This window comes from Asterias rubens, chromosome 2 (assembly GCF_902459465.1).
Source record: "Asterias rubens chromosome 2, eAstRub1.3, whole genome shotgun sequence".
Taxonomy (NCBI): Eukaryota; Metazoa; Echinodermata; class Asteroidea; order Forcipulatida; family Asteriidae; genus Asterias; species Asterias rubens.
The window spans coordinates 25,535,980-25,658,177 of record NC_047063.1 but is presented as its reverse complement, the minus strand read 5'-3'; the positions used below and the strand labels follow the sequence as shown (position 1 = coordinate 25,658,177).

Sequence of the window (122,198 nt, the reverse complement as noted above, 5' to 3'; positions counted from 1 at the left end):
GTAAGACTTGTTTAATGCAGGTGTTTAGGAAGACGCGTGTAACTTGGATTTTAATATCCACGTCTATATACTACACTAGCATAAAGATAACCGGCTTTCGTAGTTACATCCCCTAGAGTCACTGGAGTTACTCTACATCCTCTGACGGAACGCTGTTTTCTTCCCATTCAGTACTACTAGAAGTGTTCGACATCTTGATCAATCCGTCTATACATACATGTACCGCGTGTCTCAAAAAAGTCTATACACTTTTGAAATGGCTGCCGAATGAAAAGAAAGCTTACGGTCTCAACTTTCACATGACACCATAAAGTCTGAAAATAATTCATGATTGTGTGAGCAATGCTCACTTTTGTAACGGGTTGAAAATAAGGCTGTGCAGGAATTAGCCTTCCCTTTGTGAGAGGCAAGTCCTTTGTAGCTTACACAATTCAATCCAAGATTTCGGCTACTTCAGGTCAATGGGTAACCTGAAGAATAAGTAGCCAACATCTTTGACATTCATGTTTTCAAAAACCGTATTATTGAACAATCTTTGTACATAATCTGATTATTAAGAAAACAAATGAAATGTTTAACTCATCTTACAATAACTGAAATGCGGGATAAAGGTTTTTATTAAAAGTCACAGATGTTAAAAAACAAACACAGTTTGTAACATGGAAATTGCTACATGTACCATCACACCATCGCGACTCACATGAAGACACCACTGAGTCTACCAGGGAAAGTTACAATGCTACAAGAACAAAAATGCATATCCTGTTCACTTATGAATAATATAAAAAAATGGTTTAATAAACCATAAACTTCACTCAGCAAACCAAAACTGATTGTATTTGAGCATGAATTTATTACATCACCATCAATTTTGTAAGCTCTCAAATTGGAAGGCTAATTCCTGCGCAGCCTTGGTTTAAACACTTCACAAAAGTGAGCAGTGCTCACCCAGTCATGAATTATTTTCGGAATTTTTGATGTCATATGAAAGTTGAGACCATAAGCTATCCATTAACAAAAACCTTTTTCCCCAGAATCGTTTTTTTTTTTTTATTCGGTAGCCATTTCAAAAGTGTATAGGTTTTTTTGAGACACCCAATACATTGTATTCGCATTGCCTATTGTAAATTACTTTGTTTACACATTGTCGTGTACGTTTAGCTTCCTTGGGTCGACCCCGGTGTGTGGCGTGTTTTTTTTTACAGGACGAACGTGGGAAGTTATCTGCACACGTTTGTCCTGGGAAAAAACCCAGCCACACACCAGGGTCGACCCAGGAAAGCTAAACGAACGCACCCACTATTTAAGCCGCCGATGACGTCACGCGTCATGTATAAAGTGGTTCGTTTTACCCCGCCTTTTTCAGAAATTTGGCTTGGAGCGTTCTGGAGAAAAACATTTTACCATGTCTTAACGCGAGGTAAGAGACTGGTTATATTTTTGTATGTTTCCTATGGACCCCAGCTATTAGAAAACTGTAATATATATATATACTTGAGATCATCCTTTTTTGGCTGTTTAACTTCAAGATAGACACAGGGTCTCATTCAAAACAAAAAAGGTCTTAGTACACCTATCCTGTTTGGTAACAGCCATCTTCATGCAAGTTCTTAATAGTTTTGGTGTTACTCAGCTGTCACAATAGGTGCCGTAATTTAACAGTATTCTCCAAGAGTAGTTTTATTATAACAACTTGCCGAGAAGGCAATCAAAAGATCATTAAAAAATGCTCCGTTCATCAAGGATTAAGGATCACTGGAAGTTTAAGTTAATATTGGCAATCATTGCATGCTGGATGTGACAACAGCAACATTTCTAAACAACTTTGGTAAGCATAAGAGAGAGGCCTCTCAGTTTCATTCAATTAATACTCCTAATACTAACAATGATAACAATACAGAGCATTTGTTTGTTTGGTTCATGGTTTGTTTGGTATAAGTTTAATGGATACAAGTTGCTTCTTGTTATAAAAATCACAAACATGTCATTTGAAGCGTATACAATACAGTGTGGTTTGGTTGTATCAGCTCATGACCAAAACTGTAGATTGTCGATCAATAATTAAATTGACAATAAAACAAAGACAATTTGTGGTTTACTATTTTTTTATTTTGTTTTGGTGGTCAAGTTGGGTAAAAAAAACAAACAAGTTGTGTACCTCAGAAACTGTAAAATCAGTTGATATGATGTTTCACTTAAAAATGTTTACGTTGAGCATGCTTTTATCTCAGTTGATTTTTTTCTTCCATTTTCATCCACCAATTATAAAAAGCAAATAATATTAACATTAATTAGTCATGATTGAATAGTGGTTGTTTTCTACCAGTGAGTATGCCCATAATCAGTTGGCCGAATAACCAGACCTAACTAATATCTCTTATTGAGACTGACTATAAATGTTAGTAATTTTTGGTCTGAACTACTCACTGGCACGGGCCGAGTCCACATCAAATGTGGCAACTGGACTAGACTGATCTATATATAGGCAGTGAATGAGGTTTGGGTGCAGACAATCCAGCAAAAAAGATTAGCTTGACAGACCAACTTTTACAAAGATAAAAAAAGCATCAATCTACATGTTTTGCTACCCTCTCTACCTCCACCAGACTTTTCTAGACAGATTTTACGGTAGCTTTCTTCTTAAGTCCAATGATGACAATATTGTTCTTGGCTTGCTTGAGTTTCCACCATCTTCCCAAACGGTGCTCCTGTCCCACTCCTGCCACTAACAGGCTCCCGTCACTGGTAAACTGCATTGCATTCACAAATCCAGCCTTCAATAAACGCATAAAACAAAGCAATGTGTTTAATCCTTAAGGAACCACACAAAATATTCATATTTATTAATATGATCTCCCTGCTTTTAAGTTAACAATGGCACATTACAACAACTTTTGATCCTCTCTAGAATTGTCAAAATTTAAGATAGGTCTGATAGACCCTTGCTTTGAATTAGGCACCCACTCAACCATCATACCATTAAAATTAGCAATTACCCCTTTAATAACATATGAGTTGAGCCGAATGCTCTCATACTCCATCTTTTGTCGACCAAACTTACACCAAGCCTGTGAGTGGGTCATGAAAAAAAAAGCGGAAAACCAATGTCCAGATTTAGGCCCATCGGGAAGCTTGTCCGGATTTTGGGCCAGCACTACGAATGTAAGGCTTTACATTGTAACGATTGTGTTGTGCATCCTCATTTTCATATATTTTTGTAGCATTCCTTATACAGGTATTCCGCAAGCACGGTGCGTCCTGGTCAACTGCCATATTATTTACTTGTCGCAAAAATACACACACAACAAACGTACGACATGTGATGTGAGAACCATGTGTGCCTAGTCTTGTCTCAAGGTGTTGTCTTTTTAATACAGCTTAGTAAAGCATCCTCTCTTGGTGCAATGACATTGAAGAACATGTATAATGGACATCGCGCTAAAGGAAAAATTAACGACACAGCTTCCATGAAAGACCCACGCGGAGCATTTTACTGGGTCTAGCCCCCGATAAGCTTGGGCGATATTGCTTTTATTATCCCACGATATATCGCCAAAAAAGTATCACGATATTCGATTCAATCGCGAGTTATATTTGAAGTCTAAAATTCTGACATGTTTCTATGCCCAATTCTTAATTCTTAACAAATCGAGGTATGGATCTGTGAGGTGTCCTGTCTACCCATGGTGTTATAGCTCTATGAGTTACACCCACATAAAGTGTCTTTTAAAGTGTCTACTGCGCATGACTGTTCTTACATGTGTGAATATCCTGCCCATTTCATTCTAGCTAACCAATAAGCATCCATAATGCACATGGGGTGACTTCTCATTCACAAAATGGGTTGTGGATGGGTTGTGGTTTGTGTAATATGATCCCATTGTGGTCTCCAGTTCTGCAGTGTGGCGGCACACAAGGCTCCCACACAGGGGAGGTAATTGATACATTGTGTTACTTCTGAAGTGTGTGTGGGAGACCGCCTGGGCACTAAAATCTTTGATGTTATTTTTTTCAAATGGGGTTATCTTGCGGTTGGTTCTGGGACTTTGTGGTTGCAAGACGTCTCAATTAGGGAATACATTGTGATACTTCATCGAAACAAGGATTTGCAGATAATTCGATTAACAAAAAATCAAGAGATATGGTAATCTTTAAGAAATGGTATCGCGATTTTTGATTATATCGAGATATCGCCCAAGCTTAGCCCCCGACTCACATGTCAAAATCAAATCGCAATTCCAGCTCTGTGCTGCTTGATGATCTATGTCGGATGTAAAAAAAGAAGATAAAAACAAACAGGAAAAATGCGGAGCCCAGAAATCCGCTTTAAAGCGGAGATTTCACAGGCCTGTTACACACAAGTCTGGCACAAAGACCATAATGTAATTCAGCTGTAGTTTTGTCCTTGTTCACCCTCCTTACCAAAGCTAACCATCATTGGAAACACAAAAGCTGGGATCTGGAAATAAAAAGATGGGATCTTTCCAATGCTTGTAATGAAAAGCCTTCAAATTGGAATGAAAAGATCTCAAATGCCAACCACTCATGAAGAAGAGCAGAGTATACTGTTCGAAACGTTGAGACCTTACCGACTCTTTTCATAGCCAGCACCCCCACAAAAGAGATTTACACTTGGGTGTACCCCCAAGTTTACTATTTATAGATAGTTTCTTCCTTATATGGTTTAAATGAACTTACAACTTCAATGCCAGCAACGGGAATGAGAGATCGGAATCCTTCAGAACACTGCCACAAACGAATCTTGGAATCTTTAGAACCTGCTGGTCCAAAAACAAAAAATATTCTACAATTACAATTGGGGCCTTAATCTTAATTTTGGCTTCTGTTCCAGATAGAGCCATTTTTTTTTCTTTCTCTTTAAAGAACAGCTGGTTGTTGTTCTCAGCACTACTTTGTGCAAAAGAAATTATAACATGTTGTTTATTTAAGAATCTCATGAATGTTCTATAAATAAAACGTCTTATCAGCTTCCTTACTGCTTTCAAACACTTACCAGAAGCCACCAGATCGGAGCTTTGTAATGCCGCCACCGATGAGATCCAGTTCTCCTCATGAGAGATAACAGTTTCCATCTTTTGTGAGACATCGCTACTGATATGGTCATACTTTGGAGAGTGAGCACTTTTTACAACAGCCGCTGGTTTCTTCTTTAAGACACTCCATAAGGAAATTGAACTGTGATAAAACGACACAGAGACAATAAGCACAAACTAAAGTGGTTGTATGCAGAATATTCATTTTGAGCAATCAATCAAGGCAGCGAGGCAAAAAAGTATAATGTGATAAACTTTTATGTAGAAAAAAACAAAATACAAACTTACCCATCGTCACTTCCACTGATGAAATGCTCCTCATTTATTAACTTGACACAGTCCACAGAACCCCTGTACATAAATTATTTATAAAATGGAATGTATATTTAGCACTCATATAGCTCACTACAGTGGCAGCACCACTGATCGTTAAAAAAGTACGAATAAAACATTTGAAGATTCAATCAGATTTTATCAATTCATTTTCCCTTGCGGTTTATTAGGGTTAGGGTTTCAGGTTTATTTATTCCAAAGTAGAAAACCAAAGAATTTACACAAAGAAGGATCCAGTTAAAAGAAAAACTTGTACACAATGGTCCCGATAAAGGTGAAAATGTTTCATCTTATTACTCTTGTGACCCTACTTGTCAAGTTTGAGGTAACTTACGTAATTTGAGTTATATAAACTTAGACTGCAACCTGGCTTGTTGTCATTGATGAACCAACAGGGTTCAATTTTAAGCGTGCCAATGGTACAGCACAAAGAAGCTTTGTATCTCATACATTTTAGCACTTTAACAATTTTTGTAGCATGACCACTACTATTGTTTCCTACCCTTATTCATTTTAACAACTTGTCAGCCCTGTAAGTGTTAGTGTTTATGGTTACCCTTACTCACCCTTGAGTATTATACACCAGTTGTGACTCCTCAATAACTTTCCATACTCGTACTGAATTATCCCGCCCTCCTGACGTGATTGCTCTTTCTCGAGATAAACTATCGATGGCCGTGATGCTGTCCTGATGACCAAATCTATCTCAAGGAAATAACAACTTTTTATTTGTTTGCAAAACTAATAGATGAGTAATAACTTTTAATAAACTAATAAAGCCTAACTACTGAAGGCTGGAAGCCAAGGAAGCCTAAGGCTGACAGGTAACCAATGAAGGCTGGAAGCCAACGATGCCTGTGACTGACAGGTAACTACTGAAGCCTGGAAACCAAGGATGCCTGTAGCTGACAGGTAACCATTGAAGGCTGGAAGCCAAGGATGCCTAAGGCTGACAGGTAACCACTGAAGCCTGGAAGCCAAGGATGCCTGTAGCTGACAGGTAACCATTCAAGGCTGGAAGCCAACGTTGCTGTGGCTTACAGGTAACCGCTGAAGCCTGGAAGCCAAGGATGCCTGTGGCTGACAGGTAAACATTGAAGGCTGGAAGCCAAGGATGCCTGTGACTGACAGGTAACCATTGAAGGCTGGAAGCCAACGATGCCTGTGACTGACAGGTAACTACTGAAGCCTGGAAACCAAGGATGCCTGTAGCTGACAGGTAACCATTGAAGGCTGGAAGCCAAGGATGCCTAAGGCTGACAGGTAACCACTGAAGCCTGGAAGCCAACGATGCCTGTGGCTGACAGGTAACCATTGAATGCTGGAAGCCAAGGATGCCTGTGACTGACAGGTAACCATTGAATGCTGAAATCCTAGTATGCCTGTGACTGACAGGTAACCATTGAAGGCTGGAAGCCAAGGATGCATGTGACTGACAGGTAACCATTGAAGGCTGGAAGCCAACGATGCCTGTGACTGACAGGTAACTACTGAAGCCTGGAAACCAAGGATGCCTGTAGCTGACAGGTAACCATTGAAGGCTGGAAGCCAAGGATGCCTAAGGCTGACAGGTAACCACTGAAGCCTGGAAGCCAAGGATGCCTAAGGCTGACAGGTAACCACTGAAGGCTGGAAGCCAAGGATGCCTGTGGCTTACAGGTAACCGCTGAAGCCTGGAAGCCATGGATGCCTGTGGCTGACAGGTACCCATTGAAGGCTGGAAGCCAAGGATGCCTGTGGCTGACAGGTAACCATTGAAGGCTGGAAGCCAAGGATGCCTGTGACTGATAGGTACCCATTGAAGGCTGGAAGCCATGGATGCCTGTGGCTGACAGGTAATCACTGAAGGCAGGAATCCTAGTATGCCTGTGGCTGACAGGTAACCATTGAAGGCTGGAAGCCAAGGATGCCTGTGACTGATAGGTACCCATTGAAGGCTGGAAGCCATGGATGCCTGTGGCTGACAGGTAATCACTGAAGGCAGGAATCCTAGTATGCCTGTGGCTGACAGGTAACCATTGAAGGCTGAAAGCCAAGGATGACTGTGACTGACAGGTACCCATTGAAGGCTGGAAGCCATGGATGCCTGTGGCTGACAGGTAATCACTAAAGGTAGGAATCCTAGTATGCCTGTGGCTGACAGTTAACCATTGAAGGCTGGAAGCCAAGGATGCCTGTGACTGACAGGTAACCATTGAAGGCAGGAATCCAAGGATGCCTTTGACTGACAGGTAACCATTGAAGGCTAGAAACCATGGATTCCTGTGGCTGACAGGTAATCATTGGAGGCAGGAATCCTAGGATGCCCGTGGCTGACAGGTAACCATTGAAGGCTGGAAGCCAAGGGTGCCTGTGACTGACAGGTACCCATTGAAGGCTGGAAGCCAGGGATACCTGTGGCTGACAGGTAATCAATGGAGGCAGGAATCCTAGGATGCCTGTGGCTGATATGTCAAGATGTCCATTGTGTAACTTGCAAACAAAAGCACTCACCACGTAACACTTCATTTTCCACAATACATGATAAGACAATAGGTGCACAGTCTATCCGCAGCCCATGCGTTAATAAGCATAATTGCCAAGTTTTATCTGCAGCATTTTCTGTAGTTTTTCATGTGTGACCTCAGTTTGAAAATATAATTAGTCCAAAAGGCTTCTGAAGGTCAGTCTTTTTTGGCCTTATCTGAAAAGTATTGACAAAAATGATGTAGCAGTACATTGAAATGAGGAGCATATCTGTCGTTTTGTATGAAAAATTCGGTGCAACTCAAATTTTTTTTTTTTTTTTAAATGGCTATGAAAAGAAAGAAAACAGGTCACAAAAAACCAGCAAGTTTTTCCCATTATGAGTGTCGGCTACAGTCCCCAATCCGTATATAGTATACTGTATAGGTAGATTATTTCATATATTTTTTCAGGAAATGTTAAAAGCGAGACCGGATCGTAGCTAGTTCAGTCAGGATACAGTGATTTCCAATGGTAGTCCAAAACTCCCGTTAAACAAAAAATCAACCATTAAACAGCATGGTTTTCTTGCACGGCTGACGATGATATCATCCATTATAATAATAATAATAACCTTACTTATATAGCGCTTTTTACAAAAGCGATACACAGCGCTTACAAAAAACAATAGCAACCAAACAAAAAGATAAACTACATGTTTTACAGACAAAACAATGTAATTAACAATGATTCAATCTAGAGTAACTTAGGATAGAATTGGGTTTTAATTGGGATTTAAAGGAACTCAGGGAATTGGTTAATCGAACAGATTGAGGAAAACGATTCCAGCATTTTGGCCCAGTTTCAGCAAAAGCTTTAGGTCCTACATTGGTACGTGATTGTGGGGCATTCAATACAACAGCTGAAGTGGATCTTAAATTATACAAAGATTGGCGGGTGTGGAGAAGGTTGCAAAGATAAGTTGGAGCTTGGTTACAGAGTGATTTATAAGTGAGTACTGCGTTCTTATATTCAATCCGTTGCAAAACTGGTAGCCAATGTCTGGATGAGAGGTGATGTATGCGTGTACTTTGGTTTCTTGTAGATAAGATGGGCAGCTTGATTTCAAAGGAGCTGTAGCGAGTGCAAGTTCTTTGTTGATGTTCCATGAAGAAGGCTATTACAATAGTCAAACTCTGAAAGAACTAGTGCTCGAATTGCCGCATGTGTACAACTATCATCAAGGTACTTCCTGATCAAAGTCAGGTTACGGAGGTGAAATTTAACACTTCTTGAAATATTTGCCACCTGAGTATCATGAAGAAGACGATCATCAAAGATGACACCAAGGATCTGAAGGGATTGTGAGGGTTCAAGAACAACATCACCAAGTGTCAACTTGACATCAGTGAGCTTATGATGATGTGCTTGCGATGCAACTACCAGGAATTCCGTTTTTGTCTTGGTTGAGTTGCAGTTTATTGACAGTCATCCAGGTTTGAATGTCTTTGACCACATCAGCTTGGAGAGTGCACCTTGGATAGAGTCTTGAGAACCTGGATCACATGTAAAATATATTTGTATCTCGACAGCATACATAATAATAATAACAATAAAGAGCATTTATACCGCGCTATACAAAGAACAGAACGCCTTACAAGTGGGGAGGGAACAAAAAAGGGGGCATGGAAAATACACCTTAATATGTGATAGTTAATATTGTGTTCTTGGAAGATATTGGCAATCGGTTGCAGGTACAAAGTGAACAGCAGGGGCCCTAGGACTGACCCCTGTGGGACTCCATACTCAAGTTTAACCTGGGGAGAATTTGAATTATCAATGGCAACGGAGCATGTCCTGTTCTGAAGATAGGACACGACCCACTGAATCTGGAGAGTCCAAAATGAGTGTGAAGTCTTTCCGTTAGAATGGCATGGTCAAGTGTATCAAACGCTGCTGATAGGTCAAGGGGCAACAGAAATGTAGCCTTCTTGTCGTCCAAGGCGCGTGAAATGTCATTCTGTAAAGATTGTAGAGCTGTTTCAGTGCTGTAGTTCTTTTTATAGGCAGACTGTCTCGGGTTATCAAGATGATTCAGGTCGATATATTCATGCAGTTGATGAGCAACAACTTTCTCCAAGACCTTAGCGAGAAAGTGAATATTGGAGATTGGCCTGTAGATACAAAGACTGTCTTTGTTCAATGATTGTTTCTTGAGAACAGGTGTAACCGTTGCTTGAGTAAGACAGGAAGGGAAAGTACCACTTAACAGCAAGGAGTTGACGGTCTCTAGGATGGTGGGCATGAGTACAAGAATATGTTTCTTTAACAGCCATGTGGGTAGAGGATCAAGGGAGCAGGTTTTAACAGATAGTTTCCTGATGATATCTTCAACGTTGCTGAATGTTACCTGATTGAATGATGAAAGCTTGGTATTTGGTTTGGCGAAAACTAGACCAAGAACAGATGCGTTGACATTGAGATCATCGATGCACTTTCTTATATCCATTGATCTGACTAGCTTGCTGTTTTACGTGGGTATGATGCCCCGACCGCCAAGCCAGCGTTAGTCAAAAACAAAAGACCCTGTCTACATGTAGCATGAGCTAACCCCCCAGATTCAGCTCATTCAGCCAGTTATAAACAGCTCCACCATTAGGAGTAGCGAAACTGTCTGGGGTATTTATGAATGCTCATTCATGAACAAAATCCCTGTGAAAAACATGTTGTTGTTGTTTAGGTAAGAAAAAAACAACCAAAGGTTAACACAAAGTATTTACTTTATTGCAAATGAAAACACTCATGATAATTGACTAGTTATTCTAAATGGACTGCAGTTCAATGAATGTCAAAGGGCAATAGTGGACACCTATATTTCTAAATAAAGTAGTTAAGAACTAAAATACTTACAAGGTCTCCACATAGGCCATTTCATCGACATTCCATACTTTGGCAGTTCGATCATGTGAAGCACTGTATAACGTGTGTGTTCCTTTCCTAAATGTTAAACCCTGAAGACAAAACAACATGTTTAGTACTGAGACTCTTAAGAATAGTGAACAAGGCATTCTGCAAAGACATCCTAAATACAACTTCCTTCTCAGAACCGACCTCCCCATTGATTACAAATGGGCTAACTAGAGGAATGTGGTCAGATATTTTTTCATCTATTTGATGCACTTGCTCATTGAAAGGACCTGGGGTTAATTTAATAAAGAGTTAAGACTAGTCACACAAGCGTGAGTCGAATACGGAAAAATATAGTGTTTCTGCATCCAATATCCAACACGGCCGAAGGCCGATTTGGATATGTGACGCAGACGAGCTATGTTTTTTTGTATTCCGCGAGCGCGCATGTTGTAACAAATTTATTTTCCAGTTTCACGTAAAATGCGCAAAGTTTAAAATTTCAGAACGTTACTTCGCGACGAACAGTATGCACGCACACTAAGTTTAGAATGTAATTTTTGCACTGGCCGTATACGGAGCATGACGCATTGACATTCACAATAAGCGCTGTGTAATAAAAACAGAGGAAGTAGTAGTTTTTATTCCCTAGTAGTTCGAGCATCTGATTGGTGGATTAGCGCATACTGGAAGATAATAAATATAAAGGCTGGACAAGTAACTCTTCAAACTCGAGATAAGACTACTCTTAACTCTTTGTGAAATCCACCCTATGATCGATTCCTCTTTGAGTCATCGCACAAGCTAGCGCCAACCAGCATCGCATACAATCCACACGCTCGTTTATCTGATGTCCCGATTTCACAAGGAACCAGTCTAACACAATCCATTGATCAACAGAGGGTGCTGTTGTTAAAATGACCATATATGGTATCGTCCGTTTGTGAACGGACGAAAAATATTATTGGTGAATGAAATGACTCTTGGAAAATGTTTACGAAGGAATTTGCCAAAATAAAGACGCAAAAAGAGCGATTGGAGAAAGATGTAAAAGATGAATTTGAGAACTATGCAAGAAAGTTAACTTGGGATTAGTTTCTTTATGAATAAGATATGATTTATCAATATCTTGAATAAGATATGATTTATCAATATCTTTATTCATAAAAAAAACTGTTCCATTGGGTTAGCTAACCATAGGAAAACCTCTGGCCAATTTTTAAATTTACTTGTTTAAATAATAAGGCCAGTAAGTTACCCGCCCTTTGATAACTTACTGGCCTTCGCGCCTTTTTATTTTGAAACTTTTGGCCTAGGTGCCCTTTCTACTGGCATTGGTGCCCTTCAAAATTTTGCTTGATCCAAGGCCAAAGTGGCCTTGCCCTAAAAAAATTGTAATTCCAGGCCTGATGCACCATTGAAATATAAGGCTATTTCTCTCCGCCACCACACCCCTTGGTAATCTCCCCACATCAGAGCCTATAATAATGTTGTGAGGTGTGCCGAGAGGAATTATCACACACTGTACCACACACTAATGAAGATCATGTCATCTTTGTTGCAAAGTACAACTTTGAAAACAATGACCAGTGATGCCAAACCAAATACAGTACATAAATTCCGAAAGAATCCACCAACCCAATCCAATTGGTTCAATATTTCATTGACTGCTGCTTTGCCATCCACTGCTGGCAGGCAATTTAGATCTAGCACATTGCTGACAAGATCAAGAGACTTCTGGATTCATTTGTTCTTGATGTAATAACTATTTCTGCCATCTTAACAACATTTGAATCCGTTTCAATTGATAAGTGGAAAAATTATTTTCTTACTACCTTCCTGTTATCCTTCCAATTAATCAAACCGTATTCAATTTTTCTGAAAGTTATAAACTAAACAATATTAAATACAATCTAGAAGAAACTGAGGCCATTGGTTCCTACAAGTACTCACCGACACAGTATCCCTGTGGCCCCTGAACGTGTGCAACAGTTCCCCATTGCTGGGATTCCATATGTGTATGAGTTTACTCCTACACCCTGATGCTAAGAACTGACCATCACTTGAGATTGCGAGTGCCAGGATGTGGGTTGTGTGACCTTTATGTGTGTCTTCTGTACCTTTCTTCCCACCTGGAATGATGTACTCCTTCAGCCTTGTTTCAATATTCCCTGAAAAAAGAGATTCATAAACAGTGTCTCAACTTGTCAGATGCCAAAGTGAGGTATCAGGGATACAAACTTTGAAAGCTGCATCACAAGATGTTCAGGAGAAACAACTTAAAGCTAATTCAACTGCTACTGAAACAACATCCAATTAGTCGGCCTGTGCATTTTGTGCCTGGTTAGTTTTGGAACTGGGTACTCATTTGCAACGATGCTTTGGTTCTCGGCTACCTTTGTCGCGGTGACTTCGAACATTTAAAACACTTAATTCATCTGGTTCCCTGGTCTGTGTTCATAGACACCAACGACATCAACAAGTCCACAGAGAACTTCAATGACTTGTTTGATGCTGCTATCCGTGATTCCATTCCCAAGGTCTCTAAACGAAAATCCCGTCACACACCTTGGATCACCCCAGAACTCAATAAACTGATTAACGAAAAACACAAACTGTTCAATTTAGCCCGTAAATCTGGTCGCCCACTTGACTGGATTAATTACAAAACTGCTCGCAATGTAGTTAAAAAAACTACCCGTAAAACATATTGGGGTTATGTCAATCGCTTGTTCGAATGCAAGGACAACCGACGTAGTTTCTGGTCCTTTGTCAGAGGCAGGAAACAATCGCCCCCGCCTCCATCATTTTATCATAATAACTGTAAAATAACCAGCCCTGACATAATTTCATCTGCATTCAGTGATTACTTCTGTTCTGTTTGTAAACAATCAGGTCCGGTTCCCAACCTCCCCCCGCCCTGCTCACTGCATATTCCTGAGTTGTCTCACATTTCAGTTTCTGCCAACCAAATTGCTGCGTTGCTTAAACAGCTCCCCTCTAATAAATCTCCTGGACCTGATTGTATCTTGCCTAACGTTCTGAACAAAATCTCCTCCGAAATAGCTCATCCTCTTGGCTTATTGTTTAACGCATCGCTGAGCATCGGTCAACTGCCTGATGCTTGGCGGTGTGCTAACATTACACCAGTTCACAAGAAAGGGGATAAGGTATTGTTAACTAATTATAGGCCTGTTGCTCTGACTTCTGTGTTATGTAAGGTTCTTGAACGCATTATAACTGTTGTATTAAATAATCACTTAAACACCTTTGCTCTCCTAAATCCCTATCAGCACGGCTTTGTAAAACACAGGAGTTGCGTTACCCAACTGGTGAACATTATTCAATCTTGGTCATCCACCCTTGATAGACGCCGCCTCCCTAGAGTAGATGCCGTTTTCTTGGACATGTCAAAAGCCTTTGACACAATGCCACACCACATCCTACTTGAAAAACTTGCTACCTCTTTCAATGTTCGGGGCAAGTTGTGGTGTTGGGTTCGGTCTTTCCTGACAGACCGCAAGCAACGGGTTCTCTTTAGGGGCGGAGTCTCCTCTTGGGTTAACATTACTTCTGGTGTTCCTCAAGGCAGTGTATTAGGGCCGTTACTATTCAATCTTTTTGTTAATGACATATCCCATTCAACTTCATCCAGTTGTGTGTTATTTGCCGATGACATTCTTCTGTACCGCACAATAGAAAACGCCAATGACGAACTTGTGCTCCAATCCGACTTGGATAAGCTTGTTAACTGGTCCAATGTCAATGAAATGACATTCAACATTAGTAAAACCAAGGTCATGCATATCACAAGATGCAGGAACCTTGACCCAATATTGTACAACCTAGGTACTCTTCCAATAGAATCTACCAAGTCGTTTCAGTACCTAGGGCTTACACTTGATTCCAAACTTTCATGGGCAACTCATACCTCCTCAGTAGTTGCCAGAGCCAATCGCATGTTAGGTTTCATCAGAACAGTTGCTAGAGGGTCCTCCACTAACGCAATTTTCTCACTGTACAAATCTCTTGTTCTCCCAATTTTAGAGTATGGTCTCCCAGCATGGCATCCGTTTACATTATCACAACAAAATCAGCTTGAAAGGGTTCAAAGAACTGCTACCCGGCTTGCTCTTAAACAAAGGCGCGGAATAATGTCTTATGAGGACAGATTGCAGCATCTTCACTGGCATCCTTTAACTAACAAGCGTAATTACTTGCTCAGTGCCTTTGTGTTCAAGGTTTTACATGGCACTGCTCACTGCAAATCCATTCTTACCGGGGTTTTCATTAATCCTCGTCATCTTGACTCACTCACATTCCGCCATCTTTCAGCTCGTACCGACTCATTGTTCCATTCACCCTCCCATCGATTTCCCAGATTGTGGGACACGATACCACCTGTCATTCGCGAAGCTGCTGTAATTTGTCCTCTTATGACATTTCTCCGCCTCCTTAAGGATCATTGTTTAAACCACACAGCGTAATAGATGTTCAATTTGTTTGCATGCAGGTCGTGAACGATCCCCTGTTTGGTTTCCCTTCCCTTTTGTTGTTTCTGAGTTCATTGTGTTTGTTGGTCATGCGTGGGGCAGCATGCTTCCGAGCAACAGTAATTTGGTTTACTTTTGTTACCCCTGACCCGCATGATTTGTCTTTGTTTTTTATCCCTTCTGGTTGTCGTTCAATCGAGGTATACATTTTGGTAGTATTTCCACACATGGTGTTAAAACCTGGGCCTTTTAGTTAAAAACATATTTAAGTGTCTTTTAAAGTGCCTACTGATAATGACTGTATGCATATATAATTAGATCTCGCCCATTTCATTCTAGTTAACCAATAGGCATCCATAATGAACATGAGGTGACTACATCATTCCCTGTGGGTGCTCAATGGGTTGTGGTTTGTGTAATATGATCCCAATGTGGTCTGCAACTGGCGGCACAATCTCCACCACACGGGGAGGTAAATGATACAATTGTATTACTTCTGTAGTTTCTGTGTGAGACGCCTGAGCACTTAAGTCTTTGATTATGTAATGTTTTTTTTTTCCCCCAAAAAACGGTCAGTTTGGATCAATTTGGGAATCTTGCGGTCTGGTCTTGGACTTAATATGTTTTTAAACAGTCCTTTGTTGTTGAAGATTAGGGAAGACATCGTGATACTTCATCAAAACAGCAACTTACTGATAAATTGATTAACAGCAAATCAAGACGATATCTTAATCGTTTGATAAGTGGTATCGCGATTTTCGATAATATCGTGATATTGCCCAAGCTTATCCCTGATACACAAGTGGTACGACACCATGCAATTCTTGGTTTTCAAATTTGATTAGTGACGTACTATAAATAGTCAAAGATCACACAGTAATCCTTGCAGAACTTTGGAAACTCCAAAGGCAGGTAAGTTGCTGTTATGGCGAGCAGTGTCTGTAAGTTACTTGCAATGTCGGGGTATTTTGGGGTTGTTGTTGTTGTTGTTGTTTTTATGGGGGGGGGGGGTTGCGTTTTTATTTATGTATTTATTTATTTATTTTGTTTCGTAGAAAACGTACAGCGAAAGGTTTTCAATGGGTAATGGAATTTTTTTAAATTTAACCGTGTAATGACGTTGGCTTTCAGGCATGCCAATACCTGGAGACTTGACAGAGGCCTACTTAATACCGTCAAAATACACCAAGGATGGGCATGATGAGAAGAGAGTTGACCAGACTTACATTTGATAATGCAGCATTCTTTAGAAGCACTAAATATGTACTTGTTGTCAGGGGATATGACAAGGCAAGTAATTGACAAATTGTGACCTCTCAGTACAGTCATCTCAGGTGTTGCTTCAAAGTCATATTCCTGGCAAACTTTCCTCTGTAGTTTTCCACTCAGTTCGAGCTGTAAGGTTCAATAGAAAACTAGTGTTTATCAGCTTCCGTATGATGATAAAAAAAAAGTGCAAAAAGTTTTCTTATTTTATCTGGATTATGTATGTAACTCATTAAAGATTATAAGCACCTCTTCTGTTCACTCAATGTCATTTTTGTGAATCATTGCAACCTTTACAAGGGTTTACCTGAAGTACTATCAGCATGTGGATTGTTAAACTAGACAAGATAGAACCCTGCGCCATTGTCTCACAACAATTAAAGGCTAATAAGTCATTGAAGCCAGCCAGACCATAATGTCCTCATCTGTCCACCGTGGAATTCTCTCTCCATTTTTTGTCTTGTTTATTACATGCAAGTGCTGCAGTTTGTGAGCACATGTGGTTACCAGCTCTTTATCAACGATTATTTTGATGTCACAAATTATTCAAAAATAATATTAAATATCACATAATATTCCTGATGATGTACCAGGGATGACAAAAATCAGTTTCACTCAGGCTAACATCAAACATCTTTGTGAGAAAAAAAGCCATTTGAGATTTTTTTGCAATGTTTTTTTATGAATACAATGAACACCATACAATGATGAATGTACACAAACACATGTTTTTTCATTTAAACAAGCCTGTCACACATTACTTACCACATCTTCTTTAAGTCTGTGTGATATGGCGTCTTTGTCAATATCTCTGGCGTCTTCATTATCTTTCTCTGTAAAAAAAGAGAACAAAAAATCCCAATCCCATTTACTTTATTTAATAGAGAACATAATGCATCCCATAGATTTATGGTTGATCTTGAGTACAGCAATTTATACCATTACGGTAGGTGTAGGTGTAACCACCAACCCGCTAGTAGGACAGCCTGAATAAGCACTTCAGTTCTTTACATGGTAATGAGTCAAATCAACACAAATATTTTTAAGAGGCAGAAAATCAGTTTCATCAGAATCTACTTGTCAATGTACAGTCAAAAATGTTGTTTTTCATATTTTGTTAAAACATTTATGTTTCTTGTTTACAGTTCACACTCTTCACAACAACAGGTTTCAAACAAACTCTGCCCGTTCAGAGCACACAACAAACAGTTGACAAGTTTACCTACCTTCATCTGCAAGCTGTGCCAAATGATTAGATGAAGTCTCTTTTCCCAACAAACTCTGCCCGTTCAGAGCACACAACAAACAGTTGACAAGTTTACCTACCTTCATCTGCAAGCTGGGCCAAATACTGCTTGGTTAGACGAAGAGAACACAACCAACAGTTGACAAGTTTACCTACCTTCATCTGCAAGCTGGGCCAAATACTGCTTGGTTAGACGAAGTCTCTTTTCCAAACAAACTCTGCCCCTGAAGAGCACACAACCAACAGTTGACAAGTTTAACTACCTTCATCTGCAAGCTGCGCCAAATGATTAGATGAAGTCTCTTTTCCCAACAGACTCTGCCCTACAGAGCACACAACCAACAGTTGACAAGTTTACCTACATGTACCTTCAGCTTCAACTTCAAGCTGTGCCGACTACTGCTTGGTTAGACGAAGAGCACACATCCCACAGTTGACAAGTTTACCTACCTTCATCTGCAAGCTGTGCCAAATGATTAGATGAAGTCCTTTTTCTGAACAGACTCTGCCCTACAGAGCACACAACCAACAGTTGACAAGTTTACCTACATGTACCTTCAGCTTCAACTTCAAGCTGTGCCGAATACTGCTTGGTTAGACGAAGAGCACTAAACCAACAGTTGACAAGTTTACCTACCTTCATCTGCAAGCTGTGCCAAATGATTAGATGAAGTCCCTTTTCTGAACAGACTCTGCCCTACAGAGCACACAACCAACAGTTGACAAGTTTACCTACATGTACCTTCAGCTTCAACTTCAAGCAGTGCCGAATACTGCTTGGTTAGACGAAGTCTCTTTTCCAAACAAACTCTGCCCGTTCAGAGCACACAACCAACAGTTGACAAGTTTACCTACCTTCATCTGTAAGCTGTGCCAAATGATTAGATGAAGTCTCTGATCCCAACAGACTCTGCCTTACAGAACACACAACCAACAGTTGACAAGTTTACCTACCTTCAGATTCAACTTCAAGCTGTGTCAAATACTGCTTGGTTAGACGAAGTCTCTTTTTCGAACAGACTCTGCCCCTAAAGAGCACACAACCAACAGTTGACAAGTTTAACTACCTTCATCTGCAAGCTGTGCCAAATGATTAGATGAAGTCTCTGATCCCAACAGACTCTGCCTTACAGAACACACAACCAACAGTTGACAAGTTTACCTACCTTCAGATTCAACTTCAAGCTGTGTCAAATACTGCTTGGTTAGACGAAGTCTCTTTTCCCAACAGACTCTGCCCCTAAAGAGCACACAACCAACAGTTGACAAGTTTAACTACCTTCATCTGCAAGCTGTGCGGAATACTGCTTGGTTAGATGAAGTCTCTGATCCCAACAGACTCTGCCTTACAGAGCACACAACCAACAGTTGACAAGTTTACCTACCTTCATCTGCAAGCTGTGCTAAATACTGCTTGGTTAGACGAAGTCTCTTTTCCTGTGCAGTTTCCTCTTCAGATTCGGATTCAGATGAGGATGGGACAACCTTTCGCTTATTGGTTGGGGTATCACTGGGTAAAGGAGAAATTCAAAAACAAACTTTGAGAAAAACATGCTGATTTTGCTCACCGTCCATTTCAGATATGAATAAAAATAATAACTGTTAAAATGTGTAGATTTATTTGAGTGCGTGCAAATTTAACTGCATTTGGCAGATAGACTGGTTGCAATTGCTACAATTATTGCATCACAGGCACATTTATGACAATGCCCCTTCCTGGGGCAAGCTTGGGCAAGAAAATAAAACACACAGTTTACTACACTGGTAGTGGTGGTTCACTACTTAACATTAAGTTTGAGCACAGGGCCTGTAGGATGGTATGGTACTTAGTACATGTTGTAGTCTAAGGTACCAGGTTACAGGTGGGTTGGACAATTTTTCTGTCGGTGGAGAAGCCTGCTTTTTCTTTATTATTACTGCCGAGTGGCGATGTCCAGTCCACTGCCTGAGAACCAAGACTAGTGTTTGTGTGCTGAACAAGTGATTAAATAGAGCCCTGGTAAAGCACAGCCCAATTTCAAGAAACGTATCTGGAACCTAATTGTACTTCAAGCATTGTATCAGAACTACATTTGATCTATTCCTTGTACAATAGGCAAAACTTACATTTCATCATCAGATGAATCACTAACAATCTCTTCAGTCAACTTGGCTTTCTTCTTCCTGAGTTTGTTAATTGCAGCAGTACTCACATCTCGTTTAGATTTACCTGAGGAATCCTAAATCAGAAATTAGGAATATTATTCAATTACCAGATTGTTATTATCATGCAGATTTGTTTAAACGTTGTTGACTTCATCAAAACACGCAGTTTAGATAGCTCGGTGACTTTTTAAAGATTTTGATTTTATTATTATGTTTATACACCAGAAGGACGTCTCAAAGGGCTTACACATTCTGGTCACTGGGCCTCAAATCATTATTAAACCATCTCAGCTCCCTGGGGAGTATACAGCCTGTGCTGCCAAATATGTAGCGCACTAAGTTAATCAATCACAAGAACCAACTCTGCCCTTGCAGGTACCCATTTACCCCTCGCGGGAGAGAAGCTTTAAATGGTTAAATGTCTTGCCCAAGAACACAAATGTCACAACCAGGATTCAAACCCACACTCTGCTGAACAAAAAATAATAATAACAATAACAATTCTTATAGCGCATTTCACAATATCCATATCAATGCACTTTACATTAGTGCTCTGGTCATAGGGCCAATAACATCCCTTTTATTGTTTCTCAGCTCCCTTGAGAGTATACAACCTGGGCAACAGTTTATATCGCTCCAAAGGCTTTTTCATTCACAATATCAACCTCTACCCTCGCAGGTACCTATGTATACCCCTGGGTGAAGAGAAGCAATTATAGTGAAGTATCTTGCTCAAGGACACAAGTGTCACGACCGGGATTCGAACCCACACTCTGGTGACTCAGCACCAGAACTTGAGTTCGGCGCTCTTATCCGCTCGCCGAAGACACTCACGGTTAAGGAACTTAACTCGTATATGTCCTAAAATTAATCCCAAGTTAGGAAGAGTTTGGTGAAACCAACGGCAGCATATTTATTGGCACTTGAGATGGGGCAATATTAAATGATAATAAGTTTAACAATGATAGAATAGTCAAATAAAGTGTGGTTGACAGGATACAAAGTAATTGGCAGTGTCTCAGAAATTAATAATTATAATCACAATGTGTGTAGCAAAAAGTTTGCTACAGTTGACTAATTGTGCTGAACTCCTGCGAAACTTTCACTGCGAAAACAGTGACTTAAAAATTTGATTTGCATTCACAGGAACCGTGCTTTACATGTACTTGTGACAAAAGTAGGCTGGGGCGACTAGTGTGCCCGGGGCAACTAGTGTGAGAATCCGTATTTTATCTCGACAATATCGTAGTTAGGTTCGAGGTGCGACTAGTCGAGTAATAAATTTCACTAGTAGTCACCCATTCGCAACATAAATAATATTTCCTTTGCGTCACATAGCGGCACAAATCTTGAGAATCCGTATTTTATCTCGACAAGTCACAAATCCTGAGAATCCGTATTTTATCTCGACAAGTGTCATAGTTAGGTTTGACGTGCGACTAGTCGAGTAGTAAATTTCACTAGTTGCCCATTCGCAACATAATTAGTATTGGCTTTGCGGCACATAGCGGCACAAACCTTGAGAATCCGTATTTTATCTCGACAAGTGTCGTAGTTAGGTTTGAGGTGCGACTAGTCGAGTCATGATGGGAACTTGCTTTATTAGCAGAAACAGTGAATTCTGCGCTTACATCAAGCGAAATAGACTGCTTACATGGCTTAGCAGGGATTTTTTTTTTTTGTGTGCTTCCAAGCTCGCACATTTTATTCGGCGCTTGCACAGTAAGCGGAAAATGGTGATCGTAAGCGCAGACTTTGGTGGTTATGAGAACCATGAAATTTTGCCCTTTAAGTAGGTTTGGTAAGGCCTAACACTTCAAACATGTAAAGTCAAAAAAGATTGTTAGTACATGTACATGAGGGGAAATCTTGTGAGACTGGTCCAATTTTACTCTGCTTCACTGCGTAAGCAAAGAATTGACACTTCAGAAGCGCGGATATTATCGCTTACATAAAGCATATTTCACAGCTTAGCAGGGATATTTTTGCTTGTGCGCGGGGAAACTTATCATATGTAATCTTTGCTTTGAACTTGCACAGTCAGCGCTTGCAAACTAAGCGGAGAATGGTGGTTGTATAATAAATGGGCAGAGTTTGGTTGAAGCAGACAGAGCCATAAAACTGGGCCGTGTTCTATAGGGGAAGTTATAGCTTGACATGTTATGACAGTTTTGGTCTGTGCGATGTACACATACAAATACAGAGTCAGATACAGACATTACGGTGCAGAAATCGTGCAATTGAAATTTCTCAAAATAAAGGAGTATCCTACAAATTAATTATGTGTTTTTAAATACATAAAATAATATCAAATGGAAGCTTTAGGATGTTTAGCTTAATTCATATCATAAAACATATTAATTAACCACGTGACCCTCATTTGCATATTATTTTGGAAATCTTTGCAGCATCATATCTCAAGACTCCTTGGGGGTTGGAGATTAATTTGAAAAAAATTGTAACCTCAAGTTGACCTCTACTTCCGCGTCAACCGGAAGTGGGACCATATCTCAAGAACTATACAGCAGATTTTCAAACTCTTTTCAGTTATAAAGTCCTTAGGCATAAAATATTAACTTTGAAAAACCGTGACCTCAAGTTGACCCCTACTTCCTGGTCAACCGGAAGTGGGACCATATCTCAAGAACTTTACAGCAGATTTTCAAACTCTTTTCAGTTATAAACTCCTTAAGCATAAAATATTAACTTGAAAAACCGTGACCTGAAGTTGACCCCTACTTCCTAGTCAACCGGAAGTGGGACCATCTCAAGAACTACACAACCGATTATCAAACTTATTTCATTTATAGACTCCTTGGGCATTCAATATTTGGAGTAGTTGGGGACTGAATGACGGTAAGAATTTATAATTTTTAACAATTTTAGAGATTGCGAAGTGGATTTTCTGTCGATCCCCCCAGACAATGAGATATCAAAGGACACAAAGAGTCTAATTTTGGCGAAAAAAAAGAAAAAAAGGAGACACTGTGATTCTAAAATTCATTAAACCATCATCGTTTTACGCGTGAGAGACACAGCAAAAAAGACATCACCAGAGTGGAGAGTGTTCAAAGACGTGCAGCCAGACTTGTCCTTCAGAGGTAGGTGCTAACGTAGAGACAGTGTTTCTTCCATGCTACAAGAGCTTGAGTGGAAGTCACTTGAATGGAGAAGACAGGCCGCCAGTCTGTCAATGCTCTACAAAGCACAACCTTGTCGCCATCAATGCCTCCCATTACCTCCAATGATTCGCTTCAACAACAGATCCTACCACCCTTGCAAACTCCTGGCCATCACTAGCCGCACCCAGCTATTATGGTAGTTCCTACTTTCCAAGAACAGTCAAACTCTGGAACTCGCTCCCAGTTGTGGTGTTGGCCGCCCCAACCTTACGAGTCCTTCAAGGGAGGAGTAGCATCAAGTCTATAAGCAGCAGCCCAGTTTTATTTGCACTTTGTCTAGCACTAGTTGAGTTCCAGTTGTTTTGTCTTCATCACCTTCAGTTTCTTCAGTTTTGTGTCTGAGTTAGCACTTTTGTGTCCGATCTGCACTGCATACAAACAAGCACCCTTGGCCTTACAGCCTCACTTAAGGATTCTGCCGAGTATCAACGTAAACGTAAACGTAGTGTAAGTCGTAAACGTACCCGTAACCTTTGAGGTTACGGGAGACGATAGCGGACGAAACCGAACTATACTATACTAGGGCCTAATAACTTTGTAACAGGATCAAGCTTTTTATGGGACTATGGTGGAACTGAACTTTTACATCAAAAATGAGGCCTACCATGCAGTGTGAAAATCAAACTTTTTCAACTGGGTGCCTACTGCCTAGCCCCACTTGTGTGGCCAAGGCGAGCTGAATCCGGATTCAGCTAGCCTTGCTTGCTTGGCCACACAAGTGGATTCAGCTAGCCTTGGCCACACCAAGTCGGGCTACTAGACTGGGTGCCGAGTTTGTATTGTCTACATGTGCCGAGTTCGTGGGTGCCGAGTTTGCAAGGTGCCGAGGTTGTTGGTGCCGAGTTTACAAGGTGCCGAGTTTACAAGGTGCCGAGTTTGCAGGTGCCGAGTTTGCAAGGTGCCGAAGTGACCGGTACATATATCATCACCATTTCCTATATTGTTTTACACCGTCACAGATAGAGAATAGACACAGGAATTAGGGAATGACTTACCTTTTTGCCGACAGACTTCTTCTTTGTAGCTGAGCCTCTTATAAAGAATGACATTGTTGAAATTACAGGTCTTTACACTCAACAAGCAAGAAGTTAAATTCGGAGGGGACAGAAAGCAACTTCACTTCCATTCCATTAAACCATGCACAATAATAGGAACCCTATAATACGACACTCGTCGTATCGTTGGTTAGTGGTTCGTCCGCAGTGTGGCCACCGAAAAACACGTGGGTCATAAACTTGTCCAGTCCGATCTCAAGTTATCATACGCAGCAGCTCTCCCGTCAGAACTTGAACAAGTCTAGTCAACATCGTTTCCATTTTCCATAGAGGAACATTTATTACCAAGTAAAAATAAACCATACTAAACATGTTTGACTGCAATTTATTTTCTTTATAGATTTTTATGTGTGATTATTAACAAAAAATCCTTATTAATTATTAAAACTTCTATCTTTTAAAATAATACTTATTCTTTTTTTCGGCCACCGTATATAAAACTGGTATCCGGCAGAGTGTCCCCACACAGGCTAAGGCAATTGCAGCAGCTAGATAAGGACACCAGTGATAATCCACGGTCTCTTTTCTCTCCTCGTGGAATCAGCCATGAAGGCTAAGGGACAGGTGAGCAATTTAAGTCGAATTTTACAACATTTACAAATAATTGTTAATCAAAAAAACATCAGAGACTTTAAAATGTTTAATCATACAATATTCTAGTGGAGCTTTCTCCGGATCTAGAATATAAATTGGTCGCATAAAGTCGAGTTATTATTCTGCACTAATCGCCATTGAAAAACTGCCACTGAAAAATACTTGCTGCCCACTATCCGGACAACTGACTGCCTTTTTGCGTGCGTATGCATAATATTGAACATCAGTCATTAATCAGCCCCTATAAAGTCAAATAAATAGTAGATATTACTTTTGAGATATAACTTTTGTTAAAATGTTTTTGAAAAATTACCAGTTGATCATCCGGATTTTTTCCAAAAAGAGGAGGATGATGGCCTTTTCATGATTTCAGTTTTTATTTTTTATTTCTTTAAAAATCATAGGGGGGCTGCCAAGCATTTTATTTCAAACTGGCCTCTAATTCTTCAGTTTAAAGTCGCCACATTATTTACTTATTTAATGTAGTTACAACATAAGTCATGTAATTTGTATGTTGTGATAACGTAACCCTCCTCCGAGGGTTATGAAGCATGATCATGATCATCATGATGATCGAATTGTTAAGGGCGAAATGGTCAAACACGTACAATTTCGACAGCTAGTCTGGTCAACAGATTTGTTCTATTTTTACCGTTTTTCAGAAATCATGGCACAAATTCTATGAACACGAACTTAATCCTCAATGGAGGCCATGAGAATGAAAATGATAGATTTGCGTCCACCGCCCGCATGCTCTGAAAGCTACCGCCAAAAAATGTCATTATTTTCACAAAATTTCATTATTTTCACAAAAAAGACTCTGCATCACAAATTTTCAAGATCAATTCAATGAACAAGGGTATAAGGCTATGTTTACGCATTTATACAAGATGGACATTCCGCCGCGATCGTGTTTGCGATCGCGATCGTTTTTATTTGCAGTAAAACACGCATCTGCTGTCGTTCATCTGTCAAGCGCAATCAACAAATTTGCGCAAAAATATTCTGCGCAATTTTTAATTTGCGCTATGCAGATAGGCAAATTTGTGTATCGATCTCTAGTTTGCGCAATTTGAAGATTGCACATCTTCGTGTGCAGAATAATGAAAAATGAAAAAAAGGCTCGCGTCTTTTCAAAAATGCCCGGACGCAAATCTAAAACTTTCATTCTCATGGCCTAATGAACAACACTTAAAACACCATTGAGAAAACATTTTGAAAAAAGGGGCAAAAACTTATGAGATCCCTGAGCGAAACAGTCATAAATAGCCCAGATTGATATGTCGCATGACCATTTTGTGCCTTGATATGTTCAACGTTCAACGCTTAATTTTTTGGTTACCAAGCGCTGAACCGTAGGTACCAGCCAAATGAATTGATGACCTGCCGAGCCGCGTGGACTAAACCATTGGGTAAAAGGGGTGTTATGTGGCAGTGCCTGTGGGCTGTCCGTTTACTTTGCCCACCATTCACTCACATAGTTTGCACGCACTGCCTTTTAACACCACTTTTACAGAATGGGTTAGTCCAACTCGACCGCAGCTTGGCAGTTAGTCAATCAATTGGCTGGTACCTGCGGTTCAGCGCGTAGTGACTAAAAAATAAAGCGTTGAACATATCGGGAAGTCACAAAATGGTCAGCGACAGGTTCAAAATAGAACCTGTGAAATTTGTGACTTGTTTTGCTCCGAGATCTGGTAAGTTTTTGTCCTTTTTTTTCTGCATATTTTCTTAATTGTGTTTTTGAGTGTTATTCATTAGACATTGAGGATTAAATTTGTGTTCCAAGAATTTGTGGCATGATTTTTTGAAAGTGGTAAAAATTGAGCAAATCTGCTGACTAGACCATTTCTCCCTTTACAATTCGAGCATGCTTCGTAACCCTCCAACTACGCCATCGGGAGGAGGGTTACGTTATCGCAACAGTAACAACATGAACAAGGAAGTTCTTAAAAGATTTCCAAGACTTCCAAATCCAAGTTTTGAAGGTTAATGTCGAGTGAATAATCCAGAAATAGGTGCTAATTCAGGTAAGTGTGTTAAAAGAGAGCCATAACAGCCCAACAAGGTGGGCTAGCTAGTATCAGGTAGAAAAAAACCACTAGCCAAGAGGTACTGGAAGGTATTTAAAAAAAACCCAGTTCTGCTGAATACTACACTTAATTTTTATTTTGTGTAACACTATGAATTAACTGCCTTTTTTATTCACTAACAGCTGAAGGAGTACCATGTGATTGGTCGGAGGGTGCCCACCGATAAGGTGCGCATTCCTGCCCTCTACAAGATGCGCATCTTTGCATCAGACCATGTGTCCGCCAAGTCCCGCTTTTGGTACTTCATCAAGAAACTGAAGAAAATCAAGAAGACCAGAGGGGAAATCGTCTCCTGTCGGAAGGTACACAAACTTGTTTAATAATGTTTTAACACAGGGTGATCCATTAAGGCTGCTTAAAACAAATTTGTATGCTTTCTGCCCTTCATTCTGCTTCATTTTTCACATCACAAGAATGAACATGTCTGGCTATTTATCAATTACAACGGTCGAGGCTTGATTTTCATCATCTTTGGTTGTTAAGGTTTTCTTTTCATATAAAAGAAGCTTTACTGTGAATCAGGACTGCACAGTGCTGTTCTGGCCATTTGTCATGCTCTCCGGAAACATTTGAGATTCTTCATTGCTGATACAACTAATGTCATGAGAAATGCACATCATACGTTGGCACAGAGTGTTTTGTCTCTGTTTGCCAATTCTAAAATGTGCAAATAATAATCTTTGGCTGCTTGTCGCCTGTCAGAACCAACAATCATGTTCATGGGAGTGAAACAAGTTGCTACACAAATTTCTAAGACTGAGGAAAGCTTCACTGGTACCTTCAGGTTTTGTTCTCCGAGAAATGTAAATGTAAACGTAAACATATTTTTATAACATTCTGGAAGAAAGTGCCTATTATATAACAAATGATAATATTTTGTTTTTTTTACTCACCCATCCCCTTCCAAAAGATCTACGAGACCAAGCCAACAAAGATAAAGAATTTCGGCATCTGGCTTCGATATGACTCTAGGAGTGGATCCCACAACATGTACAGAGAGTACCGTGATCTGACCACTGCTGGGGCTGTCACACAATGCTGTAAGTTCATGTTCAAAGGATTATATGCATAATCCTGAAAGGATTAGTCACCTAGTACATTAGGAGGAAAATCAAACTAAGAACTGTGCTGTGTACTGGCAACTGATGGGGCTGTTATTTCATGCATAAAGCAAGAATCAACCACCAAGTAAATTGGAAGGAAAGTTTTACAGAACATGATTCATCTTTTAAAGGGTATATGTACTTTTTACTAACAAAAAACACAATGTCCACAGATATACATCAAACTTACAGTTTGAAGATTATTATAGTAGAAAGCTTCCCTTGAAATTTGACTTACTGAGGTGCTGTAGTTTTTGAGAAATGAGTAAAAGTAATAACTTTCATCTCAGTTTTAGCATGTAAAAACGTATTAACCAGTTATGCTATGGTTTTGGTATAATATCACAACTGGTTAAAGGGATTTTACATGCTAAAATAGTTTTGGTCTCATGAGACCAAAACTATTTTGTGACTTGTTTTACTCATTTCTCAAAAACTACATAACCTTAAATAGTAATATTTGAAGGGAAGCTTTCCACTATCATTATCTTCAAACCCTGTAAGTTTAATGTAAATCTGTGGACATTTTGAAAAGGTACTCGAATCCTTTAAGATGTCTGTGCTGTGCAATCTAAGTAGTATTGTGTGCTTCACAGATGTATTGTGCCGAACACCATGCTTTACTTTTTGCACATCATACGTTGGCACAAAGTTAATGTCTCTGCTTGCCAATTCTAAAATGTGCATACAGAAATTATTTGGCTGCTTGTCGCCTGTCAGAACCAATAATTATGTTCATGGGAGTGAAACAAGTTGCTACAAAAGTCCAAAGTATCAAGTGAGATGTGGATGCTTTCAACTGTCATGACTTGATAGTAATTAACATTTCTTGTTTTCTTTAGACCGTGACATGGGTGCTCGTCACAGAGCAAGGGCCTCCTGTATCCAGATCATGAAGGTGGAGACAGTATCTGCCAAGAAATGCAGACGTCCTAACATCAAGCAGTTCCATGTAAGATTCACACTTTGTGTGCTTTGATGTTTATCCAAGTACTTGGAGAAATTTGAACAATATTATTTTTTTAAAGAGTTTACAAACCTTATACCCTAGCCTCAATACCATAGGTAGCGCCATGTATCGATACCTCTCGTCACTAATCTCTGGTAGGGATGCAACGACAAACGCTGAATAGTTCCAAAAACATGTATGCTTGTATAACTATTTAAGCTCTTGTATAGTGCTTGTAGGATGCTTTGTATACGCCAGTCAAAATGCAAGTACTTTGGACATTCCCATTTCAAATGAGTCATGTTTCTAAATGTTCACCCTAAACTACTAACAGTACGACATACCAAAATATTGTAGTATGAGAAGGGACCAGTTGCTCTTTGACTTTATGCCTCTTTTGCGGGTTGCCATTCTTAAGCGTTCGCGTACAGTGGATGTTCGCAAATAATCTTCATTTCCTATTTCTGTGGTGTTGTGGTACTATGCTCACCCATGGGGAAACCTTACCGTTTTCCCCCTAGCTTATTAAAGTCTAACACACCATTACTGTTTTTTGTTTTTTTACAGAACTCCAAGATCAAGTTCCCACTGCCTCATCGTACACAGCGTACATACAGGCCCATCTTTACCACAAGAAGGCCCAACACCTGCTTCAACTAAGCATTCTCAACCACAATGGAGTGCTACTCATAAACTCATCACCTTCTTACAATGTATCGGTTGGGATTAAAAGGAGTTGTTAACAAAATAAATCTTAATATGTGATATTCTTCACCACTGGCAGTAGATAATTTATCTCGGCTTGGAAGTGTTGTAGATGTCGCACATTTCATTATGGAATCAGTGAATAAATGGCATGACTTGTATCAACAAGAACAAATACCCTTATTGTCATTATTTGTTGTTTATTTTTCCAGACTTTTCTTCTCTTTTTTTTCTTGAAAATGAAACCATAACTGAACCAAGTTAAAGGTTGGACACCTTTGGTAGATGTCAAAGACCAGTCTCCAAAAGACCCGCTTGGTGTATCTCAACATATGCATAAAATAACAAACCTGTGAAAATTTGAACTCAATTGGTCGTTGAAGTTGCGAGAGAATAACAGAAGAAAAAACACCTTTGTCGCACAAGTTGTGTGCTTTCAGATGCTTGATTTCAAGTTATCAGCCGAGGTCCTAAATCAATTCAAATATTTTAGTGAGAAATTACTTCTTTCTAAAAAAAACTGTGTTACATCAGAGGGAGCCGGTTCTAACAATGTTTTAAACATCTCTATATGGATTTGAACAACTAAGTTTTTATGCTTGCAATTAAAACCTGATAAATGTACTCGGCAGTAGTAGAATATTGTAGCAAGGCAGTTCTCTAAAAAACAAACTCTACCTAGCAAGTAGATACACATGACGTTGCCACAAACCAAATATAAATAATACCTCGCCATGCAAAGTTCTTAGGAATCCCCTAAGCTATAAATCAGCTATTGCAATGTTAATTTTACGGGTACCGGACACTTCCGCACACTCGGCACCCACTCGGCACCAAGAATGTCAGCAGTGGCCTATTTTGGTCCAATAAACCATGGAGAAATAAACCAAACTCGGCACCAACAGCACATACCACGCGAAGAGTAGTAGTAAAACACCATAAAAACTGGTTTGAATTCAGTTAAAATAATTAGTAGTTATGCTAGCTTGTATGACCATAACCGCTTCCGAACTTTTGAAAAAATTGTCATCGGTGATTTTTTTTTCTGAAAACTTTAAATCCGCACGTTAAGTTTTTGTTTTGTTTTTGTTTTCATGTTGGTGAAAGTGCATCGCTATTTGTTGATGTACGTGTATTGGGTTTTGAAAATGTTAGCGTTGGTTGACAATGATCGACTTTTTGGCTTTCAAGAGTGTGATTTGGGAGCCTGATTTGCCTACAGTGTCGGCCGTGGGGGACTTTTGCCCCACCACGGCGGCGGCAGCGACAGTTCAGAACTCTTTATTTTGAATTTATTGTTTTTTGATCAAAGTTTCGTGTAAATGTTCCCAAAAAATACTTAGACATCAAAATTACGTATTCTCGCCTAAAAATTATCTTGAAAAGGCGCCCTCACTATGTCAGTTTACACAAAATAAATATTAATTATTTGATACAGATCTTTGAAAAGGGCGACCTCACTATGACAGTGAAAAATGAGTAATAATTATTAGGTGTGTATGTATAGTCGATGCGTCGTCGAACCCGTCGACACACGACGAGGATCGGGATTTATTTTAATTTCCAACTAGGTGCCGAGTTTGCAACCCTGGCAGATAGAGCGTTTTCATCCAGGTGCCGAGTTTGAGAGGGCCGAAGTGTCCGGTATTCAATTTCACTACCAAGAGTTGTTCACACCCAATCTAACAAGTTTCCTTGTGATTCATCCTAATTGAAGAGAGCTGAAGATTGTTCATGGATGCAGTTGAATTGAATACAACTTGAACATGAGAAACAAACACAAATTACATGTAGTGTTAAGTGATGTTGCAAAGTTAAAAAAAGGAAAATTCAAACAGGTTTGCATTGATACTGCTTAAAAATACACTCATTCATGAGAACACAATAAATACACGTTACAGCACTTGACTTGAACCTTTGGTTCAAATTCCAATTAGCAAAACCAAAAGTAATTAAAAACTTACAAATGCCACAAATTCTGGATTTATAATCAGTGAAACCTTCGGTGGTCAGACCTATTAAAGTTTCCATAGATTTTGTATACTGTACCAGTTGATCATAAACAAATATAATAGTGTGTTGAGCAAAATGTTTGTAGGTAACTCAATTTGGGACTAATTAATGATACGAGAACCTAGAGACTGAACGTTCAACTTGTGATGATAAATTGGTGACAACTTGACGACGAATTGATTAGACCTAAAATTCCTTCATCAGTGGATGAACAGCCAGGTAACCATGGTTATTACACACCTCTGTTGCAATTCTTTGAATTGCCGAGTCACAGTTTTCATCGGGTGCTGAGGGAAAAAAGAAATTAAAAAAAGCTGCTGTCATGGAATGAGGCTCCTATACTAATGGCTTTAAAGGGAAATATTTTAACCCATATCCACCAAGCTACATGATAATCCGTACCAACAAAAAAAGGCTACAAACGCTGACCTACCGGATTTCCCGCAGGAGATTTTTTGCCTGTTTCGTTCTTCATTGTTTTAGACCAGAAATGTATCCCACAATCCTTTTCTTCAATAAGCACTACAGTATGTTTCGCTGAGTTTCATGTCGATTTTGATCAATGTTTTGCCTGGAAGTTCACTTATTTGGCAGTCTAATTTTTCAGAGGAAGAGGTAAAAAATGCAGTGCGTCCACAGCACACAGGATTGAACTGTTAATATGTGAATTTTTGCTGTTTAGACAGAGAAAATTGCCTAAGGAAAACATTACATTATTGACTTGTACATTTATAGAATGGTACATGTCAACAAGTTATGATATCATTTTGAAGCTGAGAAAACACTCTTTCCAGTCATGATACTTATGTTCAGTATTTGTTATTGTCCAAGAAACAATTTTTAGTTTTTTTAAGTATCAAATTTCTTGTTTTTCCTGTTAGTGTTAGTCATTATGGCAGCTGTCAAAAGGGACAAACTTGACATAATAAAGAGAATTTTGTCCTGTTTCCAAGGGTATACAAAGTGTTTCTGTCAATGATGACCTTATTTTTGTGTTAAATGTTTCCCGATGTATGAATAAACACTTAGGCGGATATGGGTTAATAAGAATATGTTTAAACAATAAATAAGTGAAGACTTTATTATTAAACTCGCCCCTGGGTTGACCCAACACTCGGACTACTCAATTCACTGCAATGATTGTATGATGGGACATCTGTACAACAAAAATTAATTAAACTCGCCCCTGGGTTGACCCAACACTCAAACTACTCAAATCACTGCAATGATTGTATGATGGGACATCTGTACAACTGAGCTTTATTAAACTCACCTCTGGGTTGACCCAACACTCAAACTATTCAACTCACTGCAATGATTGTATGATGGGACATCTGTACAACAAAAATTAATTAAACTCGCCCCTGGGTTGACCCAACACTCAAACTACTCAAATCACTGCAATGATTGTATGATGGGACATCTGTACAACTGAGCTTTATTAAACTCACCCCTGGGTTGACCCAACACTCAAACTTCTCAATTCACTGCAATGATTGTATGATGGGACATCTGTACAACATAACTTTATGAAACTCAACCCCTGGGTTGACCAACACTCAACTCACTGCAATGATTGTATGATGGGACATCTGTACAACATAACTTTATTAAACTCAACCCCTGGGTTGACCCAACACTCAACTCACTGCAATGATTGTATGATTGGACATCTGTACAACAAAACTGTATAAAACTCACCCCGAGCGATATCATAGAAGTTCTTTGTTATCCTCTCATCAGCCTGCTTACAAAACGTCTTAGCAATGGTCATCTCATGATCACAGTTCCTCAGGCCAACGGTCTTAGACCTAGAAGCACGTGATAAGACGGCTGTGATTGCATACACATCTATGAGAATGTCTGCTATACGCTTCAGCACCAGCTGTTCCGTCATGATTCCCTAATAAACAGAGAGGAAGTTGGGAGGAGGGAGAAGCAATTTGTACAGACCTTTAACAAAATTTACGTCCTTCAATATATGGACTATGATCAGAGTGAAAATATGTAAAATCCAAAAGAACAATGATCAGACTTTACACATCCAATTCTCAGAAGTAATTACTATATGAGTTTCCTTTTCCCCTCATGTCCTAAAGCTTTTTGTCAAAGTCTTTGCTTCAACATAGGTGTTCTAGTTAACATGGTGGACCAAGCTGTAAGATGTGATGTACGTATAGCTCACCTTCTTGTACTTGGCTAGTAGACTTTCCACAACATAACCAAACTGGGTTGCTCTAGTCTGCAACGTCTTTGCCTCATCCTGTCAAACAAATGACATTAAAGGTGTTATTTAAAATTAGTTTTAAATGTTAATGATAATGATGTACACACTGCACTTCCCAAACAACAATCACTTTATTTGCCACAAATATTTTGTAGTTTGTTTATATTGTGCAGACCTTTCCTAATAAAAACATCTGACTTTTGGGTTCAGGTTCATGTATCTTGCAGAAACTGAAACCTTTTTGAGAATTTGGCTTACTTGAGCAGCCAAAACCATTACAAATCCTCAATCTGCTCGACTGACAACCCCTTTTACTTTCAACAACAGCCAGGCAATCCTACCTAAAGCTACAAGTAAAAAAAACGTCAACTAAAAATATGGTCATGACGTGACCTTGACTTTTTACATGTTCACCCCGCAGAAAACTCCTACTTCCTTTTACCAAGTTTCAAGTCCAGATGTCACTTCCAACTGGAGTTACTGTCCGGTAACAAAACTGCCCAGCCAGACGGATACCGTAAAGAATGACAATACCCCTTTCAGTCTTTTGGGCTAAGGGGGCACAAATGCAACACTCACACTATGTATACTGTCACGAAGTGAATTGGTTTGGAGAAATTACTATTGTACAAAGTAAAGTTTGCGTTTAAGAGTAACAAGATTTTGGTTTTTATGGCCAATGGGCCTGTAAAGTTTGTGGACTTCATTTTAAAGAATGGGAATTCTGTATGGTAAATAGAATACTCTGTGATTGGCTGTAATTTATAGGGGGCCAGTAGTGCTTCTGTTTCGATGATGCACCCCTTTGGTAACACATTGAAGTCACAGGGTACACCTTTTCACGGGTTTCATAATTTTCGTTGGGAGCAAATATTATTTGAGTGGGCACTTGCGACTTGAGATATCCGAGGAGAGGACATTGTGTTTGTCAGCCTCGATATGTTAGAGCCAGTTATTAAGAACTGAGCTAGTTGTTTCCAGATTACATTCTGCAGAAGTCTCTTATTGAATGAGCAATTGAGTGCTCTTAGAGCATATAGAATGACCCTCAGTAATATTGTGTCAACTGATCATTAAGCAGTTTCATTGGCGTACTACCCTAGGCCAGGATCGAAAGAACGACCTGTATGTAATAATATTTTGTTTTATTTAATAACTTGATTTGAGCAAGTATTTGTTTGATTAAGATATTGAGATCAAGTAATTTGGATTTGTGTTTGAAGAAGAAAGTTCCTTAATAACAAATCAGGTGAGCGTTTTTCTTTTGGTTAATGTTGTCAAAACAATTACTGTTCACCGAACAGACTGTCACAAATTTCTGATCAGTTTCCGAGTTATGTGTGCATCTTTTGTCAAATTTTAGTTAGCGCAAACACCCCTGTTTTACTTTGGTTCAATCCCAGGAGTTCCAGCCATCAGGCGTAGTGTTTCTAGGCAGTATGGTTCGACTAGTGGAAAAAACCTAGGCGCGGCCTGCATGCCTTATACGCCACAGTGCTAATGTGTTTCATGATCATTGTTCTTACTTGAGTTCCAGGAATCTAGGGAATGTGTTAAAGTGTTTTATTGTAAGTGAGGAATATTAGAGTGATTGCTAGTCGAAATCAGTACAATTTTATTTAGTACACAAACTGATCTTCCGAGAGAAGGCAGCAATTTTAAAAGAGAGAGAGAGAGAGCTGAGGCCCGATGTGAGTGTGTGGCAGACAGACCAGTAGCAATAGGCTATCTTTGAGTGAATTGGGTGAAAATATCCCAAGATCTTCTAGATTTGGCAAAATACAGTGCAAAATTTCAGCCTGCAATTAATATCCAACGGTCTCTTGAAGACCCCTCTGTTTGCAACGCTCAGCCTCCAGAGTTCGTCTCCAGCTAATGGCCATGGCCGTAGAGACCGTGTAACAGTCCGCGAGACAAGCCGCTGAAGTACACCGGCAGAACCGGGTGCAAGTTTAGAGAGAGCCTTAAAGTGGCAACCCATGTTGACCGGGCAGTCTGAGTGACAACCTTTCTGGCCCCTTGTAAACGGAAGTGTTGAAGCAAGATTTTGCGATGACGAGGGAAACCACCAGGATATGCTGAGGAAAGTTAATATAACTTGTGGAACATTGATGTAACTGTATCTATATTTATAATAGATGTTAAGTTTGCATCAGGGATAAAGAATATTAATTTTGGTTTTTACCCATACACCGATGTGTGATTAGCACTGTATACTCAGTACTTTCCCGAGTCCTGTGAAAAAATACCACAGGCATGTTTACTCGGGTGGGATTCGAACCCACGACCCTTGCGATTCTAGAGCAGTGTCTTACCTCCTAGGCTGCCAAAACATAGGATTCGAACTGCCTCTAGCTGCCGGGCAACCTCGGTAGTAGAGTTGGTAAGACACTGCTCTAGAATTGCAAGGGTCGTGGGTTCGAATCCCACCCGAGTAAACATGCCTGTGATATTTTTTCACAGGACTCGGGAAAGTACTGAGTACACAGTGCTAACACACATCGGTGTATGGGTAAAAACCAAAATTATTGTATCTATATTGGATTTAACTCAGTGTTAAAGGTTGAAAAGGTTTATAGAGTGAAGGGTTTAACTTTGATGGAGAAATTATTTTGAATATTATTTTCAAGGGAGTAAATTTAACGGCCGATTTGAGATTTGGGTTTTGGTGAAGTCGGAACGATACCGAAAAGTAATTGAAGTGCATGAACAAATATTTCAAGCCAAATTGTAGAACAGTTGAAGTTGGCAAATATACCTTGCTATATCGGTAACACTAATGATTGATTTTCTTTAAATTAATGTAAATAAACTTAATTGTTGTTGTCCTGTTAAACTATGTCACGTTTGCAAATCATTTTGTCATGTTTGTTTTGAAAATCTTAGTCACCACATAGTTTTGACAGCCGCATTTAAAGGTGGTGACACAGACTTTTGTTTGAAACTAAGTGAGTAGCGTTTTCCAAGCATTAAGATGTCACCTATTGATATTATTTTTTTGGATTATAAGGTGTTATTATGTGAACTTTCCAGGGTCCCAATCTGGGAGAAGAAGCCCCACTCTTACCCGTGAAGGGAGAGCCGCACATGGGGGAAGAGAGAGAGATGTTGTACTATTATAGACGGGAAGGAAGAAACGAAAGAGTTCATATAGACTAGAGTGAGACGGGAGGGACTTGGTGTTCAGCGGGCCTTAGTGTCGACACCCCAAGCACCGCACCCCAGCAAACACAAAACAGGTTGAGCCTCCGTGATGATAACTGTTCAGTAATTTGTGTTTTGTTAATGCTCTCTTGTATAAAATATGTTAACTATTGTGTTGTAAATAGGGAGACTTGTAAATAAATGTATATAGTTTCATACGCAAATAAATTTGTGGATAATGCGTTTGATTTGACCCTCTCGTTTGGTGTGTGTTAAACTATCTACTAAAGGTTATGTCCCGTTTTGGCTAACTTCAAATTCCGGGATGTGACATATACAAATACTCACATTGAATACTGGGTGGACACCACCACTATCATGATCCAACTTGACACCTTTCTTCAGGCCGATCTTATACAAGAATCTATCAAGTAAAGCCTTGGTCACAAACCCTGGATTACTCAAGGGACTCTGTAGTTTCCTGGAGATAGAGGAGGATAAATCAGTTTTATTACCCGTACTGTAGTCTTTAACCATGTTAACCAGCATGAACATGTAGTACACTTATTTGTTAACCAATGCTTGCCTGCTGCTTGCATATATACCAGTAAGTAAAACATATATCAAATAAAGAAACCAACTATATTTAACTCACTTGACAGTGTCGACCAATTGCTTGCCAGCCGCTTGCATACCAGTAAGTTCAACATACATCAAATAAAGAAACCAACTATATTTAACTCACTTGACAGTGTCGACCAATTGCTTGCCAGCTGCTTGCATACCAGTAAGTGCAACATACATCCGGAGAATCTCATTGGTTCCTTCAAAGATAAGAAGGATGCGAGCATCTCGGAGGTACCTCTCATATGGATAGTCCTTCATATAGCCAAGACCTCCAAGAATTTGGAGGGCTTCACTCACACACACCCATGAACCCTCAGATGCAAACACCTGTAATATTAAATGCATGTAAATTCAGAGAAATAATATAATAGTTTAGGAAGTGTTGACATATATGTTTAAGCTTATATCACCACAATATGTTAATGTATGATTTACATTTCTTTTGCTCCTTTGGTTATTGTTTATCGCTTTAGAGACACTTTATTAAATGGAAAGTTGTGGCCGAGAGTATAAATGCACTGGACACAAGCTCTGGTGTTTCTGTTCAGCAGAGTGTGGGTACCAGATTTGATCACGGCACTTGTGTCCTTAAGCAAGATACTTAACCACGAATGTTTTGGCCTTTAAATGGGAGTTAAGCTGTAGGTCCCGTGTGTTGTGTAATGCCATAAAGAAACCAGGGGTGGATTTCACAAAGAGTTAGGACTAGTCTTATCTCGAGTTAGGACCAGTTACTCGTCCTAACTTAGGACTATCCATGCAATTTGTATATCTCCTAGGACTAGTCCTAAGTTAGGATTAGTCCTAACTCTTTGTGAAATCGAACCCAGTACACTTATCGTTAAGAGAAGGGATTAGCCCTGGTGTTTCTGGCAGTGGCTGCCGAGTGCCCCTCAGCAACTAGTAAACCCAGTATACAACGTGCTGCATGAAGTGGTATCAATTTCAAAATGTGTCTTTAAAAGAGTGTCTCTTAAGAGCATCTTCAAAAGAGATTTAAAACATAGTTGTATCCGCAAGTTTACTATTACTTAAAAGCCCGTTTCACACGAGCTTTCTAAAACATGGTCGTTAGGAGCGAAATCACATTCCCGTTATATAATCACAAATTTGCATCGTGTGAAATGAATCCGTGCGATGAAATCACCAAGGACCCGCGTAATAAACAACCGGGATCAAGACCTCCTCCAAAAAATCACAACCCTGTTTAGAATCGCCGAGTCACTCGTGTGAAACGACACACAGTAGATTACAAAGGTCCTCGGTGATCGCACAACGATCATGCATGCACAAACCATGGGGTTGCATTTCTTTATGCAAAAACTTTTAAGCAGCACACGTAATTAGCTGATGGAGAAAGTTTGTATATTCCAGGTATCCAAGGTACCCAAGAAGCTTCCGATCAAGAAAGCCTTGAATCTGGCTTTTCCGCTTGCAATTTCAAACAAAATGCTTTCGGAGACATTCATCTTTGGAGTCGGGACGCTGAAAAATCGTTTATTTGTTATCATATTGTCAATTCCCTTGACATCCAAACGGATTCATGTTGCAAAACACGTAACGACTACCGAGTGTCATTTTGATTGCATCAAAATCGGGAAACAAAATCTGTTAACACACGTGTGCAGATAGACTTGACAGTCAGTCCTTTTTATGTTCAACGAAAGCGTACACATCGCTCGCACTGCACACACAACACAAGTAGGACTTTTCCTTACTCTATCACAGGATGTAGTGAGAATTTGTTGTGATCAATCGCTGTACAATTGAAGTACATGTACTTCGCTGCAAATTCTCCACACATGCATATTCTGGCGGCGTCAACATCTAGCAAGGGTTGAATCCAATCAAGAAACACTCTGAGCATCTCTGAGCGTCTTTTAATGCACGCAAAAAATAATGGTATGGACGCAAACCGTCTCACTTATCCCTTGTTTTTCAATTCAAATTTACACTGAACTCGGAGAACACATTATTTTAAGGTGAAAAATCCGGAAGATTCTTATGCCTGAAAAACACATTGGTGCGCCAACAAATGATCGATGGTAACCTAAAGCAAATACATGACATTACACGGGACGCTGACAGAGCACCAGCGAACTGACAAACAACCCACAGTGCCATCTCACATAAACAAGGGAAGTCGGGAACGCAATGTGCATGATCGTGTGAATGTTGGTCATGAAATCGCAAACAACCTTTGTGACAGACAACTGGTGCCCACAACAAGGGACGTTGGTCTTCGGCTCTCGTGTGAAAAGGGCTAAAGTTTATTCTTACTTGTTTTATGTTGGTATCAACTACAAAAATTTCTTTTGTGTATTCCACATACCTTAACGATAGCAGCTTCCAATGAGCAATCTTGAGGTCCAGGTCTATCCAGCATTCCAGCTGTGAGATAAGCCATGCTTTCCATTACGTATGCTGTTATGGTCATCTGGGCTATCTTCTCTTGTATCAATCCAAAGTCACGTAATTTAGTATTGAATTGTTTGCGGGTACTTGCATGTTCAGTTACCATACCTAAAAACATATAGGGCATAATTAACATTCATGCAAAATTTAATCAATATCAATAATCAAATTAAAGTGTGTGAAAAATCTCCAAACAGGTTCTTAAATAATATGGCTAGCCAATACTTACACATAAAGAATACCTGGTCTAATGCGCACTAGCTTAAACGTTTCGACTGTGCAGCACCAACCACAACCCATTATAATCAGTGAATGCATTTCATATGTTTTCAAAAAGAGAACAAGAAATCCAAGTACATATTGAGAGAATGTTGGTTATCTTTCTTTTTTTTGAGCTACGGTTTCATTGTGCCATTTCTCAAAACTAATGTATACAGTAAAATCACAAACAACAAAATTTCTGTGAGCATACTCTAAACTCTACAATCTCCTCATACACGTACCTACTGCAACCTTGATCAACCCACTCCCCCCCCCCCACATACTAACCTACTGCAACCTTGATCAACCCACTCCACACCCTCCACATACTAACCTACTGCAACCTTGATCATCCCACTCCACACCCTCCACATACTAACCTACTGCAACCTTGATCATCCCACTCCACACCCTCCACATACTAACCTACTGCAACCTTGATCAACCCACCCCCCCCCACATACTAACCTACTGCAACCTTGATCAACATGACACCCTCCACATACTAACCTACTGCAACCTTGATCATTCCACTCCATAACCTCCACATACTAACCTACTGCAACCTTGATCATCCCACTCCACACCCTCCACATACTAACCTACTGCAACCTTGATCATCCCACTCCACACCCTCCACATAATAACCTACTGCAACCTTGATCATCCCACTCCACACCCTCCTCATACTAACCTACTGCAACCTTGATCAACCCACTCCACACCCTCCTCATACCAACCTACTGCAACCTTGATCAACATGACACCCTCCACATACTAACCTACTGCAACCTTGATCATCCCACTCCACACCCTCCACATAATAACCTACTGCAATCTTGATCAACCCACTCCACACCCTCCACATAATAACCTACTGCAACCTTGATCAACCCACTCCACACCCTCCTCATACTAACCTACTGAAACCTTGATCATCCACTCCACACCCTCCTCATACTAACCTACTGCAACCTTGATCATCCCACTCCACACCCTCCTCATACCAACCTACTGCAACCTTGATCAACATGACACCCTCCACATACTAACCTACTACAACCTTGATCATCCCACTCCACACCCTCCTCATACCAACCTACTGCAACCTTGATCAACATGACACCCTCCACATAATAACCTACTGCAACCTTGATCAACCCACTCCACACCCTCCACATAATAACCTACTGCAACCTTGATCATCCCACTCCACACCCTCCTCATACTAACCTACTGCAACCTTGATCAACCTACTCCACACCCTCCACTTAATAACCTACTGCAACCTTGATCATCCCACTCCACACCCTCCACATAATAATCTACTGCAACCTTGATCAACCCACTCCACACCCTCCACATAATAACCTACTGCAACCTTGATCATCCCACTCCACACCCTCCTCATACTAACCTACTGCAACCTTGATCAACCCGCTCCACACCCTCCACATAATAACCTACTGCAACCTTGATCATCCCACTCCACACCCTCCACATAATAATCTACTGCAACTTTGATCAACCCACTCCACACCCTCCACATAATAACCTACTGCAATCTTGATCATCCCTCTCCACACCCTCCACATACTAACCTACTGCAACCTTGATCAACCCACTCCACACCCCCTCATACTAACCTACTGCAACCTTTATCAACCCACTCCACAACCTCCACATACTAACCTACTGCAACTTTGATCATCCCACTCCACACCCTCCTCATATCAACCTACTGCAACCTTGATCAACCCACTCCACACCCTCCACATACTAACCTACTGCAACCTTGATCATCCCACTCCACACCCTCCACATACTAACCTACTGCAACCTTGATCAACCCGCTCCACACCCTCCTCATACCAACCTACTGCAACCTTGATCAACCCACTCCACACCCTCCACATACTAACCTACTGCAACCTTGATCCACCACTCCACACCCTCTTCATCCTTACCTACTGCAACCTTGATCAACCCGCTCCGCACCCTCCTCTTCCTTACCTACTGCAACCTTGATCATCCCACTCCACACCCCCTCATACTAACCTACTGCAACCTTGATCAACCCACTCCACTCTCTTCAGCCTTACCTACTGCAACCTTGATCAACCCGCTCCACACCCTCCTCTTCCTTACCTACTGCAACCTTGATCATCCCTGCTCCTGAGCTGCCCATGCTGAAACGACCGCTGTTCAGAATATTCATTGCAACCTTGAAGCCTCCGCCCACCTCACCCAGAACATTCTCGACTGGAACGGGCGTGTTCTCAAAGTGAACCTCACATGCTTATTAGATCAAAATGAAAAATGCAAAGTGTTCACCATTTTTTAGATTACCATACTTGAACATCATCAAGATAATATTTCTTACAGTAGCACCAAAGATACATCACTTATGAATTGTCATTTCCCACTTGTGAACTTTATTGCCTTTTCCTCCTTCAAAGAACAAATGTCAAAGTGTCAGGGTCCATGATTATCCTGACATTCAGAGCACACATATCAAAACAACCTCCCATATTCTTCACACATTTTAGCAAATAAAGATGGGCACATGTGAATAAATACCCTTGCCAAACATTGACTGTTATTTATTGTGTAACATAAATTAAAATGAGTTTTGTTTAAAAGCCAACCAGATAGAAATGTTCACATATTGGTTGACTGCTGTTTTTGTTAAAAACTAAATGATCAGAAGCAGATGTAACATCAGAACTACTAAAAAGTGTTTCTCTTCACTCAAGCACCTTGAGTACCATCAGAACCTACATGTATACTAAAAAATGTCTCTCTTTATCAAGCACCTTAAGTACCTTATAAAGGTGGATAAGTCAGCTTTGGTCATACCAACTTCAATGATTAGAATGACTTACTATTAGATCCTCTGATACCAAGTTTGTCTTCTGGTTTCCCACTTGTTACTCCACCAAATGCTCTCTCTACAATGAATGCTGAGATCTTGTCTTCTTGCTCACCCTGGAAATCATTAAACATTACGTCTGACTCAATAGAGATGATTATATAACTGACATACAGATCCTTGTCATTTGATTGGTGGAATTTACTTCACGTGACATTCACTATTACTCCCATCCGCACCGGCGATCAAAAAGACCTATTCGCCCATGGGGAATAGCATTTCCCATTCAACAGTTAGGATCATCCTTGTTCCCAATGTTTTTGAGCAGTACAGCGCCGCCGCGCCGCTTCTAAAACAAAAGAGCACCTGTGCAAAAGGTTGTGATCCGATTGCTATTAAATTTGTGCATTGTTGCCGCTATGCAGCGCAATATGATTTTGGGTTGTCAAACAAACTCACAAACATGGTTATTTTTTCATAATGTTATCCTTTTAAAATACATCAAATGACAAGGATCTATATGTCAGTTATACAAAACAAATATTGGGTGAAAATTTGGACTGTTCCATTTCACTAGGCGAATTTCCAAATTTTACCTTGCGATAATATTCCTGCCATTCCACTCTGAGCCACTCAATGTTTGTATACTATGCTATAATTAGTGTGTTAATCACCTCAACCAACTAATCATTTGTACATGTTGACCATGGGATAAGAGTTACAAACAAAAACCAAAATGGGCTGCACTGGCTTACTCAATTAAAACTAAATATTATCTGTTCATATTACAAACTGCAAAAAATTGACTACTCTTGAAAATGCATTGTTTTGCTGCAACAAAACAAGGTGGTTGTAGTTATTTTAAAGGAACACATTGCCTTGGATCGGGTGAGTGGGTCTTTGAAAAGCGTTTGTAACCGTTTTTTATAAAATGAATGTGGGCAGAAAGATGTTGTAAAAGTAGAATACAATGATCAACACAAACATGCCTCGAAATTGCATGGTTTTCATTTTACCTCGTCGACTAACACGGTCGGCCATTTATGGGAGTCAAATGAATGGCCGACTGTGTTAGTTCGCACAGTAAAAGGAAAACCATGCAATTTTGAGGCATACTTGTGTGGATTATTGTATTCTACTTTTGAAACATCTTTCCAACCATATGCATTTTATAAAAAACGGTTACAAACGCTTTTTATGGACCAACTCGTCCGATCCAAGGCAACGTGTTCCTTTAAAACACAATCCAATAAAACAAAACCCCTACTGAACAGACGTTTTACAAGTGCACATTTTCTCTCGATCGTCTACTTTTTTCTGAAAGACATCAATCTTACAGTGCTGATATTTGGTGATTTTAACTTTTACATTGACCAACAATCTAGATCTGATGTCTCCCAAATCATGATTTCTGTTACATCAATTGGGTTTAGGGTGACAAACCCAACATTCAAGTGTGGCCATATACTACACTTGATACTTGCCTGATGTCTCCCAAATCATGACTTCTGTTACATCAATTGGGTTTAGGGTGACAAACCCAACATTCAAGTGTGGCCATATACTACACTTGATACTTGTCCTGATGTCTCCCAAATCATGACTTCTGTTACATCAATTGGGTTTAGGGTGACAAACCCAACATTCAAGTGTGGCCATATACTACACTTGATACTTGTCCTGATGTCTCCCAAATCATGACTTCTGTTACATCAATTGGGTTTAGGGTGACAAACCCAACATTCAAGTGTGGCCATATACTACACTTGATACTTGTCCTGATGTCTCCCAAATTATGACTTCTGTTACATCAATTGGGTTTAGGGTGACAAACCCAACATTCAAGTGTGGCCATATACTACACTTGATACTTGTCCTGATGTCTCCCAAATCATGACTTCTGTTACATCAATTGGGTTTAGGATGACAAACCCAACATTCAAGTGTGGCCATATACTACACTTGATACTTGTCCTGATGTCTCCCAAATCATGACTTCTGTTACATCAATTGGGTTTAGGGTGACAAACCCAACATTCAAGTGTGGCCATATACTACACTTGATACTTGTCCTGATGTCTCCCAAATTATGACTTCTGTTACATCAATTGGGTTTAGGGGGACAAACCCAACATTCAAGTGTGGCCATATACTACACTTGATACTTGTCCTGATGTCTCCCAAATCATGACTTCTGTTACATCAACTGGGTTTAGGGTGACAAACCCAACATTCAAGTGTGGCCATATATTACACTTGATACTTGTCCTGATGTCTCCCAAATCATGACTTCTGTTACATCAATTGGGTTTAGGGTGACAAACCCAACATTCAAGTGTGGCCATATACTAAACTTGATACTTGTTCTGATGATGACCTAATTCTTTATTCCGTAATGACCATCTTTTGGACCACCACTTGTTTGTTGCCATCTACTAACCATGCTTAAACCAACATATCCTATTGTTACTTGTTTGTTGCTGTCTACTAATCATGCTTAAACCAACATATCCTATTGTTACTTGTTTGTTGCTGTCTACTAATCATGCTTAAACCAACATATCCTATTGTTACTTGTTTGTTGCTGTCTACTAATCATGCTTAAACCAACATATCCTATTGTTACATGTTTGTTGATGTCTACTAATCATGCTTAAACCAACATATCCTATTGTTACTTGTTTGTTGCTTTGTACTAATCATGCTTAAACCAACATATCTTATTGGTACTTGTTTGTTGCTTTGTACTAATCATGCTTAAACCAACATATCCTATTGTTACTTGTTTGTTGCTGTCTACTAATCATGCTTAAACCAACATATCCTATTGTTACTTGTTTGTTGCTGTCTACTAATCATGCTTAAACCAACATATCCTATTGTTACTTGTTTGTTGATGTCTACTAATCATGCTTAAACCAACATATCCTATTGTTACTTGTTTGTTGCTGTCTACTGATCATGCTTAAACCAACATATCCTATTGTTACTTGTTTGTTGCTGTCGTGTACTAATCATGCTTAAACCAACATATCCTAATGTTACTTGTTTGTTGCTGTCTACTAATCATGCTTAAACCAACATATCCTATTGTTACTTGTTTGTTGCTGTCTACTAATCATGCTTAAACCAACATATCCTATTGTTACATGTTTGTTGATGTCTACTAATCATGCTTAAACCAACATATCCTATTGTTACTTGTTTGTTGCTTTGTACTAATCATGCTTAAACCAACATATCTTATTGGTACTTGTTTGTTGCTTTGTACTAATCATGCTTAAACCAACATATCTTATTGGTACTTGTTTGTTGCTGTGTACTAATCATGCTTAAACCAACATATCCTATTGTTACTTGTTTGTTGCTGTCTACTAATCATGCTTAAACCAACATATCCTATTGTTACTTGTTTGTTGATGTCTACTAATCATGCTTAAACCAACATATCCTATTGTTATTTGTTTGTTGCTGTCTACTGATCATGCTTAAACCAACATATCCTATTGTTACTTGTTTGTTGCTGTCGTGTACTAATCATGCTTAAACCAACATATCCTAATGTTACTTGTTTGTTGATGTCTACTAATCATGCTTAAACCAACATATACTATTGTTACTTGTTTGTTGCTGTCTACTAATCATGCTTAAACCAACATATCCTATTGTTACTTGTTCGTTGCTGTGTACTAATAATGCTTAAACCAACATATCCTATTGTTACTTGTTTGTTGCTGTCTACTAATCATGCTTAAACCAACATATCCTATTGTTACTTGTTTGTTGCTGTCTACTAATCATGCTTAAACCAACATATCCTATTGTTACTTGTTTGTTGCTGTCTACTAATCATGCTTAAACCATAAATGAATTATGCTTAAATAAATTCCATTACATTTGTTGGTATTAGTTGACCAACCATTATAGCACTGTTCAACTGTACGGTTGTGTATGGTATAGTTTGTGCACAGAACTAGTTGTATTTTGCATTCACCATGTTGCAGGTTGGCATTGTGCATATCAATCAAAAGTGGACCATATTGAATTATTAGAGAGTGGGGTGTGAAGAAAGTTTGAAAGTTAGAAAGAGATCTGAAAAAGAAATCTTGCATATGGGTAAATTAGATAGGTAATTAAGTCAACATACCTTGTCATTAGTAACTTCTGTTCTTGCAAATACTGTCATAACATCAGCTATGCCACCGTTTGAAATCCATATCTGAAAAGAAAAAAACAGAAAACAATTTTTTTCATTTCTGCGTTATACAAAGGTGTACGTTATTTGCACCTGAGCATGTCAATTAATCAATTCAATATCTTGTAATGAATAGACAGGTAGTAATTGAACATTTATATAATTTGTACCAAACTAATTTTGAGCTGAACAAAGACAAAATTACTATAGCAGAACTTGGAATTTGCAACCTCCAGATTAATGAGACAGCACTCTACCAACTGAGCTATCTGGCCCTTCATTGGTGGTTCCGTAGAGAGGTTTCGCAGAGTCACCGATACTCTTTTGTGAACGAATACGTCATAATATGTCATCACTTTTTGAGGTCCATGTGATGTATAACCGTTGTACACAAGTTAGAACAGTCGCTCAAAACGGGAATCTGTCGCCATACACGTAAGTAAACAACGAGTATACTTTGTTCATGGTTTCGCAGCGGATTATTATTTTTTAATGCACCAGGTTTTCACCATGTCTATTAGAGGTATCATACATGGATGTAGTTGGACATTTGTTAACCACCATGCTTCAGAAAAAAAGAGAAATGGACTATTAGGCGACGGATGTCAGTTTAGCCTGTGGAGTTTTTATGTACTGTACATGTTACGTATGTATGTATGTACAGAACAGTGGTGCCAGCCGGCCCTGCATATAAAGTTTTAAGTACGTATATAAGTCTGTATAACGCAGACTTGGCGTACACTAGACCATGGAGGAAGATACTGGTGACACTCGCTGTATGCCATGCACCAAAGATTTTCCCAACAATAAAATCAAGAGATAATTGTCCTATTTTGTTTTTCAAATTGTTTACTTATCCACAACTTATTTCTGGCTAGTAATTATAATGTGCTGGCTATTTTTTGGTGAAATGTCCATCACCTGGCCTGGCAGATTTCTCCCTTGTTTGAATATTTTTGTTATAATATATAGGATAGCCTATTTTGGGGGCAAACAAGATTGGGTTTAATTTCTATAAAATCTCACACTTCATGGTGCAAAGGGGCCAATGAGCAGATGTATCTAGCGTATTGGCATTTTTTTTTTTTGGGGGGGGGGCTAGGGTTGAAGGACCCTTCCTAAAATAAAAATACATGACATTCAAAGAGTTGGTTAACATCTCTCTCTCATTTCTGCCTCTTCTGTTTTTTTTAACAGAAATTTGGTAATGTGTTCTCTTTTTAGGTTCATTCACACATGTCAACATGTCATTTGCAAAATCAGTCTGGTTCTACCCAGGGCTTGATATAGTCCTGTTGAAGGAAGTAGTTGCTATAAACCCATACCATCATCAAGGCCCAGAAAAACACAGGCAATGGGAGACAGTTTTGTGCAACATAAATTCGACATTGCACAACAAAAAAGTAACTCTCCGAGCATGCAAAGATCGCACGAAAACTTCCCTAAAGGCACATCGACAAGCAGAAATTATGTCACTGAAAGCGTAAGGAAGTTGTTTTTTGTATTAATGGATACTTCTTGCAGCCCCACTCTGCTTTTATTTTTCTCTGCTGATAAAAATCCAGTTTTTGTTCCCTTTTCAGTTGTATTTGGTTTCATTTATCCATGGCTACTAAGTAATACTGCAGGCCTTAAAGAGTCTCCTACCTATCCACTCCTATACCACCCTAACTACCATCTCCACCACTAGTTGACATTTCAGACCTCCATTAAATTGGGTGTGGGGACTTTTGGAAATGTCTGAAATAATTCATCTGAGTAACAATCGTCCGAATAAAAACAAAGATCACACACACATGTATTGTCAAGTTAATTTAGAAACTGTTTATTTATTGTGTCTTCGGATTCTCTTTCTAATGTTTACAACAGTATCAAGATGTGTTTAGTGGACAGAATAGGTGGTTTAAAACAAAGTATGTGCTAACACATCTGCTTCCATGCATGGATTCAACAATTGGGTTATTATTTGTACTAGATTTTGTTCAGTCATTTTGAAAATGGGCACTAACTTGGCAAAAATTAATAAATTTTCAAAGATTCGGTGTAATTTGTAAAGAAAACCCAACAGGGTACGGATGATCTATGGAACTTGGAATTTGACTAGGTAAAATTGGAAGAAGGTTGCTAAGAAGACAGCCTAATTAAGCACAAATTTTGTTTTGAAAGACCATAAAGCTGGCATGGGACACAACAAAGTAATTAATTCAGATACTCCTCATGAGTGGGTGGGACAACTGCAAAATAGTGGCTGGTTTGACTACTGTTGAGGCATGTGTGGCAGTTTTTTAAAAGTGCACCCAACAAATAATACTTGGCCACTGGCTGAAGGAGCACTTTCAAATTTTTTCTGAAATCTAGGAAGGCGAAAAGCGACACAATTTTCCCAAATTCCCACTCTACAGCTTCTCTAACAGATGACATCGATCTATTGAAATTTTGCTGTTCTTCAGTGATGTTTGCACCCTTAAATGGGCACAGAAGAAAGTTCCGCATAGGATAAGCAGGATCGCCATAGACGCTTAATGGGAGCCCATTCATATCTTGCAGTCCAGCAGCTTCCATCCTACCAATAAGTCCACTTTTGCAAAGAAGTGCACAATTGTGTCTCCTCCCCTCAACAGGTCCGCACATGTTGGCTACCATGCCGTCAGGAGTAACAACTGATTGAAATTTCAGGGAATGAATTCTTTTATGGCCATTATAGCATACTCGCTGGTTTCTCGTGGGTCTGCAGATGGGGCGAACAGTTCAATCGATGAAGCCTATACAGTTCATGAGTGGTGCACCTTTCCGATGAATAGCATCAGCATACATCTGTAACTTATTAAGTAGCCAAGGTTGGTCTATGTTTGTGAGACGATGTTCATGCTCTTCAAACACATGATTGAGTGTACAGTTAATTATCATTGACAGGGTTGATTTAGGCTGTCCAAAAAACGGCTCCAAATCTGCAAGTCGGTTGGGGTAAACAAACCGCCTTTTAGAAGGATACACAGACCATCGACTCTACATGTATCAGCAACAGTTCTATTAGGGCAGACTATCCTTTCGGCCAAGTGTAACCTAGTAGCAAGCTGTCAGATCGCCTGTGTAAATTGAAGAGACATGAAAAGGATGATGTTAGTGTGCAACTCTTTTTTAAGAGAGACTGACCAAAAATGTACATTTCATAAAATCCATGAAGGAATCAGCACAACATTTCATGAGGACCCCCCCCCCCCAAATTTGCAGTTTGTGATGTTTACAGTTACCTAAAGCCTAAAAAGGCACCCCTATCCTCACTCATCAGCATGTTCAGACACATCACCTTAACATGTCATTGTCAAAATATTCAGATTTTGTATATTATTACAATTGTCATTGTCAACAACCTGAAAATAAGTCTGGCAAGGCCCTTGAAGTTTTATTAAATAATAATCATATGTCATGCATGTCATGTGGTAAGACCATTCCCAACTGCTCAATGAATGGTATGATCATGTTTTTTTCTATCACTCAGTCTATTTATTGTGATTATGAATGTTCGAATGTTGCAATGCCTACCTATGTAGCTAACCTACACTAAGTTTACATAAAATTAAAATAAAACTATACATATCTACCTGTTTGTTGAATCTAAAATTGCTACGACACTGCTCATCGGTCAGATTGTCCAAACGAAACTTAGGAAAATCAGGATCAAATGCTGTTGGGCCGAATTTAGGAAGAAGGAGAAAACAAATTGCATCTTCGTCTTCAATTTCTATGGCCAAGCCAAGTAAATCCTCTCGCTGGCGATTGTCCATGGGTGCAGCCATTTGGTTTGCGAAACAAAACTACACAGCTCACTTGACGCGAATGCGTACGGTTCGATATCTGTATGCGTATTCGTATCCGCGTCTCTGCGAAACCTCTGTAATATCTTTGTTCGAGGTACCAGTCATAAGGCATTCAACCTGTAAACCAAGTTTACCATACAGCCTTGGATGCAAACAAAACAACACACGAGAGACACACTTTATAGCTATTCCTTACTAGTATTTGCTCAGCTAGTAATTTGTTAAGCAACACCATCTACTCAAAGCACTTGATGCCATACAGTAGAAAACCCCACCTTTGTAGTGACACTCTACTTAATACAATAATAATAATAATCTAAGCATTTATATATCGTTCTTACACAAAAAAGGTACCACAACGCTTTACTTAAACCCACCTTGCTTCCATTAATAAGGAAATGTTTTCCATCATCACTAAGTGTTGCTTTGGTGCGTATGGACGCAGCGTCACTCCCACTGTATGTCAAAAAAAAGATCATTATTATCTTAAAGATATCTTTCTTTCAAAGTTATACCTGCACTCAACCTGAGGCTGAAACTTTCGTTAAATGGCCCTCAGATACTGATCTCAAGCACACTGTCATGTTGACAAAACTAATGGAGACAGATGCAACAACATAAGTTTACTCCTCCACCAACATTTAGTAAGCTTGGAAACATTACACAACTTGTTTTGTTTAATACAAATTGAATTTCTGCTATAAGGAAAATTTTGGGTGGAAGAAAGAAAATTGATTAGAGCACAGCTTGAACTAGCCCTATATAGGACTCTTTCTCTGTACACAGGAACAGAGTCCTAAATATTGAGGCCCGTTTCTGGGGTGGATAAATTTCACAGCTTCATAACTTAATTCTTACCTGCAACAAGCCACTAATTTCAACAGATTCACATTCCATGGCGGCATACATTTTTCTGCGGTGGGTTTTGGTCCTCATATTTTCCTCACAAATCCGTCATTTTCATGAAATAATGCAGCTTCCAACGTTAAAAAATTCCAGTTTCGATCGTTTTCTCACAGTGTTGTCTGTTGTCGTGCGTACACGTAAACATTCGCGTGCAAGACGCATGATGCAAGCTTAGACGCATGAATTCTTGGTCACCGTATCTTGAATACACAGCGTTAACAACACAATTCAAAGTTTGCGCGTCATGCGTCTTGCGTACACACGGCAGACTGTGAGAGTACGAACAAAAATGGGAATTCCTTGGGAGCTGCATTATTTCATGAAAATGACGGATTTGTGAAGAATATATGACGATCAAAACCCACCGCAGAAAAACATATGCTGCCATGGAATGTGAATCTGTTGAAATTGGTGCTTTCTTGCAGGTAAGATTTGAGTTATGAAGCTGTGAAAATTTTCCGCCCCAGAAATGTACCCTGGTGTCCAGGACGTCACTGTAGTACAAAACGAAAGTGTAAGGCCGCCAGGGCTAGGCTTGAACCTGTGACCTCTATGTTAAAGTACTAGTGCCCTACAAACTAGACTATCTAACACTGATGCTGATGGTCTCCCTACAATTATTTTGCAATGGAAAGGCTAGTCAGTAGCCATTCAGCTTGTGACTGGCGAATAGCCAAGACAAATAGTGAGACTGCCAATATTGGGCTAGATAGCCAACCCCAAGTTTACAATACAACCAAGGGAAGCAGCAGGATAAGGATCATCTTATGTAGATGCAATTTTTTGCTTCAAATATCAGTTAATAAATCACAAGAGAAACCGACAGTGTAGTTTTGGGTTGAAGGAAACAAAATGAACTAGAGTGGGACTTGAACCTGCAACATCTGGATTAATGTACTGAAGCTCTACCTACTGTGCTATCTAGCCCAATGTTGGCAGTCTCACTATTTGTCAATATCTTTGTTCAGGAATTGCCAGTCAGAAGCCATTCATTACTCACTGCAACAGCCAGAGACACCCCCCCCCCCCCCTCAAGTGGAGACCTTAGAAAAACAGACCCTGATACAATCAAATAATAAGATAAAATGGAATTACAAAAGCCAGGTTAAACTCCTATACACCATCAAATACTGCAATTTCAATACGTAAATGGCAAAAAGGTGAAATCACTTTTTAATTAGTGGAGGAAGAACTACATGTACATATTTCATTCAGAAGTGGCAAACTTTACCAATGTCTCTGGTCCACATATATCCATTAATGGATAATTGGTTCCTGTTGTACTAACCTGCTTGGTTCTGTTAGGGCAAATGCAGCAACATGTTCACCAGTTGCAAGTTTGGGAAGGTACTTTGCCTTCTGCTCATCTGTGCCGACTATCAATATACCCTAGAAGAAATTCACAAGTAAGAAGATTTGGGTGAGCTCAGGCCCAGACGGTTCACACATACGTATCTAGAAGATTATCGCAATTAACTCAGTTTACAGTTTTTTCTGTATTTTTCTTTTAAAATAAATAAAAACTGCACTTTCTAAAGATCCACGAATAAGGCTTTCGTGAGAATTATAAAGTTTATTCTACCCGAAATGATAATATTGTATAAATCTTTAAGCTGTCATCTTAAAAATGATATTCTTAACTGGTGTGAATCAACTTCACAATGTAAGAAACTTCATGTCTTACCAAAATAAACTGATGCTTTAATTAAACTGACAACCTTGAACAAACAGCACCAATATTGAAAGAGCTGAAGTGAATTCTACCTTAAGTCCAATAGATTGATGTGCAGCTAGCGTTACTGCGATGGCACCATCTAGAGCAGTGATTTCAGCTATTCTTGCAAACTCAGTATTAGACAGTTCTAGGCCACCTGTAATTCAAAGATTATAAATCTTCTCTCATAATCTGTAGATTCAAATTACAGGTAATTATTATACATTTGTGCCAATGAAACTAAGGATGCGTGAACTTATTCACTACAGCTTGCAAGCCAGAGGGCAACTATAAAGGTAGCCTTTTTTCAAGGCCTTTATGGCTTGGACAGCTTTGTTGAGCCCTAATCCTCAGCAACTGGAAAGGAAGACCACACACGCGAGTGGCGAAGCCCTGAGGGCCATTTACAATTTGTCTGCATTTTTTTAATGTTTTTCTGTATAAATGTAAACTTTTGCTACCAAATCAGAAGCAATAGTTCAACCCAATCAGAAGCGAAGGGGGTCAGCAGGTCAGCAAACATTTATAAATAACGCAAACTGCCTGATGAAAAACCAACAATAATCCACCTTGGAATCATTCATAAAATGCATTCATGTCTGTCAGTTGCTTTTACGCTACCTAGTTCCAGATTATGTCTAAGTAATCGATTCTTCATTCTCTTATAGTATTTATAAATATAATTTCAAATAGTTAATGGCCTGACGTTTCGACCCTAGAGTCTTTCTCAGAGGCTAAATGACAACGCAACAAACATGAACAGGTAACTAAATAAAACATACCTGTAAGCCGGAAGTGGAAATTCATGAATAGGGTTAGAAAGCATAAGGAAATAAGCAAGGGGTAAACAATGAATAGGGGGACAAAAATGGGGGGCGGGGTTGAAGAGAAGCGAATGGCTTGACCACAAGAGGATGGAAATACAAAGGACAATATCAAGGGTGGGAAGAGGTGGGAAAAAGGTAATTAATTAGTCAACAAGGCGTAGGCTACAGGGGGATATCTGTGGGGAAAAAGGAGACGGCAAAACAAAAGGTTTACAAGTCGTTTCCTTCTTGGATGTTCAGACCATGGGGTTGAATGGTCTGAAGGCGCCTAATCCAGAGTTTCTCCCTACTCAAACGCACAGTCTCTCTGTGGTTGCCTAGTGCCTCTATGCCCTGTAAGATCATGTCAGAAATATAATTTCCAAACTTATTTCACCATGATTTTTCACCCATATTTTCTGAATTGATTGTTTTGGGGTATTTTCCAAGCCAGGACGGCTTTGTTAAATGGTTACTAATAAGGGTGCTTGCTATGTGAACCGAGACACCAGGGTTAATCCTTGTACGCTTAGTGTTCTTGCTTCTTTTTATGTGCACTACCAATCCTAGTTCACAGGACCTTCTGCTTAATGCCTAGCTTAATAACAAGCACTACGCTTCCTGGGACTCAAACCAACACTTTGCTAATCAGAAACTCTTACAGCTAGACCCAGAAACACTAGGGTTAATCCTTCTAGGTTTAGTGTTCTTGCTTCTTTTTATGTGCACTACCAATCCTAGTTCACGGGACCTCTTGCTTAATGCCTACATGTAGCTTAATAACAAGCACTACGCTTCCTGGGACTCAAACCCACACTTTGCTGATCAGAAACTCTTACAGCTAGACCCAGAAACACTAGGGTTAATCCTTCTACGTTTAGTGTTCTTGCTTCTTTTTATGTGCACTACCAATCCTAGTTCACGGGACCTTCAGCTTAATGCCTAGCTTAATAACAGGCACTACGCTTCCTGGGACTCAAACCCACACTTTGCTGATCAGAAACTCTACAGCTAGACCCAGAAACACCAGGTTTAATCCTGGTGCGTTTAGTGTTCTTGGTTCTTTTTATGTGCACTACCAATCCTAGTTCACGGGACCTTCAGCTTAATGCCTAGCTTAATAACAGGCACTACGCTTCCTGGGACTCAAACCCACACTTTGCTGATCAGAAACTCTTACAGCTAGACCCAGAAACACTAGGGTGAATCCTGGTGCGTTTAGTGTTCTTGGTTCTTTTTATGTGCACTACCAATCCTAGTTCACGGGACCTTCTGCTTAATGCCTAGCTTAATAACAAGCACTACGCTTCCTGGGGCTCAAACCCACACTTTGCTGATCAGAAACTCTACAGCTAGACCCAGAAACACCAGGTTTAATTCTTCTACGTTAAGTGTTCTTGCTTCTTTTTATGTGCACTACCAATCCTAGTTCACGGGACCTTCAGCTTAATGCCTAGCTTAATAACAAGCACTACGCTTCCTGGGACTCAAACCAACACTTTGCTGATCAGAAACTCTTACAGTTAGACCCAGAAACACTAGGGTTAATCCTTCTACGTTTAGTGTTCTTGCTTCTTTTTATGTGCACTACCAATCCTAGTTCACGGGACCTCTTGCTTAATGCCTAGCTTAATAACAAGCACTACGCTTCCTGGGACTCAAACCCACACTTTGCTGATCAGAAACTCTACAGCTAGACCCAGAAACACCAGGTTTAATTCTTCTACGTTAAGTGTTCTTAGTTCTTTTTATGTGCACTACCAATCCTAGTTCACGGGACCTTCTGCTTAATGCCTAGCTTAATAACAAGCACTACGCTTCCTGGGACTCAAACCAACACTTTGCTGATCAGGAACTCTTACAGCTAGACCCAGAAACACTAGGGTTAATCCTTCTACGTTTAGTGTTCTTGCTTCTTTTTATGTGCACTACCAATCCTAGTTCACGGGACCTTCTGCTTAATGCCTAGCTTAATAACAAGCACTACGCTTCCTGGGACTCAAACCAACACTTTGCTGATCAGGAACTCTTACAGCTAGACCCATGGAAGATGATTGAAATTGTTATTTTGTATGTTCTGTGTACACTTTATTAAAGTAGAGCTAGGCAGGCAGAGCTCTCGCTGGCACAGATGCATTGGAACTGTTGAGGCTCAGAGGAGAGCTGAGCTCGGCAATTTAGAAGTTCTTTTTATTACGTTTATGCAGAAAACCCTTTGAATTGTAGTAGTGCGATTCATGTAAAGTACTTGGTAAAAGCATTTTTAGTAATTAGCTGTTTCGTAGCACAGCGCAGCGAAACAGCTATTGTTTTTGTTCGGTTTTTTATTTGGTTGTTTCAGGATTATTCAGTACTCGCATGTTTTTGCATGGTTCCTAAAGAGCAATTGCAATGAAACTTTCAGTGATGAAGGGCATTGGTGCAAGGAGGGTCCTAAAAGAAATTCGTCATGATGGCGTCATCACCGGTCACATGACGTCCTCTTAAAGGTCTTTTATTTAAATCTTTGAAAATCTATATCAAATCAACCACAAGAGACCGTAGTTTTCTGTTAACGGGATTGGGTAGGGATTTATTGGGTCTTCAATTTATTTTATGTGCGTGACCTCACATGACCTCTACTTCCGGTCGAAACGGGCCAAAAACGGAAGTGCCCTGTAACTCAAAAGTGGTAACTGTTATGAAGTTACTTTCCCATGGACGTAAGTGTCTAGCGAGGGTGAGCAGTTTAAAAAAAGTATTGATGACGTCATAAATTGCAACAGCACCCTCTAGTGGCAGGTTGAAATTTCTTCAAAATGGACTCTTTGAAGATGTCTGTGGCAAAGTTTTTTGTTATCACTTTAAATTGTACACAGACATTTACTGTCTGGCAGGCATCATATGTGTGAAGTTTCAGATCAATAACATCATCAGGAGTCACGTGACGCGGTATTAAAGGTGCACTTTTTGAAGTATAACTCTCAAAGTAATGGCGCCATTATGTTGAAATTATGTAGATTGTTAGATATTGGCAAGTTCTCGTGAATTGTGGAATGACATCATGATGACGTCATCACATGATTTTTAATGATTTTTTTTCAATTTTTACACCTTTAACACATCAATTGCTATCTGAACATGGTATAATCCAAATTATTTCTTTATTTATGCCACTTTGGGCAAATTGCTTTGAATACACAACAAATTTAAACTCAAATGAGAAATTTGAAATGTTATTGACGAAACAGCTATGTATTTGTGCAATGCCATAAGGTTGCGTGCCATAGCCTCATGCACACATTGCAATGCCAATGTGCGTAATCATTTGTACACGAAAATTGCTTTGAATACACAACAAATTTAAAACTCAAATGAGAAACTTGAAAAGTTATTGACGAAACAGCTATGTATTTGTGCAATGCCATAAGGTTGCGTGCCATAGCCTCACGCACACATTGTTGTACACGAAGTACATATGCCATGCCAATGTGCGTAATCATTTGTACACGAAGTACAATGCCATGCCAATGTGCGTAATCATTGGTACACGAAGTACAATGCCATGCCAATGTGCGTAATCATTTGTACACGAAGTACAATGCCATGCCAATGTGCGTAATCATTTGTACACGAAGTACAATGCCATGCCAATGTGCGTAATCATTTGTACACGCAGTCAATGCCATGCCAATGTGCGTAATCATTTGTACACAAATACTATGCCGTGTCCTTGTACACACACCCGATTGCGTGTATTCCGTATGTAGTTGCATTTTGTACACAGGTAATATCCTCATGCACATTCTTAACTGTACACAAGCAATGGCAAGCTCCGTCATGAAAGGTATTGGTCCTATGATGATGATCCTAAGCAATGGCAAGCTCCGTCATAAAAGGTATTGGTCCTATGATGATGATCCTAAGCAATGGCAAGCTCCGTCATGAAAGGTATTGGTCCTATGATGATGATCCTAAGCAATGGCAAGCTCCGTCATGAAAGGTATTGGTCCTATGATGAGGATCAATGGCAAGCTCCGCATGAAAGGTATTGGTCCTATGATGATGATCCTAAGCAATGGCAAGCTCCGTCATGAAAGGTATTGGTCCTATGATGAGGATCCTAAGCAATGGCAAGCTCCGTCATAAAAGGTATTGGTCCTATGATGATGATCCTAAGCAATGGCAAGCTCCGTCATGAAAGGTATTGGTCCTATGATGAGGATCCTAAGCAATGGCAAGCTCCGTCATGAAAGGTATTGGTCCTATGATGATGATCCTAAAGCAAGGATTTCATGATGACGTCATCACTGGTCACGTGACATCATCTTAAAGGTGTTTTATGTTAACTGTTTGAAAATCTATATCAAATCGAGACCGCAGGTTTTTGTTTGCGGGATTGGGTAGGGATAAATTAGGTCTTCATTTTATTTTGTGTGCGTGACCTCATATGACCTCTACTTCCAGTTGAAACCGGAAGTGCCCTCTAATTCAAATGTGCAAAAGTTATGAAGTTGGTTTAACGATGATAGTGTCTAGCAAGGGTGGGCAGTTCAAAACAAATATCGATGACATAACTAAACGCAACAGCGCCCACTAGAGACAGGTTGAAAACTCCTTAAAACGGACTTTTTGAAGATGTGTGTGGTGAAGTTTAGTGTAATCACTTCAAATTTTACACACACGTTTACTGTCGGGCAGGCAACATTTGTGTGAAGTTTCAGATCAATGACTTTATCGGGGGTCACGTGACGCGGCCTTAAAGGTGCACTTTTTGAAGTCGTATAACTCCCGAAGTAATAATGCGACTATGTTGAAACTTGGTAGGTTGTTAGACATTGGCAAGTTCTTGTGAATTATGTGATGACGTTATAATGACGTCATCACATGATTTCTTATGATTTTTTTCATTTGTTGCACCTTTAACTCATTAATTGCTCCCTGTACATGGTATAATCTAAATTATTTTTTTAAGTAGCCAGGATTGGTCATAACTGCTTTGTTTATTAAAATGTCAATTTCAGATGAGAAATTTGAAAATGTTGTTTACCAAACAGCTCTGCATTTGTGCACAAATGCAATCAGGTCTAGTTTTCCTTGATTTATTGTAAAGCGTACAGATAATAGCTTAACTTTGTTGGAGCTCTTGTACAGTTTTGGTGTTATTTACAATTATTATAGATGGCCCTACCCTACCCGACCATTTAATTCCAATGGTGAATGCTTGGGTGCCCCTGACATAAGAAATCCCATGGGACTTTCAGCTAACATTAACTAAGCTACAGGGTTCGAAATTTGCGGTCGCCCAGTCGCCAAATACGAGTGAAAATAGCGTTGGGCGAGTCAAAACCCTTTCTCACTAGCCCGCCAGCCATGTCAAATAGTTGTTCCTTTTCAAATATAACAGAGGGTACAGTGGCAAAATTCCAAAGAAAACTTTTACTAAAGCTTTAAAAATAGTAAGTTTGACAAGACTACAATCCCGGCCAAAATGCTTGGGCCACCCTTTCCTGATTAGGAGATAATGCTTTTACAGGACTGTTAATATCAAAAGACATTGGATATGCGTTTATAACTGAGTAGGGCTTTAAAAAGATTTTAAATCAGCAAGTATTTTTGTTGGGGTGGGTGTGGGGGGGTGGGGTGGGGGTCTGACTATGATGGGAATTGACAGTCAATTATGTTTGGTTGCGGGAAAAAGTCTAAATCAGTAATGATGTGTTGTAGGGTTGGGGAAGGTGGCTAACTGTATTGTGCATTAACATACATTATTATTTATTGCCGAGTACAGCGTGTTAACACAAAAGTACACACACAGGCAACTTTTGTATTTTATCTGTCTTTTGAGAAGGGGGGGGGGGTTGCACCATTAGGCCCGTATTATGTTGGCAGAATTAATAAGAAATAAGTAAAATAGTAGTATAAAAAATGCGCTTGGAAAATGAAAGAATGGGTATAAGCGATTAATATTAATTGTATGGCGAGTAAGCTGATACAAATAAGATTGAAAAAAATTCTGCTTTCACCATCCTGGAGTCATTTTAGCTTTAACTATGCTTTGTTAAGCGTATCTCTTAGTTATTGCACCATGGATTCGCTTACTAATTCAAGCACAGTGATGCTCAGCATCCATAGACTTGATTTCAAGTCTGAGGTGGCTGTTATTCCTCTGTATGAGACACGAAATACGCCCGCAATAGGTTAGCTGTCATGGGACAAGGTAACAATAGGGCGCTATTTGGGGCAATACTGTATTTGCTATCAAGTTGACTGGAAGAAACGATTGCACGCTTGAATCAAGTTTACACGGTTCACCGTAGTAAAAGTAAATAAGGAAATTAATGAATTTTCTTTTCTATTTGGTATAAAGGGTTAACCGTTTGAGTTTGTGTAAAAAAAACGAATGAGGTTGTTGAATAAATAACAACAGGTTGTGTGTTGTTTGTGGACTGTAATGGCATTTTCGTGTTGAAAAAAAAGACATTTCCCGGTAAGTTGGCAGTCAAAATGCTATGGTTAACCGTGTGGTGAACCGTCAGACATGAACGCAACCAACTAAATTGGACAGGTACATTATTTGTGTACGCAGGCGCAAGGCGCTCGTGTCAGGGATCGTCATCGCGCCTCAGAGTAAAAGGCAATGCAGATTTTGGACGGGCTATTTTGGGAGTTACACATGTCTTCATTTATATTATTTTATGGACTTTATACCGAACAACAAAAGATGCAAGCCAAGTTACATAATTAATTTAGGTGTAACCCATGAATATAGTTATGTTTTATTTGTGAAAGCGAGTAAAGCAAAGTCATGTCAAGGAGTCTGTTTCAGCGAGCATGAATATGCAGTGTGAGAAAAGCAGTCGTAAAATCTTTTGCTTAGCGCCAAAGAGAGGATAATAAAATTTCGCGCCACACAATGATGCTCGTACGAGTTGCTTAACGCCATACAGGGGGTATTCAAGTTTACTAATAACACAATGCACTCTCTGTATGACCAATAAGGTTTGACTTAAGACATAGTGTACATGTGGTTGCTTTTTAGAATGTGTCTTTCGTCTTAACATCTGATTTGGTCAAGATGGACGACCCTTCCCTGCCAGTCCCTCACCCGCCCGCACCCCACACCCCCACCCCCCCCCCCAAAAAAAAAAATAAATAAATAAACACCACTACCCCCATAAAATAATCACTTTTACAAATATAAATTCACTTTGTTTGGACATTCATTATCTTTTCGAAGCGTTCTTTGCATGTTCAAAAATTTCAAAAAATCACTCAGACAATCCCGGCCAAAATGCTTGGGCCACCCTTTCCTGATACAACAGTTCCCTGTGCACTTCCCATTCACATTCACATTCAAAACATTTGCCCCCCCCCCCCCCCCCCCCCCCCCCCGCCCCCGCTCAATGTTGACTGTAATTCGGAACACAGTCGGCAAATGGAACCAACATTGAAAGGGGGCAGGGGGGCCCAACGAGATATGGCCGGGATTGTAGATATTTGCTAGATTTAACTTGGGTGCAATCGGGGTGTAAATAGCTGTCCTTCATTTCGGAAAACACGTACAAATTTATTTCTGCAGTGGTTTTGTTCTTCCTCTGCTTCAACCAGAACCCCAAATGGGTTAGTTGAAACATCAGAGTTTGAGTTTGGTGCTCTTAATCGCTCGGCCACTACGAACATGCCACACTTATGTTTCCTACCATATTCTTGTGGAACTTGCATTCCAAAAAGCCCCAAGTCTTTCAATGTTTGAAGAGTTTCATCTGGAATCTTTGCTTCTTCATCTTGTTTCTTGGAATCCACTATAATGAAAAGAGCAACAAATGAAAGATCATGAATACACATACTTAGAACATAATTAACCTGCAATCATTTTGGACTTTAAGGCAGGTTTAAAAAGAAGAAAAAAATTATGTAACCAATCATTTTATTATGCTATTTTATGTAATTTAATGTTGTTATCCAGCCTGTTTAATATTGGCGCTTGCGCTGTTGCATGTGGCTGAAATAAAACAAAATAAAATCAATCAATCAATTAAGGTAGCACCTCATAAGGGTTCACAAGGTGCTTGTGGTTTACCCATACACAGAGTGTATTAACCACTGTATACTCAGTACTTTCTTTAAATTCCACAGACATATTGCTTGGGTAAGATTCCAACCCACTACCTTCATGCTATTCCAGAGCATGTCTTACATGTAGACCAACAAGATTGCACCGAAGCTAGAGGCAGTTCCATTCTTTTATTTTAGCAGAAGGTACCACAACATTGGTAATACAGTGCCTACTCCTTAACACACATCAGTGTATGAAGGAGTAAGACATAAGTAATAGTTTTTTAGATTCCAACCCACTATACCTTCATGCTATTCCAGAGCATGTCTTACATATAGACCACCAAGATTGCACCAAAGCTAGAGGCAGTTCCTTTCCTTTATTTTAGCAGAAGGTACCACAACATTGGTAATACAGTGCTTACTCCTTAACACACATCAGTGTATGAAGGAGTAAGACATAAGTAATAGTTTTTTAGATTCCAACCCACTATACCTTCATGCTATTCCAGAGCATGTCTAACATATAGACCACCAAGATTGCACCGAAGCTAGAGGCAGTTCCATTCCTTTATTTTAGCAGAAGGTACCACAACATTGGTAATACAGTGCTTACTCATTAACACACATCAGTGTATGAAGGAGTAAGACATAAGTAATAGTCTTTTAGATTCCAACCCACTACCTTCATGCTATTCCAGAGCACGTCTTACATATAGACCACCAAGATTGCACCAAAGCTAGAGGCAGTTCCATTCCTTTATTTTAGCAGAAGGTACCACAACATTGGTAATACAGTGCTTACTGCTTAAAACACATCAGTGTATGAAGGATTAAGACATTTGTATAAGTAATAGTCTTTTGGTTGAATCGGTCACATTTACAGAATTTAAGAGGTTTTGTAGCGTAAAGGCCATGTAATGCAGGGAAATTAACAGATTTAACCATTTTCACACAACATGGTGAGAGCTAGTATGTAAGACAGTACTGGTAGCAACATTTATCTTGTGGTTCCATAATGTTCCCACTGCATCCAATACAGTTGGTTACCCCACAGTTGCCTGTAAATATTGCCTCAAGTGACCAAGCCAACTAACAGAACTTACCATCTTCCTTGAAGAATCTTTCAATTGGTTCACACATCTGGTTGAGGTCATTGAACTTCTCGAGGGAGATTTCTGGGTATGGAAATACATCTTCCTGCATTTTAAAGTCAGATTAAAAGATAAATTAATTGAGTCCAACAATATTCAATTTAATAAAAATATTACGATTGAGTGAAATATACTTGTTAAAACATTTTTACCATCATGAATTTCAAAAAGATTTCCATACTCCCACATACATGTAGGATCAGTTTTTGGAATTTCCAGAGTAGCGTTGTTGTTGAGAATACTGTTACGATGATCGTAACCCTCCATCCTTCGACCATTGGGAGGATGGAGGGTTACAATCATCGCAACTACACGAAACCACGACTTACAGGCAGTGGACACTGTTGTTAATTACTCAAAATAATTATCTGCACAAAACCTTACTTGGTAATGAGTAATAGGGAGAGGTTGATATTCCATACGATGCCAGAAACAGCTCTCTCTGAAGTGACGCAGTTTAAGTAATTATTTTCCACAAATTTGATTTTGAGATGAGGTCTCGAAATCAAGCATCTGAAAGCAAACAACTTTGTGTGACAAGGGTGTTTTTTCTTTCATTATTATCTCGCAACTTCGAGGGCCAATTGAGCTCAAATTTTCAGAGGTTTGTTATTTTATGCATCAATTGATAATGATATACACCAAGTGAAAAGACTGGTTTTTTGACAATTACCAATAGTGTCCAGTGTCTTTAACCACACAGTAGAGACAACAAACATTCTCATCTTAATTTTTCTTGTTCTCCTTCTCAATTGGCCAAACATTGGTCATAAAACAACGGCTGATAATCGGCCATGGGATGCTAAATGCTCAGAGTAAATGGCGGAAGCCCCATAAAGAGGGTCAATTAATTTATGGATTTAAAAGAGGTTTCACACTATCCAGTATCTGGTGTGGTGCCATGGGTTAGGGTTAGGGGTTAGGTGTGAGTAGTTACACTAGACCAATCGAGTCCGAGGTCAGGATACTGGCAATATTTGTAGGGGCCTAGCGGAACGAACCTCTTATATAGTTCTATCTAACCAACCTAGTCCGTAAACCATGTATTTAAAGTGCAAGTATGCTGGAGACTGGACTCCCTCAGCTTTTTCCGCATATTTTATTGGCACCTTAGGCTTAGCTGGAGACTAGTATTCTTCTTATTTTCTTATTTTATAGTACTTTAATAGTAGGATTTCTATCCTAGACTGTCACATTGAAATCTAGTTGCAATAACGTAACCCTCAAGGAGGATTACGTTATCGCAACTTATTGAAATCCATATTTCAACAAAAAGGTAAAAACTTTAAAAGACAAGTACAGCATTCCAGGCCAGTTGCATGTCACCCAGCAATATACGTCCATGGCATGGACGTTCAAGAAAAATGTAGCCCCACTTTTGTGGCCAAGCTCTGCTGAGTCTCATCTAAGAGTAAGACTAAATCCAGGCAGGGCTCAATTTCACAAACCACCGAAGAAGATTCATTTTAAAGACACTGGACACATTGTCAAAGACAAGTCTTCTCACTTGGGTGTATCTCAACATAATGCATAAAATAACAAACCTGTGAAAATTTGCTCAATTGGTCATATTGAAGTTGTGAGATAATAATGAAAGAAAAACCACCCGTGACCCTGGTCACATGAAGTTGTGTGCTTTCAGATGCTTTATGTTGAGACCTCAAATTCTAAACTTGAGGTCTCGAAATCAAATTCATGGAAAATTACTGCTTTCTCGAAAACTACGTCACTTCAAAGGGAGCCGTTTCTCACAATGTTTTATATTATCAACCTCTCCCCATTACTCATTGACATTACCAAGTAAGGGAATAAAAGGGTAGCAACTAGTTCTTTCACGGCCATTAAAAACAGAACAGGGTTGAATTGCCGTGTGAAAGGCCCGAGCCGAGCCGAAGGCGAGGGCCTTTATCACATGGCAATTCAACCCTGTAAGGTTTTAAACGGCCGTGAAAGACAAGTGTCCACTGCCTTAAGTAAAGACGAGTTTCCAATAATGTGGATAACTTTCCGTCTGATTTTAATTCTTCGTACTATTTTTATCTTTCGTATTTCGCCTGTATATTGTAATACTTTTCAGAGTTGTTTATATTATATTTCCATGTATTTTTGTAAATGGTAAATTTTTAGTGTAATTTGTATACAACATAATATTTTTAGACACGCAAAACCAAAACAAATTTCACTGTATTAATATTTGTTTTTGTACAAGTGACAATAAAACATTATTCTTATACTATTCTATTCCATATTATTTTATTGCGAATGAAAAAGTGGTGGCGCCATACGGAAACTTTTCCCTATCCTCTTAGTCTTACCCCACATAGGATAGGACTTAGGACTAATACAAATAATAAGGATTAGGAAGGAAAACAAACCTTGTTAAATTGTCCAAGAAATAGATTCTTGATGAATGCTGCCGGGGCAAGTCGACTTGTGTGTAGGTGGCAACAACTAGAACTATGCCCTGTTGTTACACCATCTTTCAAGAAACATGTAGTTGGATTTGTCTTTGATAGCCTATGAAGTACCTTCTCATTTAAATGTCGATTAAAACGACTAAAACTCGCTAAATTTCGCGATAACATTATGGCTGCTTTTCGTGTGACTGAAGTTCCGAACTGCTGCCTCAAAATTTGGCTGGAGTTACATAATCGGCACAAGAGGGCGCCCTTGCAAAAAAATACTGCGAACAAATCTTCAGAATCCGTGGTCGGGCTGGAGCTCCATGGTGGTTAGCCTTTAGTCAAGGCGCACGCGGAACCCCGTATGTCCCATCTTCGTCTCGGTAAAATTATCAAGAACCGGGGCCCAATTTCATGGCTCTGCTTACCGTAAGCACAGAATCGGCGCTTACGGAAGCATGGAATTCTGTGCTTACGGCAAGCCTATTTCACGGGTTAGCGGCGAATTTTGGCTTCTGCGCGTGCGTACTCCACGTCACTAGGCATTCTACGCTTACAAGGCTAGCGCAAAAATTCGGCGCTTGCACGTAAGCGGGGAATCGTGTTCGTAAGCGCAGAATTCGGCGGTAAGCAGAGCCATGAAATTGGGCCCAGATTGAACGTTTGCGGCAAATCAATTTTTCTACTTTTGTACTAGCCAAAAAGCAGATTAGACGTTTTTTCACACAGTGGCAAAGTGGACATCTGCTTTTTTGGTTTCCCAAATACACATTTTTTTCTCCGAGTTTGTCTGCAATAATGGTTGTTATTTTTATTATGTTATCAATCTTGGTTAAACCGCTGTTTAGCCGCTATCCTTTCAGTAGTGGTTACCCGATACTTAATTGAATTGAATTGAATTGAATTGAATGGTTTATTCGTCAAGTATATAAAAATACATGAAATTTACAATCCACATATAAAATATTAAAATGTAAAATTGCACAAGAATTACCACAATACTACATAAAACAATAACCTTAATGTAAGAAAAAATCATTAAAGTTTATATAAACAAACAAACAAACAAACAAACAAACAAACAGTCAAACGCTAAAGCATGATTGGTTAGTGGACACCCTCCCCAAATTAAAAGAGGCCAAATTGCACAGGAGATGCCAGAAAATCAAATAAAAACAATAATAAACAATTAAGGCAGTACATAGGGCTGGATGCATTGCAGTTATCTAATAAAATCACAGTTAAAATTATGGATAGCAATAGGTAAAAATGAGTTCTTGAACCTGTTAGTCTTAAGGCTTAGTTGACGGATCCTACCAGATTTGTTGTGAACAATCAGTGGGTTAAGGGGATGTGTGTTGTCGGACAGAATACAGTGGAACTTACTCATAAGTCTATTCTTAACTAATTCCTGAAGACCGTCATTATCTGAACCAATAATCCTACTGGCTTGTTTGGTAATGCGAACTAGTTTTTGCCTATTAAAAACTGAAAGTGAATTAAACCAAGTGATTGCACAAAAAGTCAACAAGGATAAAATAGTACTCTGATAAAATAGATTAAGAATCCGGGTGTTAACATTAAAATACTTCAGCTTCCTGACAAAGTACAACCGTTGATTAGCCTTCTTATAGATTTTCGTGGTGTTAGAGTTCCAGTTCAGCTGATCATCAATTACAGTTCCCAGATACTTGCATTCCTTTACCACTTCAACAGACATGTCATTAATTTTAACAGGTTGTACAGGTTGAATGTTTTTTTGAAAGTTAAAAACCATTTCTTTTGTTTTATTTACGTTAAGAACTAAGTTATTTCTTTCGCACCAATCAACAAACTGATTAACTCCTGTCCTATACTCCGATTCATAATTGCTAGAAATTAATCCAGTCAAGGCTGTGTCATCTGCATATTTAATCACAACACAAGAACTACTTTAGACATTAAAGTCACTTGTGAACAATGAAAACAAAAGAGGTGATAACACACCCCTGTGGAACCCCAGTGCTTAAGTGTGCGACATCAGAGCTAACACCTGAAAATCTGACCTTTTGTGGTCGCTGCAGTAAAAAATCATTAATCCAGAGGACAAGGTGTGGGTTAACTTTCAAATGCTGTAATTTATACAAAAGAGACTGTGGCCTTATTGTGTTAAAGGCAGAGGAAAAGTCAATAAATAATGTCCGTACATAGCTTTTACAATTGTCAATGTGCCCGTAAATGTTATGCAATAATGTCATAATTGCATCATCCACACCGCAATGCGCACGACAGGCAAACTGAAAAGGATCCGCTGCATTTCTCGTTTCGTTGAGCAGAATACCTTTGATGACCCGTTCAAAGCATTTCATCACAATAGGTGAGTAGTCAAGTGTGGAAATCTTTTACTTTTGGGTGTGAGAGGGGGGGGGGACGCATTTCGGGATGACGCAATTAATCTCATTGTTACGTCAAATGGTGGCATAATCAGTTGCGTAAAATCAGGCGGCTCATAAATATTACAAGGTTTAGTAATTTAGCTCTACTTCAAATTATGGTAAATTGTTTTTCTTCTGAGGATCGAGTAAGTTTGCAAACAGTGTAGCCATGAGTCTATCTTGCTTTTAAATTATTGTGGTGCGCTACATTTTGCCTGCATTGTGTTTTTTTTTTTTTTGGGGGGGGGGGTCACCCTGGTTTTATGCTGCTGTTGAGGAAACTTCACACATGAAATATTTTACATAGACACTTTTCTGAAGTTTGTGACCTTGGGAGACAGCTTTATTTAATTGATGGGTTTAAAGGCAGTGGACACTATTGGTAAATGTCAAAGACTAGCCTTCACAGTTGGTGTATCTCAACATATGCATAAAATAACAAACCTGTGAAAATTTGAGCTCAATCGGTCATCGAACTTGAGAGATAATAATGAATTAAGAAAAAACACCCTTGTCACATGAAGTTGTGTGCGTTTAGATGGTTGATTTCCCGAGGTCTCGAAATCAAATTCGTGGAAAACTACTTCTTTCTCGAAAACTATGGCACTTCCGAGGGAGCCCTTTCTCACAAAGTTTTATACCATCAACCTCTCCCCATTACTCTTAATTCTTAATAAGTGTTATGCTTTAAATATTTGGAGTAATACCAATAGTGTCCACTGCCTTTAAAGGGCACGCTACTGATTCAGAATTTAGAATTGGCAACTCTGATCCTGAACTGATCTTTCTCAGCGCCTCTTCAAAAGTATTGATATCCCCTTTACACTACTTAGCGATTTTTATGGCATGTTAAGGTAAACTTATCAACTTTTTTGTTTGAAGGGAATAGGGAATAGTAATAGTTCTTTCGATAATAATGAAGCATATTCTTGGAGAATTAATTCATTTTGACATTTGGTTATAGGTTTTGGTTATAAGCTTTAATATTCCTCTGGTTTTCCTTTTTTCCGTTTAACTTTAATTAACTCGTGGCTATAGACTTTACTTTCCAAACATTATTATTTTTACAGCCATTAATAACGTTGTACGTGAAGGACCGAATCGGGCGCATGTGAGAGAGCTTATAATAGGATTGAAATGAGTGATGTTAAAAATGGGTGATTGGAGTCATGGGTTTCCTTCGTGACATCTGCAACTGGGAGACTACAGCAAAGAGTGCAATCAACAGTTTTAACTCAGTAAATACTTGCTTGTCCCTTTTCAGTCAGTTTATTGTTTATTTGTACACTTGTTTTTCATCGGTTTTCAATGCAAAATTTAAAGACAATGATTGCATTAGTGTAATGTAAAAAATAACATACAAAGTACAAAATACAACTCGCACAACACAATGTGGCTAGGTTTAGTTTATGACACCTCCAGTTTTGGAATTGGTAACCCTTGGTAACTATTAACTCACAACGTTTAGGCCTAATAGTTCAACTGCTGTTGACATTATTAATTGACTGGAAGGCTGCTCAACAATAATTTATGCTGCATATGCCTGTATTCAAAAGTATCCAACAAACATTCCTGTTCTACAACCATTCGTATTTTTCTTTTGTCCTTGTCTCCTGTAAAGTGCTCTGTTATTATTATTATTATTAGTATTATTATTATTGTTGTTATTATTATTAATATAAACAGCACTCTCCAACTCTTTGGTAACAACAACAATATTCTCCCGCTTTACTTCAAATATGGGGTAGTTCAAATATTAAAATAGATAAGTTATTGTCATAAATGTTATCCATAGCTCGAAAGTACTTCAAATTTGACATTTGCAAGTATTTACGTACAAAAGTACACAGTAAAAAAGTGCATTGGCCTTGCATAATTTCCTTAGAATAATGATATAAAAAGCAGTCCAAAATTGTCAAGTCAAATACACATTGATTTTAGTAGGAAAGTACTGCACAGATTCAACATTAAGCACATCATTGGCATTCAAAAATCTGAAATACAAAATAACAGTGTACCACATGAACAGTGTATGCCAATTTCAATGCTTATAACTGGCCACACAAATTCGATTAAATCACTACTTCTAATAAGATAAATAAATAAATATTGGTTCAATATTTTGCAGAGTAAAAACAATTGGCATGCTGCTCTTATGGAGGTTAATTGGGAGCTTGGTTATCACAAGTATAAAAAAAAAAGAAGAGGTTTAGGGGTATTGCATGATGGTATTCGGTCTGCTTATCAGAGTTAAATTCTACTTAAAAAAAGTAGATAAAACACATGGTGTTACCTCAAACTAAAACCATATTCTTTTAATAAATTTTGTGATCATACATGTTTTATGATAACAACAGTTTTAGAGAATGATATAATATAATATAATATGATTTAATTTTGTTCAGTTAGTCAGACATTAATGCCAAGAAACTATTTATGACACAGTCCCCTTTTTAACTTGGTTACCAGGTTTTGCTATGTTAATCTAATGGTTTGGTAGCTATACCCCCCTCCTTCTTAACATAAGCTTTGGGAGAAGATAAAGAACACAGTCATAATAACTTATATTACAATAGTACGACTCCAAGTCCAACAAACATGAACAACAAACAACATGGTACTGACGATAATCCACTACAGCGGAGTGGTCCATAAACCTTGATGTTTCTCGCACCATGATTTGTTTTATGCAGATTGTGTCTTGTAAAGCTCAACATCATGCTATAAGAAATGGTGCTATTATTAATATGAATTGATAAATACCCCAGACAGTTTAGGCAGTCCCATTAGTTAAAACATGGTCACATGACCAGGTTGTCGTGCAAGCCACGCAGGTCCATACATAGTACACATAACACAATCAATACATACTGGTTCTCACTGTAAAATGTATTAGTTCAGGCAGTCCCATTGGTAGAAAGGTGGTCACATGACCATAAGAAATAGCTGAAACTGTTAAAGACGGGTTCATACCCATGGCGTATTAGTGCTTGACCCCAACCCAACGTACGCAATAACCAGTAATGGCATTTGTACGTCACGGAGAGAAACAGATAAGAATGTTGTTATGCTAGCATGCAGGTAAATGTTCTAAATTACGCATAACACAATTAATCCGTACTGCCTGGTACTCAAAAGTAAAATCTATTACATGTAGTACACGCCTGTACAGACAATCATTGAGCCCAGTGTGCAATTTGAACTTTGTCAAAATCGCCCGATACTGAACCAATTAAAAAGAATATGTCATTTCAATTTGAAAAGGGTGTTATTTTCTGAATGGGAAAAAATGACTTTGTCTAAAATAGCCTTAAAAAAACTTTGCAGGGATGTGGTCATGTGAAAAGAACTTCACTTTCGTCTCGATCCTTCAATGGCACGGCCACTGCCCTGCTGGTTCAAATGGTTATTTTAAGACCTCTTCACATCTCTTTTTAATTTGTTTATTAGTGTGCCATAAAAAAAAAGTTCCCATTACTAATTTTTATGAGCTTCACTTTCATTTAATCCATGAAAGACTTGATTTTATTTACATGGGTTCTCTTATCTTTATAAGCAAATGATTCGCCAGCTTTGTATTTTTAGGAAACATGGTATGAGTATTCCATTTAATGTCCATCTCTCTTTGGTAATTCCCAAGCACTCAGCTTTAATGTAACCCATCTTCAACAGGTGTTTCTTAAAACTTTTGCAGCTTGCTGAATGCATCAAGATACTTCAGACAGAGAAGTGGACTTACAAACTCATCCACCTTTCTTTCATTTGATGGATTTCCATGCCTGGACGGTGCATGTCTTTATGATCGAATTGAGTTAAGCCCGGTTCATACTTCATGCGAATGCAATAGGAATGTTGATGCCACAAATTCGCAACAAACAATTTGCAGGAAGTATGAACCGGGCTTTTAAGTGTTCAATTGAACTCCAAGAGCGGGGGTTGATTTCACAAAGAGTTAAGACTACAAAGTTATGACTAGTCTTGTCTCGAGTTACTCCTCCTAACTTAAGACTAGCCATATGTTTTTATATCTCAATGGACTAGTCCTAAGTTAGGACCCTAAGTTAGGAGTAGTCCTAACTCTTTGTGAAATCGACCCCAGCTTGGTTAAACACAAATAAGGTATATTTATAACCCACACAACGTCAGAAGAGAAATTCAATATTGGAACAGCAGCTCCTATTTAAAGGCAGTGGACACTATTGGTATTTATTCAAAACAATATTGAGCATAAAAACCTACTTGGTTACGAGGAATGGGGAGCTGTTGATAGTATAAACATGCATGTGAGACTTCCTCTTTTCAGCTGACTTCCTCTTTTTTGGTTTTGACTTTCCTCTTTTTTTCTTCACTTTCTGTGTACAAAAGTATAGGAATAGTATCTTTTCCTCTTTTTTTCTTGTCAAGTTTCTCTTTTCCTCTTTTTTTCGTGGATAGTTACTCACATGCCTGTATAAAACATTGTGAGAAATGGCTCTCTCTGAAGTTACATAGTTTTCGAGAAAGAAGTAATTTTTCACGAATTTGATTTTGAGACCTCGGTTTTAGAATTTGTGGTCTCAAAATCAAGCATCTCAAAGCACACAACTTCGTGTGACAAGGGTGTTTTTTTTTTGCATTCTTTTCTTGCAATTTTGATGATCGATTAAGCTCAAAGTTTCACAGGTTTGTTATTTCATGCATATGTTGACATACAGCAAGTGTAAAGACTGGTCTTTGACAATTACCAAAGATGTTCATGTCTTTAATAGTAGCCATCTTCAGCAAACTGACACAGAAGTTTGGATGTCTTGTAGGGTCGCTCCAAGTGAAGAGAATGTCCAGCTCTCTCTAGGACGTGGACCTCACTGCCAGGAATACCTTCTTTTAAAACATCAGCCCCCGATGGATGAAGTAGCTACAAAGAATGGAATTGCATAAATTGGATGAGTGCCATTATTAGTGATTAGAACAAGGGCGGAGTGTCCATACCACACAATGTATATATAGTATCCCCCCCCCCTAAATCCATCTGAAGAATTCCTAAGATTCCCAGAACACAAGGAAGTCACAATATGGGGGAGGGGGTTACACCATGCCACATATTAAGCACAATTGAATTTTTAGGAGGTATTTGATAACGTTGTGATTTGTATCATGACTTGGTATCAAAGTACAAATTGTGCATGACAAAGGCTCCATCAGACCATTCATGACACTCAACAATATTACAGTATGGCAGTCTTAACAACCATGGAGTTTCTTTCCAAATTGAGGAACAACTTCAGGGATTCCAAAGCAATGACTCCTTAAAGCTGCCCCAGAGAGATTTAAGACGAGTCATGGAGTATCATATATCTTAACCACCTGTCTCTGCCAATCAGCCATATCCACAACCTTAAACCACTCTGATCAGTGACACACAGTTTCTTGAATAGAGTTATGTAAAGTTTGCAAAGTTTCTGCACTATTGTATTTCAAATTGTTGTTCAGATGGCAACCACCAACACCTCCCATGCCTGACATACGTTTCTGTGCACTATGTAAAAATGAACATTGTCACAACAGCGGCAGGTTGTACCTTATCATGTTGACCCCATAGTACCAGTGAAGGAACAGTGATAGCTCCCATGTTGGAACGCAATGAATCTTTGGAAGCTGGAGCCATCATATCGTTAATAACTGAGTGTAAAACAAGACAAACATTACTTATACCAATTGTAAAATATGTATTAGCTAGTAGTGCAACAGGTTTGACACAACACACACTCACAAACTATACAATTGTTACATGCTGTGATTGAGCAAATGGCACCAAATGTGAAGCTGAGGGTGCCATTTCTTCCAGAGGGTGTACAAAACCCCTGGACCAATCACATCACACAGCATGCAACAATTGTTTTGTTATATACATTTACATTTATATGTACCATGGTAAGTATTGGAGATCTTGTGTCATAATGGAATTGGCACAATTAAAATGCAGATGACAGTGGTGAGCAAACTATTGCTTCACTGTTGTTAGTTAAAATTAAGAAGTTGTTCTCCTTCAAACACACATAAGAGTCTGAACAATAACTGAAAATATAGAAAATTTTGTATTACTAATCATTTTCATTTTTGGGGTAGGTTAAATGGCGATGACTGGAAAACGCCTTTTTTAACGAAGGTCTCTTAATCTCATGCTTCAATACAGACTTTACTTATAACAAATATAACAATAATAATAGTAGTAATAATAATAATAATTATATCGAAGTCTTATATAGCGCACGTATCAACAAGGTTATCAAGGCGCTGAGTATAATCATATACGAACTTTCAGAAAGATAGGTTATTGAAGTAATGAATTCTGAGAATCAATTATGTAGCACCTTATAAGGGTTAACCAGGTGCTACGGCACATACAGCAGCCACAGCCAGCAAACACCGGGGCGAACCCCGGCTCTTTTCAATATGTGCACTGGGTTCTTTTACATGCATTACATCACACTAGGGACCAACGGCTTTACGTCGAAGGACGAAGCAATGGTTAAGTGTCTTGCTTAAGGACACAGGTGTCACGACTTTTAGTTAAAGTACTGTATTAATTACCAAAAAAAACATATAAATTCTCAGAAACAGTTATTTAAAGAGTAACAGCTAACCTTTTCTGTAGAATGCATTGTTATTTTTCCTTAGGAGTCTCATTCCTTTCCAATACTGAAACAGAGCCAAACATCAATCTTAAAGGAGCACGTTGCCTTGGATCGATCGAGTTGGTCTTTGAAAACAATTTGTAACCGTTTGTTATAAAATGCATATGGTTAGAAATTGCGTGGTTTTCCTTTTACTTTGCGAACCAACACGGTCGGCCATTTATGGGAGTCAATTTGACTCCCATAAATGGCCAACCGTGTTGGTCAATGAGGTAAAAGGAAAACCACGCAATTTCGAGTGATACTTGTGTGACTCATTATATTCTACTTTGAAAATATCTTTCTAATCACATGTATTTTGTAACAAACGGTTACAAACCCTTTTCAAAGACCAACTCGACCGCTCCAAGGCAACATGTTCCTTTAAGGGTATATTATATTAGTGTTCCACAGTGCTTATGAAATGAGTGAAAAGGGCAAAATTTCAATTAAAAATTTAAAAGAAAATTATGCAGTCTGCAAATTGACAAAAATGCATCATCGATGACCTTCAACTTGTACTTTATTCAGCTGACAAAGAAAAGCCAATTGTGGGCATCTGAGTGCAGCATTTATCCAGGGATATGGCCATAGACTAAATGACCGCCAGGTGTCACACTCGTAGGAGGATTTTCTCATTTGCTGCAAATAAGTTTTTCGTCTTTGAGTCTCTGGAGAGGTTGGAGGTCCAGATAGTCTTCATAACATATGAAACAATGCGTCTTTGCCATCATGCCATTAAACATGGGTCAAACCAGTGTTGTAACCAGTGTTGTAGTCATTCTTCCTCAAGTCAAGTCAAGTCGCAAGTCATTCTTCCTCGAGTCAAGTCACAAGTCATTTTTGCTCAAGTCAAGACACTATGAATTCAACCTAGATGGACGCGTTTTTGATTTGCTATGTGGGAGTCTCTGTTTTCTGTCAATTATACACTCCATCTCTTCTTTTAACGTCGGTTTTTTTCCACCATCTCTGCCATACAACATCGAGCAGACTTCTAGATCAAGATTATGCCTCCAACAAAAGAGGAAAAATAAGAGTTCAACTTGCTCAACAGACGAACCTAGTGCCAAGCTTCCCGCACCTAGCACGTCAGGTGACCAATGGCCTATGACAAGATCACAGAGGAAAGGTGGCTTTGTACATCAATCTATCACTAATGTAACCCTAACACTCACAAGGTTTGGTACTTTAGGAGTCTCATGCAACAAGAATGGCATCATCTTAACATATTCCTCCTCTTTCTCTGGTAGCATCCCTTTCTTCAATCGTCCATCTCTCACAGCAAGCTCAAACTCACTGGGTATCTTGGAATTGATTCCTGCACAAATAGAGTATGATAATTAACATTCCAAGCATTATTGAAGGGTAGTCAGAAATTAGTTATATCAAGAGAGCATCGAGATTACCAATAGCATATAAAAAGTAAGCTGAGTGACATGCAGGTATTATACCTACTTCATCTGCAATACATGTAACAAGGTCTAAAGCTCAGGTAACATTAAATAATGGCCAATGGTGCTACTTAAGTAACAATAGCACAACTACCCAGTGAACCAATTGTATGCCAACAAGAAATACAAAAATATGGCTGATGCAACAAAACCAAAAATCCTGTTGTTCTTCAACCCCCAGTGCAATAAGAAAATCAGATTTTGTGTGCATTTCTTACTGCTAAATTAGAGTATTCAAATTGCCCTCTTCTGATTGTGGTCTAGTGGTTATGACATCTGCTCTATAATGCAGATGGTTGTGGGTTCAAATCCCATCTGAAGTACCAGCGTGTTTATATCCAACATCTGACAAAACTCGGGAGAGTATCATTAACAACATTTGCTTAACGATTTTAATTTTTTAAAATTATTAGTTAAGTAGGGGTTAAACAATAGGCTTCCTTACAATTAACTGTCATGACTCTGTACATTGTTTATAAGAGAAAAGCACTAACCTGCTGGGCATAGCATGGTAAGTCTTTCTAGGTCCTCTGAATACTTGGCAGCATAGATTCCTGCTACACCACCTCCCATTGATATACCAACCATGTGGAATGGTCTTTTGCGCATACCAACTGCCTGTGTGAACTAGAGTAGTACAAGCAAATTGTCAATGTTGATTGCCTTTGGAGAAATAATGATTATCAAATCTACTGGAGTGTAAGGAGCTTCAAATTGTATGGAAACATTTATGGTGATGATCGTGATAAATGTAGTACAGTCGACTCCCGCTATAACGAGGTCCGCCGGACTGGCCCATTTTCCTTGTATTATCCGAATCTCGTCTTCAACGCAGCGCGCTAAATATAGATACATACGTCATCATTGTGCATGCACACAACACGTGTACTTCGAATACATGACATAATGGCCGCACGTGTGTACATAGATGCATGGCAGAGCTGCAATTGACTATACTTCTGTGTGCATAGAGTAGTATGTGCGATGTACTGCACAAACAGGCACAACGCGGGGATTATAAAACTGTTTTAACTAAGTTGGTTTAGTTTTAAATTCAATTTAAAAAAATCAATTTACATTTTACAAGATTGATAAAAAGTGTAAGATTTTAACTTGCGTTCATGTTTTGGGAAGTTTCTCTTACAAAACTTTGGTCGCCGGCAGTTTATTGCCAATGCAATAAATAGTCTTGGTTTTCATTGGTAACCACCTGTTTAACGCTGGATGGTTCATTGCTGTTGCGAGATACCGGGGAAATCTTACTGCTGCAATGCATATTGCACACGCTGTGAAAATTTTCAGTCAATAAAATAAAAGCTGGATTTTCAGTGGTAACCACTAGTGTAATAATAGAAGGTTCATTGCTAACGCGAGATACCAGGGAAGATCGTGCTATTCTGTGCATGTGTGTGCATGTGCAATACACTCGTCGCAGCAACAAAAAATAGAATCTTGATTTTCATTGGTAAACACTGTGTGTTGTTAGATGGTTCATTGGCAATGTGGGATACCAGGTAAAATCTTGCTTTTGCATTCAATATTATTGATCACGCAACTAGTTTTGATTGTAAGTTGCGGGTGTTCTTTTCCTTCTGAAAATTTATAACGCGCTTATAAACTCAGTGGATCAGTATCTTTTCTTAAGATTTCTCCAATGTTTGAAACATGCAAACCTCCTAATCCCACCATTGTTCGGAGTTTGGAATTAACAACCTTGCTTGCTGACTCGTGACTCCCGATTTCGGATTAGTGTTGCTAGCGGTAGCGTCCACTTAACACCTCTATTGTATGTCTTAAAAGCCACAAATATCGACTTTACCAGCTGTACAGGTATTTCCTTTGTTGGTTTTTGAATTGTTCTCGTTATAGAAGGGTTTTAAACAATGTTTTGCTCGTAATGGGTCTCCCAAATTACCTCGTTATAACCGTATTCTCGCTACTACCGTGCTCGTATAATCAGTATTTTAATGCATTGAAACACGCATGGGACCGGCAAAAGACCTTGTATCAACCGGAACCTCGTAACATGCGAGCTCGTAATAACGGGAGTCGACTGTAGTAACAAGTGGTCAAGTTAGTTCTCTCAAATACACTCAAGTTAAAAGTCATTTCTAAATATATTTGTAGGTTTGTACATTAATGCTTTTTGTATTTTTTGCTTTTTTTTTTACTTGAGTCATACTTAGTCACTTTGACTTTGACTTGAGTCATACTCGTCACTTTGACTTTGACTTGAGTCATAATAGTCACTTTGACTTTTACTTGAGTCATACTAGTCACTTTGACTTGGACTTGAGTCATACTAGTCACTTTGACTTGGACTTGAGTACTACTAGTCACTTTGACTTTGACTTGAGTCATACTAGTCACTTTGACTTTGACATGAGTCATACTAGTCACTTTGACTTGGACTTGAGTCATACTAGTCACTTTGACTTGGACTTGAGTTTAAACAATTTGCATTTGGACTTAACTCGGACTCAATGTCTGTGACACAGGACTCGATAAGGGACGGCTGAGAAGCTTCCATGTCAGTCAGCCACTTCTGTTGAAATTCTACCAAGTGGTGATTGAGAGTGTCTTGACACAGTCAATGATCGTTTGGTGGGGCAATGCAACAGCCGATGACCGGAAGCGTATCAGCCGGATCGTTCGCACCGCAAGTAAAATCATAGGTTGCCACTTCCATCACTTGATAAACTGTATCTCTCTCGAGTTGAAAAACGATCCCTCTCTATAGTAGATGACAAGTTTCACCCGGCACATGACCTGTTTCAGCCCATGCGGTCAAAGAATCGATTCCGTTCAATTAAATCTGGATCTAACCGTACTTTGCAGAGGTTTTTATCCCACAGCTGTTCATGTTCTAAATGACAGGTTTTAATCATGAATGTCTATTTCTGACTTTAATTCAATCGTACTGTTTTTATCTTTCGCATTTCGCCTGCATATTGTAATACTTTTCAGAGATGTTTATATTATATTTTGATGTATTTTTTTATAAATGGTAAATTTTTAGTGTAATTTTTTGTATGACATATTTTTCGACACGCAGAACCAGGACCCATTTCACTGTACAAATATTTGCTTTTTACAAGTGACAATAAAACATTATTCTATTCTATTCTATTCTATTATAAATATAAAATTTTTTGTTTCTTACAAATAAGTGAATAATAATAATACTAGTTGCTACTGCTGTAAACTACTGCTGTAAACTTTCACATTTTACAGGCCACTGTGTACATTTCTGTATAATTCTAGTGTGCAGTTGTGTAGACTCATTGGAACAAACTGGGTCCACACAATGGGATTCTTTAGAAAATGGAACAATGGAACAAAAATAGGAAATCCCCACAACTCTGTGTGTGATCCTGTTAACAAACCTTGACATTTTACAGGCCACCATGGTGCACCATGTACCTACCTGTCTAATTCTAGCAGCTTGAGCAGCAAATGAAAAGCTATCACTCATCTTACGAGTAGTGTGACCATGTCCAGGCATATCCACTACCATAATGTGCCAATCATTTGGCAGATTCTGTACCAAAAGAAAAACTCAAGATCCTTTTCAATATGAAATGTTTGATTTTTTTTGAGACAATCTTGGGACAGACTGAAGACAGACACATAACAGAATTACTGTGACAAAAAGCACTTCCCTCTTTAGTCAACTTAATTATCTGCTCCCAACGATCCAAGGAATATTTCTAATTAAAGAAAATACTTCAGGTTGCTGGTCAGTGGTGGACAATAAAATACTCCACATAAGGACTAGAAGTGTCATTAATTCATCATTTGAAGTTGCTTCCACAACTAAAACCTTTGCACCTGTGTATTCCAAAAGAAAACCACACAATATGAGAATGTAATTTGACTTAAGAGGACAACAAGAGCATAATGTATGTCACTGGTTGTGCAACACTATATGAGAGCCTGCTGTGCTACTATAGTACTAGTGTCAAACTTAAACATAAAATACTGTGCTAAACACCGCATTATTGCCAAATTAATTTATCAGTTTACAATGATTTAAGTTTGACACAGCAAAATGTTGTGCTAAACACCGCATTATTGCCAAATTAATTCATCAGTTTGGCACAGCAAAAGTGGAACATTGAGCACCAACAATACTTAAGGAATTTAGAAGTAAGAGATGCCACCATAATTGTGTTGACAAATTTTTGTCTTTATTAAAAGGATAACAAAAATGGTTGCTAAGAATATAACAGTTTGAATTGTTTACCTTGACAAATGGCCACCACATGTCTTTAGCAGCAGAGAAGCCATGCAGGAATAGCATAGTTGGTTTGGAGGGATCTTGTTTTCCTCTCTCAGCGTAGCTAAAGGTGTAGTTGCTAACAGTGACAGAACTAGTTCGAAAACCAATGTGCCACATTTTAAAACTGTCAAAAGAGAAAGAAAGAAACATGTAACAGAATGAACTCTACATCACAACTTTGTTTGTAATACTACTTAACATGTCCAGATTCAAGACTATCACAGCTTCATCATAGACTGTAACTGATGGTGAGTTTTTCTATGGTTCTAAGCATTATATGAGTCCCAAACATGCCAAAAGCGTGACTCAATCTGAAACTTAGTCTACTTTGATTGGAACCAACACTTTTTGTTTTTTCCCTCTAATTTCATCCTCAAGTGAAGCAAATCTAAAGTGTCATAAACAGGAATGGCTTTCTTTAAATTTGACCCCACCCTGGACCCAAACCAACAAAATACGCAGACAGGGTATTTCTGTAAGGAAGGGGTCTACACCAGACTTGAAATGACAAATGAATATCTGAAAGCACAAAGGAATGATGGTAATAGACAAGTAACTACTACCTGATATCGCCTCTGAGTTTCCAAGATTTTATTCATTTACTTTTCCTGGTTTTGATATATTACGTTTATCTTCCAGTCCGTGTTAATCCACCAATTAGATGCTTGAACTTGAGGTGGTATAAAAACCTTTATCTTCCACTACCACCAATCAGAAGCTCGAACTACTAGGGGGATAAAAACATAAATACTACGACCTCTGTTTTATATCCTACTTCCTCTGTTTTTATTACACAGTGCGTATTGTGAAATGTCATTTTGTCACGCTCCGTATACGGACAGTGAAAAAATTACATATTAAACTTTGTGCGCGTGAATGCTGTTCGTCGTGAAATAACGTTCTGAAATTTTAAACTTTGTGCGTTGCACATGAGACTGGAAGATAAATTCGTTATCACACGCGCGCTCGTGAAATACAAAAAAATATAGCGCGTCTGCGTCCCATATCTAAATCGGCATTCGTCCTTGTTGGATATGGGACGCAGAAGCGCTATATTTTTTCATATTCCACTCGTGCTTGTGTGATAACTTATATCTTCCTCTGTTTTTATTGCACAGCGCATATTGTGAATGTCAATGTGCCACGCTCCGTATACGGACAGTGCAAAAATTACATTCTAAACTTTGTGCACTTCGTCGCGAAATAAGGTTCTGAAATTTTAAACTTTGCGCCTTAACGTGAAACTTGAAGATAAATTCGTTATAACAAGCGCGCTTGTGGAAGATGAAAAAATACAGAAGTGCTATATTTTTCCGTATTTCACTTGCGCTTGTGTGATAACTTTTTTTATTTTTTATTTTTTATGCACGTCGCCAGACACACAAGGCCTGAAGGCCACTTTAAGGTGGGCTACAATTTTTTTTTTCAGAGGCCGTTGCCACCTACTCCTGTAGGGCTGAAACAGGGTTGCTCCTTTTACAGTCCATACGGATAAGGCTTGGGTATCATCAGTCGGAAGCCTGGCCGGTAAAGCAGAAAGCACTACCTTCCCAATTATAATACTATACGCAAAATATGTTGGTTTAACAAAATTAACTAAAACTGGAAACAGGGGCGGGGGGTTTGGAAAAAAAACATATTTAAAAAAAAATCAAAAATTTCTTCCTGAAAATGAATGTGAAATTGATGTTAAACTTGATCTTATCACTGATCTGGAAGTTGTTTTAAAGATGTTTGTTTTCAAAGAAAAAAAAAAGCAAATTGATATGAATGGCTTACAAACTCTGTGTTGTTAAACTCAATTCAGCCATTGGCTACGAAATTCAAATGTTTTTAATAAACCAATTTAATAAAAAATAATTAAAAATATGAAAGATGGTGTAAACAAGTACTTACCGTGTGTAAAGTACAAACACAAGGTCTGGACGTAAGAATATGAGTCCTACTACAGCAAATATCATCGGTGAAAAGAAGAAAATGAATGGCAGCATCATGATGCAAATGCACATGCATGGTGGTACTAACGCAAGCTTAAATAATGCATGCATCCTGACAAGCAGCACCAACTCCTGGTTCTTTTTAAAGTGTCAGTCAGCAACCTTTTGGACCTGGAATTGGATCGAGGCAGACAACTGTCGCTACTTACATCTGTTAAAGAAAAGATCAAAACATTGAATATTATAAATTACTATTAAAAAAAAAAAAAAATGCTTTTTTGTTGGAACACAATCAGTCCATATCAGTTGAAAAACAACATCTAAACTGAAAGCAGCATTGTGACTGGGAAAAAGCACAGTTCTGAAATGAGTAGAATGAATTCAATACTTAGCTTGCTGAAAACTGTTAATAAGAATTTACAAATGTTGAGCCAGTCAAACTAAATGACATTCCTTCAGGGTGTTTTTATTTTGCTTTCATAGACAAAAGTTTCTTCCACACAAGCGGACTTCAAACTTCAAACTAACCTCCTCTGACCTAATTGATAAATGGACTTTTGAACAATACTCGGTCACTATCTGATAATCTGATAAACATAGGGATCTGTTTTGACTTCAGATTTACAACAACTGTGATTAATCTTGTATACGTTAGAGACAATGGGGAAAGGTCACATTGGATCAATCTTTGTCAACAGTTTGATGTACTAAACAAACAGTAAGGGATATGGACAGGATATTGCAAAATCTTTCTGGAAAATTGTACAAAGTGCACTACTGGTTTTACATGTACTAGATGACAAAGTTTTGTAATTGAGAAAACTAAACAATACATGATACAGTTATTATCATTAGTAATATTTCATTTTATAACAGCATGCTAAAGAAAGATGCCATTTTATTTTGTGCAAATAGCCTTGGATCTCAAGGATCTTTGACAGGATCCTATATGTTCCCCAAAGCACTGCCTTCTAAAGCAGATCTACCCTCACAGTTATGCAGTTATTTCATCTAGATTATTCCTGTTTGTAGGGGCTCAAACAAATGTAATAGAGGGGGTTCAGGGGCTGGCCTGATGGCCTGCTTCTGGGGTCTATTTGGCAAAGCCCCGGTGGAGGTCACTCTGCTTTGACATTTTCGAATTGGGAGTGAAAAAAACTCAAAGTGTCTGTATGGCTTAAAACAGAGAAATTTTGACTTAACGTTTTAAAGCAACCATACATTTTTTGAAGTAGCAGGTGAAAAAGTACCAGTACCCTTTTTTTTTGTTTAAAGGACTGAGCAAGAGCGAAGCTCATTGTCCTTACAGGTGGGCTTAATGTGTGTTCTGTCCAAACTTGACAATCGTCTCAAGTATAGTTATGACCTAGCCCTATATAGGACTCTTTCTCTGTACACAGGAACAGAGTCCTAACTATTGAGGCCCGTTTCTGGGGCAGAAAAATTTCACAGCTTCATAACTTAAATCTTACCTGCAACAAGCCACTAATTTCAACAGATTCACATTCCATGGCAGCATACATTTTTCTGCGGTGGGTTTTGGTCCTCATATTTTCCTCACAAATCTGTCATTTTCGTGAAATAATGCAGCTTCCAACGTTAAAAAATTCCCGTTTCGATCGTTTTCTCACAGTGTTGTCTGTTGCTGTGTGTACGCGTATACATTCGCGTGCAAGATGCATGATGCAAGCTTAGACGCATGAATTCTTGGTTATCGTATCTTGACTGCACAGCGTTAACAACACAATTCAAAATGTGCGCGTCGTGCGTCTTGCGTACACACGGCAGACTGTGAGAGTACGAACAAAAATGGGAATTCCTTAACGTTGGGAGCTGCATTATTTCATGAAAATGACGGATTTGTGAATATATGAGGATCAAAACCCACCGCAGAAAAACATATGCTGCCATGGAATGTGAATCTGTTGAAATTGGTGCTTTCTTGCAGGTAAGATTTGAGTTAAGAAGCTGTGAAAATTTTCCGCCCCAGAAATGCACCCTGATGTCCAGGACGTCACTGTAGTACAAAACGAAAGTGTAAGGCCGCCAGGGCTAAGTTAGGACCAATCTTTACTACAGTGTTCAAGTTGGGGCATCCCAACTAAATGCAGGGTACCAGCACGCTGCAGTGGAGCCAGTATCAAAGTTCTCTATCTGCTTACAGGGTTATCAAAAAGACACGGCCTATTCCTACTACAGTTGGAGTATTTATGACTGTTTTAAAACTTGTTGAGACCATCCCTACCAGCCAAAATATTATCAACATGTAAAAAAAAATGTACAGTTGGGACAGTCATTGCTACAGTTGGGACTTTCCTAACTGTTATGACTGTCCCAACTAGAGTAATGACTGTCATTAATGACAACTTGTAAATGTTACGGATCTCTCATTATGGTACATAATACAAATAGTATACACACGTTTTTTTTTTTTTAAGTTATATACTCAATGCATTTTTAAGGAACATCCCAAGATGAAAGCCAACATCCTGAACCGTCCATTTTCATTAGTATTCACCAACGATAATGTAGCTGCCTCTCGAAACCTTGGACCCAACCCTCTCCCTTCAATGAGCAATATTTTTTTCAAGATCAACTCTGACAAGATCGCTTCTCAGGAACCTAAACCCATACAAGACTACAGTTTCTGATGGGGTGCCAGCCAGAATGCTGAAAGAAATTGCAGAATAAATTGCTCCAGATTCATGGCCTCCCTTAAAAGAACACAACGCCTAACACCTTGGATCAGTCGAGTTGGTCTTTGAAAAGCGTTTGTATTCATTTGTTATAAAATGCATGATTAGAAAGATATTTTAAAAGTAAAATATAATGATCCACACAAGTATCATTCAAAATTGCGTGTTTTTTTCGCTTTACCTCGTCGACAAACACGGTCGGCTATTTATGGGAGTTAAATTTTTGACTCCCATAAATGATGGTGTTAGTTCGCAAAGTAAAAGGAAAACCACGCAATTTTGGGGCAAATGTGTGTGGATTGTATTCTACTTTTAAAACATCTTTCTAACCATAAGCATTTTATAACAAACGGTTACAAATGCTTTTCAAAGACCAACTCGACCGATCCAAGGCAACGTGCTCCTTTTAATCAAGGTACTGTACCAACTACATGGAAGAAGGCATTGGTAGTTCCATAGAAAGGCAATTGATCTTCACCTGCCAATTACAGGCCTGTCTCACTGGCGTCCATCCTGTGTAAGCTGTGTGAACATGTGGTTCACAGTGCCACCATTAACCATCTCACTGACCACAAGATCCTCTCCGATGCACAATCCGGACGAGACAGGACAAATAGACCTGATACTGTTGAACTTCCGCAAGGCCAGGTTTCTCACAGACTTCTTCTCCAGAAGATGGAGCACTATGGCATACGAGGACCAACTCTCCAATACATGTAGGTCGAGGTGCCTTAGCCAGCGCACTCAGCAGGTATTGGTAGGTGGCAAAGTCAGCATGCAAGCCAATGTCACATCAGGAGTCTCTCCAGGCAGAGTCCTTGAACCACTGCGTTTCTTGACATACATCAATGACCTCGCAGACGGTGTGATGAGCTTAACAACAAGATTATTTGTGGACGACTGCGCGCTGAATCAAAGAATCTCATCATTTGATGATGCTACCCTACTTCAGAAAGACCTTGATGCCCTGCAGAAGTGGGAAGAAACATAGTTGATGGAGTTTCAACGAACGAAAGTGTCAAGAGGTGCGCATCACAAACAGCAGCCAACACCTGCAACCTACACCATTCACGGCATGGCCATTGACCAAGTCTCATCAGCTAGGTATCTTGGTCTCAATGTTGACAAAAAGCTATTAACTTCAACACTCACATTAATGACATCATCACCAAGAAGGCTAATTCCCCCTGTGCATTTCTACAATGCAATATCTACCACTGAAGTCGCAAGATCAAGGAGGCTGCACTGCAAGACCTACATGCCAGGCGCGAATCCAGCAGGGGGACGTGGGGGCGGCAAGCCCCCCCCTTTTCTGTCAGGAAAAAAAAAAGGGAGAAAAAAAAGAAAAGGGGGAGAAAAAAGGGGGAAGGGGGGGGGACACAACGACACACAAAAAACTACATACCTGGGTATACTTGTTCAAAGAAATCACAAACTACGTACATGTAGATACTATACCGCACGGTACATAACAGTACATGATACCGTGGGGTCGAAGCATGGCTTTTTCGAGGTATCAACGAGGTTACAAAACAATGTTGGTTGTATTGATCAGTCCACTCAAAATAATGTAGGCCTCCTACAAAACAATTGTCAACTAAAAAAAATGGATCTGTCGTTGATGGGAACGTATTTTTTTTTCTCATGTGAATTCTCCTTGGTGATTTTTTTGGATGAGTACCAATCCACTGTAACTTTGTGGACTTCAAAGCAGCCTTCGACACTATTTGGCGAGAAGCACTCTGGAAATGCTTAATGTCAATTGGTGTTGAGAGTAAGGTGGTTGACCTCATCCAGATGAACTGAACAAACCTCCAAGAAAATGGGCATGAAAATCAACCCAGCCAAATGCAAATTATGACAGATGACCCGAGAGACATCACCCTCAACGGCATTCCAATAGAAAAAGTACAGGAGTTTGTATTCCTAGGAACCAATGTTCCATCTGTGGAAGAAGACGCGAAGAGGCGCACTAGGCTTGCAGCCTGGTCATTTGGTGGTCCGAAAAACACCATCTGGTCAAACCATGACATCTCAACATCACTTAAAACCAGAATTTACAAATCGCTCATCCTCCCAATAGCAACATTCGGTTTGGAATCCTGGACTCTCAAAAAGGCCACCAAACAAAAACTATAAGTCTTTGAGATGAGATGCCTCCGCTGAAATACGCAGGCAACTTAACATGAACACAACAATAACAGATGTAGTGACCAGACGCCCCCTGAACTGGTTTAGCCATGTCATCAGAATGCCAGCCTACAGGCTACCCAACCTGGTCTACTACAATGACTTCAACACTCCACGCCAACAAGGACGCCCACCATTGCGCTGGAAGGTGCAAATTCAGGATAATGCCATCATTCCACTTCATGAGGCAGATCACCTTCCTAGACATAGACCTGAATGGGGACGTTTTTTTAAGGAGGCCAAGGGACACCCAGTCCTATAAGCAGCTAAGTAAGTAAGTAAGATTTTTTTCAAAAAAATTGTATGGGTAAACCTGATTTTTATTTAAAATTCAGAAGTCAGTACTACATCTCTGTAGAAAAATTCTGTTCATTCTCTCTCTCTGCATCTGTTACAATCCTTCATTATTTTTGTTTAAATCATGGCTACATTATAGTTGATTGGGTCTCAGTCCCCATGCAGCCTGCTGGCCGTAACGTGGAGTGCCCACACGCGCATAAAGCAACAAAAATCCCTGCTTGTCCGTGCGCAGAGTTCACTGCTTTCGAAGCGCCAAGTTCTTTGCTTACGGTAATCAGATCCATGAAATTTTGCTCAGCAACTGCCTGGTGGAAATGTTTTCCTAATTTTGTTAAGGAATCCTTACAGGAAACAACTTTCCCATTGAAAGCACTACGACAGCGGCAGTTAACATTAAGGATTCCTTAGAAGAAACAACTTTCCCATTGAAAGCACTACGACAGTGGCAGTTAACATTAAAAAAATTGCTGCTTGGGGATTGCGCGGTCTTTCATTCTAAAATAAAAAAAAAAAAAATCACGCCCCCCGTTTGAAAAATCCTGGATCTGCCCCTGCATACAACCTATTGTAGAGAATGCAGCTCACCTGCATGGGGTGCCCACATAAGGAAAGCGAAGCAGGTCCAGCGTAGCAGAGCAAGATTTGACCGCTACTCAATGTACTACAATGGCAATCTCTCCAGAGCAGGCGGCTCCACAGCCGCCTAGCCATGCTCTACAGACTCTCTATGATGATCAAGTAGACATCAGCTGGAAGAAACATCTCACCGAGTCTAAATCTAACACCAGAGGTCCTGGCTCACGCTTCTGGACCCCCCACTTTAGCTCCCAAGTGTAAGCTTCCTCCTTCTTCCCTAGCAGTAGCACCAGCAAAGAGTGGAACTCCTTACAGAAGGATCCTGGAGAGTTCTTCAAGGTGGCATTGAGGAGGAAAGGAGCCATCTAGCTCACAGGCACTTAAACTGCAACACTGTACATCATATTCTGCACAGGCGTTTCTATTTTGTTTGCCTGCGATCAAACTTGGACAGCGCGCACACCGACCTCACAATGCGTTAAATTCATAACATGAAGTCTGCACTTTACTTGCAAGAAGATTACAGAATTGGTAAGAATTTTTTTTCTTCTAAAATCACAGATTTACATAAACCTAAGACGGTGTAATGATAATGGTAGTAGAAAACATCTCTTGAAATATTTCTGTCTGAAATGTCATATTTGATGAGAAATAACTAAAAATAATTTCCCGTTCAGAGTTCATTGCTCAGTGATCGTTTTATTAATTTTTTGTAAATTAATATCTTGCAAGTGAAATCGGTCTCAAACTTCTACAGGTTTGTCAGTTAATGTATTAAAATAAGACGATAGTGGAATGAACCTCATAGTTCTAGGAGTAGGGGAATCTCAACACTCAAGTTGGAACCGTTGGAATGATCAAGTTGGAACGGAACAACCATGAAGGAGAAACTATCGATTTTTCTCATGTTTTGCCATGAGCAGTGTTGATATTGGGCGCGATAGTGCGGAAAGATTTATCGATCTCGCAACGACAATCTTGATGCGCGATGAGAATTTTTGCCGTGATCGATCGATTGTGCAGAAATGGTTTTAGCCAATCAACCTATTATGTATTGTGCAGGAGTTGTTTTCCTATTAGCGCAATCGACTGAACAGGCGGGAATGGCTCTGCGCGATGGTATTGGAAAAAATCCCCCACTGGACAGAATTATCTTTGACACCGTTTCGTCTTGCGCAAAGTATGTATCGCGCAAAACCATTGTTGCACGACAATCGGTCAGTCCTGCAACGATCAGTCAATTGCACAAAGATGTTCGTTGGGCGATTGTCCAATTGTTGCACGATCGACTGACTGCTGCTGGAGCAATAGATCTTTCAATAGCGCAGCACGATTGGTTGATCGATCATGCAGATTGACCGATCATACCCAATATTGACATAAAAAATGTTACCATACCTGCTAGCCCTGGTAGGACGTCAGTCAGTGCCACTGCTGCACTGACGTCCTGGGTATGTATAAAGGTTCTTTACAATGCGAACACAAATTCGACTGAAATTGTCTTTATTTTGTACCTGATTTGAGAAGTTAAAATTCCGTTCATATATTCATAGCATCCCTCACTATATTTTCAACGAGTTCACAGCTAACAAATATATCCATGGAAGTTTCCGAAAATAAGTTGAAGTTCTGCACTGGCGATGTGATCATCATGTACCAATTGATAGTGTGAGCCCAAGTGCGCATGGCTTTGAGTACAGTGCCACAATTTGCATTATCTTGCCGCTATTCGCCGTCAACTGGGTAGGTGCCGTCAACTCGCCTTTAACTCCTCCAATATACATTTAAAATCCAGGACTCCTGGCAGGAGGCATAAAACTGTAAAGTAAAACAGCTCAAATAATTTTTGTATAAGTTTCAGGTTTAATTTCGGTTACAAAATAATATATTTTCACAGGACTTGTACATATGGGCGGACAGCAGAGGGCGCTTTCCTGCATATTTTTTTCACACGGACAGATGAGGCCGCTTAGCATGCGCCCATTAATTGTAAGTGGCCTCATCAGTCCTGGGGGAAAAAATATGCTTCCTACACATGAAATAGTCTTAGCATAAGACGTCAATGCTCGGTACCCTGCTTTGTGCGTAAATTGATGCTGACTAATCCATCTGGGCCCAATTTCATAGCGCTGCTTAACGGCCGATTTTGTGCTTACTGTGCGATTTCCATTTTATAGTGCCGCTAACCTAGGCACATGAAAAGGCATGCTAACCTTCCGGTGCTTACCACACGAAAATAAATGATGTCACAATGCAAATCCACAGTAAACACGCAATATGGCTGCTCATTTTTTCAGCTAACCTGTGAAATACGCTTGCCCCTTAGCAAATTGTTGCTTACCGTTAGGCAGCGCTATGAAATTAGGCCCTGCTTAGTGGTTGGTTGACACAAGTTGACGGCGATTTAGCTGCAAATAGTACACCGCCAGTGATCAATGCAAGAAAGTGTTTACACAGAAGTTAGTGCACGACGTGGGAATGTAAAACATCAATTTAAATTTTCTTTTCACAAAATATAAACACCAAAGAAAATTCAACAATTTAAAAAAATGCGGGATTGGAGTTCCGACTACAGGGAACATGTGAGTAAAAGTTCAGATTCCTGAGTTAGGTAGGTAGAAATATTTCTTTTAAATTTTGTAATATTTTTTCCGCAGCGGTACAGGACCTTTATACCCTGGACTCCACGCGTTTCCTGCAATGGAGGAGTCCAAGGGCTACCATACCTGCCACAACTGTTTTCATTTCCATTTGTTTATGAACAAATTTATTTAAAAGTGTCTTAACTTACTTATCTTTCCAGAGATGGTCGTACTTCGGAATTCCCGTACTTTGGTGCAATTAATGGGCTTGGTGGTCACTAGAACAAAATATCAAAACAAACCTTCAACCTCCATGATCAAACGAAATGTGCTGCAAACTGAAAATCAAAGTCCAGTTGTAAAAAGAATGGTTCCTGGCTAATAGTTGCGATAACGTTAAACCCTCATTAATAAATACCTCGGACAGTTTCGCTATTCCTATTGGTGGAGAGCATGTCACGTGGGTGTTAATAAACCTTTGTTTATGACCGGTAAAAAGTGTTAATTCATGGGCGTGACACGCGACATTGCACCTGTTCTTATAAGACAGTTTCTTCATTCCTATTGGTCGAGAGCAACGGCTGAAACAGTTATGCCACATCACGCGGTACGCGTACAGCATTCCCTTATTCCCAAGGAGTTGTTTACCCAAGGGCGGCGGAGGGCTTTACCATTTCATAGCTGGAGGGGTGTTGTGTTGAAAGAAATCATTTAACAATTAAAATGTTTGCTTTTATTTTACTTTTTGACCAAAAAGTGATGATGTTTTTGACCGAAAAGGTATTTTTCGGTTTTCAACTACATGTAGTGGTTTTAACCCGCCGAGGCCTGGTTCTTTATAATTTACCTCGACTTTGTCTCGGTAAAATTATCAAGAACCCGGCCTCGTTGGGATTAAACCACTAGTTGAAAACCTCTTCACCACACATTGATTCCCTTATTGATCCAGATCCAGACTCAAGAGATCACCTCCATCATGTCCATGGTGACAGCTCAGTGGATTCAGGCGCCTCCGGTTCCTTTTGCTTGGTAAAAAGGAGTGAAAACTGAAAGTGGTGGCCGGCAGGAAGGCAGGTAGTTGCGATGAATGCCGGACACTTTGGCACCTCGCAAACTCCGCATCTGCAAACTCTGCACCTTGCAAACTCGGCACCTTGCAAACTCAGCACTCGCTCCTCGGCACCAAGAATGTCGGCACCATACAGACTCGGAACCGGCCTTTTATTGACTCACAAACTCGGCACCAAGCAATATCACCTCGAAGAGTCAAGTTGTTAAAAATAAAGTAACGTAGGCTACATTGTACGTGTACACTTTTTACAAAATAAAAGAAGTAGTTGATAGTTAGGCCTAGTACCTTTTTAAATGGCCAAATACTACATGTAAGCTTTTTAATGGCAAAGTACTAGTTTGGCGAGTTTCAAGATTAAGAATTCTGAACTTTCGAGAAAATTTTGGCCGCCAGGAAATTTACCGTCCGCCCCGCACCGTGTTCAGTCGAAAAGTTTTTAACACGTTTTTTAGGCCTACGGGTACGGGCCTAGACTGAAATTGCGTTCATTCATGTCGGTGAAAGTGCTGCGCCAGTTTTGTTTCGGGCTTTGAAAAATGTTAATAAGGGTTTGTTTAGTTTGGTTAAGACAAGAGTTTTTGATAGATTTTTGCTTTTTAAAGGCAGTGGACACTATTGGTAATTGTCAAAGACTAGCTTCCACAAGACTAACTAACCTGTGAAAGTTTGAGCTCAATCGGTCATCAAAGTTGCAAGATAATAATGAGAGAAAAAACACCCTTGTCACACGAAGTTGTGTGCGTTTAGATGGTCGATTTCGAGACCTCAAGTTCTAAATCTGAGGTCTCGAAATCAAATTCATGGAAATTTACTTCTTTCTCAAAAACTATGGCACTTCAGAGGGAGCCGTTTCTCACAATGTTTTTTACCATCAACCTCTCCCTATTACTCGTCACCAAGAAAAGATTTATGCTAATAATTATTTTGAGTAATTACCAATAGTGTCCACTGCCTTTAACAGAGCGTGATTTGCCGAAAGGCGCTGGCCATGTGATGGGGACTAATTGCCTGACGGCTCCGCGACAGATCCGTGTGTGATAGCTCTATGGCGTGCACACACCAAAGGTCGTTTGGTACACCCTCCTTGTTCCGTCCCGTCCCTTGCTATAACGTCGCTAAATTATACGGTGTCTGGACACTTCGTACCTTTTCAAGGTACGAAGTGACTTTGGACACTTCGTACCTTTGACACTTCGTACCTTCTTACAAGACACTTCGTACATTCTTACAAGACACTTCGTACCTTCTCACGAGACACTTCCTACCTTCGTACTAATTCAGGATTTCTGCATCGTTTATGAATTACAATTCATTAGGTATTATTAATTTTTATCTCAACGAACATAAAATTATTGAGGAATACACATTTTAATGAAGGTACGATGTGACTCGGCTGAGGGTACGATGTGACTCGGCTGAGGGTACGAAGTGACTCAGCTGATGGTCACTTCGTACCCCGCCCACGGTACGAGTGACCAACTTGGTTACGGTACGAAGTGTCCCGAAGGTACGAAGTGTCCAGGGTACGGAATGGCAAAGGTATGAAGTGTCCAACATCCAATTTTACGATAATCATATTCCAAATCCAATAATAATATTTGTAATGTAAATTAGGCTACTAGTACTACTTATACTAATAACTTTGTAACATGATTAAGCTTTTTATGGATGGGACTATATGGACGGTCATGATGGGACTGAACTTTTAGTTTAATAATACATCAACAAATTTTCAACTGGGTGCCAAGTTTGTTTTTGTACATGTGCCGAGCCGAGTTGGCAAGGTGCCGAGCTTCCAAGGTACCGAGATTGCAGGTGCCGAGTTTGCTATTGTGCCGAAGTGACCGGCAGACCGGCAGACCGGTACCCGGGCCGTTGTTGGCGTTGCGATAACGTAACCCTCCTCAACTCAATCATAATGCAGGGGGGGGGGGACGGAAAGGAAATGTTCTGAAGTTTTCCCAGGAGGAGAACTAATTATAGGAGAGAATGCATTACATACCACTCAGTTATTTAACCAGAGCAGTGCCACCCCCTTCTCGGTTCTTTGGTCCATGCTGTAAACAAAAACTAAAAACAACGGAATGCAAAATCGTGACACGGATCGGAGATGACGACAAATGACAGGTTGCTGCTGCATAAAAAGCGCCCTCTCCCGTCCTCGGTCTCACAGGGACTAGTCTTGGTTCAAAGACCTAGGGCCTTTCTCAAACCGCGTGCTGGTACAATCATCAATACGCGCTGAAAATGCAGGTATAGAGGCTGAGCTGCGTACACAGCACGCGGAGCCTAAGCCTGAGCCGGAGCCCAAGCCGTGGTTTGAGAAAGGCCCCTGTTTTCCCGAATGTTTTCCCAGCCCGGCTACCTACCATGATCGATGCATGGCCAGGAGAGCGCCGCATCGCGCTAGAAAAAGCTTTGTGCAAGTCTAATCTTGGTTCTTAACGTTTCCGAAATGAAATCCAAGAAAAGGCGTGCTCTCTCTCTGCGCCGGTTGGTTATAAGTTTGAGATGTTGTGTGATGACGTCGTCTGCAATTATTAAGATGGATCTTACTTGTGTTGTATGCAATGGCCGGCTGGTTTGCCATCGATTTAGACTTGGCATGACGAGTTTGCACAACATTTTTTTACTGAGCACGCTCGCTAGCTAAGGTCACCGCAATCCCCCACCCACACATTGAGTTCACCACAGTTAAAACCTGCTGATCAGTTCACTGATAATGACTGTACCAAAATGTGGGTCGTCCTTGACCTCCCTACCACCACACCAGCAGGGATACGTGCGTGTGGGAACAGGCGCGCAACAACAACATTGGTCAACGAGAATCCACAGATGAGGTGAGATAGGGACAGAATATCGAACTACAGACAGCCACCATGGCATGTGTTTTAAGGTGGGCTAGTAGTAGTAGTCTCCTCCATAAAATATTATTTTCATTTATTCATTTGTTTTAATTTTTCTCAACCAGTTCTTGATTTTCTTTGATACATTTAATTTAAAGTTAAGTTATTGTACTGTAGTACTACAACTACGTTCTACGATACGAGTACGTACTACTACTACACTCACTAGTGCTAAATGTTTGATTATTGTTCTCCTTTTTCACAAATGGAAATTAATATTGATTTCAATCAATCGGTCGGTCAGTTTATTTCCACAGTATCAAAATCAAACACAAAGTTAAACAAAGGCAATTTGTAAATTGTAAATTTTATAAGAAATAAATAGTTATTTGATAAGATTAAGATTAACTATGAATAATCAGCATGGACATTCATGAAACTGTGGAGTGATCCATAAAGAAGCAGAGCTTGTAAGGTTATTTAGTTGCGATAACGTAACCCTCCCGTAGTCCTGCCGATGTCGGCAGGAGGGTTACGTTATCGCAACAATGGTACACGAGCAAGCTTGTGCATTGAGCCGATAATTATTTTGATGTTTCATGGATGAAACCACTCCACTCCAAGACGGAAAAATGTTCCTAAAAGGACAGGTGAATTCATGAAGGCTCAATGCCAGGCTGCTAACAATGAAAGAAACCTGGACAAAAGAACAATGGACAACAACAAACCCCTTAAGAACAAATTTTGATTGAATCAAATAGACCCTTCCCATGAAATATGTGAATTGCACGTAGCGCGTGCGCACTTACGTTTTGTTTGGCAAAATGAGGGAACATGTGTTTTGTACACAGCTAATGGGTGCGTGATGCAGACGCGATTGCGCGTCTGCTTAGTGCACAACTCTATGGCGTTTGCCAACCAACAGGGTCTGTACGCATATGTGAATGTAATTAGCATATTTCATGGGAAGGGTCCATTGAATTACCAATTTGAATATCCCAATTCATACGTATACAATCTAGACCCAGTAACTGGGGCGCTAGATTCCTTTTTTCGAAATTTTTACATTAGAAGAACAACATAATGTCAATATTTTGAAAAAGGAATCTAGCACCCCAGTCACTGGGTCTACATCATACAAAATTATTATGAGTGAGAATACTGAGATGTGGTTATGTAAACAAAATGGGTATGCTTGACCATACACATCGAGCAAGGAACAGTTAGACCATGGATAGAGGTAGACTTATGACTAGACCCACCAGTAGGCCTGGGCGATGGGTTGTTCTAAGACCCCCATGACCCCCACTACCCACGATCCCCTCGACCCCCTGACTCCGCGCTAGTCTTGATGCAAGACGTTTCTTGTTATGAGCGTTGCAGGCGCTGTCGGTGAGTTGGCAGTGCTATGTGTGAAAGGAAAACCAGAACGTGTTGCACCAAGACTATACGCGCATGCACGAATGGAACCGGAAACTGTCGGAAATAGGCATGCAACACACTGATGTCGTACATATGTAACATGTACATGTACATTACCATGGAGGTAGAAATATACAGAGCTCAAGCATGTCGGAAATGGGATAAGTTTGACAGAGTTCCTTACTTTATTACGCCTTTAAACAAAAAAGGTATTTATGAATGGGAATAAAAGGGTAGCTCTTAGTTCTTTCACGGCCGTTTAAAACCTTGCAGGGTCGAATTGCTGCCCCCGCCTTCATCTCGGGCCTTTATCACACGGCAATTCGACCCTGCCCTATAAACGGCCGTGAAAAAATTAGTCGCTACCCTTTTATTCTCTTATTTGATGAATTCGGAATTGGGACACGCTTCGAGAACGGGCAGACGTGGAGGGGTCAAGGGGGTTTTAGAACAACCCTTGGTCGACTAGTGAAATTTACTACTACAACACTAGTCTCGACTAATTCTCAAGTATGCATTGTGGCAATGTTTGCCGCAGATGCAAAATTCAAGCTTAAAAAGGATTGAAGGGTTGTGTCACTGATGTTCGATTGTGTTTTGTTAGTAAACTGTTGTCGTGAATAGTCGTACTAGTCGTACTAGTTGTGATAATTTTTTAGTGGTTGTGGCAGCACAATTAATCGCTTAGTTCGAAAATGGGAGTTGCGACTCGACTGACAAGCAGTAGCCACTGGTATAACAAAACAATACATCTGTGGTTGTCTAGCTAGTGAGTAGTACAACCCCAGATGCCTATTGTATAGCAAGTAGGCCTACTGTACGAAATTGACATGATATCTGCGTTTATGCATAACCTGTAGCAGGCCTGATACTTCACGGAGGCAACGAAGGCGATTGCCTCCGTTGCCCCTTGCCATTGCCTTGGTGCCCTTGATATACTCTAGTAGAAATTTACAATTTCCTCATAGGGTACCCTTTGCCAAAAAGAAAATGCCTTGGTGCCCTTGCCTTTTCAAAAACGAAGCATACAGGCCTGCTGTAGTGTACTACCATTAGCTTGGTTGAGTTTAACATCCAGACTAAACTATAACTAAACTGCATTTCCACAGGCAGTTTTACAGTGATCTTTAGAGATAAGATGTCACGGTGGTTGCTTTCCTGTGGACACAATCTGGACAGAAGGATATTTGGAAAATTCAACCAATCTGGCTGTAATAAGCTTCGTGGTCACACCTCTTCCTTGACAACAAATAATCAGGACTCAGCAATGGTAACTTAGTTGTAGTGTGTATGAGTATTTTCACCCATTGGTCCTTCCCACCTACATGGCAGAGTATCGGCAGCACAGCATTGTACAACACTGGCTAAGATTATTTGTGAAAAAAACCCAACACTGTTCTACATGTCGAATGTCATGAAACGGACTGGCTTGCAGGGCATTTGTGTTTTTAAACACGACTTTTCTTGTTTGTTTTTTATATCATCACAGCCCTTTTAAGCCTTTCAACAGTTATTTAGTGATAAGTGAAACAGAGTCAACAAAGTATCACATAGGAACACAGTACAAAATACGCCATTAATATGCCATTGGCGGTCTGTCCTTTCCAAGAAAGAAGAAAGTAGAAAGTAGAAATTTCAGTAAACGTTGGGCTCCAATTCTAAATGGCTTCATCACATAAAATTATCAACTACTGTAATAATCTCTACAGGATGCCCAAATGGAAAAACTGAAGCAAGATGCAAGGAACATATTTGCAGCAGGAGTTGAAGCTGTACTACCCCATCGTATAGTTTCCAAGACACTAAGTTACCATGACAACTGTCTCAGGGTCAATCAGAAGCAGTACAAGGTATGTAACTGAACAAAATTGCAAAGCTGCATGTGTGTCCTCATTAAAGGGGAGTAGCTTATTAAGTCTCTTCCTCTATTAAAAAAAAAAAACCAACGTGAACAATTCACCAATTGATGGTCATGTTTAAGTGAAATCAATGAATAATGACGGGAATCAGAGCAACAGATTGTGGGATCTTCAAATGGTATTTCCTCATTGTTTTGGAGTTGCACAAGTACAGGTTAGGTACAAGCTTTATCGCATAATCTGCTTTGTTTTCAGTCAAAAACTATTTTGTTGTCTTTTTCTGGCACTTTTAAGGTATAAACGTATGCTTCTTTTAAAAACGAAAGCACAATAAAAGCTTGAGAAAGAAATCTATATAGTGCCTACAGGCAAGTAAAAGAGTGGGTTCAGATAAAAGAGAAACTGAATTATTTGTTTACTTCACCCTTTTAATTCAACCTTGTTCTGTTTGTTCATTTGTTTGTTCATTTTTGTATTCCTTGTTATGCGCAGTAGAGTATATATTTAAATAAGCCACTGCCTAATATAAATGTCTGTATTATTATTATTATTATTATTGTTATTGTTATTGTTACTGTTACTGTTATTGTTATTGTTACTGTTACTGTTACTGTTATTGTTACTGCTATTATTATTATTATTATTATTTCATTTTATCACAGCATGCAAAAGAAAGATCTCATTTTCCTTTGTGCCGGTAACTCCTCGAGCCGGGCTACGTCCCGTAGCCTTAGATCTCAAGGGTCTTTCTCAGGATCCTCGCTGTTCCCAACAGCGCTGCCTTCTGTAACAGATCTACCCTCACATTTGTCCCTATTTCATCTAGATGTTTCCCCAGTGCTTTGGGAATGGTGCCAAGTGCTCCAACCACCACGGGGACTACTTTTTCCTTTACCTGCCAAATCTTACGAAGTTCCCTGGCCAGGTCCTGGTACTTCTCGATCTTTTCCATCTCCTTCGAAGCTACCCTTATATCACCTGGCACAGCTATGTCAATGAGATGACACATCTTCTTCGTCTTATCTAATAGCGCAACATCCGGACGCCTATGTTGTATGCCATGATCGGTCTGAATGTTAAAGTCCCATAGGCTCTTGACCTGGTCGTTCTCTACAACTTTCTCCGGAACATGGTCGTACCATTTTGCAAGCACTTTGACACCATACTTCTTACACAGATCCCAGTGAATCACCTTGGCCAGCTTGTCATGTCTTCCTTTGTACTCCGTCTGGGCCATCTTACTGCATTCGCTATCAATATGAAATACAGTCTCCTCTGCTTTATGGAGAGACGTTTGCTTTCTCTATCCTTGCCTTCATTACATTTGTCCTTAGAGACTGGTCTTGCGCCGCAGTAATCAAGCCCTCTGTTTCCTTCTTTAGTTCTCCACTCTTTAACCAATTCCATGACTTGCTGCTGGCCTCTTCCTCAGTACACCTCAAGAACCGGCCATGAAGTGGTTTGTTCCTCCAATCTTGATGTCTGTCCTCCTTCCTTTCCCTCTTGTACTCCTTCGGCCCAACTTCGTCTGCCCTCGTGTACCTTTGTGCAATTTTCAACAAGCTCTCCTCGGTCCTCCTGACATGACAATGCAAGCTTCTGCGCTCGATGTTAACACTGTCCGCCACGCTAAGCAACCCCCCTTCCGCCCTCTGACCTCGGAAGATAGAGTCTACCAACATTTGACCGCGGGTGTAGCATGCCATGCATGGTCATTAGTTTTCTTGTCCTCCTGTCAGTGACATCTAGATCTTCCCTAGTCCACTCGACAATACCCGCACTGTACCTCATCAAAGACACGGCCCATGTGTTAATCGCCTTAATCATGTTCCCCCCGTTTAGTTTAGACTTCAAACATTTCTTTACAGGCCTGATGTATTCTGCCTTTAGCCTTACCTTTGATTCCTTGTGAAGGACATGGTCAGATTCAAGTACACCAAGATACCGATAACTCTGCTCCTCACCTAAAGCCCTCAACTGTGCACCATCTGGCAGAGCAATGCCATCGGAATGTACCCTCTTCCCCCTCTTCATGGTCATTGAAGCACATTTCTCCAGACCGAACTGCATCCCAATGTCATCACTGAAAATCCTGACGGTCTGCACCAAAGAGTCGATCTCGGCCTCATTCTTCGCAAACAACTTCAAATCGTCCATAAAAAGCAGATGGTTGATCTTACATCCGTCCTTCTTCATTACATAACCTGCACTCACCTTCCTTCGAATCATCGACAGGGGCATCAGTGCAAGAACAAACAGCAGCGGAGACAGAGAGTCACCTTGGAAAATACCTCTTCTTATGCATTTATTATTATTATTATTATTATTATTATTGTTATTGTTATTGTTATTGTTATTGTTATTGTTATTGTTTTGTTATTGTTATTGTTATTATTATTATTATTATTATTATTATTATTATTATTATTATTATTATTATTATTATTATTATTATTATTATTATTATTATTATAATATTATTATTCTGAAACTTGTGACCTCGTATTTGATCTTGGCCTTTATTTATCATAAACTTGGTGTACCAAATATTCTCTACTCTTTATATGGGGTTGGTAAAACAATAATATAATGAGTAGGGTAGATGGCCTTAGCTTTCGATCCAAACCGGACCTTCTTCAGATGCATCAAACAAGCACAAACAAATACATAATGCATTTATAGAAAAATGGGGCCTGAAAATGCCTTTCTTCAAGCATCAAAAATGTGTGAGACTTGACATGACAGTTGTGCTTATTGTTCATATTAGGTGGACCACAATGTGTACATAGTAGGATTTGGCAAGGCTGTGATTGGTATGATAGGGGCAGTGGAAGACATCCTAGGAGACCATATACAACATGGAGTTGCTAGTGTACCTCACAGTATACAGGATGCACTTACTAAAGCTGGACGAAGGTTAGTATGTACACCTTGGACAACTATTCAAATTGAAAATTTGTATTTTCAGTATCTCACTGAACACCCTCACGTACATCCTCTTTATCTCGCCCGTTTATGCCAGTTTTGGTTTCTGCAATGTATTGATATAGAGAGACAGACTGGTTATAGTCCACTGTCAATTCAGTTTCAAGTCTGATCGACTAACTGGCATTGTTCAATCAGAGCTCATTATGTGCTTCAAACTCTGTACCGATATATGCAGATCAAGCAAGCTTTATTCGGTGACTATCCTGACTATAGCAAAGCAGTGTTAATGTTCATTCCAGATGTGTTCATTTTGCAGACGATGCTCTTTGGAATAGTCAGTTCTGATTTTAAAGCCATTATACACTTTCGGAACAGGCAAGAAAAAAAAGTTCACGGATTTACAAATTACAGGGTTTACAGAAGGTAATGGTAAAAGACTTCTCTTGAAATATTATTTCATGAAATGCTTTACTTTTTGATAAAACATTAAAACAATTATCAATTCTCGACATCGAGAATTACGGATTTATAGTAAACACATGTCATGACACCGCGAAGCGTGCGGAAACAAGGGTGGGTTTTCCCGTTATTTTCTCCCGACTCCGATGACCGATTGAGCCTAAATTTTTACAGGTTTGTTATTAAGTTGTGATACACGAAGTGTGGGCCTTGGACAACACTGTTTACCGAAAGTGTCCACTGGCTTTAACTGGTTTTAACTGGTTTTAACGTAACAATATGTTTTCCAAAACCAAAGTTCTGCATGTAATTACCTGTATCACAAATCTCCATCCTCCCATTTATACACTGGGCAACGCCCCCCTAGGTTTCACCATATCCATCCAGTATTAAACATACAAAATTGTTTTATTATTACATAAAGGATACGATAAGACTTTATTTGGTTATTTTCAGTGATATGTTGCCATCCTGTGACTCCAAGGTAGTGATAATGGAGGGAGCTAAAAACAACTTTCCTGATGAAGATTCACAGAGGGCAGCAGATAAGATAACAAAGCTAGCATCTAATCTTGGCAAGGATGACCTATTGATTGCCTTGATATCGGGTGAGAATATTAAAGTCACCTGGAAGTGGTATTTTGTCAATACGCTGTTGTGACTGAAATATGTGACCCGCTCTGTGAAAATGAGTCAGATGTAGGCAATTTCAGGAATTGAGTTATATGCATGGCTGGAAAGAACACATCAGCAGCAGTAATTTTGTATGTGTCTAAGCTTTGGGTGTATTGCGTTGCTGAGTTACTCCCGTTTGATATTAGCCACTACACCATTTTTTTTGAAAAACAAATTACAAGTAAAATTTTAAACTACCATTGTGTGCAAAAGGATACAAATTAGACATACATGTAAGTATAATCACAAAATTGTTGTACTCGTAGCTTTATTGCCTAAAAGTAAGTGTTCTAAAGGTTAACCATGCAACTAAAGACCTTTTTTTTTTTTCTTTTTTTTTTTTACGTTTTCCGTATTAAACTGTCCATAACTTAATATTGCATTGGGCGACATTTTTACAGAGTGGGTCACACATGTGTTTTGATGATTGGAATATGAATAAACAATTAACTAAGGTTTTATAAAATTAGTTTCCATGTTATTTACAAATATGAAAATAAGCCCGACCCGAGAGGGCGCTGTTTGTGACGTTATGAGGCGCGATGAATTGCATGCAGTGCCAACACAAGATAATGACGCTTGCGCAAGCTAAAAACATGCCTTCAAAGTTGAAACAATACCTGATTTTTTTCACGTTAGGCAAATGCTCCTTTAGGTTCGTTACGTCTTTCTGGTACCTTCTTCGACTTCCCCACTAGCTGGGAAAATTGTTGGGATGGCGTTACATTTAAGAAAAGAACTTTTCTCTTCATGTCAAAATGTGTAGTGTATTCCGGATTCTCGAAGCACGACGGCTCGAAGTGTTTGCTGCACAGCGCTGGAAAAGAAGTCGGACCGGACCACTTTGCAAACTGACCCATCTTTAGTTGTTTTGCTGCATCCAGCAGCAATACACCTGTTTGACTTTTCCGGAAAAAAATGCAAGAAAAAAACTTTTTCGAAACAGACAAACTCACGACTAAGACTTGAATGTACATGCACGTACGTGTGTTAGATGTTCCATCGATGCAAAGTCTGCCTCGATTGACGTCACAAAAGGGGTAGGCGGAGTCACCCCCCACACAACTTTATTTATTTTTGTAAGCATATAATCGTTAAAAACAATCACTCAACAAATTATTTTATTGTTCAGAAACATATAATCTAATGTTTGAAGAAAGAAAAAAAAATTATATTTCCAGGTGACTTTAAACTCACAAAGGACTGTTCAAAACAAAATATAATGACATCAGTCTATGAAAAGAGTCTTATTTGTAATATCTTGGGAGAATCTTGAACCCTTTTACTGTTTGACAAGTACATGGTTCCCAGTGATAGATACTTGTACCCTGGTACTTGTGTTGCAAGTCAAATCACTGGAAAATGTTATCAAGATTAGAACGGTGAAGCATTTTGTGAATTTCTATCAGAAAATAAGTTGCTTAAAAAAGAAATCATTAATTGACATGGTGCCACGTAAAGACCCATTTTATGGGCTTGTATATGTATACTCTTGGTCTGTTCCCTGCTCTATGGTATGGGTGACTTTATTGTATTGTACAAAGCAGTTTGATTTCCTAGTTTCACCATGAAGTATACAAATATTGACTGCTTCGAGTGCTATGGTTAAAACTACGACTCCTGAGGTGATCCCCGGAGCGTTCTATTTTGCCGAGGTGCAGCCGAGGGAAAATGGAACGGTTCGGGGATCACCGAGGGAGTCGTAGTTTTAACCATAGCACTAGTTAAAGCAGTCAATATTTGTTTTACAACACCCCAACATACTATTTATCATCTTCGTACACGTAACGTTCGTACGTGCGTTTCAGATACACAGATGCACAACTGATCGGGTTCGAGGTGGGTGAAAAGACGTCTTGCCGTGTGATAGTCGTCGCACTATCACACGGCAAACGACGCACTATCACATGGCAAATGACCCACTATCACACTGCAAAAATGCACTATCACACGACCGACGTCTAGTAAAACTAAGCCGATCATGTGACGTGCTCTAAACCAATGAAAAGGCAGAATATTTGTAAGGGGTGTCATAATTTGTGATGTGTCTCCTGTTGATATAAGTTTTTTGTTTTTTTAAGGTGGTGGCTCAGCTTTGCTCCCAGCGCCCATCCCACCATTAACCTTGCAGGATATCTACGATGTATCCAAGATTCTAGCCATGAAGGGGTCTACAATTGCTCAACTCAACACAATTAGAAAACACATGTCTAAATTGAAAGGAGGTGGTCTGGCACAGGTAGCCTACCCAGCCCAGGTAATGTGTGAACTTCAGATATTACAGGGATCTAACAATTGCAATTATTACTTCTTACCTTCGATTTATATTCAATTTTCATGAGAAAACAATATCAACAATTCCAAATTTTGATTAAAGCAATCATCTCAAATGCTAACATGCCTTCATACCACCTTTAACTTTGAAAACTCTGTAAAAAAAAATTTGAAGGAACCAATTATTCTGAATTTTAGTTTGAAACCCGTTGTTTTAAAATGATTGCGTATAATTTTTGAATAAAAAGTCTAGGGGGAAAAGGGTTTATTTGTAATTAAATTCTGAGAGTGTAAAGGCCCTGCTAACAAGAAGAAGCTAGGGTGTGCCAGATTTGTTTTCTATTCAATTTTCTATTTATTTCACTTTCAGGTTGTGAGTCTGATTTTGTCTGACATTATTGGTAACCAACTTGACATGATAGCAAGTGGACCAACAATAACAGACAACTCAACACCTCAAGACTGCTTAGATATTATTTCTCATCTTGGAGCCACCACCGCAATCCCTAACAATGTTCTCAAATTCTTCCAAAGAAAGGTTATCATGGGGACAGCCAATGAGAAAGAAGCATCACCATCTTCACAAGATCTTGTATTGAATGTTGCCATTGGTAATAACCAATTGGCCAGCGAAGAAGCAACTAGGTATGCCCAGGTTTTAGGTTTTGAGACTTTATTACTTTCTAATGAGCTCTCTGGAGAGGCAAGAACACTAGGGGATTCGTTTGTCAAGATCGCTGAATACATACTTTGCCAGTATAAAGTAAAACTTACAAAAAGTGACTCGGAAGGTTTCAAACAAATCAACAAAGACTTAATAGCTTTGTGTGGACTTGATATTGAAACAAAGATTCAAACTCTTGTTCAGAATGCCTCTAATCTGAATAAACCAATATGCTTGATTGGAGCAGGGGAGACCACCGTAACAGTTGTTGGACAGGGTAAAGGTGGTAGGAACCAAGAAATGTCTTTAGCTGTTGCCATTGCGATGAACAAGCAATCCAACTTGCAGCATCTTGTAGAAGAAGGCTTCCAAGTAGTGTTCCTGAGTGGAGGTACAGATGGTCAAGATGGTCCCACTGATGCTGCAGGAGCTTTAGCTGACCCCCATCAAGTAATGCTAGCCACTCAATCAGGCATTCAGGCTCAACAGTATTTGAGGAACAATGATTCTTACTCATTTTATTGTCAAGCAAACGGAGGAAAAGATTTGTTGGTCACTGGCTTGACAGGAACAAATGTGATGGATATTCAAGTCTTACTTGTGACTCCTCCACAACCAAATTTGCAATATTAATCATGGGTTATTTGAAGAAAGTGATACATAAACCCTGAAGTGTTAGGCTGGGGTAATGTATGATGTTTGGTAAACACCTGACTTGTTTCTGACTTCGAGATGTCTGCTGTTCAATGCAAAATATGATAGTAATCTGTAGACTTATAATTGGAATTAATTTGGTGAAAAATATTTTGAACAGGCTGTTCCAACTAGTTGAATCAGTCGCACATAGATTTTCTGAGAGCATTTTTAGATTCCAAGCTATACCCTCGATAGCCTTAAGTCCAGGGGCATGCAGCACCCCAAGATGTTACGCACGACCCTAAATGTCACACGAGAAAATAGACCACTGGGATCGGCAATGGGCCTTTAGCAATTTGATTTTTGCTCCCGATTTTGGTAGGAGAAATATAATGCATACTGTGATGAGTGTTTGCCAATAAGAACACACAATTACCAAAGATAAGATAGTTCAGACACGTTCTCGCCATCCCCACATACAACCATTCCTGGTTCTTCATGTATATGGATGCGCTAAAAAGTCACGTGCTAAAAAAGAAAATGCACATGTAAATATTTCATTATCAGGAATAACTGACGAGATAAACGAGATGGTATTTTTTACGCTTACGCTGGTCTTTGTGCTTGACATTCAAGGGTGTCACCACCGCGTGCGCCCTAAATAAAGGCTAGACACTCGATGAATCAAATCAACTGGTTCTGGACAAAGATAATCACCTTATCTATGTATTCAGATCAGATCAACTGAGAAGATAAACAAAGATCAACTTATTGTCTTCTCACACAACTTACACTTCTGAATTTCATGCATGAGAAGTTACATTGTATGAATCACATTAAATTCTGCATGTGTTGTTATTAAATGTCAATGTTAACTTGCGCTTTAAAATGGCTCAAAGCCAATCAATCCCAGAATTATATTGAATACACTTGGCAATTCATGCATGTATCAATGTATGCCATGTAAATCTGTAAAATAACCATATACTTTCTTTCTATTAAATCAGGTGTCTCATTGATTTTGTATTTAAAATCACATTATATTGCTTAATTGTTAGTTTTTAAAGCTTTAAAGTTCATTTTAAGATAAAATTGTGCCAATCAAATCAACATATATTAAATACTAAAAGCAACTCATAAACCAATTTACTTTGCATAAAGAAAAAACTATAGCTTTATATCTTGTGTATATGTACAAATGTGTACCGGTAATCAGTATTATTTCTGATACTTTAGGTGGTGAAATAAATGTAATCTCCATCAAAGTCAAATATTTATGTCGTGCCAATCAAATCAACAAATATTAAATACTAAAAGCAACTCATAAACCAATTTACTTTGCTAATAACTATAACTTTATATGTTGTGTATATGTATAAATGTGTATTTCAGTATTATTTCTGATACAGAATTTACTCATCATACTTGAAGTGGTGAAATAAACGTAATCTTCATCAAAGTCAAATAATATTTATGTCTCATTTTATCAAAAGCATGACTGTGAAGTCGAGACCTAATCCAGTTTTGGGAAACAATTATAAATGAAGTGCTTAAGCCGTGTTTGCACTTGACTAATATTTTGGGTAACTTAACCATGACGCTGGGTAACATTCCGATGGGTTAACTTTCCCACCGTCCGCACTTGCCGAGACCGTGGGTAAACTAACCGAGCTGGTCCCCTGCGTAACATTGAATAGTTCGATAATCACAAAAATCTTATTCTTCCATGACAAAACATGTCAGCTTCTTTGTGTCTCGGAGGATGGGAGATTTAACCGAGTCGTTGCGTCCGCATTAGACTTTCTGGCTCGGTTAAACTGACCAGGTCAATCTTCCTGGGCACCTTTGGCTCGGTTAAACTACCCATTCGGGTCGGGTAAGTTACCTGGGAGGAAAACTTCCTGGGCTGTTCGCATTGGACTTTCTTTTTTCATTCATCTTTTTTTTTTCTTTTTTTTTTAAATGTGCAGAAAGGCTGAGGTAGCACAAAGACTAACCAATTACATTTTAAAAAAAAGCTTTCGTAACAATAAGAGCCCATGCATTTTGTTATGTATCTAGTTAGTCTAGATTAGTGTTTCTAACCTATCCTGTTTTATCTATATAATATCAGACTATAAACATAAATATTTGTTGGTATTAAAACAGCAGATAAACTTGGAGCATTGTTTCAAGCTTCCATTGATCATACTTCCTTACAAGTGTTCAAGCTTGGTGTACAAATTTTACCATCATGCCTAATCCCAAGAACTCAAATCCCAAGAACTCAAATCCCACAGAGATTATTGATTTATGTCCAGTGGCTCTGACGTGAAGTGCCTTATGAAGTTATGACCAGATTATTGCCAGATGTCAAACAGTTGTTAGACCTACCATACAAGAACCAACCACATAGGAGTACAGAGTGTGCTATTATTGACAATGCTGAATGGTATAATGAACATTTTGAAAAGGTTGGAGTAGACATCTAAATTATGGCCCTTTTTGAATTCCTGGTTTTGGCTCTGGCTTAGATTCAGCCAGTCATTTTGAAAAGTGTGCACAGTGCTTCACCTTGCTACAAAATCAATCAGCATAAACTGTAATCCCATAATCTTCTCCTGGATAGTAGTTTTTTTCAAATAAATCGTGATAAAGTGGTCAAACTAAACTCCACCAGTTCATCTGTACTTAGTGCAATTTATACATAGTGCAATTTGGTTCTGGCATGTGTCCTACAGGTAACCTTCTTGATACTACAAAATGTACATTTGTACACAAATGATTGCAAACCTCTGAAACTGGATGTTACAGAACTAATACAGTCCTATAAATGGACCTGTTGGATGGCATTATTAATGCCAAGTGAAACCTGATACTTCATCTGAAAAATAAATTGGTTCCTGCAACTGTGCTATATCTCAAAGCACTTTACAATAGATGACAATATGGGTGCCCATTTATAAAACTAAACAAACTAAAACAGCGAACTGCCATGGCGAGCTGCCGATTGCCAGAAAGAACCAAGGACTGACAGAAAAAACAATCATTTGATCAACTGATGGTCAAAGGGGTGGAGACATTGACAAGTATGAAGTAATGACCATTTAAGATTGTCATTGTTTCAGCTCATTCAACAGGAACCAGTGAAGCACTCTTTGAATTTTATCTTTTCATATGCATCTATATGTTAGAAGCAATATTTGACTTAAAGTCACCTGGAAGTGGTATTTTGTCAAAATAAAGCTTTTGTCACTAAAATATGTGTGTTTTGATTAGTGGAATATGAATAAACAATTAACTAAGGTTTAAAAAAACTAGTTTTTTAGAAGACGCTGGACCGAAATCTCGCCAAAAATTATCGCACAAAACAAACCCCTTCTCCTTATTATACGTCTGACTGTACCTTTCAACTGGGTTCTTTTATGAGCATTACACACCAAACCCCAAATCGGACAATATTAGAACCACTCAGCCAAGACACTAAAAATTCTCTTTCGTTATTTTTTTTTTAAAGATGAAGTATCATTATGCATTCAGACACATACTTTAAATTTAATGGTCCATATTCAATTATTTACATCAATCTGGGAAAAATGATTAATTTCATTCTCTAATTTCCACAAAAGCGCTGTCCAACCAACCTGAATATGTAAGCTTTTTAAATTGAAACAAATCATTTTGGGAAGGATTATTACCAATTTCATAATCTTTGTCTTTAAAACAAAATAATGTTCACTTTAATAGATGTTAAATTTGTTAACTTTGATAAGAGAAAACTTGTTGTAAATCTTGATACTTCCCAGTCATGAGCTTAGCCTTGGCACTACTCCAGTGATGTTCCCACATCCTCTCCTGATGGATGGTGATTAATCTATGTGTTTCTTATCATACTTCTTAGAAGACAAACCATCCTGTGATCTGAGAAGGATAAAATGAAATAATATGCCTGTGATTTCTTTTCACAGAACCCGGGAGAGTTTACAGTGCTAACAAACATCGGTGTATATGAGTAAAACCATAATGAACATTCTATTAAAACGCTGCAGTACCCGCTGCTAAAATCATTGGTTTCAAACTGCCTTTTAGCAACTGGGCAATCTCGCTGGTCGAGTATGACACTGCTCTAGAATTGCAAAGGTCATGAATCCCACCTGAGTGAAATGCCTGCGAAAGTATACGGTGCTAACACACATCAGTATAAAAATATGGGTAAAACAAAAATTAATATTCTTTATCCCTGATGCAAATTAAGATGTGGAAGATACATGTGAAACTTGCATAGATCTATGAAATTGTTCATTCCATCAAAGCATTGTTCCTAATAGGTGGGTAGTGGTTTACATCAGACTGACTGAGCCCATCACATATTAGTAGCAGTTACTAATTTATGGTCACACCATACAATTACTATCTTTAAAGACACTACTGGTAATTGTCAAAGACTAGTCTTCTTACTTGGTGTATCTCAACATATGCCTGTGAAAATTTGAGCTCAATTGGTCTTCGAAATTGCGAGATAATAATGAAAGAAAAAACACCATTGTCAAATAAAGTTGTGTGCGTTTAATGGTTGATTTCGGACCTCAAATTCTAAATCTGAGGTCTCGAAAAACAAAATCGTGGAAAATTAGTTCTTCCTCGAAAACTACGTTACTTCAGAGGGAGCCATTTCTCACAATGTTTTATACTATCAACCTCTCCCCATAACTTGTCAGCAAGGTGTTATGCTAATAATTATTTTGAGTAATTACCAGTAGTGTCCACTGCCTTACATGAGTTGGGGTGGTTCTGAAAGAACCGTTTGTTTCAACTCCCCCAACTCATTAGAGATATTTATTACGTGGTGTTACCGCAAACCTTTCCATATCAAATTTCCACCATGCAAAGTTTCAAATACTACAGTCGCTAATTGAAAAAAGCGTGTGGAAACACTCACAGCATGCTGTAAAGCACAGGTTAAAACAAACTTACATGCTATAGTACTTGTAATAAGTAAATCAATTGCAATATGTATGCAATAAAATCTTCTTGTTTGTTTTATTAAAAGTGTTCGTCTATCAAAATTGTTGTAAATAGCAATTGGCTGAATTGCAACTACATTATAACAATAACAAATACATGCATTTAATAAACAACAAGTAATTTGTAATAATTTACAGTAGAACAACTTAATTAAAACTAAACCCATTATCACACCCACCTCTGTCTTGTTGGTGTATTCTGTCCACCTGTAATTAATTGATGAAAATAGATTGCAAATTTTACAAAGAAAATGTTTGGTATTAAAACAGTTCATAATAAAGGCAAATGTGATTAATGATATTGCTTTAAATGTTATTCTGAGCAAAGTGAGAAATCTGAGAAATGATTAAACTACACGTACATAGAAAAAGTAATTCAAGTAACATTAATTTATATCAAAGTTACTTTACTAAATCTACAAGACAACATTTCAACACACCCCCAGTGTTGTAACATTTTGTCTTCAACTTTGTGCCTGTACAATTGAGTCCCTACGTTTCTTCTTGACTTGTACCTTTTTACTTTGTTGCCACACTGACACCATCCATCTTGTTAAGGCCAGAAAAGATATTATTTCACTGAAGACTGGAGACAGTGTAGCACTTTTGAAAGACACCTTACTGGAAATACATAATAATAAAACCATACCTTGAAGCTTAAATGTTTTGGATATCTCAGGTCCATATAACTTCCATCCTAGATGAATCAACACCATGAGTATGGCTAGGATGTAAATTAACCACCAACAAACGCGTGTCTGGAAGTCATCAGAGTTGTACAGAGCCACAATATGGCTTGGAAACTTGGATATCTCCGATAGGAATAAACTGGATTGATTGCTTATCTCTGGACTGGCCATCTTTCAACCTTTATTAAAATGAACAATATATTAATCAGCCTTTTTAAGGCCAAGTCAGTGGCACATTCAATAATAATAATAACAACATTGTGCTTAAATAATAAAGTTCCTTTAAATAGAGTCTATGGGAGGTCCCTTTAAATAGAGTCTATGGGAGGTCCCTTTAAATAGAGTCTATGGGAGGTTCCTTTAAATAGAGTCTATGGGAGGTCCCTTTAAATAGAGTCTATGGGAGGTCCCTTTAAATAGAGTCTATGGGAGGTCCCTTTAAATAGAGTCTATGGGAGGTCCCTTTAAATAGTATAAATAGAGTCTATGGGAGGTCCCTTTAAATAGAGTCTATGGGAGGTCCCTTTAAATAGAGTCTATGGGAGGTCCCTTTAAATAGAGTCTATGGGAGGTCCCTTTAAATAGAGTCTATGGGAGGTCCCTTTAAATAGAGTCTATGGGAGGTCCCTTTATTTAAATAGAGTCTATGGGAGGTCCCTTTAAATAGAGTCTATGGGAGGTCCCTTTAAATAGAGTCTATGGGAGTCCCTTTAAATAGAGTCTATGGGAGGTCCCTTTAAATAGAGTCTATGCGAGGTCCCTTTAAATAGAGTCTATGGGAGGTCCCTTTAAATAGAGTCTATGGGAGGTTCCTTTAAATAGAGTCTATGGGAGGTCCCTTTAAATAGAGTCTATGGGAGGTCCCTTTAAATAGAGTCTATGGGAGGTCCCTTTAAATAGAGTCTATGGGAGGTCCCTTTAAATAGAGTCTATGGGAGGTCCCTTTATTTAAATAGAGTCTATGGGAGGTCCCTTTATTTAAATAGAGTCTATGGGAGGTCCCTTTAAATAGAGTCTATGGGAGGTCCCTTTATTTAAATAGAGTCTATGGGAGGTCCCTTTAAATAGAGTCTATGGGAGGTCCCTTTAAATAGAGTCTATGGGAGGTCCCTTTAAATAGAGTCTATGGGAGGTCCCTTTATTTAAATAGAGTCTATGGGAGGTCCCTTTAAATAGAGTCTATGGGAGGTCCTGTACCATTGTAACTTTTGGTTTTTAAGCTTTAAAATAGTAAAGCCTTATTGAGGAAGCTCAAGCTTCACTCCTATATATTCTTTGTGTCCTGAACGGTCTTATGGGTTCAGAGTTATTATCTATCCTTGGATGACATTATTAATTTTTGTGAAAATTGTGTAGCAATTATGGTCAACTTTCAGTTTTACATCAGCTGTAAAGCAAAATGGTGATTTTAATTAAGCTAAGGCGATATTGCTTTCTTCAACCCACAACGTATCATCAAAGAAATAACAGGGTATTTTCGATGATATCGCAATTTATTTTGAAGTCTAAAATTCCGACATCTCACAAAGCCAAATTCGGTCGAGGTATTAAATCTACATTTTTCGGGAGTGCTGTCTACCCATGGCGTGAAAACATGGGCTTATTAGTTACACACACATTAAAGTGTCCTTAAAGTGTCTACTGCGCATGACTGTTCATACATGTGTGCATATTTAACTATATCTCGCCCATTTCATTCTTGTTAATAATTTATATAGCGCCTTTAACACCGATCAAACAGCTGCACAATAAATAAAACAAGAACAAAGCAAAGAAACGCAAGGGTTCGAAACAAAAAGCCAGAAACCCAGGAAGATTAAAGTGCAGAAATAGTACAAAATGAGAATGTGGAATGTCTACAGGAAAGCTTTGGAAAGCACTGACTGGAACGTTTTTATTGACACTTCCGATAATATAAATGAACTAACTCAACTGAGACTGTTTGCGCTTATATTGAGTTGTGTAAAGATGTGATTATTCAACCAAAAGTCATCAAAGTTTATGCTTATAACAAGCCATGGCGGGTAGTGTTAAGGAAGCGCTGACAAGAATCAATTGAAACAGGTTCAGAAAGAGCTTAACCTAAGATTCGTAAAGAAAAAATGGCTTACAAAGAAAAGATTGAAAAACACTTCAAGGATATTGACATGAAGAAGGTTTGGAATGGAATTGTTAACCAATAATAATGCACATGGGGTGACTTCCTCATCCCAAATGGTACTTGATGGGTTGGCCCCACTGGCACAATCTCCACACAGGGGAGGTATGATACAATTATGTTTCTTTTGAGTGTCAGTATGAGACCGCCTGATTGCTTAAGTCTTTGATGTTGTTTCTTTCAAAGAACAGTTTGGGATAGAACAGTTTGGGATCAATTGGGGAATTGTGGTCTGGTCAGGGACTTCATATGTTTTGAAATGACCCTTTATTGTTACAAGATTGTGTAGGATAAGGCCTCCGCACTATTGTTATAGCGCCCTCAAGTGTTCATATTAAAGCACATGTAAACATGCTCATGAAGGCAGACATCTTGTCTCGAATACTCTCCAGTTATTCCCGAATATTACAGATTGTATCAAAGGGAAGACATCGTGATACTTCATCAAAACCGCGATTTATCAAAATTCAATTTTAAAACAAAAAAATAAAGACGATATCGCAATCGTTTAAGAATTGGTATCGTGATTTTCAATAATATCAGGATATCGCCCAAGATTAATTGTAATATTTTGAGTCTTTTTGATTGTCTGAGTATTAATTGGTACAAATAAAGTCAATGTAATTGTTACTAAATAGTTAGTACTCTGATAGAACTATATGAGGGTTTGTTCTGCTATACGTGTAGTACGCGTAGTTCATGGAGACACAAGCAAAATGAAACTCAATTCTAGGAGAGCTACTGACATACTGATTATTACTCCAATTTTCTGGAAGCCCAAAGTATTTTGTAAAAAGCAAAACCCTGAGCGTGATGAACTTGCTCTGAATATAGAGTCAGTACAGAAACTACAACCACTGAGTCTGAGACTAGGTAGGGGAGAACCATCAAGATTTAATAACAATACAATACAATAATACAATACAATACAATAATCTTGATAGATCTCAAAAAGGGTAATTCAAAATCAAATGCTCGCATCCAGTAAAAACATTGCCACATTCAAAACATTAACAGACAGACATTATCGGTCATGTCAAAATTTCAAGAAAAAAAAGAATTTAGCGCCCCAGTCACTGGGTCTAGCCTGGGGTACATCACCACCCCATCAGGATTAGAATACGAGACCATTTCCAAAGTTGTGGAATAGATCGGGTAGGCTACTGAATTGAAACTTAAATTTTAAGTTAAAAGACGAGTTAAAAATAAAGGCAAAAATTCTAGAAAGCTGACTCGAACATGATTGTAAAACCTTTGTGGAAATTCCATCCGGCCCGGCTGCCGTATTCATTCAAGTTTTAAACTGACGGGTGACGGCATAATGCCTGCTTTTGCTTGGCTCATATCATAATGAATTGAAGGATCTAAATCTTGGTTGAAGTACATCGTGCAGGTTTTAGGTTCATATACACACTTTTCTCATGACCCAAATGTTTTAGATTCAGTACTATCACTTAGGAACTTCTCAACTTCATATTTCACTCACAATACCTCACATTATGTATTTTAAAAATAACTTACCGCATACTTTCTGAGCGAGCTCCATTTACTTGCTGAGCGCCGCATTTGTGCAATTTCCAACCAAAACTCAGGCCGCATTGACAAAACCAAACTCTTGATGGCGCTTCACATGAAAACAACAACCGCAACACGCCGGCACACATGTTTAAAAAAATGTTTTTAAAGTCTCTCTGACTCTAATGGAAAACAAATCAATTAATTAAGGTTGGACAACTGAACTTCAGACTTGTTTTCAATTATCACAGTGTTGGTAGTTTTGCTCTACCCAGCAGATGTGCTTTCCCCCCAAATTGATTTGCTGCCAGTTTTACATGAAGCATAAAGCCAATATGACCAACTTTAAACTTCAATTCAAGCTAATAATTTGTATTTGCAAGTTCCCCAGTTGTGACAACTTGTCATATAATTACACAATCTTTTGAATGCACAAAACCCCAAATGGATGATTAAAACATGTTTTACTATTTTAATAATTTAAAATTGGAGTATCACCTCATCAATCGTTATATGATATACAAAGGCCATCTGGCTATCCACCACCACCCAGTAACTGAAATGTTTATGATTTTTCTTATTCATTACTTCTTTCTGGAAAGGAAACCAAGAAACCCGCATTGATCAAAAGAGCCCTGCACAGGTGACCCTAAATGCTTACGTCTGAAAAAAAACCCGTTGGATTCCTAAAGATGATGAACAAATTTAAGTTTTAGGTGAGGGCGAAGGAAACCCCCAAATCAGGTAGGGACAAAATGCCAAACAATGAGCAGTGCTCTGGTCAAGGATTGGGAGACCAATTATGGGAGACCAATGTGAATTGTCATTAACAAACCAGTAAGCCAACCCAAAAGCCCTCAAATGATTAAAGATGCTATGTCAGATTTTTGGCCGATTTGATCCAAAAATTTTGATTTAAAATTCAATAGGTATTTTGATGGGGGTCGAGAAAGTTACAAGCTTTCATTTGAGCCATTGCTCGAATAAGTCCGCCAATTATTAGTAGCAGTGTCATAAAGTGCTTAAAATTAGTTTTTGTCGGGATCCCGACAATATATCACGTGACCAATTCTTATGTGTTTTATAAGAAACGTTTTAAATTTTTGTCATGGTTCCTGACCATTTAAAGTAAAAGTTAAACTTTTTTTCGTTAGTGCGGGTGATACTCTTTGAAATACCAATACTCAAAAAAATCTACTTTTTAATGTTTGGGGCCAAAAATCTGACATAGCATCTTTAAAATTATAACAACAATTATTTCTATCATGAGACAGAACTAGCTCGGTATTTTGTATCTTCTATAAGCAAGCGATGGTTTTATCACAATTTGATTCCCTTTTAAATGAATTTAATCCTGTTCCCTGAGATTTCAGATTATACTTTATGATGAATAACAAGATTATTTTATTTAAGGCAGGTCAGAATGTTTTCCTCATATCGACCATTCCCAGTATCCAGTCTGCAACTGGTATACTCAATTCGTGTTAGTGTTTTTGATTGTTTGTTTGTGAGTTATAGTTTGTGGGATTTAGCCTCTTTGTCATATCTATGTTTTAACCCTCGACATCCAATAATCAACGTATTTTAACTTCACATGCAAAGAGGAAATGCTAAAATCATCATCAAAGTTTTCACAAAAGAATTCATGTTTAATAACATATTGTTCACTGCTAGCATCGTTACAAACCAGTAGGCAAGCACAGAATTACAGAATACAATACAAGAAGCTTAATATCGCTACAATAATAATAATAATATTCTATCAAGGTTTATCCACAAAAATTTGGTTAAATTCTCACTTTTACATGGTAGATGGTTATAATAACGTCAGACATTAATAGTAATATGACATAACCAAACTGAAAATAAATTCCTTTACATGTTACTGAAAATCTAAGTTTCTGATAAAGCCAGGTGTAATCCTGGGTTGCTTTGTTCTTATTGTTTTAACAATTTCTAAACACAGCTGTTTAGGGAAAGTCACTGTCTGTTAAAAACAACACAAATTTACTATTTAACACCAGTCTTCCATAACATTACTTTAGCGAGGGAAATGGAGCTTCGACACAATGTTTGTTTAGCGCTCAAAATATTACCATAGTTTTCACAAACACATTTTCCTTCTGCCCAGGAAAGTTTGGACATTTAACAGAAGCTCTAATGATTTAATTCAAAGGAATACAACTATACATAAAAATAAACGTAACCATTAAGCACCCTTGCATATTGATATCACTGTTGTCAATGTGCTGCAGCCGCTACACTCAGCCTGATCATTATCTACATGTTACTGTTGCAAAGCAGTTCAGTGTTTCCGATACATAAGGCATTTACATATTATTTTATAGTTTTACATTGAGCATCACGGTTCGTGATTACAACCTTTATACAAACTGTTCTGCACTGACAAACAATGTATTGTTGTACACTACAATGACCTGTACATAAATAATAAATATTCCATTAAGAAGAGGAACATGCTATATAATGAATATTCATGAAGTACCGTGACCTCTTCTGTGTGTAGTAAATAAATCTCTTTCCCTGAATGCATAGGCCTACACATGTAGCTTTTGAATTCAATTGAGATGGACATTTGTTTAAGGTTCAGTAACGACTAACAATTTGTATTTTTATTTTTCACACAGATTAGTAAATAGAGGACTATGGCAACATGCATTCCATTCCAACAACATCCTTTGTCAGCTAGTTGTTGATGATTGTTTCACTGCACAAACCTGAGTGCCATTATAGCAAAGCATGCAGTGAGCTCGATGATAACAGTCATCATGCATAGCATTTTTAGCACATTTTATTAATTATTTTGTTGACAATAGGCTGCGTGTGGATTGACTGTTTTCCTTTCTAGCTGAAAGAATATTAAGAGCATGGGTAGACCAATAACAAACAACTCAATACATGTACATTATTTTAATATTGACCAAGTCGGATGAATTGCAATCATTGCCGTCACTCTTTAACAATTAGTAATTCCACTGCAGAAATTAATAAAAGAAGCTACAAGGTAAGAAGCAAAACTTAACATTTATACTTTCTGATTTTATAAAACAAAATCCTTTTTGCAGTGTTTTTACCATTTTCGCTTACAAAAAAGAAGCTTGAATATTAAGGTCTGGTAGCCTATTGTATGTATAAACAAGAAATAACTTACAAATTTTACAAGGTTTCTTAAAATGCACAAATATGCCATCTTATTACTTGTACATATGTATTTTCTCTAGAGCTAAAACAATTATTACACAATAAAGCATAAAATGAGGTCATTGCTTACCAACCTATGTCATTACTCCTTAAATAGGCTGCCATCGATGAGGTCAAATAAGGTCAAATAAGGTAAATGTTGTATGTCTGTGTCACGCATAGCTCTCAGCATATTCTCCCAACTATAATCAGTGTTTCCGATTCATAATCAGTGGTTCCAAATCATAATCAGTGTTTCCAAATCATAATCAGTGGCCCCAAATCATAATCAGTGGTTCCAATTCATAATCAGTGGTTCCAAATCATAATCAGTGGTTCCAAATCATAATCAGTGGTTCCAAATCATAATCAGTGGTTCCAAATCATAATCAGTCTTTCCGAATTATAATCAGTGGTTCCACATCAAAATCAGTGGTTCCGGAGTTAGAACTTTCAGTAAAGAAAAAAACACCTGCTGCAAAATAATTGACTGATCCATAATCAGGGCAATTTTCATGTTTTCAACGTGATGTGAATAATAAACTGAATTGAATTGAACTGAATTGAATGGCTAAAGAACAAAGTTAAACAAATCTACTCAAATACCTTACAGTGGCCTTCAAACACTTTCTGCATCTTCCCTTTTGTTCTGTGTCTTGACAACATCAACATCAGATTCAAATTGAGGACTTAATCATTTTAAAACAATAATTGCTTGAAAGTCATAATGAATTGCATATAAATTTCTTATACATGGGCTAAAAAAAACTTTCAAATACACTTTAAAATATATATATATTTTGAAAGATATAGATATAGATACACTAGAGAGGGAGAGAAATAACAACTAAAAATGGAAGAAACCACTAATATACAAATAAGCACCAACCAAACCAGAGGGTTTAAACCCAAGCCAATGCAGCTTCTGCAGCTTGTGCAGTGCCTATGATTAAATAATGGAGAGTTTTGTAATAACATGAGGTGTTTATATTACATTGTACTTACATATGAACCTCCCTTGTACTCTATATGAGCTCTATTTTTCAGAAAACACATTGGAGACTATTAATTTTTTTGTTTTGTTACCCATACACCGATGTGTGTTAGCACTGTATACTCAGTACATTGGGAACAACAATGGTACGTTTGAGGCATAAATTCAAGGTAGCCTTGACCACAATATACATACATAGAAAGTCATGTCAAGTTTGAGAGAATCCAGCTGTGGTAATGTAGCATGGGTTCTAGCTAAAGCCATATCATCAGACATAATCAATATGTGATGAACTATTGCTGATATGAGCCATTCTTATCCATTACATCAGACATAATCAATATGTGATGAACTATTGCCGATATGAGCCATTCTTATCCATGCCATCAGACATAATCAATATCTGATGAACTATTGCTGATATGAGCAATTCTTATCCATTACATCAGACATAATCAATATGTGAAAAACAACACAGTCTTATATAACTGCATAACCAACAGACCTCAGTCCATATGGTTATGTTATTATTTCTACAACTATTTGATTAAAAAAACAAACAAAGGTTATCATTTGACCATTTGCTAGTTTATCAGAGTTTCAAAACGTCAATTAAATTAGACATACTTGAAGAAGAATTTAGAACAATAAACAAAAGGATCGCAACTCTTGCTCACATAACTTTTAAAATTGTAACAATAATATATACTCAATCAAATACATGTAGTACAAATAAAAGTGCTATATACCACACACACTGATCCATGCTATTTGATTGGTGGAACAAATGTCATGTGTCTACTTTTATTTTGCTATTTAGTTACTGCTACGATGCTCCAAAATTTAGTATTTGACAGGTGCTTGTACAATACGGATAATTATTGGATTCTTTCAAAAATTGATTGTTCCCGGCCTGTTTGTCCAAACAGGGCAGGGTCGATTCATGGCCGACTGTACAAGAAGTCGTACAGAATGTTGTTTTTAAGGGCAACAGTCATTGCTGATGAAAAGTCTGAAACTTGGATCCAGATTTAAGGAGGTACATTGAAATGATAGCATTTCCACCTCTTGATAAACCATGGAGTTTCTAAGTAGCTTTTAGGAATAGTATCCTCAGTGCTTATTTCATTTTGAAAAAAAATACAGCATTTTAAAAATTATTCGGCAGACTTTGGTACATGTTAAGATTGTGGGCCATTCTTGTGTCCCTGTGATTTGTTTTTTAAATGACACGGATCTTTGAGTGAGTTATATATAACGAACATTGAATGCATTTCATTTGTGCATACAATTTGTATACATGTATTGTATCATCTGCACTGGGCCAAATTTCATAGAGCTGCTTAAGCACAAAATTTTGCTTAAGCAATAAAATCCTTGCTTAGTAAAATCACATTACCGGTCAAGACTCCACTCAATTGTTATGCTAAGTAAACAAAAGCTAAATACCAGTCACAAGCAATGTATATGGCATGAAATTTTGGCAAGTAACATGTGTAAAATAAGCAATCTATTTTTGTGCTAAAGCAAATTGTTTGCTCAAGCAGCTCTAGAAAATTGGCCCCTGGACAGAAGAGCTCATACTTAAACTTAAATATCCACAAAACCATCTGAGAAATCACACTGATGGAAAAAACAAACCGCCCATTTTTGTGACAACTTGGATCAACCTGTTTATTGTCTACACAACGTGTCCCCAAGCAAGTATTTAAGTTGACCTGTAAATAATCATGCTCACAGATGTTTTTTCCTAAACCCAATGATACATACTCCTTATAAAATCAATAGTGTTCACTTCAATCTAGAATGCAAAGTTGAGAAAACATACTTCGATTTGCAAATCAGATCTAAACAAAATTTGGATCAGATTGCATCCCAATAACACAACTCAAATACCCTTCACCAGGTTGATTTGTGCTTCATGCAAACGTAACTGAATGCCTCAACTAAACCAATAAATAGATTGCTCTTATTAGAAAGCCATTTGGTCAGTAAAAGTTGTACAAGTTTAATCAGGATTTCAACATAATGTTCCTGATTGAATAAACTAACAACATGTACATTCACAATAAAAAAACAAAATAAAAAAAGCAATGTCTGTGAATTTCCATTCTTGCCAAAGTAATTATGGTATAAGTTTCCTATTGAGAGCTTCAAATATGTGGGCTTCTTGTATTGGTTCAAGTAGCAACATTCTTTATATGAAAAAGAGAATATACACCTGTTTAACGAGGGTATTTGTATTGAGGAAAAATATCTATTCACTCAGAACCAACTTTATTTAATCAGTGTTTCCCTCACATTCAAATGTTCAATTTTATTTTGTCAGATATTTATATTGTAAAAAAAACCATCAAGCAACATTGTCACAATGAACAATTCCTTGCAAAAACAAGACTTATAAATAGATGTTTAGGGGAATAATTTAATAACAAAGCCAACCTCTCGCTCATTTAATGGCATCCGCATGTTGCTTCTGCATTTCAAAGGTAACGTTCAAAACTTTTAAGACTTCTGCTATGATAGCTTACAAAGCATTGTATTTTCTGTACAGAAAT

General features: G+C 38.8%; 6 protein-coding genes across 11 annotated transcripts in view; 2 read left to right on the top strand and 4 right to left on the bottom strand.

Moving 5' to 3' along the window:
- Positions 1 to 1,021: 1,021 nt before the first annotated feature.
- Positions 1,022 to 24,274, bottom strand: LOC117304651 (U3 small nucleolar RNA-interacting protein 2-like). Of its 2 annotated transcripts, none has more exons than XM_033789213.1 (12): positions 24,067 to 24,274; positions 19,851 to 19,963; positions 19,130 to 19,254; positions 17,264 to 17,331; positions 16,459 to 16,627; positions 12,693 to 12,910; positions 10,743 to 10,843; positions 5,954 to 6,088; positions 5,343 to 5,405; positions 5,015 to 5,196; positions 4,699 to 4,781; positions 1,022 to 2,774 (listed from the first exon to the last, which is right to left on the bottom strand). In XM_033789213.1, exons 1-12 carry the CDS (start codon positions 24,118 to 24,120, stop codon positions 2,613 to 2,615), a joined length of 1,473 nt encoding a protein of 490 aa, XP_033645104.1. In that variant the 5' UTR covers positions 24,121 to 24,274; the 3' UTR covers positions 1,022 to 2,612. The 2 variants fall into 2 exon arrangements, with proteins under 2 accessions (XP_033645104.1, XP_033645112.1); XM_033789221.1 differs by having other exon boundaries at positions 4,699 to 4,778.
- A 309-nt stretch (positions 24,275 to 24,583) lies between these two features.
- Positions 24,584 to 29,747, top strand: LOC117304666 (60S ribosomal protein L18a-like). The gene is made up of 5 exons (XM_033789233.1): positions 24,584 to 24,690; positions 26,936 to 27,115; positions 27,724 to 27,853; positions 28,759 to 28,868; positions 29,433 to 29,747. The coding sequence occupies exons 1-5, from the start codon at positions 24,673 to 24,675 to the stop codon at positions 29,523 to 29,525; spliced, it is 531 nt and encodes a 176-aa protein (XP_033645124.1). The 5' UTR covers positions 24,584 to 24,672; the 3' UTR covers positions 29,526 to 29,747.
- Positions 29,748 to 31,419: 1,672 nt separating this feature from the next.
- Positions 31,420 to 66,416, bottom strand: LOC117306776 (complex I assembly factor ACAD9, mitochondrial-like). The gene is made up of 15 exons (XM_033791281.1): positions 66,135 to 66,416; positions 63,712 to 63,805; positions 62,251 to 62,352; positions 53,813 to 53,919; positions 53,337 to 53,437; positions 51,520 to 51,598; positions 47,277 to 47,348; positions 43,143 to 43,245; positions 42,406 to 42,555; positions 39,914 to 40,104; positions 37,700 to 37,908; positions 37,303 to 37,435; positions 33,769 to 33,846; positions 33,285 to 33,486; positions 31,420 to 31,870 (listed from the first exon to the last, which is right to left on the bottom strand). Exons 1-15 carry the CDS (start codon positions 66,342 to 66,344, stop codon positions 31,770 to 31,772), a joined length of 1,932 nt encoding a protein of 643 aa, XP_033647172.1. The 5' UTR covers positions 66,345 to 66,416; the 3' UTR covers positions 31,420 to 31,769.
- Positions 66,417 to 73,232: 6,816 nt separating this feature from the next.
- On the bottom strand, positions 73,233 to 94,436 carry LOC117307326 (monoacylglycerol lipase ABHD6-like). Of its 2 annotated transcripts, none has more exons than XM_033792047.1 (10): positions 94,320 to 94,436; positions 91,455 to 91,523; positions 89,271 to 89,272; positions 80,929 to 81,088; positions 80,110 to 80,223; positions 77,177 to 77,309; positions 76,407 to 76,549; positions 75,199 to 75,253; positions 74,133 to 74,233; positions 73,233 to 73,469 (listed from the first exon to the last, which is right to left on the bottom strand). In XM_033792047.1, exons 4-10 carry the CDS (start codon positions 81,079 to 81,081, stop codon positions 73,317 to 73,319), a joined length of 852 nt encoding a protein of 283 aa, XP_033647938.1. In that variant the 5' UTR covers positions 81,082 to 81,088; positions 89,271 to 89,272; positions 91,455 to 91,523; positions 94,320 to 94,436; the 3' UTR covers positions 73,233 to 73,316. The 2 variants fall into 2 exon arrangements, with proteins under 2 accessions (XP_033647938.1, XP_033647937.1); XM_033792046.1 differs by lacking the exon at positions 89,271 to 89,272 and adding an exon at positions 82,861 to 83,112.
- A 337-nt stretch (positions 94,437 to 94,773) lies between these two features.
- LOC117305133 (glycerate kinase-like) lies at positions 94,774 to 107,955 on the top strand. Of its 3 annotated transcripts, none has more exons than XM_033789926.1 (7): positions 94,774 to 95,157; positions 97,695 to 97,855; positions 98,295 to 98,435; positions 101,212 to 101,360; positions 102,288 to 102,439; positions 104,588 to 104,763; positions 105,151 to 107,955. In XM_033789926.1, exons 2-7 carry the CDS (start codon positions 97,724 to 97,726, stop codon positions 106,075 to 106,077), a joined length of 1,677 nt encoding a protein of 558 aa, XP_033645817.1. In that variant the 5' UTR covers positions 94,774 to 95,157; positions 97,695 to 97,723; the 3' UTR covers positions 106,078 to 107,955. The 3 variants fall into 3 exon arrangements, with proteins under 3 accessions (XP_033645817.1, XP_033645800.1, XP_033645810.1); XM_033789909.1 differs by having other exon boundaries at positions 95,138 to 95,213; XM_033789919.1 differs by lacking the exon at positions 94,774 to 95,157 and having other exon boundaries at positions 97,564 to 97,855.
- A 13,163-nt stretch (positions 107,956 to 121,118) lies between these two features.
- Positions 121,119 to 122,198, bottom strand: part of LOC117304172 (dystroglycan-like) — a 56,264-nt gene continuing 55,184 nt past the window's right edge. For both annotated transcript variants that reach the window (XM_033788648.1, XM_033788647.1), the window contains one exon: positions 121,119 to 122,198. This exon is cut by the window's right edge and continues 3,743 nt beyond it. The gene's annotated coding sequence lies outside the window, so the exon portion shown is untranslated.

Coding starts and splice junctions, on each gene's coding strand:
- LOC117304651 (XM_033789213.1), bottom strand. CDS start 24,120: ATGTCATTCTTTATAAGAGGCTCAGCTACAAAGAAGAAGTCTGTCGGC. Junction 19,255..19,850: donor GATTCATCTGATGATGAAAT/GTAAGTTTTGCC, acceptor TCCTTTACCCAG/TGATACCCCAACCAATAAGC. Junction 2,775..4,698: donor CCGTTGCTGGCATTGAAGTT/GTAAGTTCATTT, acceptor CGTTTATTGAAG/GCTGGATTTGTGAATGCAAT.
- LOC117304666 (XM_033789233.1), top strand. Junction 27,116..27,723: donor AAATCGTCTCCTGTCGGAAG/GTACACAAACTT, acceptor CCCTTCCAAAAG/ATCTACGAGACCAAGCCAAC. Junction 27,854..28,758: donor TGGGGCTGTCACACAATGCT/GTAAGTTCATGT, acceptor TGTTTTCTTTAG/ACCGTGACATGGGTGCTCGT.
- LOC117306776 (XM_033791281.1), bottom strand. CDS start 66,344: ATGTTATCGCGAAATTTAGCGAGTTTTAGTCGTTTTAATCGACATTTA. Junction 53,438..53,812: donor ATCAATCTATTGGACTTAAG/GTAGAATTCACT, acceptor AATTTCTTCTAG/GGTATATTGATAGTCGGCAC. Junction 33,847..37,302: donor GTGTCCACCCAGTATTCAAT/GTGAGTATTTGT, acceptor TTTGTTTGACAG/GATGAGGCAAAGACGTTGCA.
- LOC117307326 (XM_033792046.1), bottom strand. CDS start 83,012: ATGCATGCATTATTTAAGCTTGCGTTAGTACCACCATGCATGTGCATT. Junction 76,550..77,176: donor TACCATGCTATGCCCAGCAG/GTTAGTGCTTTT, acceptor CTATTTGTGCAG/GAATCAATTCCAAGATACCC. Junction 75,254..76,406: donor CTCCTAAAGTACCAAACCTT/GTGAGTGTTAGG, acceptor GCTCTGTTTCAG/TATTGGAAAGGAATGAGACT.
- LOC117305133 (XM_033789926.1), top strand. CDS start 97,724: ATGTCACGGTGGTTGCTTTCCTGTGGACACAATCTGGACAGAAGGATA. Junction 97,856..98,294: donor ATAATCAGGACTCAGCAATG/GTAACTTAGTTG, acceptor TAATCTCTACAG/GATGCCCAAATGGAAAAACT. Junction 98,436..101,211: donor TCAATCAGAAGCAGTACAAG/GTATGTAACTGA, acceptor TGTTCATATTAG/GTGGACCACAATGTGTACAT.